Source organism: Lutra lutra, chromosome 2 (assembly GCF_902655055.1).
Source record: "Lutra lutra chromosome 2, mLutLut1.2, whole genome shotgun sequence".
NCBI lineage: Eukaryota > Metazoa > Chordata > Mammalia > Carnivora > Mustelidae > Lutra > Lutra lutra.
Genome location: NC_062279.1, coordinates 104,246,641 through 104,390,819, shown reverse-complemented (window position 1 = coordinate 104,390,819; position 144,179 = coordinate 104,246,641). Strand labels below are relative to the sequence as shown.

The window sequence follows — 144,179 nt, the reverse complement described above, 5'->3', positions numbered from 1 at the left end:
TTATATTTATATAATTCTTCTTGTAGGTAAAGTTACTTTCATATATCATCTCAGTCATTTAAAAAAATCATGTGAGGGTGTATACCTTTATACCATTTTTTTAACAGATGAAAAATTCAATCCGCATTCTAAATCAAGGAAGAAACTAAGAAAGCTTTTCTTTTGTCTTTCTGAACCTACAAAAATAAAATTACAGAAATGCAAGTAATAAACTTAAAAACTAATAAGATTAGGTAAATTCCCCCAAAAAACAAAACTATAAAGCTTCACTTAAAGATACCAAAAACAACAACAACAACAACAACAACAACAAAAAAAACACAAATAAGGGTGTCTGGGTGGCTCAATGTGTAAAGTGCCTACTTTCAGCTCAGGTCATGATCCCAGGTTCCTGGGATAGAACCTCTTGTCATCCTCCCTGCTTCTCCCTCTCCCTCTGCCCCTTCCACCAGACTCATGCTCTCTCTCACTATCTTTCTCTCTCAAATTAAAAAAAATAAAAAAAACACCTTTTTAAAAGTTGCAAATAAGGGGTGGCTGGGTGGCTCAGTGGGTTAAGCATCTGCCTTCAGCTCAGGTCATGATCTCAGGGTGCTGGGATCGAGCCCCGTTCAGCGGGGAGCCTGCTTCTCTCTCTCTCTCTGCCTGCCTCTGCCTACTTGTGATCTCTCTCTCTCTCTGTCAAATAAATAAATAAAATATTTAAAGAAAAGTCGCAAATAAATTATAAGTACTTTTTGTGTTTCCTTATGGACAGATTTGATACTAAATAATATTTCCTCCAAGAATAGTCTAGGAATTCAAAGTAATTCAAAATAAAACCTTAAAGGATTCCTCACAGAACTTGAAAATTAATTATAAAGTTAGTTTAGAAAAAAAATCAAGAACTGCTAATTTAAAAAATTAAAAGTAATAGAGCATTGAAAGGACTCCCAATATAAACATATCTATGTGGTTTTGCCATAGAAAGACAAACAAGATCAATGAATCAGAATGGTGAGCACAGATGCTGATTTCTGTTAATGTGAGAATTTAATATAAGGTAAATGGGGCATTTATTTTTATGTGGGTGAAAATTGAGACTATTTCACAAATGTCTATGGGACAAATGGCTGTCCGCTCGTGAAAACAATATTAGATTTCCAGCTCAAAGAATTTATCACATTGTAGATAAACTACAAATGCATATTGAACAAACACACACGCACACACACATGGCTATAAAAGCATTCAAAGAAAATACCTTAAGGCAGAAAATTTCTTCCTAGAGCAAAAGAAGGATTGTCAAATTTGACTTCCTAAATATTAAACTTTCTTTGTAATGAAGACAGCACAAAGTTAATGGACAAAGGAATACAGGGAAATGCTTGCAACATAAATTAATATTTATAATATATGAAAAGCTGCTATAAATATAAATTAAAAGATAAATGTCTAAATAGATAAATGCATAAAGGTTATGAGCTATGTAATTAACAGTAGAAGAAATATAGACAGCCAAAAAAAATAAGAAGTTCAACTTTACTATTTATCAGGAAGATACAAATTAAAAACAACAAAAAGGTCCACCTGGGTGGCTCAGTGGGTTAAAGCCTCTGCGTTCAGCTCAGGTCATGATCTCAGGGTCCTGGGATCGAGCCCCGCATCAGGCTCTCTCCTCAGCGGTGAGTCTGCTTCCTCTTCTCTCTCTCTCTGTCTGCCTCTCTGCCTACTTGTGATCTCTGTCTGTCAAATAAATAAATAAAATCTTAAAAAAACAACAACAACAAAGATAATTTTAGTCACCCAGAAAAAAATCCAATCATACCCAATGTTTGACAGGAACAATATATCCTCCAATGTGGGGAGCCCAACATGGGACTCAATCTCATGACCCTGAGACCATGACCTGAGCTGAAACCCAGAATCGGAGGCTTAACTGACTGAGCCACCCAGGCCCCCTACAGGTGCTTTCTTAGTATTATTTTTAATACTAAGTTGTTTATTTAGTATTATTTGTAATTGTGGAGAATTTAAGTACGTAGCAAAAAAAAAAAAAAAGAAAGAAAGATTTCTGTACATTGACTTTGTATCTTGCCACGTTACTGAATTGCTGTATGAGTTCTAGTAGTTTGGGGGTGGAGCCTTTTGGGTTTTCCATATAAAGAATCATGTCATCTGTGAAGAGAGAGAGTTTGACTTCTTCATTGCCAATTTGGATACCGTTTATTTCTCTTTGTTGTCTGATTGCTGTTGCTAGGACTTCTAATACTATGTTGAACAAGAGTGGTGAGAGTGGGCATCCTTGTCATGTTCCTGATCTCAACGGGAAGGCTGCAAGCTTTTTCCCACTGAGGATGATATTCGCTGTGGGTTTTTCATAGATAGATTTGATGAAGTTCAGGAATGTTCCCTCTATCCCTATACGTTGAAGCGTTTTAATCAGGAACAGATGCTGGATTTTGTCAAATGCTTTTTCTGCATCAATTGAGAGGACCATGTGGTTCTTCTCTCTTTTCTTATTAATTTGTTGTATCACATTGATTGATTTGCGAATGTTGAACCATCCTTGTAGCCCAGGAATGAATCCCACCTGGTCATGGTGGATAATCTTTTTAATGTGCTGTTGGATCCTGTTTGCTAGGATCTTGTTGAGAATCTTGGCATCCATATCTTGGCATCAGTGATATTGGTCTGAAATTCTCCTCTTTGGTAGGATCTTTGCCTGACTTAGGGATCAGGGTAATGCTAGCTTCATAGAAAGAGTCTGGAAGTTTTCCTTCTGCTTCAATTTTTTGAAACAGCTTCAGGAGAATAGGTGTTATTTCTTCTTTGAAAGTTTGGTAGAATTCCCCCAGGGAATCCATCGGGTCCTGGGCTCTTGTTTTTTGGGAGGTTTTTGATCACTGCTTCAATCTCGTTACTAGATATCGGTCTATTTAGATTGTCGATTTCTTCCTGGTTCAATTTTGAGAGTTTATAGTTTTCCAGGAATGTATCCATTTCATCTAGGTTGCTTAGCTTATTGGCATATAACTGTTGATGATAACTTCTGATGATTGTTTCTACTTCCTTGGTGTTAGTTGTGATCTCTCCCTTTTCATTCATAATTTTATGAATTTGGGCTTTCTCTCTTTTCTTTTGGATTAGTATGGCCAATGGTTTATCGATCTTATTGATTCTTTCAAAAAACCAGCTTCTAGTTTCATTGATACGTTCTACTGTATCTCTGGTTTCTACCTCATTGATCTCAGCTCTAATCTTGATTATTTCCCTTCTTATGTGTGGAGTTGGTTTGATTTGTTGTTGATTCTCCAGTTCTTTAAGGTGTAGAGACAGCTGGTGTGTTCTGGATTTTTCAATTTTTTTAAGGGAGGCTTATGATGGCTATGTATTTCCCCCTTAGGACTGCCTTTGCTGTATCCCATAGGTTTTGGACCGAAGTGTCTTCATTCTCATTGGTTTCCATGAATTGTTTAAGTTCTACTTTGATCTCTTGGTTGATCCAAGCATTCTTAAGCAAGGTGGTCTTTAGCTTCCAGGTGTTTGAGTTCCTCCAGAACTTTTCCTTGTGATTGAGCTCCATTTTCAAAACATTGTGATCTGAGAATATGCAGGGAATAATCTCAGTCTTTTGGTATCAGTTCAGTCCTGCTTTGTGACCCAGTATGTGGTCTATTCTTGAGAAGGTTCCATGTGCACTAGAGAAGAATGAGTATTCTGTTGTTTTAGGGTGGAATGTTCTGATAATTCTATTAGGTCCATCTGGTCCAATGTGTCATTCAATGCTCTTGTTTCTTTATTGATTTTCTGCTTCGATGATCTGTCTATTTCTGAGAGAAGCATGTTAGGATCTCCTACTATTAATGTATTCATATCAATATGACTCTTTATCTTGATTAACAATGAAATACAGAAAGGGAAATTAGAGAATCAATTCCATTTACTATAGCACCAAGAACCATAAGATACCTGGGAATAAACCTAACCAAAGAGGTAAATGATCTGTACTTGAGGAACTACAGAACACTCATGAAAGAAATTGAAGAAGACACAAAAAGATGGAAGACCATTCCATGCTCTTGGATCGGAAGAATAAACATTGTTAAAATGTCTATACTGCCTAGAGCAATCTATACTTTTAATGCCATTCCAATCAAAATTCCACCGGTATTCTTCAAAGAGCTGGAGCAATAATCCAAAAATTTGTATGGAACCAGAAGAGACCCCAAATCTCTAAGGAAATGTTGAAAAACAAAAATAAAACTGGAGGCATCACGTTACCTGATTTCAAGCTTTACCACAAAGCTGTGATCACCAAGACAGCATGGTACTGCCATAAAAACAGACACATAGACCAGTGGAACAGAGTAGAGAGCCCAGACATGGGCCCTCAATTCTGGTCAAATAATCTTCGACAAAGCAGGAAAAAATATACAGTGGAAAAAATACCGTCTCTTCAATAAATGGTGCTGGGAAACTGGGCAGCTATATGTAGAAGAATGAAACTCGACCATTCTCTTACACCATACACAAAGATAAACTCAAAATGGATAAAAGACCTCAACGTGAGACAGGAATCCATCAGAATCCTAGAGGAGAACATAGGCAGTAATCTCTTTGATATCAGCCACAGCAACTTCTTTCAAGATATGTCTCCAAAGGCAAAGGAAACAAAAGCCAAAATAAACTTTTGGGACTTAATCAAAATCAAAATCTTCTGCACAGCAAAGGAAACAGTCAAGAAAACAAAGAGGCAACCCACGGAATGGGAGAAGATATTTGCAAATGACAGGACAGACAAAAGGTTGATATCCAGGATCTATAAAGAACTCCTCAAACTCAACACACACAAAACAGATAATCATATCAAAAAATGGGCAGAAGATATGAACAGACACTTCTCCAATGAAGACATACAAATGGCTATCAGACACATGTAAAAATGTTCATCATCACTAGCCATCAGGGAGATTCAAATTAAAACCACAATGAGATATCACCTTATACCAGTTAGAATGGCCAAAATTAACAAGACAGGAAACAACATGTGTTGGAGGGGATGTGGAGAAAGGGGAACCCTCTTACACTGTTGGTGGGAATGCAAGTTGGTGCAGCCTCTTTGGAGAACAGTGTGGAGATTCCTCAAGAAATTAAAAATAGAGCTTCCCTATGACCCTGCAATTGCACTACTGGGTATTTACCCCAAAGATACAGATGTAGTGAAAAGAAGAGACATCTGTACCCCAATGTTTATAGCAGCAATGGCCACGGTTGCCAAACTGTGGAAAGAACCAAGATGCCCTTCAACGGACAAATGGATAAGGAAGATGTGGTCCATATACACTATGGAGTATTATGCCTCCATCAGAAAGGATGAATACCCAACTTTTGTAGCAACATGGACGGGACTGGAAGAGATTATGCTGAGTGAAATAAGTCAAGCAGAGAGAGTCAATTATCATATGGTTTCACTTATTTGTGGAACATAACAAATAGCATAGAGGACATGGGGAGTTAGGAGAATGAAGTGGGGGGAAATTGGAAGGGGAGGTGAACAATAAGAGACTATGGACTCTGAAAAACAATCTGAAGGGTTTGAAGAGGTGGGGGGGTGGGAGGTTGGGGGAACCACGTGGTGGGTATTAGAGAGGGCATGGATTGCATGGAGCTCTGGGTGTGGTACAAAAACAATGAATACTGTTATACTGAAAATAAATTTTAAAAATGATTAAAATAAATAAATAAATAAGATCTTATTTATTTATTTGAAAGAGAGAGTGAGACTGAGAGAGAGGTCAAGCAGGCAGAGGGAGGGGCAGAGGGAGACGGACAAGCAGACTCCCACTGAGCAGGGAGCCCAATGGGGGGCTCGTTAGGGGGCTCAATCCCATGACCCCAGGATCAGGACCTGAGCTGAAGGAAGGTGCTTAACTGACTGAGCCACTCAGGTGCCCCAAACCACAGAGACATTTAAACAAACTACATTAAGTGCTTATTGTTAACTGCTAACTGTCGTCACACTCTGCTTATTGATAGGTTAATTTATTATTAAACATTTTCCACATTCTACTTTTTTTGTTCAGCTTATTTATTAGAAATCATTGTCAAGATTTTTACCTGGTAGTAACAATAGAAATAATAAACTGACAGTTCTATTTCATAACTATAGCTTTTTTTAAATTTTTAATCTTATAATTTTTCTTAGTTTATTTTTTATTATATTCAATTACCCAACATATAATACATCATTAGTTTTTAATATAGTGTTCTATGATTCATTAGTGCATATAACACAATGCTCATCACCATACGTGCCCTCCTTAATACCCATCACCCAGGAAAGTATTTATTCTTAAATGAATTATTTTAAACACCCAAACACCAGTTTAATCCATTTTAAGTTAATAGCATTATATATTTTTTAAAGATTTATTCATTTTATTTTAGAAAGAAAGAGAGTGAGAGCAAGGGAGCAAGTGGGTGAGGGGCAAAGGGAGAGGGAGAGAAAAAATCCTCAAGCAGACTCCTCACTGAATGTAGAGTCTACTGTGTGGCTGCATCCCACCCTACGTCATGAACCAAAATCGAGAGTTGGATACCGAGCCAACTTAGTCATCCAGACACCTCAGAAGCATTATAAATTTGATTTACCCAATCACATTAACAGTGACTCCAAATTTATTAAGTAGTTTATTAATTTATTAAGGGAACACTGGAAGTGTCATTATGCTATTTATATAAATTTGTAGTTTCCCACCATGTCCCTGATATATTTGCATAGCACTGATAAAAACATTTAATACCTTATGTAACCTGTCTCATGAGGTCTTAGAGATAGAATAGTGACTTATATTTGATGAGTTGTATAATTCAGAATAAAGTGAAGCAGGTATTTTCAGCAGGGCTGGTAGACATAAATTCATGGAAATTCTCTGGAAAGCAATTTAAAAATATATATCGAGGGGCACCTGGGTGGCTCAGTGGGTTAAGCCTCTGCCTTCGGCTCAGGTCATGATCTCAGCAGGGAGCCTGCTTCTCCCTCTCTCTCTCTCTTTCTGCCTGCCTCTCTGCCTACTTGTGATCTCTCTCTGTCAAGTAAATAAATAAAAAATCTTAAAAAAAAAAAAAAATATATATATATATATATATATATATGGGCACGTGGGTGGCTCAGTGGGTTGGGCCTCTGCCTTTGGCTCAGGTCATGGTCTCCGGATCTTGGGATCGAGCCCCACATCGGGCTCTCTGCTCAGTGGAGAACCTGCTTCCCTTCCTCTCTCTCTCTGCCTGCCTCTCTGCCTACTTGTGATCTCTGTCTGTCAAATAACTAAATAAAATCTTTAAAAGAAAAGAATTTAAATATATATATATATATATATATATATATATATATATATATATCGAGATCCACAAAAGTGTTTCAGAACTGACTCAGAATTCTGTGAAAAATAATTTAAACTAAGGTGAAAACAGAGAAAAAGATTAAGATTTAGGTACAAATGGGATGCCTGGGTGGCTCAGTTGTTAAGTGTCTGCCTTTGGCTCGGGTCAGGTCTCAGGATCCTGGGATCAAGTCCTGCATCAAGCTCCTGCTCAATGGGGAGCTTGCCTCTCCCTCTGCCCTCTCCCCTGCTTGTGTGCATTCTCTCACTCTCTCTCTCAAATAAATAAATAAAATCTTTAAAAAAAACATTTAGGTATAAATATGTTCATCTTCATATGATTATAATAGCTGAAAATAAGTATGAAATGGCTGCAAAACAAGTATTCAATTTTAGCAAAATAAATTATGGATAATACAACAAGGCAAGGGGATGAAACTTGTTAGGGACATAGAAAATATGAGTATACCTGTAAAGACATGGAACAAAACATTATTGTAGTTTGCAACATTAACAAATTCTTGATGCAGAACAACCAAAGAAAATCTGCAGGAAAGAATTTCAGAACAAAGACTCTAGTAATTTTTTGTAACAAAACTTGACATCACAGTACATTATAAAATATAATAGTATATATTTATAATGTATTGGAATTTGTTTTGCTTCCAGTAAAACTGTTGTTGGTTTTGTTTCCTATTGCCCATTAAAGGCAGTAGGCTAAAAATTCTCCCCATATGTGAACAACTTAACAGGAATAGTGACTTCATCATGATGAACAAAGAAAACAGGAAGCTAGAAGTACAAAGTTTTCATGTTCTGGTGCACAAAAGTTGCCAGTGTTTATCTAATGTATATTTATTATTAAATATATTGATGTTTCTGTTGAGATGATTAATGTTCTGAATTTTAAAAAGTTTTATTGAAATTCTGTTACTTATTTAACTTGAAATTTTAAAAAATCTATTAAATATTGAACAAAATTTTCTATATCCTAAACTGTTTGAGAGCAGGGTTAGCACGGGAGATCTCAAGATTTTTTTTTTAAAATAGAATAATGTTAATAGTAGAAAGTAAATGCAAAAGGAAACTAGATCAGAAGTAGCACAATGAGCTTTCACAACTATTTTGCCCTGCTGACGCTATTTTTTAAAAATATTTCTGAAATCTAACGACTTTTCAGCATCTCTACCTACCTGTACTACTCATAGTCCAAGCCACCAAAAATTTTTGCCTAGACTATAGTCTTGGCACTGGCTCTTTCTTTTCACTGTGATTCCTATAATCCTGAAAAAATGCAAGTCACATTAAGTTCAGATCGATCACTTCCCTGTTGAAAAACACCCAATACCTTAAAATTGCCTTAGAATAAAACAAAAGACCTACAGAGTCTTTGTTATCTGGCATCTGACTATAGCTCCAACAACAACTGCCACTCTTACCATACACGTCACTCCACTTCAACCAGACTGGACAACTTCAGATGCTTTAGAAACTCTCACCTATGTCCCTGACTCAGGGGCCTTTGCCAGTTCCTTCAGCCTAGAATGCTCTTCCTCCATGTATCTCCACAATTTATTGACTCACTTCCTTTGATTTTTCCCAAATACCATCTTCTCAGAAAGATAAGCCTCTATCATTTTACCCTGCATTCCTTTTCTTTACTGAGTATGTTATAACAAGATTTTCATATTATTTGATTAATTTTTTTCCTCCTACTAAGGCAGAGACTGTTTCTTTTAAACCTCCATATCCAAGGTTTCTAGAATAGTGCCTTACACCTAATAAGAATTGTGTTAGTTAAATCAAAAAATAAATTCCATCCTTACTGGAATATGATTCTAAAGGTATCATACTGGCTATATTGTTCAGGGCAGAGCCCAGAGAAGCTTTTACTTGGTAAAATGGAGAAGCCCTGTCTCAGAACCCACATAAGTCACTCCAGAAAGGATGCTCTTTGGCACCACGTTGAATGAACACATTCTTCTTTATAGAGCTTAACCATCTTTGAGTCTTTATAGAATATACATATCTCAGCTTCATCCAATAAGTGTTGATTTAGTAGGTCTGGTTTGAGGCTCTGCAGATGAATTTGGTATGCAACCAAGGTCATATTTTTATTAGAATAATACAAATATGGTATAGACAGATCATGTTTAGTAAGTTGTTCTTCCAAAATAATTTTACTATTACACTAATGTACCTAATTCATTGAAATAATTGTTGCATATATCAAAGCCACATCCTTTCAGAGAGAAAATTACTATTTATATATTTACATAAACATTAATGTGTCACTATATTGACATATATGTAATAATATGTTTCTATATTGTATATACATATATGCAATGATAGCACATATGTGTAGCATCCCATGTTACATATCTAATAGTACATAAGTAATATCATATGTCATATATAAAGTTATATATATGATATTATATATATTAACTCACTTTAAATTCATAATAATATTGATTATATACGTGTTGAATTTCTTTTTAAACCATGTTTTCAACTGGGAAAGAAAATAGGACACCGAAATCCTTGCCAAAGAGGAACTTTGTTTTTTCCAATTTAGAAGAAAAATAACATCTCATTTTGGACATATCAGGATTAGCTCATATTGAAAGTGTTTTTAAAAGCCAGCAGCTGGAGATAAACACAAAATGAACATATAGTTTTAAAGGGAGTTCCAGATAAAGCTGTATCCACTGGAGAGAAAAGTTAATAAGATGGACACCTTAATTTTAAGATCAAGTGACAGACTAATCTTACCAGAAGGAAAGATACATCTATTCCTTTACCAAGGCCAGATGTTCAGTGGTGCAAACCAGACTGAATCCTGCTTCTCCAACATGCTACTTACATGACCTTGGGCAAATTACCCACTCCTCTGTATCTGAGGTTTTTCAAGATCATTGTAAACATCAAATGACTTAATACATGGAAAGTGTTTGGAGAAATGCTTGACACATGCTATGCACTTTGTGAATACTTGCCCTTTTAATTTTTACAAGTTGCATTACTGGGAAGTTATATCCCCAGAATAAATAAAATGACTGACTGACTGAATAAAAGTAAACAAAAAAATATACATCATTCCTCCGGGAATATTAATTCCTGTATAACTTATTTTCTTTGTGATTCAATAGTGTTAAGAGCTGTTAAAAATATTAACAATGTTGGGAATTAAAATGACTATTAAAATCCAGAAAAACATAACAAATAGTGTGATCACAAACCCCTTTGTCTTTTTCTGACTTTAATATGACATATTTTTCACATTAAGCATAATGTTGGTACTTAGGATGAGATATTTACATAAAGTTCATATATTAAAAGAAATATTTTACTAAGAATGTATCAAAAATCTGGGACGCCTGGGTGGCTCAGTTGGTTGGACGACTGCCTTCGGCTCAGGTCATGATCCCGGAGTCCCGGGATCGAGTCCCGCATCGGGCTCCCAGCTCCATGGGGAGTCTGCTTCTCCCTCTGACCTTCTCCTCACTCATGCTCTCTCTCACTGTCTCTCTCTCAAATAAATAAATAAAATCTTAAAAAAAAAAAAAAGAATGTATCAAAAATCTACTTTTAATCAAATGTCCCTTTGGTATATATAGACATGATTGTATGATTTTTCTCTTTAGGTATATTTATATTATGAATTACAGAACTACATTTCCATTTCTGAAAAAAATCCCACTTGTTCAAATTATGTTACACTGAACTATGTTTCCAAAATATATTTTAGGATTTTTGTATCAATATTCATATTGTGACTGATCTGATATTTTCTTATGTGAACAATTTTTGTCAGTCTTTTTTATGAATATAATACTTCCTGTGTGAAAATAGTGTGGAAGATTTTTTCAATACTCTATTTCGTTCACGTTATAGTTATCAATTTTTAAGTTTCATAGAACTCCCCTGTGAAGATTTCTGGGCATGCTTATTTTGGGAGGGGGAGAGAAGGATGGATATTTATTTGAAAACTTTATTTTTCTTTTTAAAGACTTCATTTATTTCATTTATTTGAGAGAGAGAGCACGCACATGGGGTGAGGCGGGGTGCAGACCAGTAAGCAGGAGTGAGGGGAGCAGAGAGGGAGGAGCCCACCATGGGGCTCATCTGATGACCCTGAGGTCATGACCTGAGCCAAAGTCAAGAGTCGCATGCTTAACCAACTTAGCCAACCAGGTGCCCTGACAATTTTCTGCACATTTAAAATTTTCTAAAGTCATTGGAAATTGATCCATTTACTTGTTTTCTGGGATGAGGTTCAGTAGTATAAAATCCTCTGATGTTTCCTCTATTGAATTCAGTTTTAAATTTATTTTGAGAGAAGTAATTCCATTCTAAACATAGTCCCTTTTTGCCATGACTTTTTGCCATTCTCATGCTGCTTGGTACCCACAAGCTTCCTACACTTTATTATTCATGGAACTCAGAAGCCTGAATCTCCAGAGAACTGCAGTGTGGCCTCATTCCTGACTTTTTATTTTTTCTCATAAGAGCAACCATTGCAATCTGTGGAATAATATTTTCTATCTTATCACAAAGAAATGTGACCACGCAACGCCAGCGTTCTCAGCCTTCATCAGACTCTTGAAGGAGTTCATGACCCAAGAACATTAAGCTCTAAGGGCTTTAATCCAGTTCTTTAAGGCTGCCCATGTAAGTCACTGCACAAGTCTGTTAAGCCAGGCCCTTTCTTCAGGCCCATTCTTTCCCAGCCGTTCTGCCCTCAGCCACTGTGGTTTTATCCTTACACTGTTTCTTAAAAGTCTTTGATGATACTCTATTGCTCCGAACTCCTTAGTTTAACACCCAGGGCATATGGTGAACTGATTTCATTCCTACATTTCTCTAGCTTCGGCCCTCCACTTGCCGTCTTCTCTACAAGAGAAACCAACTCATTTCATGGGTCTGTGACTTCATATATGATATTTTCTCTCCCTGAATACCTTCACTACTAACTCATCTCCAAGTTAATATAACTCATCTTCCCAATGTCAGATTCTTTAGGAAGGATTTCCTCTTCCAAGCCTGCATAAAATTTCCTTTGTTAATGTCACCTAAATCTTCTGTATATCACAACATTGCACCTCTCACACAACAAAATGTAATGTCGATTAGCTGTTCATTTGTCCATTATACTCTGAGGTTCTTGAGGAATGAAACTGTATAATATATATCACAATTACTTTCAGGCACATAAAATGACCTTGACAACTTATGTTAAATAAATGAATAAATTTATTATGAACAATATACTTTTTAATTATTTATTTATTTACTTGAGAAGGAGAGAGAACAAGCAGGGGGAGCAGCAGAGGGAGAGGGAGAAGCAGACTCTCTGCTGTGCAAGGAGTCCAATGCTGGGCTGGATCCCAGACCCCTGGGATGATAACCTGAGTGGAAGACAGACTGATGAGCTACCCAGGTGGCCCATGAACAATATATTTAATAAGAATTCCAAAGGTGATGGCCAACAGACACATGAAAAAGTGCTCCATATCACTCGGCATCAGGGAAATACAAATCAAAACCACAATGAGATATCACCTCACACCAGTCAGAATGGCTAAAATTAACAAGTCAGGAAATGACAGATGCTGGCGAGGATGCAGAGAAAGGGGAACCCTCCTACACTGTTGGTGGGAATGCAAGCTGGTGCAACCACTCTGGAAAACAGCATGGAGGTTCCTCAAAATGTTGAAAATAGAACTACCCTATGACCCAGCAATTGCACTGCTGGGTATTTACCCTAAAGATACAAACGTAGGGATCCGAAGGGGCACGTGCACCCAAATATTTATAGCAGCAATGTCTACAATAGCCAAACTATGGAAAGAACCTAGATGTCCATCAACAGACGAATGGATAAAGAAGATGTGGTATATATACACAATGGAATACTATGCAGCCATCAAAAGAAATGAAATCTTGCCATTTGCGACGACGTGGATGGAACTAGAGGGTATCATGCTTAGCGAAATAAGTCAATCGGAGAAAGACAACTATCATATGATCTCCCTGATATGAGGGAGAGGAGATGCAACATGGGGGGTTAAGGGGGTAGGAGAAGAATAAATGTAACAAGATGGGATTGGGAGGGAGACAAACCATAAGTGACTCTTAATCTCACAAAACAAACTGAGGGTTGATGCGGAGAGGGGGGTTGGGAGAGGGGGGGTGGGGTTATGGATATTGGGAAGGGTATGTGCTATGGTGAGTGCTGTGAAGTGTGTAAACCTGGTGATTCGCAGACCTGTACCCCTGGGGATAAAAATATATGTTTATAAAAAAAATAAAATAAAATAAAAAAATGGAAAGAATTCCAAAGGTGATCTTCAACTCTGTTTACGGAGGTGATCTATGAAGATTTCGAGAGGCTAGAAAATACATTGCGACAATTTTTCAATTGTATCTAATGGCCTTGCCTACTATGAATACATTCCCAGTCAGAAACAATCTGGACCAATGCTTTAACAATGATAATAGCTCATACTTGGCTATAATGTACTTGGCTAGCTAGCACTTGGTTATAATGCAATAAATACAATATTGCAGAAGCCAGACAACCCGAGAGTAAGTCCTTATTTCTTTCTATTGACAACATATGCTTCTGTTTGATTCTTTTTTTAAAAGATTTAATTTATTCATTTGAGACAGAGAGATACAGAGGGCATCAGCACAGGGAGATGAAGAGGGAGAGGGAGAAGCAGACTCCCTGCTGGGTTGGGAGTCCAACATGGGGCTCGACGTGGGGCTTGATTCCAGAACCCAGAGATCATGACCCAAGCCAAAGGCAGAAGCTCAACCATCTGAGCCACCTAGGTGCCCTGCTTCTATTTGATTCTTATCTTCCAAGTAGTTTATTCCAAAATCACCTATATGTGGTGGCATTAAATTTATTAAAATAAATGTCACTTCACTATTGCAGGAGGCATTGGCACAACTCTATATAATTCAGATTGAGAATTCTGTATAATTATTTTCTCTGTTGTGTTCCATTTTACTTACGTCAATATTATACAAGGCCTCTGAATTGATAATCTGCTCATAGAAAACCATTATTATCCTGTAATATATAGTAAACATAGTTCTATTATTTAATGTTTAATGTAAACAAATACAGCTTGTTTTCTTAGTTTTTAACTAATATTTACTCATGTAACTAGGCCCTGAGAACATAGAATTATGTTCTGCTCACTTGAAGCTCACTGCTCACTTGAAAACTGCTCATATAAATAAAAGTATTGAAATAATGGCACAGAGGTAGTCATATTAACCTAGTGGAAACACTTTACAACTTTGAGGGGAAAAGCAATTGAATAATCAATCATAAGTCAGCCACCATATCCCCTGTGACAGACTTCGAAGACAGCATAATCAGACCACAGATATAGAGACATACAGTGCTGGTAAATATCTTAACACTCCCTCTTTTTGCAAGGATACTTGAGGAAGAAAAAACATCAAATCTCTAGTTGACAAAGCCACAGATGCCAATAATAGACTGTCTTACTTTACTGGTTTTAAAGAATTTGAGAGCTTCCATTTAAATGTTCCATAACATTTTACATGGACTATACTTTTTATCTTTGTGGTATCACTGTTTCTTCAGTAGGGTTTGTAAAATTCAAATTAACTGATAATTTTTGTGTGTGTATGTTAACTAAATGATTTAGAGGGAATACCCTAGCCAACCTTTCTCCTTCTAATTCCCTTCTACTCCTCCCTACCACTCTGCTTACCTCTACTATAAATATCAGCTTCCCAAAATTGTTTAAAAAAATGTATCTAGCAGTATCACTCCACCTCTAAAGTTTCTCCCAATCATTCCTCAATGTTTTTAGGATAAAGGATCTTAATTCATAGCATGAGACACAAAGTGCTTCATGGATCCAACCCTATTCTACATAATCAATCTCAGAACAAACTACTTTCCAATACTCAATCTATCCAACAACACTCTTGCATCTCTGTGTGTTTGTACTCATCATGATCATTCTTCTGGGAATAACTTTTCTTCATTCCCCATCCAGGTAAATTCTACTTATTTTCAAACTTTACCTCCAGTTGTATCTCTCCTAGGGGAACCTCACCAAGAGTTAGTAGTTTCCCTTCTTCTTTGCCCCTCTGAATGCATCTAAAATAGGTATTTAACTCTCCATAATCTAGGTACAGACCTTTAGGTGTGTGGGGGGGCAGGGAGTATAATAAGCACCAGTTAATATATTCTGAATTAATTACTCAATACATTTCTTATTAGTAAAAATAAAAATATCTCCTTTGTCTGAGTCTTCCTTCAGTTTAATAGCATAAAGTTTTGAAGTGCCTGGTTGTTAAAACTGACTCTCGATTTTAGCTCAGGTCATGATCTCAGCGTCGGGAGATCAAGCTCAGTGTCAGGCTCTGTGATTGGTGTGGAGTCTGCTAGCAATTCTCTCTCTCTCTCTGCCCCCTCCCCCTGCTCATGCTCTCACACTGTCTCTCAAATAAATAAATAAATAAATTTTATTTTAAAAATTATTTATAAAATTTATTTTAAAAATTTTTATAATTTTTTATAAAATTTTAATTAAAATTAAAATTTTTTAATTTATAAAAAATTTTTTAAAATAGTTTAAAAAAATAGTATAGTACAACAGTAAAGAAAGTACTGTGTATTATTATATAATGATTTTCATGAAAGCATATTGTATGGTAGGAAAAACATGGGAATTAAAATCAAACAAAATCATATCAATGTCATGATTTTTCAAGTTGGTTTCACTGTTATTTACTGGTATGTTAATAATTATTCCATGAATAAAAGGATTCTTTGGCCAAAGATCATTTTGAGAACTTCTAGAACTTAACATACAGATGTTGTAGTAACAAAACTCTTTGCTTACTTGGTCATTGCATGAGTTCAGCTGCATTTGAGACTCAATACAGCGGTTTTAACCAATACTTTTTGTAAACAAGCAGTCCCATATACAGTGGCTTCAGTAGGTCCATAAAGAATCGGTGTTCTAAATTTGTTCTAAGTTCTGCTCTACCACTCTTATAATCATTTCATATTACCAAGATGGCCAGTCAGCCCTCAACTTCTCCTCTGAATGCCAGGCAGGAAAAAGGAAATGCCAAAACTTTTTCAGAAAACACCAAAAGATTCCCACTGAAGTTTGATTGCCCAGAACTGACAACTTATCCTAGCTTAATGGAGGCTGAAGTTTAAATATGGCTGATGATATTGTTGCAATAAAATTGAGCTTCTCTTAGTAAAGAATGTAGGCATTGGATAAGTAGCTGTCAGTGACTCCATTATCATAAAGTCATTTTACCCACAAATGTCAAGGAACATTAATATATCATGAAATAATTTTTAGAACAATGGTAGCTATGGTAGCTTTAAAAACAAATTAGTAACTGAATCCATGTACCTATCTTCTTCCACACAACCCTCCCTCCCAAACTATCAAATATAAAATATTATGAAGTATAATTTATGAATTTCATCATATTAAATCAATGTAAAATTCTTGGAATGAAATATAAATTAAGACTTTCCTTGTAAGAAAAAAAGCCTTTATAATAGGAACAAAATGATTATGAAAGCAGTTGAAAATGATTTATGAACCTTAGGAAGTATTTTTTAGAAATAATTTCTGCCTTTGTGCACTATAATGCTATGTTAAGTATATATGATAATGTAAATTCACATTTTATGTGTGTTTCTTACACTGTGTTTTAGTATTTAAATGACCTAAAGTGCCACTTCCTGATGCCCCAGAGAAGAATGAGGCACAAACAAGTCAGCTGCAAGAGAAAGGGAACAGGGATCAGGAGTAGAGAAGACTGTTGGCCCGAACAACTCCTCAGTCTCATATTTATTGGATATTAGACAGTAATCAACAAAGGAGCCAAAGAAGGCTATACATTAGCTTGCCTTATAGATAAACAAGAAGGAATATGAGTTATACATTGATCATGTCTTATAGATAAGCAAGAAGAAGGGCAGGATATGTCTGGTCAAGCAGTATAGAATTTATAGTTGAGCAAGCACATTCAACGGATCATCTATTAACCACGGTTGGTCTCTGGAGAAAGGGAGATAACAGAAAAAAGAAGGAGGTGCCATTCCACCCTGAGCAGGCTAGGCGTTCCCAGCTGCTGGGCTTCAAGGTCGTATATCATCCTCTCCCCGAGAGGCCTGTTGCTAGTACACGTTTTTCCTAAGGTTATATTTAAGCATGCTTGGTGACTAGTATAATTTCTTGTAAGTTATATTTTAAGTAATACATTGTTCTGAGGGACAGTTACACTAAAGTTTAAAGTATCTTGCTTTTTGTTTAGAATATTTAGGAAAAATTGGCTGAGAATCCTTGCCAAGAGTTGTGATATCACAGGGTTTGTTTTACCTGCTCTGGGGAAGTCATAGACCATTCCTTCACTCAACTTTACATGTACACTGGGATCACCCTCTCAGTGACTATTTCTACCAGTTGTCTTGCATGTTTCAAAAGAGTAGACACTGCCATGCCTTGTTTACCAGTGTATCTCCACCATACCACACAGAAGACATTTAATGAATACCAGCTGAATGAACACCACGCTTTAATGAACAAACGCGTTGTGAGATTCACACTGGCTTGGTACAGTTGAACACAACTGATTTCTTCATCATAACCTTTTGAAAATGTTGACTCTTCTGGGAACAATAAAAACTTCTGTTTGTTTTGATAATTGAAAAGTCTGAGATTTGGAGAACTGCCATTGTCAGAACATGGTAAGTATTTAAATTGTATTCAACGTCTATAAAAGGAGAGTTATTATGCCAATAACTTCATATGAACCGGAAATAATGATAAAGTTCCTAATTTAGCATTACCTAATAAAGGATTAACTAGACCCCCCATTAAATTGTTAAGTTCTTTAAATTATGATTTATTATAATTATTTCACTAAATTATTATTTTGTTAATTCAGTATTATCAGAAGGCCAATATTGTGTTACACCAGAAAGCCAAAGACACATTACCTAATATACAATTCAGAATCTTTTCATTGCCCTGAGGTCTTTGTGCTTTCATCAGCTCTCTAATGAGTAATAGTAGACCTTTCTGTTATGTTATTAGTCCATATTTAAAACTAAAGAATAATTATTTTCTCCCTTTTATAATACTATGTATAAAACAGTATTTGAATCATTTTTATTATAACAAATTATTTTAAAAGCTAAATAAAGGTGTGCATTATGAGTACAAGTGGGGTGAGCAAACAGAGAAGAGAAAGAATAATGCAAGTAGAGAGAAAATGTTAATTTATACACTGAGGGAATAAAGTAGAGTTGCATTGGAGTGGAAAGAGTCTGAGGAAGACTGATGGGAATGAGTTGCTTGTTTTAATTTTCCAAACAGAGCTGGAGTAAATTTCCCACTTTAACAGTAAGACAATATTAACAGGCATACCAAGGAATGCAATCATTTCTCTATCACCCCATACCTTGAACTGAAACTCCAAATATTAACTCTAGAGAAAATAAGAACAGAGAAGCCAACTTAAAATTGGTTATTAGGGCAAATATTTCTGTTGAATCTTCACAACTATTGATAACTAATATTTTCATTTATTGCATCTCTATTAAGTATTTAATAACATTTTACTTACAGATTTTTAAATCTCTTACATATCTGGAGCCATTAAATTGAAATTAATGCAAGACAATTTATCACTATATTAAAAATATGGAATTGTGCAGTTGGGTTTTATTATGAAATTGTATATCAACATTATTTTGCCTTTGAGTGTTTTCATGTGTAATTTCAAATTTTTGTCTCTTTAGGTGTACCTTAAGTCCTTAAATGGATATTATTTACAACCAAAGCATTTCGCTAATAATAGTTCTCCTTTTAATTCTATATGCAATCTTTTCTCAAATTTTCCTAGAAAATATATTATGCATTAACATATAAGTCTATTAGGAATACAAATAGTCAAAAATATAGAGAAAACTTATAGGCATTTCCATGTAGTAGAGAAAAAATACTAATGTCTCTCAAAGTCCATGACACAACATTACTTAATGCTCAGTGACAATTTTAAATTAGTAACTACATGACATAAAGCAGCCTCTGTAATTACAGTCAATATATTGTGACATGTAGCAATATTTACAGTTGTAAAAAGAACCAGCATATATAATCTCAAGATATCTTTTTTTGGCATCTCAGCTTAATCTATCAGATATTTTATTAAGGTTAACTGCAATATTGCAGTGGATGACTATGTATTTAATATAATTATCTCTTGCCTCCAAGTAATTCACTGCCCTCTATGGTCTGTGTCTAAATTCCCTCAATTCTATGGTTGGAATATATAAATATATATTATCTTCATATTGACATTAGGTTGACATCAAATCTTTCTCTAAATAAATCAGAGGTACTAACACCTGTGAAGTGACACAGCAGCTCCCACACTGTGAGATGTAATCAACTAAAGGATCAAAAAATTGAGCTTACACTAAGCAAATTGGTTTTCTGTTGAGTCCAGTCTAGGTAAACTCCTTTATGTGGTGAAACTCTGCTTATGCTTTGTACTGAAAATTTTAAATGTGAGCTTTCAATAATGAAAGTATTTCATAAAAGAAAATATTTTCTTACTCTCAGATTTAATCTTCTAATAGAATAAGACTCTAGTCACTATGAATGTGCTTTAAGATGTAAATAATCTTTGAATAATAACAACAAAAAAGCAAATTTCCCAAACAATCTAATTCCAGTTTCAGAAAAATGCAGATTGAAGAAGCAATTCCTGCCTGTCAGATGGCCTGGGTTTATTCTGGTGCTTCAGCTCACTAGTGATGTGATGTAGAAAAAGATGATTGTTCCTTAGTTTCCTCATGTCCAAAATAAAAATATGTCATCTAAGATATTATCTAATGTTTGTCCCACAAGTCTGATAGAGCTACTAAAAGAACACATGAAAAGAGTTTAAAAAGATGTTGGCACATAGAAAGTTCTCAATAAATTCTAGATGTGTTTTTGTTGTTATTGTTATTATTATTATATTATTATTATTATTATTACCAATATTTTTCAAGGAATAGACTTCAGTTGTTGATGATCAACCAATTAACCAGTGCTTTGTGAGTTCTCCAATTCAAAGTTAATGGATCATCTCTGTCTACTCTTGGAAACTAAATTAGCAAGTAGCATATAACTAATGGACCAATGAAGACCAGATATGCTCTGGCACTCATACCTCTTCTATCAAGAGAGGGAAGGCCTCACGGGAGTTGAAAGCATACGATAATAAGATAAAAGAAAACAAAGTGCAGGATAATAAGCATAGGATAATAAGATAAAAGAAAACAAAGTGCAGGGACGCCTGAGTGGCTGGCTCAGTGGCTTAAGCCTCTGCCTTGGGCTCAGGTCATCATCCCAGAGTCCTGGGATTGAGCCCTGCATCAGGCTCTCTGCTCTGCAGGGAGCCTGCTTCCCCTCTGCCACTCTGCCTACTTGTGATCTCTGTCTGACAAATAAAATAAATAAATAAATAAATAAAATAATAAAAATAAAATAAAATCTTGAAAGAAAGAAAGAAAGAAAACAAAGTGCAATCTAGTATAGTTGTATTTGAGCACCAAATCTTAATCTTATGAATCATGTGAAGATGGGCCAGAATACTGGCTTATATAGAGTTTGAGGAACTTCTTTCCCTTCTAGGTCTTGATGTAATCTTTGAAATTTACCAGGATCTGGTTGGCAACTTTGAAGAAGAGAGTAGAAGATAAGTAAGAAGGCCAGATGTTTTCCTGTGTGGGAGCAGTGTGGGCCCTTCACCACAAAATGGAGCAAGACAACTCTATGCCTTTGTGCATGACCTCCAATTCCAGCAGCTCTGCCAACTCACAATCATGGTACAATCACAGCCTTCAAAGCTGGACAATCTGTAACAATTCTTTGCTGAAAGAAGGGCTTGTGACACAGATGGAGGAAATTTCCTCCCTTATCTGTTCCAGAGAACTACACAGGAAGAAATAAATTGCAATACAGAGCTACTTACTTCCAAAGGTAACCATATAATGTAAGATTCTTCAAATTATTACCTCTATATAACAAAAAACCTCAAGATTTAGTTGCTTAAAATAATTATTTTTATTCTTATGGATTCTATGAATGGGGAATTTGAACAGGACAGGGCAAATACAGTTTGGTTTTTGCTGAAAAGATTAGATAACTGACCCTGATCATTCTCCCATAGTCTAGGACTAGAATCAACTATAAGTTTATTTACACATATGTTAATAATTGATAATGGCTGTTGCTGGGTCCTCAGCTGAGACTTCCACATAACATTTTCACAAGGGCTGTACTGCCTCACAATATGACTGCATCAGAGTAATCAAACTTCTAAATAGCATTTCAGCACTCCAAAAGCAATTATCACAGTGATCAGTTCATCACCTTTACTAAATAGCATCTATAGTCATAATGCAATTGGCTTACAAGCCTACCCAGAATTCAAGGGAAGAGGACAAGTTTCAAGGTTACATTGTTAAAGAACATAAAGGATGGGAAATATTAGTGTAGCTATCTTTGTAAAATAAAACCTGCCACAAAGATATAGCATTACAATGAAAAATTAATACAAATCATATTAAAAGCAAACGAATTAATTGTCAATTTTTGGAGAATATACTATGAGCATGAATGAATTTCAGGAACCGCAGGTATCAGTGAAAGCAACTCTAGCAACAAATAACCTTATGGAAGAGACTGGCCCTGAATTGGGCCTCAAAAGATATGTAATATATTTTAACAATCCCTCTATGCTTCAGAAAGGAAAAAAAAAAATCTTGATGTCCAGCTGGTCTCCATTTTCCATTTAGAACCAATTATGGTTTGCCAATTTCTTGTTAGAGTTAGTTTTTAAAAGAAGAAGGAAACTTTGATATCATTGAAAATAACAAATATAAGAGTAAGATCTTCTAAAATAGGCTAGAAAATATTAAAATAATAACTTTTCCTAACATAACTAGCACACAATTTTGCTTAATACATCAAAAGGAACAAAATGATAAGTAGTCACAAAATCTCAGGTTAAAGAAAGAATGTGGAAATTATAGGCTACTCATTGAAAAACAACTGATAAATGAATTTTTCCATTTTTATGTTAAACATCTTTTGAACACTTTTTATTACCTTTAAGTAACTTAGGACCTAAAAAATGAAAAATCCTACCAGCCTACCTGATTCAAAACAAATGACTCACTTTACAAAAAAAATATTTTCTGGATATCAGTTGCTAGATAAAGCATTCTTTCTCTGAAAAATTAGAAAAGATAAATTTAGTTTCAAAAAAAGTTTATAATAAAGAAAACCATTATCTGAACAGCAATTCTGAATATGTTGCCTAGTGTCCAAGCATATTATGAATTGGTAGTGAGTAGATTGATTAGTAGTAATAAGTTTCAAATATAAAAATAAAACAACTGAAGTTATTTCAAATCTTAAAAATGCTTTACATCATAAACTGCTATTTCTTATATTGAATGGTTATGTCTGTTTGCTGAACACATCTAAGGATGATGAAGCACAATGAACCACAGATAAGATAGCTTAGCCAATAGGCCATTTTTGAAATACTGGTTCTTCAGCAGCTGGGTTTCTTCGACGAATATTTGATGTAATTCTTTTTCTGGACCATTATGATCTTTGTTTATATGGTCAGTTCTGCTTTGCTCTTAACCCTCTTGCACTTTGTGCAATTACATCTTACACTCTTCCACCTGGCACGTTCCTGTCATAATGCTATCCAAATAATAGAACTCCATTTGCTCCCTCTGGACTACCTACATCTGCAAACTATATTTCTCACTAAGCAACAATGTCTCATTCCCTTCCTTGACTGGCAAATACAACAAAGTGATAAAACACACTTTGCCTTTTCCATTTTTGTTTCAACTTTCTAGGAGACCCATCTTGATTTTTAATGATCCTTATGAAATGTAGTCTGCTCTAATTTTACTTAACCATTTTAATACACAATTTTCCATTGAATACATTTTGCCTTTTCTATTTTTGTTTCAACTTTATAGAAGACCCATCTTGATTTTTAATGATCCTTATGAAATGTAATCTGCTTTAATTTCACTTAATCATTTTAATACACAATTTTTCATTGAATGGACTATGAAATACATACACACATGCATATATATATTTATGTATAAAACAACACATAGCAAAAATCATTATTTTGATGGCACACAAAAGCATAGCATAAATATATGAAGTATATGTTCTAAAACTTCATCAGAAAACTTCTATTTTCAGCCCTGACATGTAAAGAACTTAGAAGTTTTCACTCTCATCCTGGCAATGAAAATAAGTTGGATAAACTGAAAATTGGTGATTTCATTAAGCTCCATCAGAGAATTGAGGTCACATGGCAAATGCCATTCCAAAATCTGGAAAAAGAGGTGTTTCCAGAAAGTATAGCAACCCAAATTTGCTTACCTGGAGCAGAAGTTTATGGAGCCACTATGTTGAAGAAACGTGGTAATTTTGAGACTGAGACTAGAGTAGCATGAAAATAGGACTGTAGTCTTAGAAGAACTCATGTTTTCATAGGCTGCCCCTCTAAAAATCCTAAGAAGTATTCACTGTAACAATACAGGAAAGTTTCCCCTGTGGCTCTGGCAGTGTGAGGGGAAGAGTAGCTATTGTGAGACACTTCCAAAGCCTACTTTCCAGAGGAAAACAATTTTGTCTGAGCAAAATTTTGAAAATTTTGAAAGGAATTCCTGTCGACTACAGTCCCTCTTCTTTCTTGTCTCACCTATGGGGAAGAAATTATAATCAACAGGGGACAGGGCTTTAAGGATATAAATTAGGAATGCCACAGACAAGGAATGTCTGTGTCGAAATGTCAAAAAAAGAAAGCTATAAAATGGAGAAGGGTCAGGAATTCTTGTGAAGGACACAGTTCAAGTCAAAGTCCTACTAAAAGATTAATGTTTAATCAAAAAATTATAGAAGGTTTACCCTTAAAACCTTACCACCACAGCAAAAGGGCTCTCCTATAATAATAATGATTACAACTGAAAGAACTCAGACTCTCTTTAGAGAATAATAGGGAAGTCACTAAGACAGGACAGAAGACAAAAACAAGGTCATTAGGAGAATTTGAAGCCTCTAGCACCTATAACTACAACAAATGTTAAACACAGTCCAGCTCCAAAATAGATTAATATATATCTTTGCCCTGAAGGCCGGTTTACTTTATTTCCTATTACCCAAGATAATGTGTACAGCTCTCAACAAAATATTATAGAGTATGCAAAAAGGCAAGTATACACAGTGGGAAAAGACAATACAATTATCTAAACTAGACTCAGATATGGCACACATGTTGAAGTTAGCAGAAAGGAAATACAAAATAATTATGATCAATATATTAAGGGCATGTGATAGAGTTCCCATGACAACCCTCAGGCTCACTGATTTACTAGAAAGACACCCAAGATGTGGAAAAAGCCATTATATTCATGATTAGGTTTATTAGAGAGAAAGGATACAGATTAAAATCAGCAAATGAATTGATACATGGGGCAAAGTCCAGAAGAAAACAGACATGCTTCATGGTATCCTTACCCAGGGAGTCACACAGGAATACACTTAATTTTCCCAGAAACGATATGCAAGAACACATGATAAGCGTTGTCAATCAGGGATTCTCATGTGAGCCATGATGTCGTGGCTTTTACTGGAGATCAGTCACACAAGAATGCAGTACCTACATGACTTATCTCAGCTATTCAGATCCTAGATCCCCTCCTCCCCAAATAAACTACTACATATATATATTAGAACAGCTATATTATAAAAAGCTAACAATACTAACTGCTGGAAAGAATGCAGAATGACAAAAACTTTCATTCATGGTACAGACATTTTGACAGACAGCTGGACAGTTTCTTCCAAAGCTAAGCATTGTCTTACCATGATCCAGCAATGGCACGCCTAGGTAGCTGCACAACTGATTTGGAAACTTGCGCCAATATAAAAACCAGCACATTAATGTTTATAGCAGCTTCATTCATAATCACCAAATACTGAAGTAACCAAGATAGGAAAGTGGATAAACAGACTGTGAGACAGCCACATGATGGAATAACATTCAGTGATTAAAAAGGAATAAGTTATCAAGCCCCCTCAAAAATAGATGAATTTAAATGCATATTGCTAAATGAATGAAGTCAGCATGAAAGTGCCATATAATTCAATTTTTAAGACATTCTAAAAAAGGTAAACCATGAAGTTGGTAAACAGATCAGGAATTGCCAGGGTTTTGTGGAAAGGGAAATTTTTTGAGTGGTTAAGCTATGATATGATACTGTAATGCTAGATACATGATATTCGACAGTTGTCTAAACCTGTGATAATTTATAACCATTGCATGAATTTTAATGCCTGAAAATTTATTAAAAATCATTTGGGGGTGCCTGGGTGGCTCAGTCATTTAAGTGTCAGACTTCCAATCTCAATTCAGGTCTTGATATCAGGGTTATGAGTTCAACCCCTGCATTGGGTTCCACATTGGGTGTGGAGCCTACTTGAAAAAAAAATCATTTACAAGGTTGGGAGGATTGTAGAGTAGAATGCAGACTGTGACAAAGGAATTAAACTATATTAAACATATATATATTTTTAAAAAATTTTTTATAAACATATAATATATTTTTATCCCCAGGGGTACAGGTCTGTGAATCACCAGGTTTACACACTTCACAGCACTCACCATAGCACATACCCTCCCCAATGTCCATAACCCTACCCCCCAGCCCCCCTCCCCCATCAACCCTCATTTTGTTTTGTGAGATTAAGAGTCACTTATGGTTTGTCTCCCTCCCAATCCCATCTTGTTTCATTTACTCTTCTCCTACCCCCTTAACCCCCCATGTTGCATCTCCTCTCCCTCATATCAGGGAGATCATATGATAGTTGTCTTTCTCCGATTGACTTATTTCGCTGAGCATGATACCCTCTAGTTCCATCCACATTGCCGCAAATGGCAAGATTTCATTTCTTTTGATGGCTGCATAGTATTCCACTGTGTATATATACCACATCTTCTTTATCCAGTCATCTGCAGATGGACATATAGGTTCCTTCCATAGTTTGGCTATTGTAGACATTGCTGCTATAAACATTCGGGTGCACATGCCCCTTTGGATCACTACGTTTGTATCTTTAGGGTAAATACCCAGTAGTGCAATTGCTGGGTCATAGGGTAGTTCTATTTTCAACATTTTGAGGAACCTCCATGCTGTTTTCCAGAGTGGTTGCACCAGCTTGCATTCCCTCCAACAGTGTAGGAGGGTTCCCCTTTCTCCGCATCCTTGCCAGCATCTGTCATTTCCTGACTTGTTAATTTTAGTCATTCTGACTGGTGTGAAGTGATATCTCGTTGTGGTTTTGATTTGTATTTCCCTGATGCTGAGTGATATGGAACACTTTTTCATGTGTCTGTTGGCCATCTGGAAATATCATTCTCAATGGAGAAAAACTGAAAGCTTTTCTGCTAAGGTCAGGAACACGGCAGGGATGTCCATTATCACCACTGCTATTCAACATAGTACTAGAAGTCCTAGCCTCAGCAATCAGAAAACAAAAGGAAATTAAAGGCATCCAAATCAGCAAAGAAGAAGTCAAACTATCACTCTTCGCAGATGATATGATACTCTATGTGGAAAACCCAAAGACTCCACTCCAAAATTGCTAGAACTTGTACAGGAATTCAGTAAAGTGTCAGGATATAAAATCAATGCACAGAAATCAGTTGCATTTCTCTACATCAACAACAAGACAGAAGAAAGAGAAATTAAGGAGTCCATCCCATTTACAAAAACTATAAGATACCTAGGAATAAACCTAACCAAAGAGACTAAGAATCTATACACAGAAAACTATAAAGTACTCATGAAAGAAATTGAGGAAGACACAAAGAAATGGAAAAATGTTCCATGCTCCTGGATTGGAAGAATAAATATTGTGAAAATGTCTATGCTACCTAAAGCAATCTACACATTTAATGCAATTCCTATCAAAGTACCATCCATTTTTTTCAAAGAAATGGAACAAATAATCCTAAAATTTATATGGAACCAGAAAAGACCTCGAATAGCCAAAGGAATATTGAAAAAGAAAGCCAAAGTTGGTGGCATCACAATTCCGGACTTCAAGCTCTATTACAAAGCTGTCAGCATCAAGACAGCATGGTACTGGCACAAAAACAGACACATAGATCAATGGAATAGACTAGAGAGCCCAGAAATAGACCCTCAACTCTATGGTCAACTCATCTTCGACAAAGCAGGAAAGAATGTCCAGTGGAAAAAAGACAGCCTCTTCAGTATTAAACATATTTTAAATAACCTAATTTATGATGGCAAGGAAGAAAGTTCTGAGCTAAACTACTTTGAAAATGACTGGGTTTATATGTTTAAACTCAAAAGAAACTGAACACAAGAACTGTACTCTAATTGGCAAAATTGTTTTCTCATGATGGTATAAATTAACAATTTTGAAATTATTATATAGGTATAATGGAATTAAAGAATTAAATAAATTGATGGGTGATGATGAGATCCAGGTTTATCACAGTTGGAATGGAACATTATAGTCAAGAAAAAAAAAAGGAGGGGGTAGAAATATCCATGCCATACTAGATTAGAGTTAGACACATCAAATACTAATACATGTCTAGCTTAACAGAGAGAAAGATGGGTACATACAGAAATATTTGTAGGTGTGTATACACAGGCTAGTATATACACATATAAATCCTTGTTCTGTCCTCTAAGAGGGCCTAGTAACAAGGACAGCCCAACATCAATGAACACACTCAGAGCTCATATCTCAATTTCTTTTTTTTTTTTTATCATTTTTTTAATTTATTTTCAGCATAACAGTATTCATTGTTTTTGTACCACACCCAGTGCTCCATGCAGTCCGTGCCCTCTCTAATACCCACCACCTTGTTCCCCCAACCTCCCACCCCCCCACCTCTTCAAACCCTTCAGATTGTTTTTCAGAGTCCATAGTCTCTCATTGTTCACCTCCCCTTCCAATTTCCCCCAAATGCTTTCTCCTAACTCCCCATGTCCTCCATGCTATTTGTTATGCTCCACAAATAAGTGAAACCATATGATACTTGACTCTCTCTGCTTGACTTATTTCACTCAGCATAATCTCTTCCAGTCCCATCCATGTTGCTACAAAAGTTGGGTATTCATCCTTTCTGATGGAGGCATAATACTCCATAGTGTATATGGACCACATCTTCCTTATCCATTCGTCCATTGAAGGGCATCTTGGTTCTTTCCACAGTTCGGCAACCGTGGCCATTGCTGGTATTATACACATCTGGATCTCATATCTCAATTTCTTTTTTTTTTTTAATTTTTTATTTTTTTCAGCATAACAGTATTCATTATTTTTGCACCACACCCAGTGCTCCATGCAATCCGTGCCCTCTACAATACCCACCACCTGGTGCCCCCAACCTCCCACCCCCCACCCTTTCAAAATTCTCAGATTGTTTTTCAGAGTCCATAGTCTCTCATGGTTCACCTCCCTTCCAATTTCCCTCAACTCCCTTCTCCTCTCCATCTCCCCTTGTCCTCCATGCTATTTGTTATGCTCCACAAATAAGTGAAACCATATGATAATTGACTCTCTCTGCTTGACATATCTCAATTTCTAATACCATTCTCCAATCAAAGGAAACAGGACTTCTTGGATAAATGTCTGATTCTTGAGCTGGGGCAGGAAATATATCAGATGAAGTTAGAACATCTTAAAGTGCCAAAAAGTAAGGAGATGCTAAAATAATAATAATTATACAACAATGGAATTTGTCAAAGAGACATGCAGCCCAATGACCACATTAGCTGTGAACATAACCCTTTGTTCTATAAAATGGCTAAATATTGTCTTTCTCTTTTATAAGTATAGCTGTGTCTGAAGCTCATTTTTTGAAAGAAATAGTTCAGTAGAAGAGAATATTATTGGCCTATTTCATTAGGCAATTTGGAAATAACCATTCTGTGTTGGGTTTTTTTGTTTTGGGGGGGTTTTTTTGTTTTTTTTTTTGTTTGTTTTTTTGTTTTTGGTTGAGTATAGCTATTGTCATGCTTTTTCTCATCTCTCCAAAAACTACTGAGTTTTTTAATTTAATGACTGAGTCGTCATTAAATAATGCCTACCTCAAGTCATACTCCCAAGGAATCAATTTTATGATGAAGTAAATTAAAAACTGTCTAAATATAAGAAAAACTGTTTCTTAAAAGAAATATCATTTTTTCAACCATGTGTTTTTAAAAGAATACCTCTATGTGAATGGAAAAATTAAACAATAATATATTTTTCTTTTTGTGTGCATATGAGAATCAGTTGGTCATGGTTGACTGAATTAAATACTATATTGTGATTACAAAATGATGATTTCTCTACCCATGTCATTCCTTATATATATGTTTGTTGACATTTTTCTCTAAAGAAAAGTCTTCTGTCCCAGGTCACTTCTTTCAGTATTAAAATAAATTTATGATTTCATTATATTCAATGCAGTGTGTGCATTATATTTTTTATGCTGACTTGGGCCAATTTGACCATTAGAGTCCCCTTTGGACAAGTTGTCTGTCTTTTTTCTATGATCTTATTAATTTTTTAACACCCCTTTGCTTTCACCATAATAAGACTGAACAGTTCTATCTTGTACTTTCCCTACCCTAGTTCTGAAAGCTGCTAATTCTGTAATAACTCGTGGTTTCATTTAGTGGACAACAGTATTTAGAAACCAAGAGTTAACCTCTAGTTGCGCATATTGACAGTGGGATGTCATTTTTCTAGGCTCCTTCAGTGAACAAAGGGGAAGTAAAGAGTTCACACTAAGACAAGATACCACCAGTTCAAATCCAACATTCTGAGTCCTCCTATCTATCATTCCGTATTTGTGCCTTTCATCTCCCATTATGATAACCCTAGTTCCAAACATAACTAATACATATGGATTTTCCCTGTCTTACACTGCCTTTAAAATGCAGTTTCATGGGGCGCCTGGGTGGCTCAGTGGGTTAAGCCACTGCCTTCGGCTCAGGTCATGATCTCAGGGTCCTGGGATCTAGCCCTGCATCAGGCTCTCTGCTCAGCAGGGAGCCTGCTTCCCTTCCTCTCTCTCTGCCTGCCTCTCTGCCTGCTTGTGATCTCTCTCTGTCAAATAAATAAATAAATAAATAAATCTTTAAAAAAAAATACAGTTTCATAATTACACAACTAATACCACTTACTTAGAGCAAATCTACTATGTAAAGTTCAAAATTCCTTTCAGTTCTTTCTGTCCTTACAGTTTATCTCATTAATGCTTTACGGTTGAGTCCAATACTTTGAACCTTTATTAATACTGACAAAATTATGAGGATGAAACAAAGGGAAAAATTGATGGAGTGTATTTATTATGGCAGCAAAATCTGGAACATTTAGAACGGGTCTCCTTTTGCTCATCTCTGAATCTCACCTCAAGCATTTCTATTAATGTGTGAACCCAAGAGCTTTTTATGATGATAGTAAGTTAGTAAGTGTAATACTACCTGACACATTTATGAATATCGCAAAGCATATTATAAGCAACCCAAATACATGACTTTCTATATCTCTGATTCTTATTGTGACTTCTGTCAACATACAATACATTTGGTATTTGAATATTATATTTCCTAACAGTGCTAGACACAGAGTAGATGTTTCAAAAATATATGTTGTAAAAATGAATTAATTGTACATTTGTTGACATAGTATTTAATTTTACTTTCCATAAGGATAAATCCTGTGCACTACACATAATCATTTTCAATAATATTTGTTGAATTTAACCTAATAACTAGAGACACAAAAGTGCTATATATCACTCTGGTGAAACAAAACTTTGATCCCATATAAATGGAATAGGGTCTTATTTAGCCAATATCTGGGAATAAATTGTTTACATTATTTCCATTCTTGGACTGAAAAGTTTTACTGTGATACCAGTAAAGCCAGGTAAATTTTATGCAGTTTGATATCTGATAGAGGATTTATGGAGAGGATTAAAAATAGTGTAGTATTTGTTGAGAATTACTGAGACAAATTACTGAGACAAAGTGTTTGAGCTATATACAATCTCTTATATGTGCATATAAAATTATCAATGGGTTCTTATGTATAACCTTTTTCTAGTCTCAGAAAGAAACAAATAATAACCCACTACCAGTATGTCCTTTTTATTCTTACATGTAATCAGTGTAAAAAACTTAACTTTTTTCATAAGAAGTGCTTGAAGTCCAATGTGTAATTTTACCCAATGCACTTCTTAATTTGGACTGGCCATATTTCAAGGGCTCACTTGTCACAAGTAACTAGTGACTACCATGTTGGACAGTGAAGACTTAGTGTCTTAACATTTGCTTATGTCCTTGCTCAAAATAAAGCCTTTTGAATACTTTTTTTGTCTGTTTGCTTTTCTGCCTATTGATATCTACTGAAGTTTCACTTTAGACTAGGAAGCTATCCACTTCAAGATGGTCAACTGCTATGCAGTTTGTAAATCATTTTGTTCTGCTGAAGTTCTCAGTCTTGTATCAGTGTTACTCCTGTAGATGTTGTATTCTTGGCAATTATTTTTTATCCACATGCTTTGAAATGAAATAATTTAAATAATTTTTAGTCATTAAAAAAATGGCCCAGTTCTGTAATAATCCTATGAAGCACTTCTAAATAACACTATTAAACATCCCTCTGGAAGAAAGTGAATTGGCATTATCTTATAATCACTTCCCAAGAAGAATAAATTTGATCCAATTTGAGCTCATCCAACTCCCCAAAATGTAAATTAATTGTTTAGCTTTCTAGAATATTACAAACAATTAATGTGTACTTCTAACCAGCAGGTTTTTTTTTACTTACTCAACCCAATCTGAATAGTCTCTTACTGGAATTGGTCATCATGACCTCTCTCATTTGAGATTACCAGGCCCTCTTAAATGGTGTTTTTAAACTTTAGAATGGTAGGGCGCCTGGGTGGCTCAGCGGGTTAAGCTGCTGCCTTCAGCTCAGGTCATGATCTCAGGGTCCTGGGAATGAGTCCTGCATCGGGCTCTCTGCTCAGCAGGGAGCCTGCTTCCCTCTCTCTCTCTCTCTGCCTGCCTCTCCGTCTACTTGTGATCTCTCTCTGTCAAATAAATAAATAAAATCTTTAAAAAAAAAAAACTTTAGAATGGTAGAATTTTTTAAAATAAAATATTTAAAGATAAAAATCTAATCTTTGAAGAGAGAAAACAGGACTTCAATTCACTTTCTCTTGTTGATTCCCTCTGAGCCTTCAGAGAAACTCTCCATGGCATCCCTATGGTGATGTTCAAAATATGGTGAGAAAATAGTTAAGATAAGATAAATAGATAAGAGAAAATAGGTAAGAATAAAATCACATTCAAATTCTGAATTAGGTTTTTCTCTTATTTCTTTAATCTTAGAAATTAATGTACATAAAGAGAAAATCTCCATTTTACTCCAAATCCCCCAAGAGCAATTGTTAACTATATACAATATCCAAAACCAGATCTTATCCAGTTAAATATAATCTGATGAGCTATACTTATGTTTCATCATATTATGTTTCCACAAAGAAATTATACTGAAAACACTGAGTCCTTTTAGAAATAGAGGACATTCACACAGCATTATCACACGTTTCTTTCTTCTTGCTGTCTTGCTTTTTGTGATACAGTTTGTGCTATATAACTTTACTGTGGTGTGGTGGAAACCAATGAGAAAATACCTCTCCACTATAAGCAAGCTATGTTCATACCCTTTGGTGGATACTAACTATAATAGGAGCCATCACATAACATTAAATAAAATACTGTACAAAGTGGGAAGATGAAGTTGGCTATAACTAATGCTAACAATAAAGTGCATTCTGAGATCATAGACTCTAGCCTTAAGAGCATTTATTGTTATTTATATTCTTCACTACTTGATAAATGACTCCTTTCAGAGGAGCTATACTAGTATGTTAGTGGAAATATGATATTGTTCAAAATACTATTTAGTTTCAATTCCATGGATCAAAAAAAATCTTTAAAGGAATGTCAAATTTTTTTTAAAAAATAATGCAAATTATTGAAAGAGTTCTATGTATTCAGTTTATTTTTCTAGGAAAATATTAAGGACTATTTCTTTTTATTCACATTATTATGTGAATTTAAACATACAAAAATACATTTAAAATATAATTTTTCATGAATTTTTTCTATGTAATTTGAAGCAAAAGAATACAAAAACCATATGTGTAAATAGTTGTCTATATATACAGGTCTCTTTGAAATTGTTAACCTCTCATAAAAAAGAAAAACAAAAGTTAAAAGCATATACATTAAATGAAGAAAAAAAAATTTGTTTCAGGTAGCAGAGGCTTAATAAACAAGTTTTTAAATGATGAAACATAGAATGATCTGCATAAGTACTCTTTTGAAATGCTGGCCTCCACAATCAATATTTATTTAGTTCTTAACATTGCATGCTATGTATCTCTACTGAAAAGGTAAAAAAAAAAATTTTTTTTTAAATATAAAGCTTATTCTCTGTCCTCAGGAAGATTATAAGCATATTCTTGAATTTATATCTACTTTCATATGATGGCACTATTGAGATAGATGTAAAGGGTTTCTGAGAACAAAACTAACTAAAAAGTGGGCCTGCCTCCCCACCCCCCCCACCACCCGCTTCCTCTTTACTCTCTATTTCTCTCTTGAACAAAATGGCTTCTGAGGGGGTGCCTGGGTGGCTCAGCAGGTTAAGCCTCTGCCTTCAGCTCAGGTCATGATCCCAGAGTCCTGGGATCGAACCCCACATGGGGCTTTCTGCGCAGCAGAGAGCCTGCTTCCTCCTCTCTCTCTGCCTGCCTTTCTGCCTACTTGTGATCTCTGTCTGTCAAATAAATAAATAAAATCTTTTAAAAAAATGGCTTCTGAGGCAGTCAGAAATGAATGATTCAGGAGTTCTGGGGTCTGTTGGAGTCTCTATTGGGAACAGGTGCACGATTCACTTGCGGACAAAGGGGTGTGTTTGGAGACCTCTTTGGGAGAGATGCTATATTGCAAAGCCACAATTCACTGTCTGGACATGAATTTATTCCTAGAGATCTGCAGGTGTCCTTAGGAATAGAATAATATCTGGCAGTTCAACCATGCCTAGTTTTTCTGACTCTAAGAAGGTAATTATAGTTGGAAGGAGTTACTCTATTGTTCCTGTTTCTTACAGTGAAAAGGTAAAAGAAATATGCTTTTATCTAGTACCCCAGCCAACTACCAAGAAAGAGGAAGATGAGACAGAAGAATATTCAGCAAAGCAGAGCTGATGGCAGAGGCAAAATCTTGAACTTAAAAATGAGAATGAAGATGACGACAACAATGGTGACAATGATGCTGATGACAACAGGAACTGAGAAAACTTTCCTGTGGCTTGAAAAAGTCTTTTTGAATCCAAAACCAAACCAAACAAAACAAAACAACAAAACAACAGCAACAAAAAAACAAAAAACCATGATTTACCAGCTAAACAAGGCAGTGGATGAATTGAATGAGGAGATGGAAACAGCTGTAATTTAAGTTAATGGATTGGAAAATCAAGTTAAGAACACCTAAATCACAGAGCAAAAATGTAAAAAAACAAAAAATAGACATAACTAAAAAAAAGATGAGGAGATTGTAGAGTGTATTAATGGCACCTAAAGTACAAATAAAAGTAGTTTTAAAAAGTCACAGCTGCAAAAGGATGTAAATTAAGCCAAGAATATAAGAAAACATCCTCAAGATGAAGAGAAACAGAGGTTTGAAAATTGAAATGACTCAGGCTGAATTCATGAGAAAAAACTCACAAATAGTCATGCCATTTCTGAATTTTAAAAACTCTGAACTCTAAGAATAAAAAAATCATAGAAGTTTATATGATATTTTTTAGAGATGTAGTGAAAAGAATTGGCATATGCACCCCAATGTTCATAGCAGCAATGTCCGCAATAGCCAAACTGTGGAAGGAGCCAAGATGTCCTTCAACAGATGAATAGATAAAGAAGATGTGATCCATATATACAATGGAATATTACTCAACCATCAGAAAGGATAAATACCTATCAGTTGCCTCGACATGGATGGAACTGGAGAGTATTATGCTAACTGAAATAAGTCAAAGAAGAGAAAGACAATTATCATATGGTTTCACTCATATGTGGAACATAAGGAATAGCACAGAGGACCATAGGAAAAAGGGGGGGGAAATCAGAGAGGGAGACAGACCATGGGAGACTCAACTCCAGGAATCAAACTGAGGATTACAGAAGGGAGGTGTGGTGGAGGGGGTAATGGGTGGTAGGTATTAAAGAGGTCACTATGGTGATGAGCACTGTGTGTTATACACAACTAATGAATCATTAAACACCACATCAAAAATTAATGATGTACTATGTGTTGGTTAACTGAACATAATAAAAACAAAGAAATAAAAGGCTTATCTATAAACATTAACTCCCCCCCAAATCAATATACATTTTGGAATTCTTCATTTATAATACTGGTAGCTGAAAAATAATAGAATAGTATCTACAGACTATTGTGAAAATGGAATACAATCCATGAGACTTGATAAAGGAAGAGTAAGAAACAATAGTGATGAAAAATGAAATTTGCAATATATATCAATCTAGATATAAATATTAAAAGATAAATAAGATGCATTAAAAGTGATAACTCATTTTCTGAAAACAGAGAGCTATATACATCAGGGGATATTAAATAAAAATTAAAGATTTTGCTAAACTAAAATTACTAAAATTAAAGATTTTACTAAACTGTTTCATCAAAAGTAGGAGCAATACTGAAGAGGGGAAAGTATAGGAAGGGTGCAAAGAGAGAGAATGAGTCACACTTACTGCCCCAGTTTGACAGCCAGGTAGCTCCTCCATAGTTTCCTCAATGATGGGCAAATGATTGCAGATAACATAAGCAAATAATATTACTACATATATGAGACATATAGTAATAATATTACTACATATACTACATATACTGTATATACCACACATAATTTATCTTATATATTTATGTAACCATAAAATATTTTTACATATTTTAAATGTACCTACATATAGTTTTGTATATGTGAGTTTACTATAAATAGGAAATAGCCTCATGGAAGAGAAAAAAATCATTTTATTCCATCACAGATATACTTAAAAAAGCAACATACACTAATATTAATGGATATGTCTACTTAGACATAGTCTGATATGAAAGCCAAATTAATTTAAGCCACATTATCCCTGTTGCCATTCCATAAATGTTATCTTTGGAAATTGCAAGACAGACAAAAATTTCTCATATGTAAGATGTGACCTGTTGAATTGTGAAATAATCTCATATTTAAGGGCTTCCGTCAAAGTGGCTATTATTAATCAAACTTTTTTTGTTATTATGGTATTCAAGGCACAATAGGTATCACAGTTTTTAAATGTTTGCCATCTTTGGTACCAAACTCAGAATGATGATTGCTGACTTTAACAAAATTTTAATTCTCCACAGTAATAACAAAAATTCTCCTGCAACATATAGTTAGAAGAGATCTAAAATTTCCCTTTTATGAACTGATGAAGGATAAATAAAATGAGGGAAGGGAGAAGGAGATCTGATAAAAGGGGGAAAAGAGGAAAAGCAAAGGTAAAGAATGAAAGAAAAGTGAAGTTCAGGAAAGAACCTGAAGCAGTCAACATTCAGAGTCCATTAACAAGGAGAAGGTATACATAAAAACATAATGTCTCAAATGCTTAAGTGTACAAATGTTGTTTACCAAAATACCTCACACATATGCATATATTACTCTTGCTGTGATGACAGAATTCTTTAGAAAAGAGATTACTTTTAAAAGTTAATATCCTTCAAAAAAACCCTAAACATCCTTCGTTTCCATATATTAGATGGTATTATAATAATGTCATTGTCAAATATTATAGATATCATAGAATACTTGTGTCTATTCATTTTTGGCTACCCCTATTAAATTTAGTAATTATGAGATCATAAACTTTCTTTTTATTATGTTATTTTGGTCACCACACAGTACATCATTAGTTTTTGATGTAGTGTTCCATGATTCATTGTCTGTGTATAACCATGCAATCTGGGCCCTCCTTAATACTCATTATATTTCAATATCCCAAATAGTTTCTAGCTAATAGTAGTCTTCAAAAAATGTTTTTAAATAAAAAAATGAACATATGACATAACAATTCTCTTGCAAAACTCATTTTCTGACCTATTTTATAAGAGTTACAAAAAAAATAATTATAATAAGCCATTCCTTTATGAGACCAAATTGATTTTAATGTTTTTAGAATCAAGTGTTTATTCACTTTTTCCCCATATCATAAGGGTCTGTGTGTGAAACAGTAATGACAATGGAGCTATCTTTTAGAAGGTATCAATATTACATCTTTTTGTTTTCCTTTAGCACCACGTAATGAAATAATATTTAAAATACTCCATTTGGGGGGAATAAGCAGACTACTACTTGGAAATTTATATTTATTTTTTAAAATGTGTATTTTTCTACTTTAAAACAGAGACATTGTTGTAGTATTTGTAAAAAATGAGTGTATATTGGGGAGGAGTCAAGATGGCGGAGAAGTAGCAGGCTGAGACTACTTCAGGTAGCGGGAGATCAGCTAAATAGCTTATCTAAAGATTGCAAACACCTACAAATCCAACAGGAGATTGAAGAGAAGAAGAACAGCAATTCTAGAAACAGAAAATCAACCACTATCTGAAAGGTAGGACTGGCGGAGAAGTGAATCCAAAGCGACTGGAAGATAGACCACAGGGGGAGGGGCCGGCTCCCGGCGAGCAGCGGAGCAACGGAGCACAAAATCAGGACTTTTAAAAGTCTGTTCCACTGAGGGACATCACTCCAGAGGCTTAACTGGGGTAAAGCCCAGGAGGGGTCAGCGCGGCCTCAGGGCCCACAGGGTCACAGAAGGATCGGGGGTGTCTGAGTGTCGCAGAGCTTACCGGTATTAGAACAGGGAAGCCAGCTACAGAGACAGAGCCGAGGAGTAAGCTCTAAGCTCGGGGTTACCTTGAACCAGTCGCAGGCTCGGTCAGCTCAGAGTGTGGCCGGAGGCAGGGTGACGGGAGTCATTGGGCGCTGTTCTCTGAGGGCGCACTGAGGAGTGGGTCCCCGGGCTCTCGGCTCCTCTGGGCCGGAGACCGGGAGGCCGCCATCTTCATTCCGGTCTTCCAGAACTCTACAGAAAGCGCTCAGGGAACAAAAGCTCCCGAAAGCAAACCCAGCAAACCCGAGCGGATTACTCAGCCCAGCCCCGGATAAGGGCGGTGCAACTCCGCCTGGGGTAAAGACGCTTGAGAATCACTACAACAGGCCCCTCCCCCAGAAGATCAACGAGAAACCCAGCCAGGACCAAGTTCAACTACCAAGTAGTGCTGTTTCAATACCAAGGAGAGCAGCGGAATTCCAGAGGAGGAGAAAGCAAAGCACGGAACTCAATGGCTTTCTCCCCATGATTCTTTAGCCTTGCAGTTAATTTAATTTTTTTTCAATTTTTTTTTCTCTTCTTCTGCTAAATTTTTTTAACTTTTACCGTTTTCTTTTTTTACGTTTTTTAAATAGTTTATCTAATATATATATATATATATATATTTTCCTTTTTTTAATCTGCTTTCTTTTTTTAATAGTTTCTTTTTTTTTTTCTTTCTGAACCCCTTTTTATCCCCTTTCTCCCCACTCATGATTTGGGATCTCTTCTGATTTGGCTAAAGCATATTTTCCTGGAGTTGTTGCCACCCTTCTAGTATTTTACTTGCTCCTTCAAATACTCTTATCTGGACAAAATGACAAGGCGGAAAAATTCACAACAAAAAAAAGAACAAGAAGCAGTACCAAAGGCTAGGGACCTAATCAATACAGACATTGGTAATATGTCAGATATAGAGTACAGAATGACGATTCTCAAGGTGCTAGCCGGGCTTGAAAAAGGCATGGAAGATATTAAAGCAACCCTCTCGGGAGATATAAAAGCCCTTTCTGAAGAAATAAAAGAATTAAAATCTAACCAAGTTGAAATCAAAAAAGCTATTAATTAGGTGCAATCAAAAATGGAGGCTCTCACTGCTAGGATAAATGAGGTAGAAGAAAGAATTAGCGATATAGAAGACCAAATGACAGAGAATAAAGAAGCTGAGCAAAAGAGGGACAAACAGCTACTGGACCACGAGGGGAGAATTTGAGAGAGAAGTGACACCATAAGACGAAACAACATTAGAATAATTGGGATTCCAGAAGAAGAGGAAACAGAGAGGGGAGCAGAAGGTATATTGGAGAGAATTATTGGAGAGAATTTCCCGAATATGGCAAAGGGAACAAGCATCAAAATCCAGGAGGTTCAGAGAACCCCCCTCAAAATCAATAAGAATAGGTCCACACCCCGTCACCTAATAGTAAAATTTACAAGTCTTAGTGACAAAGAAAAGATCCTGAAAGCAGCCCGGGAAAAGAAGTCTATAACATACAATGGTAAAAATATTAGATTGGCAGCAGACTTATTCACAGAGACCTGGCAGGCCAGAAAGAGCTGGCATGATATATTCAGAGTACTAAATGAGAAAAACATGCAGCCAAGAATACTATATCCAGCTAGGCTATCATTGAAAATAGACGGAGAGATTAAAAGCTTCCAGGACAAACAAAAACTGAAAGAATTTGCAAACACCAAACCAGCTCTACAGGAAATATTGAAAGGCGTCCTCTAAGCAAAGAGAGACCCTAAAAGTAGTAGATCAGAAAGAAACAGAGACAATATACAATAACAGTCACCTTACAGGCAATACAATGGCACTAAATTCATATTTCTCAATACTTACCCTGAATGTTAATGGGCTAAATGCCCCAATCAAAAGACACAGGGTATCAGAATGGATAAAAAAACAAAACCCATCTAAATGTTGCCTACAAGAAACTCATCTTAAACCCGAAGACACCTCTAGGTTTAAAGTGAGGGGGTGGAAAAGAATTTACCATGCTAATGGACATCAGAAGAAAGCAGGAGTGGCAATCCTTATAGCAGATCAATTAGATTTTAAGCCAAAGATTATAATAAGAGATGAGGAAGGACACTATATCATACTCAAAGGAACTGTCCAACAAGAAGATCTAACAATTTTAAATATCTATGCCCCTAACGTGGGAGCAGCCAACTATATAAACCAATTAATATCAAAATCAAAGAAACACATCGACAAGAATACAATAATAGTAGAGGATTTTAACACTCCCCTCACTGAAATGGACAGATCATCCAAGCAAAAGATCAACAAGGAAATCAAGGCCTTAAATGACACACTGGACCAGATGGACATCACAGTTCTATTCAGAACATTTCATCCCAAAGCAACAGAATACACATTCTTCTCTAGTGCACATGGAACATTCTCCAGAATAGATCACATTCTAGGTCCTAAGTCAAGTCTCAACTGGTATCAAAAGATTGGGATCATTCCATGCATATTTTCAGACCACAATGCTCTAAAGCTAGAACTCAATAACAAGAGGAAATTTGGAAAGAACCCAAATACATGGAGACTAAACAGCATCCTTCTAAAGAATGAATGGGTCAATCAGGAAATTAAAGAAGAATTGAAAAAATTTATGGAAACAAATGATAATGAAAACACAACAGTTCAGAATCTGTGGGACACAACAAAGGCAGTCCTGAGAGGAAAATATATAGCGGTACAAGCCTTTCTCAAGAAACAAGAAAGGTCTCAGGTACACAACCTAACCCTACACCTAAAGGAGCTGGAGAAAGAACAAGAAAGAAACCCTAGACCCAGCAGGACAAGAGAAATCATAAAGATCAGAGCAGAAATCAATGAAATAGAAACCAAAAAAACAATAGAACAAATCAACGAAACTAGGAGCTGGTTCTTTGAAAGAATTAATAAGATTGATAAACCCCTGGCCAGACTTATCAAAAAGAAAAGAGAAAGGACCCAAATAAATAAAATCATGAATGAAACAGGAGAGATCACAACAAACACCAAAGAAATACAGACAATTATAAGAACATACTATGAGCAACTCTACGCCAACAAATTTGACAATCTGGAAGAAATGGATGCATTCCTAGAGACATATAAACTACCACAACTGAACCAGGAAGAAATGGAAAGCCTGAACAGACCCATAACCAGTAAGGAGTTTGAAACAGTCATCAAAAATCTCCAAACAAACAAAAGCCCAGGGTCAGATGGCTTCCCGGGGGAATTCTACCAAACATTTAAAGAAGAACTAATTCCTATTCTCCTGAAACTGTTGCAAAAAATTAGAAACGGACGGAAAACCTCCAAACTCATTTTATGAGGCCAGCATCACCTTGATCCCAAAACCAGACAAGGATCCCAACAAAAAAGAGAACTACAGACCAATATCCTTGATGAACACAGATGCAAAAATTCTTGCCAAAATACTAGCCAATAGGATTCAACAGTACATTAAAAGGATTATTCACCACGACCAAGTGGGATTTATTCCAGGGCTGCAAGGTTGGTTCAACATCCGCAAATCAATCAATGTGATACAACACATTAATAAAAGAAAGAACAAGAACCATATAATACTCTTCATAGATGCTGAAAGAGCATTGACAAAGTACAGCATCCCTTCCTGATCAAAACTCTTCAAAGTGTAGGGATAGACGGCACATACCTCAATATTATCAAAGCCATCTATGAAAAACCCACCGCAAATATCATTCTCAATGGAGAAAAACTGAAAGCTTTTCCGCTAAGGTCAGGAACACGGCAGGGATGTCCGTTATCACCACTGCTATTCAACATAGTAGTAGAAGTCCTAGCCTCAGCAATCAGACAACAAAAGGAAATTAAAGGCATCCAAATCGGCAAAGAAGAAGTCAAACTATCACTCTTTGCAGATGATATGATACTATATGTGGAAAACCCAAAAGACTCCACTCCAAAACTGCTAGAACTTGTACAGGAATTCAGTAAAGTGTCAGGATATAAAATCAATGCACAGAAATCAGTTGCATTTCTCTACACCAACAACAAGACAGAAGAAAGAGAAATTAAGGAGTCCATCCCATTTACAATTGCACCCAAAACTATAAGATACCTAGGAATAAACCTAACCAAAGAGACTAAGAATCTATACACAGAAAACTATAAAGTACTCATGAAAGACATTGAGGAAGACACAAAGAAATGGAAAAATGTTCCATGCTCCTGGATTGGAAGAATAAATATTGTGAAAATGTCTATGCTACCTAAAGCAATCTACACAGTTAATGCAATTCCTATCAAAGTACCATCCATTTTTTTTTCAAAGAAATGGTACAAATAATCCTAAAATTTATATGGAACCAGAAAAGACCTCGAATAGCCAAAGGAATATTGAAAAAGAAAGCCAAAGTTGGTGGCATCACAATTCCGGACTTCAAGCTCTATTACAAAGCTGTCATCATCAAGACAGCATGGTACTGGCACAAAAACAGACACATAGATCAATGGAATAGACTAGAGAGCCCAGAAATAGACCCTCGACTCTATGGTCAACTCATCTTCGACAAAGCAGGAAAGAATGTCCAGTGGAAAAAAGACAGCCTCTTCAATAAATGGTGTTGGGAAAATTGGACAGCCACATGCAGAAAAATGAAATTGGATCATTTCCTTACACCACACATGAAAATAGACTCAAAATGGATGAAGGATCTCAATGTGAGAAAGGAATCCATCAAAATCCTTGAGGAGAACACAGGCAGCAACCTCTTCCACCTCAGCCGCAGCAACATCTTCCTAGGAACATCGCCAAAGGCAAGGGAAGCAAGGGCAAAAATGAACTATTGGGATTTTATCAAGGTCAAAAGCTTTTGCACAGCAAAAGAACAGTGAACAAAACCAAAAGACAACTGACAGAATGGGAGAAGATATTTGCAAATGACATATCAGATAAAGGGCTAGTGTCCAAAATCTATAAGAACTTAGCAAACTCAACACCCAAAGAACAAATAATCCAATCAAGAAATGGGCAGAGGACATGAACAGACATTTCTGCAAAGAAGACATCCAGATGGCCAACAGACACATGAAAAAGTGCTCCATATCACTCGGCATCAGGGAAATACAAATCAAAACCACAATGAGATATCACCTCACACCAGTCAGAATGGCTAAAATTAACAAGTCAGGAAATGACAGATGCTGGCGAGGGTGCGGAGAAAGGGGAAGCCTCCTACACTGTTGGTGGGAATGCAAGCTGGTGCAACCACTCTGGAAAACAGCATGGAGGTTCCTCAAAATGTTGAAAATAGAGCTACCCTATGACCCAGCAATTGCACTGCTGGGTATTTACCCTAAAGATACAAACATAGTGATCCGAAGGGGCACGTGCACCCAAATATTTATAGCAGCAATGTCTACAATAGCCAAACTATGGAAAGAACCTAGATGTCCATCAACAGATGAATGGATAAGGAAGATGTGGTATATATACACAATGGAATACTATGCAGCCATCAAAAGAAATGAAATCTTGCCATTTGCGACGACATGGATGGAACTAGAGGGTATCATGCTTAGCGAAATAAGTCAATTGGAGAAAGACAACTATCATATGATCTCCCTGATATGAGGGAGAGGAGATGCAACAAGGGAGGTTGAGGGGGTGGGAGAAGAATAAATGAAACAAGATGGGATTGGGAGGGAGAGAAACCATAAGTGACTCTTAATCTCACAAAACAAACTGAGGGTTGATGGGGGGAGGGGGGAGAGGGGGGGTGGGGTTATGGATATTGGGGAGGGTGTGTGCTATGGTGAGTGCTGTGAAATGTGTAGACTTGGCGATTCGCAGACCTGTACCCCTGGGGATAAAAATATATGTTTATAAAAAAATAAAATTAAAAAAAAAGAGTGTATATTGATCCATAACCTTGACAAAATGAGACTATTCATTTTTGTATTATTCAGAATAAATATTATAGGTATTAAATATTTACATTTATTGGAAATCCCAAACATATGTCATTTAGCCAGTAGATTCTTCAGGATTCTGCAAGGTTCTTCAAGTCTCTAGTATGGACTTTTAAAAAATATCACAACCATGCCACCATCATGCATAATAAAATGAATAATTATTTAATTAGATAATATTAATAACATTCAGGCCTTATCCACATCAATTGTCTCAAACATGACTTAATTTATCCAAACCAAGATTCAAACAAGACTACACATTGCAGATGGTTGTTATGCTTCTGAAGTTTCTCTTATTGTCTATTAGTTATTTCATTCCCCTCCTCTCAACCACCTCTTTTATTCATCTGAATTGTTGGAGAACTGAAGTGACCAAAAGACACATGAAAAGATGTTCTGCATCACTCAAAATCAGGGAAATACAAGTAAAAACTACAATCACTTCACACATGTCAGAATGGCTAAAATCAACAACACAAGAAAGAGCAAGTGTTGGCAAGGATGTGGAGAAAGGAGAAACCTCTTACACTGTTGATAGGAAAGCAAATTAGAGCAGCCACTCTGGCAAACAGTATGGTGATTCCTCAAGAAGTTAAAAATAGAACTACCCTAGGATCCAGCAATTGCACTACCTAGGTATTTACCCAAGGGATGCAAATATACTAATTCTTGGGGGTGCATGTGCCCTAATGTTTATAGCAGCATAATGAACAACAGCCAAACTATGGAAAGAGCCCACATATACATTGATGGATGAATGGATAAAGATAAGGTGGTACACACACACACACACACACACAATGGAATATATTATTCAGCCATCAAAAGAATGAAATCTTGGGCGCCTGGGTGGCTCAGTGGGTTAAGCCGCTGCCTTCGGCTCAGGTCATGATCTCAGGGTCCTGGGATCGAGTCCCGCATCGGGCTCTCTGCTCAGCAGGGAGCCTGCTTCCCTCTCTCTCTCTCTCTGCCTGCCTCTCTGTCTACTTGTGATCTCTCTCTGTCAAGTAAATAAAATCTAAAAAAAAAAAAAAGATACCATTAAAAAAAAAAAGAATGAAATCTTGCCATTTGCAATGACATGGATGGAGCTGGAGTGTATTATGCTAAGCAAAATAAGTCAGTCAGAGAAAGATAAATATGATTTCACTCATGTGGAATTTAAGAAACAAAACAGATGAACGGGGCACCTGGGTGGCTCAGTGGGTCAAAGCCTCTGCTTTTGGCTCAGGTCATGATCCCAGGGTCCTGGGAACGAGCCCCGCATCGGGCTCTCTGCTCAGCAGGGAGCCTGCTTCCCCCTCTCTCTCTGCCTGCCTCTCTGCCTACTTGTGATCTCTGTCTGTCAAATAAATAAAATCTTAAAAAAAAAACAGATGAACATATGGGCGGGGGAAAAGAGAGAGGGAAACAAATCATAAGAGATTCTTTAAGATAGAACAAACTGAGGGTTGATGGAGGGAGGTGGTAGGTAGGGGTTGGGTTAAATCATTGTCATAATAAGCAAGGGGGTATTGCATATAAGTGTTGAACCTCTAAATTGCCTACCTTATATTATTACACTGTATGTTAACTAACTGGAATTTAAATAAAAACTTAAAAAAATAAAAAATAAAAACATTTATACTTAAAAAAAGACCCACATTCTAGAACTTTAATACTAAAAAATATTTTCCTTGTCTAGATTGTTATTTTGTCTAACATCAAAATTGACACTTTTATAGTATTTTTCATTAATTTTGCAGGTACCTTGTTTACATGGCTTTTGCTTTATTAGACAAACTGAATATCTTTTATTATGTTAATGGCTGAGTTAGAGTCATTTATAGTCATCAATATGACCAAATATTTGTTCTCATTCCTGTCTCACTGTTTTATTTTATTTAAAACCTACATCCCATGATGTATTTCTTTTTATTTCATCATATCTCTTGTTATGTAGATAAATTTATATTTTTTGTTTTAATGATTGACTTTTTACTGCTAATAATAATTATATATAATATTCTAGGTGTTCCCCTTTTGACATACTATTTCATGATTCCTACTACCCTACAATAACTAATTAGGCTAATAAAATCTTCCTCCCCTTCTCTCCCTTTGCCCCAGTATCTAATTAAAATCATATTACTTTAATTTTTATTACCTATAAAACAGCCAATAAACTTATTTTACTTCCATATATTCTCTCTCTGCTCTGCCAATTTTTGATAGTTCTATTACATCAATGATGTCAAAGCATACACATTTTTAATTTTCTCATTATCATCCTAAACATTAAGCTTGGTTGCACAGTTCAATATACTTCATACTTATCACCATACCTAATAATAAAAATTTTCTTATGATTGTTCAGATGCCTAAAGTAATCATCTAGAAGATTATTATAAATAGTTGATGGGAACAATTATTAGTCAATTACTCTCATATTCATAATTGTCTGTGACTTTTATATTTGGGCTGGATATAAAATCCTTGATTCCTTGAATATCTTCAATAAGTTCCTTCACTGTATTCTGTTATGAAATGCTAAGTTCTAGAAGTCTTGTATGTTTTTGCTTTTTTTCTCATTATAAGTAAATTAATTTTTTTCTGGTTTCCACATGCCTTTTTTAAAGATATTTGACATTCAGTAATCTTAATAGGTTATATCTTGGTGTCAATCATTCTCAGTTGAAAGTCACATATAATATTGAAGTCTTCCAGTACATACGTGTAAGTATCATTTTATTCCATAGTTTCCTTAATGATAATTATTAGTATTTGTTTTAGTCCGTTTCATTGCTTCTCATTTTGGCGATGCTAATCATACTATGTTGGATCATCTTTTCGTGTCTAATTTTCTCTTTAAGATTTTTTTAAAATTTTTTAGCTATTAATTTCATTTTCCTTTAGTGATATTGGTATGATTCATATTTAAAAATCACATCTTCTCCTGGAATTCATAAATGTAATCCAAGTTCACACTATAGAATCAGGGACAGAAGGGAAAAAAACACTGAAGTGGGACAGAAATTAATGCTATGTGCTTGTACTACCCCTCATTGTCTCTTCTCTGTTTTCCACACAATGTCTCAACAATCTATCCAATTATGAACCCTCTTTACATTCACATATATTAATTTTAAACACACACTTATTCAATTTTGCAAGTCTTCTTTATTACCTCTCAATGTAGTAAGAAGCTCTTTCAATTGCCCATTCAAGTTTTTAATTTTCTAATTTTTTGTGAATGGTAAGATGCTATGTTTCTCAGTGCATTGTTCCACTGCACCTGCAATAAAATGAGTTCCTTTGTCAAATGCTATATAAGCAGAAAGTTCAAACTGGAATGTCTCTTGCTCTAGGCATTAAACAGTGTTAGGAGTATTTTCTTCAATTATTAGATATGTATATCTAAATTCATAAGAAGTGTCTACACTGTTCAAGGCCCTTTGATATCCACCCAGCTTCACACATAATGAGTCAATGTAATCTATAAACTCTGGGCCTGCCTAGATCTGTTCAAAATGCAGCCATGGCTTCTTTTAGTCTCTAATGTTCCTGTTAACAAAAAAGCAAATTCTGTAAGCTTCTAACTCAGTAGAACACATAGTTTTTCTCTGCCAATCAGTGTATTTCTTGTTAACTCCCCCATGCCAACCCATTTCATGTGTCCAAGAGACCACTTTCCAGGAAACATCAAGAGTATCTACTGGTTGGTTCCAACCCCCTTCTGAATTTGGATGGATTGTCTTGGTGGGCATCAATTTGGCCCACTTTGATTACCCCCTCCTCAATCCACAACATTTTCCATAATAAAGCACCCATTGAGATTCCTTTTATATTCCAACTATCTGTGTGTCATTTTCTAGATATATTGCTGGTTCATTAGCTATTGCCCAATAAATGTTAAAAATCTATGTCACATTATCAGCCAGTTACCATACAAATGCTTTCCAGATTGTTAACCTTCCACTCTTGAGACATCTGTAAGCCGTGTTGCATTTTATCACCTTCAGATAACTGATCATTGGGAGGGGCCCATTTAACCAGAATGTTAAGTAATTCCTCAGGAAGACCCAAAGAATAGCAGCTGTGTGTTCATTTATGCAGTTGGTACCCTCAGTGGTTTTTCCTGTTGCATTCTCTTGAATATTTCCAAAAGACAAGAATATTTCCACTTAAACTTGCTGAGGAAGTTCTCTATACAATTCCCTTCGTGCTGGGATGATGATCTGATAAAACACAGACCAAAATAGATATTTCAGGCCTAAAAATAACTGCATGCTATTCAACAATAGAAGTTTAAATTAAAACCCAAGAGGTACTTAGCAATTGTTAACTGAGTGTGGCAGTACACTGAGGACCAGTGTCCACCAGTACTAATATAGTTTCTGCCTACCCCAAGACATTTTTTCCTATACAAAAGCAAATGACTTCTCAACTCCCGGTAACTGAATTGCTCTACCTCTAAGGTATTTGGATTAAGTGATCTCTACAGTCCATCTAAGGTAAGAGACTTTTGAATACTTCAATTTTTCTCTCCCTTGATTTTATTTCTTCATCCATGCAAGGAAATTATTCCTTCAGGTCAAGTAACCACTTTCCTCTAAGTAAGGGGGAGAACAGCTGGGTCTATAAACTTTTGTCTGAAGAGTCAGTTCTATAAATAACCTGAATTTTTCATAACTTTGCTCTCTAAGATTTCAGAAACAGTCTTAATTACAGCTCAGTAGGTAATACTTTTTATCATCAACAAATTGTAGCAACCAAGAAAGTACAGTAGTAATCACTGCAAAGACTAAAATCAGAAATTTCCCATTTTAACAGTGATTTATTCAGGCATTTTTCCCACCAAAATTATTACACCTGATTTCTGCTAATGCAATAAACTAGGGGAAAAGTCAATAAATCTATTAGTCTAGTATTTCTAGGGAAATATTTTTTTAAAGATTTTATTTATTTATTTGACAGGGAAAGAGAGATCACAAGTAGGCAGAGAGGCAGGCAGAGAGAAAGGAGGAAGCAGGCTCCCCGCCAAGCAGAGAGCACCATGCAGGCCTCGATCCCAGGACCCTGAGATCATGACCTGAGCCAAAGGCAGAGGCCTAACCCACTGAGCCACCCAGGCGCCCCTAGAGAAATAATTTTAAATCTTTTGATAAAGGATCAATACCAGCTGAACAGAATGCGAGACATCAGGATTGGAGTAAGGGAGGAAATTATAAACATAAATTTGTGGAAATTATAATCTCCTAAATTTAAAAAAAAATTCATTCAGTAACCTTACTTTTCACACAACCACGAGGACTCAGGAAGGTGACACAAACAAGAGAAGAAATGTAGTTTTCTGTCATGCCAGCATGTTTATGTCCTACTATTCTAAGCCCAGGGGGAAATCCTCCACGAACCAAATGCTATGCATCTTCTCTGTGGCTAGAGAATGTGGTGGCAGTGGAAGAAGAGACAGGAAAGGGAAGTATAGCATTAAGATGTTTTATAACAGATCTTCACCAATTAAAAATCGGTGTGCATAGGCAGGGCATGCACACACACACATAATTATTACTTTATAATTTATACCTTTGTTTTACTATACTAATATATTATGCAGATTTTGAAATATATACCAATAGCATAAAACAGTTAAAGGGTATGGTGACTAACATAACATAATAAAAAACTATTTAAAAAAGAATAAAGATAATAAAACTTCTAATATAACCCCCCACATCTTAATGAATCTTCTCTAGCACTCCATGCAGTATACGCACCTCACTTGGAGACCAATGGTATAAGTAAGAGATGCTAGGGTTAAAACAATTTATATTCATTTAGAAGAAATAATGCCTCCCTTTTTATTGTTTTATAAATGTTATTTCTAGAGAGTTTTAAATGTTATTTTTCTCAATCTTTTCAATTTTCATACTGCTTTATTTTATATAAACTTAATACATTTTCAAAATCCTGTAAGAATTTTGAAACTAAAGATTAAACTACCTTGGAAATTTTGCTTTGCCATAGAAAACAATAAAAATAATAAGATTATGAGGGTTGTTTCCAAAATATAGGCATACCCCCCTCAGATATACTGTGGGTTCAGTTTCATATCACCACAAGAAATTGAGTATCACACTAAGGGGAGTCAAATACATTTCCTTTGTCAGCTTCCTAGTGTATATAAAAGTTATAGAAGTTATATTCACACTATATTATAGCATTTTAAGTAAGTGTGCAATAGTATTATGTCTTGAAAATATTTTATTCTTAAAAAAATGCTAGCCATCATTACAACGAATTGTAATCATTTGGTTGGTGGGGGTCTTGCTTCAATGTTGATAGCTGCTGACTGATCAGGGTAGTGGTTGCTGAAGGCTGGAAAGGCTGTGGTAATTTCCTAAAATAAGAAAACAATGAAGTCTGCTGCACCAACTTCCTCTTACTTTCCCAAAAAATTTCTCTGTAGCATGCAATGCTGTTTGATAGCATTTTACCTACAGTAGAATTTCTTTCAAAATTGGAGTCAATATTCTCAAACTCTACCACTGCTTTGTCAACTAAGTTTATATAATATTCTAAATTCTTTGTTGTCATTTCAACAATTTTCACATATCACAGAAGTAGACTCCATCTCAAGAAACTACTTTTTTTGCTCATTCATAAGAAGCAACTCCTCTGCTAAAGTGTCATAAAATCACAGTAATTCAGTAACATCTTCAGGTTCTACTTATAAATCTGTCTCTCTTGATATTTTCATCACATAATCAGTTACTTCCTCCACTGAAGTCTTGAATCCTTTAAAATCACCCATGAGAAATGAGATTAAATTCTTCCAAATTCCAGTTCATGTTAATATTTTGACTTCTTCCCATGAATCACAAACTTTGTTAACAGTGTGTAGAATGGTGATTCCTTCCTAGAAGGTTTTCAATTTACTTCACCAAAATCCATCTGAAAAATCAATATCTACAGCAGCTTAATCCATGGATGAAGAAGTTGTTTCAGTACTTAAGTCTTACGGAAGAAATAACATAGCAGCATTATCAACAATATAACAATAGCAGCATTATCAACAACAGCCAAACTATGGAGAGAGCCCAAATATCCATCAACTGATAAATGGATAAAGATGTGGTATATACATACAATGGAATATTATTCAGCCATCAAAAGAATGAAATCTTGCCATTTGCAATAATGTGGGTGGAGCTAGAGGATATTATGTTAAGCAAAATAAATGAGTCAGTGAAAGACAAATACCATAAGATTTCACTCATGTAGAATTTAAGAAACAAAACATATGAACATATGGGAAGGAGAAAAAAGAGAGAGTGAGGGAAACAAACCATAAGAGACTCTGTAAGACAAAGGACAAACTGAGAGTTGATGGAGGGAGGTGGGTGGGTGATGGGTATGAAGGAGGGTATTTGTTATGATGAGCACTGGGTGTTAAATATAAGTGATAAATCATTAATTCTACCCCTTTCACTATATGTTAACTAACTAGAATCTAAATAAAATTTTGGGGAAAAAAAGAGAAATGGCAATGATCTGAACTTGTCAATGCAAATACAAAATCTTTAGATGTTTCTCCAAATCTTTTCTGCAAGTGGATTGATTCTGATTTATTCTGTAGTCTCTTTTGCAAAAACACCTGGAGAGGTCTGTCTACCTGTCAGATAGAGCATTTTGACTCATGAGTGAATTCTCCTTCTACAACAAGGATAACATTAATAAATAGAAGAAAACCCCTAACAAATAGATGTGAAGAGAGACTTGAACTTGAAATTTAAATAAAATTGTAAGAACATAAAAAAAAATAACCTATCAAATAAAGTGTCCTCATAGATGCTTTGTTTCCATGAGAAATTAATAAGAACAAACTTCATTCAAAATATCTATCCAGTATGGTAATATAAATTAAATATAACCTGAAATATAAATATAAATATAATATAAATATATAAATATAAATGAAATATAAATATAAATGTAAAATATGTTCCCCTTTACTTTCCCTTTATTTTGTTGACATTTAAGGAATGCTGGTTTTTTTTTTTTTTCATTTCACCCTGTGTATTTTACACTCTGTGTGATAATTTGACATAAAAAACCATATTAGTCTCTTTCAATTACTTCTCAATTAAGTTGAGACCAAAGAGTGGTTGATAAAGACTGTGGGATTTGCTTTTGAAACATCTGGATTTGAATGCTGCCCTGTCAGTTAAGTTTCAAATTACTTCTCTGTTACTTTCCTCACTCATAAAATAGAGATGTTAACAATTATACCACTACATTTCTGTATACATGTCTATAGTTGACCTTTGAACAATGTAGGGCTTAAAGGCACTGACTCCCTACACAATAAAAAATCCAAACTTTTGACTCCTCCAAAACTTAACTATTAATAGCCTATGGTCTACCAGGAGCCTTACCAATAACAAAAGCAGCCAATTAACACATATTTTGTATGTTACACATACACTGCATTTAATAAAGTCAGCAAGAGAAAAGAAAATGTTAAGAAACTAATAAGGAAAACACATTTACAGTACTGCACCGTATTTATAAAAAAAAATCGGCATGTAAGTAGACCCAAGTACTTCGAACCTTTGTTGTTCAAGAGTCAACTGTACTATAATGTCTTATAGATGTACCTGAAAGACTTTTATTCAGGAAAAATAAGTAGTTAACATTTTAAAAAGTCAAGGTATATGGGAAAAAAGGATCAGGAACATTTTTCAAAATATATACAATTTAGTTACAAGAGCACTATCAAAATGTACGATCAATTCTGGGGGAAAGACTTTGGACTACTGAAGCAAGCCAGTCAATATGACTGGAGACAGCCTCAGCAGATATTAAAAACGCACCAACATGGGGCACCTGGGTGGCCAGTCTGCTAAGTGTCTGACTCTTAATTTCAACTCAGGTCCTCATCATAGGGTTGTGAGACCTCGCTCCATATTGGGCTCTGTGGTAGGTGTGGAGCCTGCTTAGGATTCTCTCTCTCCCTCTCCCTCTGCATCTGAACCCTTTCTAAAAAAAAAAACAAAAAACAAAAAAACAACAAAAAACACCATCTTCCCGGGAATAGAGTTATCATTCTCTCATTTGACAATCCTATGCAAACTAGCACCTGTAGGTACGTCAAGTATGGAGTGTTATATTTTTAATTGTTGGGATACTGAGGAACTCCAAGTGTATCCAGGAAAGATGATAAAGCTTCCTAAGAAGAAAAAGGAAAATACCCGTGTTTCAACCAAGTAGGAAGCATATCAATATTGTAAAATTTAGGACAACCATTTCTGCACAAACCTATTCTCTCCCAACTGTGTAGACAGCCATGGAAGTAGTGGGGTTGCTAATAACTTGTTTGTACAGGTTGTGTGAGGGAAGTACCTATGCAATACTATTAATATCACTTCAAATTAATTACAGAAGGAGAATTTTCATATCCATGACCAAATATACTTTATGTGAATGGAGATTACATACTGAAATCCTATGGCTTCATCTTTCTTTATCATTAATAAGTTAAATGTACATAATATGTTATTGCAATAATGCAATATATATCATTTGTGCATAAATATACATATATTGATGCTTTCTTTTCAGCTCTTGACTAACAGTTATTAGTCAGTTTATAATGGTACAAAGATTTTTTAATACCTCCAGGGTATTAGTTATATTTGATTTTTTAATGTAAACCAGATTTAGATTAAACCACATAAAATGCTGATTTGATTATAGATTATGTTCTTAGGAATCTTAGACCACTAAGAACATTTTGGGATAAATGTATATCCATAAAATTTTGTGCACTCTTATGAGCAAATTTTACCTGTTTTCTCTTTAATTTCCATTCCTATAGAGTTTATGCAGTGATCGAATTTGAAATGAAAAATTATCCTAAGCAAAATGCAGCATACATAAATAAAGATATCAACTTCTCCTGTACATACTAATTTCTGATTCCTCCTTTAAATGGTAGTAAACAAATGTGTAGCACAGAAATTATATACCAATCATGGAATCCTATAATTGTACTGATTAACCTTGATTTAATTAACAGATAGGAGTTCTCCAAGGAGCTCTTATTTTGAAAGCTAAAAAAGGCTGAATTATCCAACTACCTCCCACTCACACACATATTTAGCAGTTTTTAATTTAGAGTAATAGGTACTTTAATGAGTTTTGAAAGATTAATTCTTCTCTTAATTATGTCACCTGTATCTTTTGAATTAACATGGGAAGTGCCAGTGTTTGCAGATAACCAACAGATGTCTGACCTACCACCCCTATGTATTTGAGTAGAACTCTTTCTCCTCTTAGACAAAAAAAAAAAAAAATCTTGATGTTATTAGAATTCTTTTAATGATTTTGTATGAATATGTTTTTGTTCCTTTGAAAATTGTCTCCAAATTACCTGAGGGTATAAAATCACATAACAAAACTATCATCACTCTATAATTCTATGGAATTATATTATGCATGCTCTTCATTTTTCTAAAACTCCAATAAATATGTTTAGTAAATAAAGAAGGAAAAAGGTAGAATGATAAAAAGGAAGGGGAGAAATAATTTACATTTTCAGGTAATGCACTTCCCATTTTCTTGATTTAGCATAATCCTAGTGAGAAGAGGAGATGAGAGAAATGAATCTTCATTTCAGGCATTCTCACTTCTCATTGCATGAAAGTTCTGCACAAATAAGTATGATTCTAGTGTTTATGTTATTTTATTAAAAGATCTTATTTATTTGACAGAGAGAAAGAGACAGCCAGAGAGGGAACACAAGCCGGGGGAGTGGGAGAAGGAGAAGGAGACTCTCTACTGAGCAGGGAGCCTCGCTCCACTGGGTGCCAGGACGATGGCATCATGACCTGAGCCGAAAGCAGACACTTAACAACTGAGTGACCCAGGCACCCAGATTCTAGTGTTTAAAATTAGCATTTTATACCATCCAGACTCTGAACACAATCTAATGCTTTATCTTGGGCTAAACTGAACCCGCTATAGGTTCCAGTTTGAAGACTAGCTATTTTTCCTTAGGAAATACGGTTTGTGCCCATATCATACTTTATAGGTGATATTGAGGATTTTCAAGGGCAAATTTGATAATGTGATTTTCTCTTGTATACAGACTGTAGTAGCTACTCCTCTTATAATCTGTGACTGTGTTGTGCACACATATGTTTAGAAACAATGGTATGGAGGATACTGATCACCTCAAAGTCATCACTGTGGCTCATATACAACTCTGGTCCATGGCTCCAGTCTTAACTGATAGCTACTCCAGTCTGCATTTGTTGGCTGGGTTTTAGTTGCAAAGAGATTATTTCTTTATTCGTGTGCTTGCTTGTTGGTTGGTTTGTTGGAGTATTGTTTGTATTCTACAAAGCTCTCACCAGTGTTATAATATCTGAGTCCCTGCATGTTTGAAAATGTCTTTCTGTTTTCTTTATATCTGAAAAAGAGCTACTCAATGGGATAATTTTCTTAAAAGATGTTTTTCTTTCCCAAAGAATTTTTAAGAATTCCTTAACACTCTTCCAGCAGGTAATGTGTAAAATTTCGAGACCAAATTGATTTGTTAAACTTAAAGGTGATTTATTTAACTATCTTTGTCTGTTGCATGTAATATTATGTCCTTATCTATGAGTCAAGGGATCTTGTACCTTCATTGAATATGCCTTGACTTGATTCTTTCGTATAAACCTTGATTGTGACATGATGAATCCTTCTGAATTCTTAGTTCTTTGCTCTTTTTAGGAACTGTTTCCTGTTTTAGATAAAATTTACATAACACAAAATCCACCATTTTAATCATTTTAAAGTATACAATTCAATAACTTTTAGTACATTCACAGTGTTGTGCAACCATGCCCTCCATCTAATTTTAGAACATTTAAAACATGCTCTTTAAATGATAGGATAAAAGCCCATTTTTTAAGATACTAGGATACAGGTTTTGGACATGCCAAAATTATTTTATGTTTACACCTTTTACTTTTTTATTTTCATAAACATAACTCCAAAATACATCCTTATACATAAATTTTTGTCTGATTTTCTGATTACTTCCTTAGATCAAATTACTAGGAGTGAAATTACTGGACTTGAAGAGTGAGATTATTATCAAGATTATTGCTATAATTACTTTATATCATATATTTTTCCACTTCTGTAATAATTCATACACTACCTTGAGGGCTATTGTTTTAAAAACACTTAGTATTTTGAAGGGGGTAGGGGTTCATGGTATCTTTACTCATATTTTCTTTATTCATTGCTTCCAACCCAACACTTGATTCACAAAATCTATATACAACAGATGAGCTATCAGTCTCCAATTTAAAACCTTCCTTAATTATTATCTTCAATATTCTGTCCCCCCATGCCCCACCCCAGGTATATTTAGTTCTAAACTCCCAGTACCTGTGAGTAGGACCTTATTTGGAAATAGTCTTTGCTCACATAATCAAGTTAAGATGATATACAGGTTTGGGACTGACCCTAATGCAAGACTATCTCATTATAAGAAGAAGTTAATTTGGACACAGAGAAGGTAATATAAAGACACACAGGAAGAACGTCTGGTGATGATGGGGACAGAATTAGGATGATGCATCTAGAAGCCCAGGAACACCAAAGATTGCCAGCAACCAAAAGAAACTAGGAGGGGGACATGGGATAGATTCTACCTCAGAGTCTCCAGAAAGAACCAACCTTGCCCACATACTGATTTTAGGTTTCTAGCCCCCCAAACTGTGAAAAAATAAATTTCTGATGTTTTAAGCCAGTTTGTTGTAATTTGTTATGATAACCCTAGGAAACTGATTTAAATGTCAAATGCTAATGCTACAGAGAGGTCAAGGAAATTAAGGACAGAAAGTGACAGTTCAATTTAACATGCAGGCAATTGATAGGACAGTGCATTGACAGAAGAGTACTAAATATTTAATACTTCGGAATATTATTGTAGTGAGGAAGTGAAAATAATGATCTTAGATATTTTGTTAAAGAAGAACGTGTGAGAATAGGAGAGAGAGAAAAGTGGTAACAAAAACGGAATGTGGTCAGCAAAGAGCTATTTTATTTTATTATTTTTTTAAGATTTTATTTATTTATTTGACAGATAGAGATCACAAGTAGGCAGAGAAGCAGGCAGAGAGAGAGGAGGAAGCAGGCTCCCCGCCCAGCAGAGAGCCCGATGCGATGTGGGGCTCAATTCCAGGACCCTGGGATCCAAACCAAAGGGAAGGTAGAGGCTTTAACCCACTGAGCCACCCAGGCGCAAAGAGCTATTTTAATGTAGATTCTTAGATGCGTTTCAATCTTAAAGGAAAAAAAGAGAGAGATGCTGAAGAGACTGAGAGAAGGGGAGTTGTTTAAAGAGGTAGCACAAATAAAAAATGTGTTTTAGAAGATAAACCACTTCCATCAAGATGATAACAAATGATTAAAAATGGGCAAAATGCACAGAAATGTGAAATTCATGGCTGATGTTCTTTTTTTTTAAGATTGTATTTATTTATCTATCTATTTATTTATTTAGAGAGCAGGAGGATGGGCAGAAGGAGAAGGAGAGAGAGCATCTCTAGCAGACTCCATGCTGAGCACCCAGTACAGGCAGGGCTCTATCTCACAACCCTGAGATCATGACCTGAACCAAAATCAAGTGTTGGTCACTTAACCAACCAAGCCACCCAGGCACTCCAACTTGGCTGTTTGTTCTGAATTTTTTTCAGATAAATTGGAGATAACTTGTTGAGCAGGAGAAAGATGATGAAGAAGGAAGAAAGCTGAAGGAAATTTGGAATTTGGGGAAATGAAAACTGATAGATCCACATGAAAAGGGTGTCTGGCAAAAAGCAAGTATTTCCAAGGAGCACCCGTCTACACAAGTAAGTGGAGTTGTATCGATTGTTGATTATTGATTGATTGCCAGCAATACGTAGTAGCATGATTTTGTGGAAATGACCCAATATAACTGCAAAGCACCATGATGAGATAACAAAGGATAAAAGTGCAAAGCAAGAGTCTAAGTGTGGACCGTCATATCTGAAATTCATAAGAAAAAAAAATCAATCTCAACACAGTGGGAACACTGAACATACTGAAACCAAACTGTCAAAGAGAAGTTTGTTGTCAGAGAAATCTGGAATCTTGACAAAATTTCTGAAAATAACTCCTCCACTAGCCAGCACCAATACCTGAAATTCTACCTTATTATTTTTAAGAGGACTGTTAAAATAAAAATACAAGTGTGAAATATGCCATATGGTTTCCTTGAGTTTTAAGAGAGAGAAAAAAAAAGGAGGAGAAAAGAGAAGGGGAAAGCATGTCATCAGTATCCATTCTATTATTATAAGCTGTTAGTAAATTACTGGGGCACATTACCAATATGTATTCTAAGCAAAATATGGAGAACCCAATTAAACTTGAGAGAAACGTGATCTATTCTACATAATAAAATAGATAAACATTTCTTGGTCATTAGGAATAAATAAAAAACATTCACATAAAGGATCATAATTTTTATTAACATTTATGTAGTCAAACCAAGATTTAATCACTATTACGTAAAACCTATTAACATCTCCTATGATACTATACTTGGCTTATTTCCAACAGCCTCATGCATTTGCAAAGGTTTTAAATGTGCTCAAACACATTCCCAAGAGTTTTTTCCTTACTGTATCATTCTCTTCATATTCTTTTGGTAATCTTTTTGAGTTAATTATTACTTTCATTTGAACATGATGAAATGTGTAAAGAGTCACTTCAAACATTGACACCACTAAGAGCATGGTCTTTCCCTTTACTTGAACTCAGAATTAAGAATTTTGGTTCTTAGGGTTTTTTTGTTTTTTGTTTTTTGTTTTTCTGGTCCAGTCCCAGAAGAAATTTTCACTGTAGAAGTTATTTGCAAGCAGTCTTATGCTTTCTAGCAGTAGTCTACAATCAGCCCCTAGCTTCTCTAGGACACTGCACAGGATCAATTTAAATTATGTATTAGGCTAAGAGGCATTCTCTCAAATGAGTTCAAATGCATTTTATCTTTAGATAACCTACATGATATGTAAATATATATATATATATATCATAAACACAATGCCTCTGCTCCAAATAAATCAAGGTCAAAATAAATGAAGAGCTCAAGATAACTTCAGGTCCATTTGTCTAAGTCCTTGTGTTGTATAGATGAAAAGCAGCAGCCAGTTATGACAACAGGTGATGCATTCAAAGCAATAGCCAAATTCGTAAACATTTTTCCATTTCTAAACCATTTTTAGAGAATCATACATGGGGTCACACCATTTGCACAGGAGTCCAGAAGAACAACCATGCCATCTGGATTTATGTCTTCCCCAGTAAAGAACTGGTAATTTTTGAAAGTAGCTAGAATGTGCTTGATTTGTTCCTCCGCTCCTGTCATAAAAGATTTTACTCTTTCTGGCCTCTGTTCTTTAAGTTTGCCTTTGATTGATTTCATGTAATCTTTGATGTACTTCTTGTAGGTGCCTTTTGTGAAGCTGGTTTCCTGCAAGTGATGGTTCATGACAATAGCAACATTAGTGATTACTGTGCTTCCAGTACCTTTGCCCTCAGGGACTTCAGTGGAAGTATTTCCATCATCAGTAAATCATCAGTGTTATCCTCTATCCTACTGATCATCTTCCCCTCTACCTCCAGGTGCAACCCATCTCTGATTTCCCAAATCTTGTAGATGTCGGAGAACATCTCATCAAGGCTGAAGAAGTCCTGGTAGCTGATCATGAGGGCAGCAGGAGAAAGACCACTAAGGAGCTAATTTAGCCAGAGCCTAGAGTTCTGAGCTAGTGGTACAGCCTGAGCAGCACTGGCAGGGAGGAAGAAGTGAACAGAAAAACCACACTCCCAAATTTTAAATGTAAGAGTATAGGATCCTTCTCTAAGAATCACCTTCTGGTATGTTACCATTTCTTCTGTCCGTCCTCCTTCCCTCGGAAGTCCAAGACTAAGACTTTGGAGTTCTTAGAGTAATAGAGAGAGGAATTAGGAAACCAGCAGAGTGGACTTGGATAAGGGCAAGATTTAGATTCTGGGGCTACAAATGAGCAGATTACTTATCAAATTCTCTTAGGAAGAAGAAGTTTAAGGAACTTCTTAAGGAAGTTTCTTTCTTAGCCATTATCTTCTAAACCTTCCCATGTTTCAAAGCATAATCTTCTGACAAGTCTATTTTTTGGCACTTCATTTCATCCTTACAAAGAAATTTTTGTTAATTGAAGCAGAGTTGACACATAATATTACATTAATTTCAGGTGTGCAACTTAGTGATTCCACAACTCTATATATTATGCTATGGTCACCACAAGTGTGGCTACCATCTGTCACCATACTTCCTATTACAATACCAGTGACTACATTCCCTATGGTATACCTTTCATACCTGTGTGACTTACTCATTACATAACTGGAAGCCTTTATCTCCCATTCCTCTCACCCATTTTGCCCATCCTCCCTTTTCACCACTCGCAAGCAACAACTCGCTCCTTATATTTACGGTTCTGTTTCTGCCCTTTTGTTGGTTTGTTTTGTTTTTTAGAGTCCACATATAAGTGAAATCATATGGTATTTGTCTTTCTCTGACTCATTTCACTTACTATAATATGCTCTAGGTCCATCTATGTAGTCACAAATGGCAAGATCTCATTTTTATGGCTGAATAATATTCCATTGTGTATATGTGTGTGTGCATGTGTGTGTATGTGTATGTATATAATATATTACATTATATATTATATTATATATATTACACCTTCTTTATCCAATCTTCTATCAATGGATACTTTGGTTCCTTCCATATCTTGGTAGTTGTAAACAAAGCTGCAATAAATGGAAGGGTGCATATATCTTTTCCTTACAAAGAAATTATTTAAGAGATGTTTACAGAATCCAGAATCCAGTGAACACAATATTCTCCTGTTCAGTTGCACATTCTCATTTTTCTCTGTACTTTCATATTCCACCATCCATAATACTTGCTCTAATGTCAAAAATAAAAAATAAAATAAAGAATAAAATTTAAAAAAAAATAATGTCAAAATACTGCTAGACTGCAGGCTCAGTGAGGACAGGGTTCAGATCTGGTTTATGTCTGTAGTTTCACTGCTCCATCCCTAATACTTGGTACAGCTCCTAGAAGGAAATATATTTCTGTACTGATGGGAGGAACAACTGAAACAATGAATGAACGATAAATCCTCTACTAGGATACACAGAGATTCTCTCTGTGGAAGGCAGATCTAAAAGGAAAGCCATGACCTGGATCCTTCTGTTTCTCTGAAAGGAAAGAAGTCACTCGTTACACCCTTTTCACGGGTGGCCTGGGTGGCTCAGTATGTTGAGCATCTGCCTTTGGCTCCAGTCGATAGAGTCCTGCATTGGGTTCCCTGATCAGTGGGGAATCTGCCTCTCCCTCTGCCCACACCCCCACCCCACTCTCTCCCTCTCTTAAAAATAAATTTTAAATTAAAAAAAAAATTTAAATAAACCCCTTTCATTGTAAGTACTTCTAATTCTATCATATATAATATACATATGATAATGATAGAAATATATATATATATATATATAAAATTTCCACTCGGGGAAAAATCTGTATCTCGGGTTTCTGATTTACCCTCAGTGTATTATGACATTCCAACGTGAGCAGAATCCTTCAGGAGAAACCATAGTCTCTGTCCGGAGGAAGGCGAAGGAGACTGATTTCTGGTGACAGAGATTATAAGAGGACAAATGGGTAGACTTCGGAAGTGGGAGAGGAGAAGGGGTCTGAGAAGTGAGAACAGACACACAAGCAGAAAGTGAAGCGAAATTCCAAAGGCCAGTGACACCTACCAAAGTGCGCGTCTAGCTGTACCCACAGCCTGCAGCAGGTAACACCCACACAGGCTCTTGACAAATCTCCTGGGATCGTGCCTCCGCTTTAGGGGTGAGTGGCTTAAATTGGTTTAAAAAGGAAATGTCTGAGAGCAGGGACCTCAGCAAAATATCCTGAAGTTAAAAGGAAAAAACAATCTTGCCCAGATTTTATTGCAACTATGAAAGTGTGACTTTTCTTGAGCGTCTCAACCTGCCACGCTCGGGCTGGGTAGATACAAGTAGCGAATGAATGAAATGCGAAGAGAGGAAAGGAGGGCAATCGTAGCCCACGAAGGGGTTGGTCAGCTCCGCGGCCCCCACAACGTCACCAGAGCAGGGGATTGAACGAGACTATAAAGCCCGCTGCCGCGCCTGAACCCCAGTGCTCCAGCCAGTGCCCGGGAGCTAGCGCAGGGGCAACCCCGGACTTCCCCGCTGGTGAGGGCTCTTAACACCTCCCTTCCCTCGCATCTCATCCATCCTGCCTGCTCTAGTCGCAAAGTCCTCGGAGAGAAAGTGACTCCCCTGCTACCTACACATCACCTACTGGCTCAAAGCATCTCATAACCAGCAAGGACAGCGGTAGCTTCTCTACCTCGCTTCCAGGCGGGGCTGAGGTCCGCCCTGTAAGCAAAGGGACCAGGCGGGGCTGAGGTCCGCCCATTAGCAAAGGCAGAGAAGAACTTCGAGGGAGTCGGCTCCGGCTGGCTGGCGGCGGTGAGTGGGGAGGTCTGGGGCTGCAGACTTGCGGCGATGGGCTCTCTCTCCGCAACCGCGAACTGGACCAGCGGTGCGGGCATGGCCAGCGCGAACGCCGGGAACCGGAGTGCAGCGCTCGCCGCAGGAGTGGCGGCAGGGGCGACTGAGACTGAGTGGCTGCACCTGCTAGTCCAAGCCGGCAACCTCTCCGCCTCCTCCTCCGAGCCGAGACTGCCCGCAGCCTCCCCGGAGCCTACACAGCCCCAAGCCAACCTCACCAACCAGTTCGTGCAGCCGTCCTGGCGCATCGCCCTCTGGTCCCTGGCATACGGCGTGGTGGTGGCCGTGGCGGTCTTCGGGAATCTCATCGTCATCTGGATCATCCTGGCCCACAAGCGCATGAGGACTGTCACCAACTACTTCCTCGTGAACCTGGCTTTCTCTGACGCCTCCATGGCTGCCTTCAACACCTTAGTCAACTTCATCTATGCGCTTCACAGCGAGTGGTACTTCGGTGCCAACTACTGTCGCTTCCAGAACTTCTTTCCTATCACGGCAGTGTTCGCCAGCATCTACTCTATGACGGCCATTGCGGTGGACAGGTGAGGAGAGAATAGGGAGGAAGGGGGGGGAAGGGGGAGAGAAGATCTGAGCAATGGGATAAGTTCACCAAGTGACATGGTGACAAGATGGATTTGATAAAAGGAAAGGGCCTAGGAAAGAGTTCTTGGAGAAAGGAGGTCACTAACCCATGGGTCCTCCTCCAACTGGCTGAACCAGTTTCTGCTTCTATGGCCTCACCCACTCTCCACAACCCTTGGTCGCATTAAGGGCATCTAGAGGGATTGAGAAGACCAATGAGGGAGATGGGGAAAATGCGTCATTCCCAGTAGGACAAACTCAGCTAGAAACAATACTAGCAGGTTTTCCCAAATGGCCTCAAACAATTGCTGCAAAATTTATGTTCTCTGTAAAACTATGTTTTGGTCTTCCTTCTGTTAGTCACTGTTCTGTCTGAGAAATGGACGATGAGTCACCCCCCCCCCCACCTTTCCCCCTCTCTCTGGTCTGCTGGTCTTCATCCCCACCCACCCTATTCCCTATCCTTGTTGCAAGGCCAATACTGGCTTGTCCTCTCAGTCATGGAAAATCCATTAGAGGTAAAAATGCCCCTCCAAAAGCCCGCTTTATGCTGAAGGTTTCCACAGTATTTTGGGTTAGATTTCACTTAATAATCTAAGTAGGCTATGAGCTGGGTACACCTTGATCCTGGAAGATTACATACAGCCGAATATTTCGGATGATGGAGGGAAGACCCTAAATAACAAAGGGTTTAAAAATGAGAACTGCCACTTTATAGCTATTTAAGATAATTTTTTAAGAATGTTCCCGCATCTATAGTGGGGATTCTGAAATTCTTAAGCAATTAAAAGAAGCCTGATAGACCTCCAATATTTGTTCCCATATTTAAGTTTTTAAAATTTCTGTTTGCACCTACTTTCTCCTATTAAACATTGTGAAATATGCATACTTGTATTAAGACAATGGTAACCCCCCACTTATAATTGAAAGCTGGTTACACTTTAATCAATATTATTCTAAAAACCAACAACACTGGTTCGTTCATCTCTGTTCTGTGACTGGTAGCAGCTGCATGGGGGACAGAGGAGGGAGAATGTGATTTTAACTTCAAGTCTCAATGTTCTTTTTTTTAAATATTTTATTTATTTACTTGACAGATCACAAGTAGGCAGAGAGGCAGGCAGAAAGAGAGAGGGGAGGAATCAGGCTCCCTGCTGAGCAGAGAGCCCGCTTCGGGGCTTGATCCCAAGACCCTGAGAACATGACCTGAACCGAAGGCAGAGGCTTTAACCCACTGAGCCACCCAGGCGACCCTCAAGTCTCAATGTTCTTAACCATGAAAAGAAAAGAGCACTTTTTTCGGTATTAGCAACCTGTTTCAAAATAAAATGAGACTTAATATTCTTACTACATTAAGACACCATTAAGAAATAAAATGAGAAAAAAAAGTTCTTTCCATAAATCCATCCTCTGTATTTACTATTTTGAAATAGCACAGAGATATTGAAACATAAATCTGTAAGAACTACTGTCACATGCTAGACTCAGAGGATTAAATTGAAGGAGCAGTGGTTAGTAGCCACTAACTAGGATAAATAAGCACAAAATCACATTTTTAAAAAGCCTCTGAAACTGTTAATTTTCCCTTTATCTATGATCTTCCAAGTGTAACTAACCCTTTCATTTTTGTAGGGACAGCAGTAAGTACAAAGAAGGAACAAAATCAACTCCAATTGAGGAATAGAGGAAACTGCCTCTAATCTTGCTCTAAGATAGAAACAAATGTTCCTTTAGTTTGAGCATCTTCTTTTTTGTTGTTGTTTGTTTCCTTTTCTTTTTTTTTATTACTTGTAAACATGTGATTTTTTTAATGGGATCAGCAGAAGAATTAGCATATCATGTTATAAAATTCTCACAGTCTTCTTGAAATAGTAATAATTCCTTATGAAGTTTAATGAAAATTTGTGTGTGTGAAATTGGTTTTTCAATTCTGATGAGCGAAAAGGGTTATTTTTCCAGTTACTTTCTGCCAACAGTTAGACAAAATCTGAAGTGGTCTTAGAGTTATTTTAATTGATACAGTAAGACTTGACTCAATATTTAACCCAGATAATGAATAGGATGATGTTAGCCTAAGAGTATTTGCTCTCTCTTTGCTTTTACAAAATAGTAACTAAAACTATGTTTGGGGAAATAGTACCTCTAGGAAATTTACAGTGAATCTTTGGCTTTTTCTATAATTTGTAGTTGTTATCCAAAGATTTGAAAATGTCCCATTTTGGGACGCCCGGGTGGCTTAGTCAGTTAAGCTGCTGCCTTTGGCTCAGGGCATGATTCTAGGGTCCTGGGCTCAAGTCCCACACCGGTCTTCTTGCCTGGCAGGGAGGCAGGGAGACTGCTTCTCTCTCCACCTCTGCCTGCCTCTCTGCCTGCTTATGCACTCAGTCTCTCTCTTTCTCTTTCACTCTCTGACAAATAAATTAATTAATTAATTAATTAATTAAATCTTTAAAAAAATTTTTTAAAATGTCCCATTATATCTACTAAAATTACTGCTGTAGTGAGCTGTGAACATTGTTAAAATTATGGGGCAAAGTCTTATAAAATTAATTAGGTGCACATAATGAAAGCAATATATATATACACTAATTAAATGGGTGAAACATACGAGCATAATAGCATAAGATATAATCCCAAGTGGCTCTTCTATAACTAGCAGAACTCCGGTTGATACCAAGGTTACATTCATGGTAATGGGGAAAACTATGTTGAAAATGAGTTTGCAGCATATTTAACAAACCTAGTGTAAAGACAAAACCTTAAAACATAACACATTTAGCACACTAATTAGAAGATACAATACTAATATAAAAAGAACAAAAAACATAAACTTGCGGGGCGCCTGGGTGGCTCAGTGGGTTAAAGCCTCTGCCATCGGCTCCGGTCATGATCCCAGGGTCCTGGGATCGAGCCCCGCATGGGGCTCTCTGCTTCCTCCCCTCTCTCTCTCTCTGCCTGCCTCTCTGCCTACCTGTGATCTCTATCTGTCAAATAAATAAATAAAATCTTTAAGAAAGAAAAAAAAACATAAACTTGCTGTTTAGAAAAAAATGTCTAACAAGTATAAAATTACATTCCATATCTTCATTTCTTCACCTGCTGTTTGTTCCTCAAGCTACTCAAATCTGAATTTGTCTCCCAACACCCTCTCTGAAGACAAGTTGTGAAACCCAGTGGGCATTTCACTTCCTTGATTTTTCAGTAGCATTTCTACCAGGTGCTTCACTGCTTCTTGCCTTCTAACTTTCCATGTACCCATGGTCTGTCTTCCATGCTTGTATTTCTCATTCTCTGCCTTTTTGTAGTGGTTAAATACATAGGTTCCTGAATGCTAAATCCCTGGCCTGAGTTTGTCCTAACTTTGTTCTCTCTCCCCAAGTAAGTTCATGGCCTTATTTTTCACTCTTGAATAAAGAACTCCCATTTTTTTTCTATCATCTAATTGGTTTTCTTCTGGATTGTAAAGATACATAATAATCTGTGCAGTAGGCAAATATAAATGAATAAAAAATTAAGACTGGAGAAAATACGAACAAAATTACAGTGAAGTTATGGCATAGATATTCCCAAAGTTAGAGTTCTAATCATTAATGAAAGTTGAACTTCAGATATATCTGTGACTCTTGATATACCTTCAAAAAAATACAATTAGTAATAGAGCATACACTATCCATAAAAGCAATACATACACATTCTTTAAGAGGTAAGGAATTGCTGGTATTGAGTTTTAAGAATTTTTTCATATGGGTAATAATGGGGTTACTGTCCTCAGACACTACTGTCACAAATGCAAAAGCTGGTCTCCTACAGGTGTTTGTTAAGTGTTCTTCTGGGTGAGCTAAAGGCAGGTGCCAAAGCAGCATTCAGTGAATGATGTCATCAGGGTACCAATTCTCTAGTTGAACAGCTTCCAGATGTTCAGGTTTGATGCATTGAAGAAATTACAAGAAGGGATAAAGTACATTTCCCCCGGGAGTATTTTTCTCGCCTAAACTTTGGATATAGCTTGAGAAGCAGATAACTCAAAGTTGTGAAGTTAGGGCTAAAGCTCTCCAAATCATCTTCCTTCCAGCTCCCAATCTCTGATCCTTATTTATCCTCTATTCCAGTCTTTTATTCCAATGTATTATTTCACTCATTCATTTTGAGAGGCACATATGCACAGTGCAAAAAATAAAAAGTATAAATGTTAGGAAGTTAAATTTATGTATGCTTATCCTACTCCCCAAATATAGCCAACCTATGATCTTCATATTCACATTTCAACTCTCATCTGTGATATATTTATATAATCTCACATATATGTATGATATATATACACACATACTCTGGCGCATAGTACTTTATATACATGCATAAACACAGATGTCCTTCCTTTAATTACTATAGTGTCACATTATTGTCATTTTTAATTTAATAAACTGTTCTTAAACTTTTATTGAAAAATTTATAAACATTGAACATTATTTACTCTAACTCAAGTGACCTAATCTCTGTTCCAGGCACTCCTATCTTCCTTTGAGTCCCTGAATATATGGTGCTTTATTTTTGCCACAAAGTCTTTGAACACAATTTACCATTTCAAATTTCCTTCTGCCAACTCCTCATTAGTTACATGTACTTACATGTACTTTTAAATAATAGCTAAAATGTCACATTCACAGGGAAACCTTCCGTGTGCCTCCCAATTTAATTAGATGTCCCTTTATAGACTCTCTCAGCACATGTCAGTCATGGCAGCTTTCATATATTAAATTTCATATTTATTTTTAAGAATATTTGATTAATAATTTTCTCTAATAGACTTGTAAACACCATGAAGACAGGTTCAATTTTGACTTTAGTGCTTTTTGTATCCTTACGTTTATGACAGTGGTTTGCACACAGTAACCACAGAATCTAGACTGCTGAATAAATGAATCATAAGAGTAATTAAACAAATGAAAATCAAAGTTTATTCAATCTCATTATAAAGGAGATTCAACTCCATCTATTAAAATTGGCAGAGATTGGGAAGTATGTAATGAACAGGGCATTTTTTACATATAGTTTTAGATTGAGCCATATGCAATTGTCATTTTTTACAGTTTTTTTATTGTATTTATTTATTTGCGAGGGCCAGGAGCACAGAGGGAGAAGCAGACTCCCCACTGAGCAGGGGTGGGATGGGGAGATTAGAAGTGATGAAGAGGACTACTGATGAACTATTATCAGATCTCCCTAGGGACTCTGAAATCATTTGAGACTGGCAAGAAGTGGTTTACAAGTAAAGGTTACTAAGAAAATTTGGATATTTATGTTAATGTTACCATATTTATACATGCGTGCCTGGAAACTTGAGAGGACTGATGTTATGCAAACATGTGACTTTTAAATCTCATTTTGGTCTCATAGGTGCCTCATCATTTATTTGATCATTTTGGGGAAGGTGGATTTTTAATGTTCCCAGTTCTTTGAATTTTGTTTTGAAAAATATCCTTGGAGGCACCTAATGCAGCTCAGTCAGATAAAGGACTAACTCTTGATTTTGGTTCAGATCATAATATTAGGGTCCTGAGATTGAGCCCTGTGATGGGTTCCTACTTGGGATTTTCTTTCTCCCTCTCTCTCTCTGCCCCTCCCCTGCTCTCTCCTCTGCAGGCCCTCTCTCTCTCTCTCTCTCTCTAAAAAAAAAAGAAGGAGAGAAAAGAAAAAATATCCTTGAATATATTGGCAAATTGAACTTCTGAAAGATTTTGACAAAATATATCCAACTGTTAGGCTAAACCATATAAAATATTGACATCTTAAACTATAAAAAACGGAGAGATGCCTGGATGACTCAGTCGGTTAAGTATCTGCCTTCAGCTCAGGTCATGATCTTGGCATCCTGGGATTGAGCCCCACATCTGGTACCCTAAGGAAAAAAGAAAAGAAAAAGTAGTGTCATCACATTGGTAGAGAGCATGACAGTTTCTCTGAAGAAGGAAGCCATGTCCTTCTCCAGATTGTTGTTTGGGGCATGTTACATCCAAATCTGCGGAACTCCTAAGTTACAAACTTTACCCTCTGCTGAAATTTTTGTGATGTCTATTTGTGTTGAAAGAGAATTTAGGGGGCACCTGGGTGGCTCAGTGGGTTGGTTAAAGCCTCTGCCTTTGGCCCAGGTCATGATCCCAGGATCCTGAGAACGAGCCCCGCATCGGGCTCTCTGTTCAGCAGGGAGCCTCTTCCCCACCGCCCCCGTCCCCCGCCTGCCTCTCTGTCTACTTGTGATCTGTCAAACAAATAAATAAATAAAATTAAAAAAAAAGAAATGTTTAAAAAAAAAGAAAGAGAATTTAGAAGAATAATCTTGTTCCTAATCTTTGTTCCTTTAGCAATTTCTTAATGACCAATATTCCTTCATCTTCTACTTGCAAATATCTCTCCTTGGGGCTCAGCCATAAATGTTATGTCCAGGATGGGGAATTGTCCATACCTCCTCTTCCCCATGCCTCATCACTGTGAGCATAAATCATTTTCATTGAGGCTTGATCACTGGTACATTAAATAAATGCTGCAAAATAGACAATTGGGGTTTGCAGCCCTACCATTTCATTAGACACAGTCAGAGTGTGAATCCCATTTTAAACTCAGCAGGATCTCTAACACATGAGGGATTTTTAGACTATCGATTTAACAATCTGATATAATTCCATATGTGCAACAAGGTTGATTTGCTCTGAATGGTGAGACTTTGGGGAATTTTATTTTGTTTTGTGCTTTTTAAATTATCTACAACAACATGCACTTCTTTTATATGAATGAATTATTAATTAATTAAAGTTCTATAGATAGTGGCGAAGGCCACACAACAATGTGAATGTACATAATGCCTGAACTGTACACTTAAAAATAGTTAAAACGGTAAATTTTATGTATGTTTTACCACAGTACAAATTTTTAAAATATTAATTAAGTAAATATTTTTTTTAAGATTTTATTTATTTATTTGTCAGAGAGAGAGAGGGAGAGAGAGCAAGCACAGGCAGACAGAATGGCAGGCAGAGGCAGAGGGAGAAGCAGGCTCCCTGATGAGCAAGGAGCCCGATGTGGGACTCGATCCCAGGACGCTGGGATCATGACCTGAGCCGAAGGCAGCTACTTAACCAACTGAGCCACCCAGGCGTCCCAAGTAAATATTTTTTAAAGAATCAATAGTGACTTAGATATATGCCAAAGAGCTGGGACTCCAGAACAGAACAACTTGAATAAACTTTGTATAGACATTCTTGTGGTAGATGTCTTATGGTAACATTTTTAAACACATTTTCTAGGCTGAATTCAAATTTATGAAGAAATCTCTGGCAAGAGAGTACTGTTAACCTTATAATACATTATTTTATAGGCTCTGAAATCTTTTTCCCAGGAGTTACATAATAATATCTCAGATGTGTGGGATAATATAAAAGCCTGGCTAAAGGTACAAGGATAAACTTAGTTTGGTATGTGATCTAGGTTTTTAAATATTTGCTTAAATCCCCCATTTTGAGCTTTCATTATCATTTATGAGATTTTTTTTCTTCCTATCTGCCCAAGTATCAAGCTTATTTAAAATTGTCTTTTATGCACACCTATAATTAAGGGAAATATGTATATGATTTTGGGGGGGAGAGAAGATAGTATCATTTTATTTTATTTTATTTTATTACATTAAAATTTTTAATTAAAAAATGTTTAAATTCGAGCACAGTTTACAAGCAGTGTTATATTAGTTTCAGGTGTATAGTGTAGTGACTCAGCACTTCCATACAACACCCAGAGCTCATCATGACAAGTGCACTCCTTAATCCCCATTGCCTATTTCACCCATCTCCTGACACATCCTCCAAGATAGTATTATTTTAAACCCACATTTAAGATCATAGACTAAATAGTAAAAGAATAGGAAGGAATGGGAAAGTGGATTGAGAGAAGTCAAAAATCATTAAACAAGTATGTGATTATATCACTAAAAAAGAGTGGTCCTAGTTTTATCCTGGAGCTGGTTTATACTGATGAGGGAATCAACTACACACATTTCTTCCCAACTCTGCATTTAGTGATGTTATTTTGGTAGCCTGAAATCATGGTAAGAGTTTACACCACGAAAATCTGCAAACACTAGAAATCAGAAGTTTTGTTTTCTGTTAGTTTTTTTTTTTTCCTGGAGTGCTTATAGTTAAATATTTACCAACACACAATTCATTATACTTGTAGTCACTTAACAGGTATTTCATGAGTACCTTCTAAGTACTAAACATTGTATAGGTATGGTACAATTGGGATAAACAATGTAGATATAGCTCATACACTAAATGAAACCAATTAATATATCTAGCTGAACCCCTCAGCTGTATTCCAGAATCTTAAATCCAACAGCTTATTCTACATTACCATTGAGATGTCTAACAAGCATCTCAGACTTTACTGAGATTGAGGTGTCTCCAGACTTCACTGAGTTCCTGACTTTCCTCCAAACTTGCTCCTCCTGCTGTCTTCTGAAGTCAAAATCTGAGCCTCAGGTCAAAACTCTTAGACATTTTCTTAACTCATCTCTTCTTTCATATTCTATATCCAATCCATCATCAAATCTAACACCTCTATTTTCAGAATATGTGTAAAATCTAATCACTTCTTAAGATGTCTACTGTTGTCTCCCTAGTCTTGGTCAATTCATTTCTCTCCTGTTTTCCTACTCCTACTCTTGCTCCTTTTTGGTTCGTTCTAAAAGAAACAGAGTGATCCTGTTAATAATGAATCTGATCATTTTCCCCTGAGCAAAGTATCCAATAGTTCTCCAGTTCTCTCAGGGTAGAAATCAAGGTTTTTATAATGGTCTACAAGAATTTGTAGTAACTGGTCCTTTGTTACTCTCTGTTCTTATCTACTGCTACTCACCACTCCACCACTCTGCTCCATCATCATTAGTCTCCTCTGTTTCAGCAATATACTAGTCATATTTCCACTTCAGGATCTTACATGCTATTTTAAAGATGCTTTCTCCAAATAGCTGCATTGTTCATTCCATGTACTACTTCTTAAAATTGCTTTATTCTTTATCAAATGTATCACCTTCTGAAATACTATGTAATTCATTCATCTTTATTGCTTATTGTTTTTTGTCCATCCTACTGGGTTATAAGTTCCATGAGGACCAGACTAGACCTGTATTTCAATTAAATGAATGAACTATAAAGTTCATGATAACTATAAAAACACATAATAGGGGAAAGCACATGTAGAGTTTAGAACAGAAAAAGAAATTATAGAAGCATCTTTAAAGTTCATTGTACAGAGAAATAGAAAATATCTCCTAATAAATTGACTATGAGTAGTTAATATTTAAATAAAAATAAAACATCTTAAATACCTACATATTCTAGTGCATGATTATAGTATCGAGCTGAATTACATATAAAGAAAAAGACTTGGAGATTTTCAAAGCATAAGGAACAATTTTGAAGAAGAAAAAATACTCATAAGATTGAGTGTTTGTGTTGAATAAGTACTATTAATTACAATTCAGAATTCCCAGATGAATAAATCTCTTAAGTTTAAAAGATGGTACAGTACCATGTGTACTGATTTTTATGCCTTCAAATTGAATGGATATATGTAGGTAGTTTTTTCCAATTAGCTAACTACATGGTATAAAATATATTCAAAATTCTTAAACTATGTATCATGTTTTCAATAGCTTAAAATATTTCACTTCTTAAATCAAAATATTTTCAGTATCTCTTCAACAAAGACTTACATAATCTTAATTTCATGTTAAAGGATATAATATTTCAGAATCAAATAAAATGAAGATAATCCAATATTTTTAAATAATAGATTAAAGTATCTTTCCTATACAATATATTACTGGCAATCCTCATTCACCAGTCACAGAACCATTGCTGATAAATATATTTAATGAACAGCAATGAAATCTGCTTAGAAACATATAAAATGATACCAATTTTATAGCTTAGCCCCTCACAAACAGAACATGTATGCTAAAGATTAAATAAATAGATGAATGAATATTTGTATGAACAGATAGCCAATTTTATACATGCACTTCTCACTTTGCACAAATTTCAGTTACCGGATTTAGTTATATATCAGTCCTCTCAAGAACATAGCTAAAATTTTAGTTACCAAATCATATTAACTGTAATGTGGTGGTGAGATAAAAGGAAAGGACATGTGTTCTCGAGTCCTGTGATTAGGTCCAGTCATTTTGTGAGCATATGCCTCTGGCCTGTGAACTTCTTAAGTGTTTTTCTTTTTTTTTCTTCCCCCTTAGATGACACAGGATAGCTAAAGTGGGCTAAGTGGAATACTTCCAAACTACTTTGAAGGTTATCTGGGGCAGATTTGGCTATAAACTTCTCCCGGGGCAGTTAGACTCTGATAATTGTCTTTCCCTGATTGACTTATTTTGCTTAGCATAATACCCTTTAGTTCCATCCACGTCATTGCAAATGGCAAGATTTCAGGGGGTTTTGATGGCTACACAGTATTCCACTGTATATATGTACCACATCTTCTTTATCCATTCAACTCTTGATGGACATCTAGGCTCTTTCCATAGTTTGATTATTGTGGACATTGCTGCTATAAACATTCAAGTGCACGTGCCCCTTCGGATCACTACGTTTGTATTTTGGGGGTAAATACCCAGTATTGAAATTGTTGGGTTGCAAGGTAGCTCTATTTTCAAATTTTTGAGGAACCTCCATGCTGTTTTCCCGAGTGGTTGCACCAGCTTGCATTCCCACCAGCAGTGTAAGAAGGTTCCCCTTTCTCCGCATCCTCACCAACATCTGTCGTTTCCTGACTTGTTAATTTTAGCCATTTTGACTGGTATGAGGTGGTATCTCATTGAGGTTTTTGTTTGCATTTCCCTGATGCTGAGTGATGCTGAGCACTTTTTCATGTGTCTGTTGGCCGTTTGGATTTTGACAGAAAATTTTTAAGGTCTTAGAAAATTTGTCATTTTTCTCATTGATTATTAAGATCATTTTGCACTGTTTCAACTTGCATGGTAATTTTGATGTTCTCATACTACTTTGCAAAGTGAGAACTGCATGCATGTCAAGTATCACAACCTAATTGCCTAAGTTTGGTAATAAATAAACACTTTTGTCTCAGGCATTTGCACACTATTTAGATAGCACATATAGACCATTCTGTTCACCAAACATAATTATTATATTATTCAAGAATAAATCTTGCCACTTGCAGTGACCTGGATGGAGTTAGAGTATAATGCTAAGCAAAATAAATCAGTCGGAGAAAGACAAATACCATGTGATTTCACTCATATGTGGAATTTAAGAAACAAAACAAATAAGCAAAGGGGGAAAATAGGGAAGCAGGGGGCAAACCAAGAAACAGACTCTTAACTATAGAGAACAAACTGACAGTTACCAGAGAAGTGGTTGGGGGGGATGGGTGAAACAGGTGATGGGGTTAAGGAGGGCACTTGTGATGAACACAGGATCATGTATGGAAGTGTTGAATCACTATATTATATACCTGAAACTAATATTACATTGTATGTTAACTAACTGGAATGTAAATAAAAACTAAAAAAGTACCTTTGTCAGAGATACAAATTATATAGTTGTGCAACTAGAACTGAAAAGAAAATTGTAGAAATGAAATACCTAGTAGGAAAGACAACCCAGAGAAATAAGAATGGCTGAATACCAGAAACTATTAATATATGATGTCAAAAATAAGCAAATGATCATCTAAATGGATTTTGAAATGCATCCAAGATAACTCAATACACATTTCTAACAGAATTCTTGGTGAATTACAATATATGGTACTTTCTTAACATGATAAATATTTATCTCCAAACGCAATTGTGAGAACTATAAGAAATAAACTTTACACACACACACACGCACACACACACGCACACACAAACACACACACGCGCGCGCGCGCCTGCGCGTACATAAAACAAAAAAACTAAATAGTGTAAACGTATCCACTGTCTTAAGGCTCTGTTCTAGTAAAACCACAGTGGAAGTTGAATAGAATCTAAAATAGTCTACTACAATTTTTCTGACAATAAGTTGGTGGGTCTAACCAAGAAATGTTTGTTAATAATAAAAATAATACTAAAAGAAAATGCTAATAAGAATGAGAAAGTACTATAAATTATAATAAATAAAAAATTTGGAAACCATTTAGTAAGAACCAAGTCAGGTTGATAATATATGTAATGAAATTCCTACACATATGAGATTACACACACACAAAAAAAAAATCACAAGCAAATAAAAGCATAATTAGTCAAAATAAGAAATTTGGAATTTATCTAATTATTTCAGAAAAACACATGTTGGAGTCTCGCTTTACACAGTGTGCTAATATAAATGTCAGATAGACCAAATAGTTAAAATATAACATTTAAACAATGAAGAAAAAAAAAACAGAAAAATTTATCATTAAATAATCTTGAGAAAATAATTTCTAAGCATTAGGGTAGCAAAGAATACAGTGTAAGATATTAGTTGATTTGACTGTAAGAAATTATATAACCAAAACATTATATAGTTTAACCACAAAATCAAAAGTGTTAAGGTATAATTAAATAGTAAGTACATTGTTTTAATTATTTTCAATATAAATGATAGACACGGGGTTAATAATTTTAACTTATAATGAACTCCTATAAATCAATAAGAAAATATTAATGCAAATATACAAAATATGATAACTTTTAAAAGAATTATTATATAAATAAATGAAAAATATTTCTTATTAAAGAAATATTAGATATTAAAATATTATCTTAACAATAATCAAAGATGTACACATTCATTTAAAAATATTTTATGGTAATACAGTGCTACTGAAAGTTGGAAAAGCAGGCATTCTAATTTTTTGCTGGTGGAAATAGAAATCAGAACAACATTTTGAGAAATCAATTTGGTAACGTGTATACTAAAATTGCTCACTCCATTAAACAGAGCAATTCTAACTCCAGGTATCTACCCATAAAAAATAAAGTTGCAAAGAATGACTTCGTTGTTTGCAATTTTTTCACACTATAATAGGTCAGAAATAGACATTCTTATGCATGTTTTAGAATATTCTTTAATGATTAAGAATAGTATTTTGAGAATATTTGTATTCAAAGAGCATGCAATATGATATTAATTACAGAGAATATAGATAATTATAAACAGGTACAAGATACAATGATATAATAATACATGTATAAGTATGCATATGCATAAATAAAATAGTAAAAAGGAAATGAAAAGTGAACCAGGATACATGTTGTTGTCTCTTAGTGGCAGGATTATGGGGAATTTATATTTTCTTTTTTTTAAGATTGTATTTATTTGAGAGAGAGAGAGCACGTGGAGGGACAAAGGGAGAGGGAGAAGCCGGGTCCCCACACAGGGAAGGATACCAGGACCCTGGGATCATGACCTGAGCTGAAGACAGACATTTAACCAACTATCCACCCAAGTGACCCTGTATTTTCTTAATATACCATAGGATCCTTAGTTTAATAACCTGGGTGGGGGGAATGTAACTTTCTATAAAGCAGGTTAAGAATATTTTTCCATAATTTATTTTATAGAAAGATCTGAATGTTCATATGCTTTCTCATTACTAGTTACTTTGCTTATTTACTGGATCATGGTTTTGCTTTTGTTGTAACCTGTTCCTTAGAACTCATCTGAGGTTCTTTGCACATATCTGTTCCTGCAAATCTTGGGAGTTATGTAATAGGGGATATTTAATGACCCTTTGTACAGTATTTTCCATTCATCTGCTATTTGGATATGGTTTCACTATTTGATTTGTTAATTTTTAGGGGAAATCATTCTGATAGGTTCTTTTTAAAAAAAATCCTACAAACACCACATATATAAAGTTTCAAAACAAATGGAGAGAAGTGTTGACATTGTCTGATGTGACGAACTCTCCTCTCTAATTACATCAAGTTCATTAATCATGTTCAAATTTTCTTCATCTTTACTAGGTTTTTTATTGTTGTTTTGCTTTCTGTTCTATCAGTTACTGAGAGAAGTATGTGATAGTCCAACTGTGACTGGCAATGTATTTTTCATTTTAGTTCTGCCCATTTTTCTTTGCACATTTTAAAGCAATATAATACAAATCAGGATTTGTTATGCCTTCCTGTTGAACTTGTCCTTTTTATCATTATGAAATGTCCATCTTTATATTTAATATCACTTCATGCTTTCAAGTCTAATGTTTGTGACACATAGTCAACCTTTTGTTGCGGGGGGATAGTTAGTATTTACATGATAACCCCTTACACACAAATATTTTAATACAAAGAATATCTAATATGATTAGAAATCACAAATTTGATTTCAATGATGTCTGAAAATCTAAATTCCAATTATATAACCTTATTTTAAAATTAACATAAGGTAGAATTGATTTTAATTGATGTACCAATGCAGGATATTTAATGCATGAATAGATTCATTTAACAGCCACCACAATCAGAACACAAAATAATTTTTTCCCTTATGCTACACCTTTGTATTCATACCTTCTCCTTGCCCTAAGAACTGGTTATCCATGATTTAGGTTTCACCACTGTAATTTGGTCCTTTTGGAAAAGTGTCATATTAATATAATCATACAACATATAAACATTGAGTACAGATACTTTCACTAACTATAACATCTCTGAGATTTATCTAAGTTGCTAAGTGTTTCAAAAGTTTGCTCCTTTTTATTTCTGAAAATACTGCTTTGCATGGCTATACCAAAGTTTGTTTGTTCATCCACCACTGGTAAAAACATTTGTGTTGTTTCTGGTTTTGAACAATTATGAATAGACTTGCTATAAACACCCATGCAAAGATTTGCATGTGAACAGCAGCTTTTATTTCTCTAGGGTAATTAACTAGGAGTGAGACTGCTGGGCCATATAACAAATTAAAACTTTATAAGAGGGCACCTGGGTGGCTCAGTTGGTTAAGCAACTGTCTTCTGCTTAGGTCATGATGATCCTGGAGTCCTGGAATCGAGTCCCTCATCAGGCTCCCTGCTCAGATAAATAAGACCTTTAAAAAAAAAAAAAAAACTTACAAGAAATTGTGATATCATCTCATACCTGTCAGAATGGCTATAATAAAAAAGACAATAACAAGTGTTGGCGAGGATGTGGAGAAAAAAAAAACCCTTCTGTACTTTTGCCAGGAATGTAAATTGGTGCAGCCACTATAGAAAACAGTATGGAGGTTTCTTCAAAAAATTAAAAATAGAACTACTATACAATCCAGCCAGTGCATTTCTGGGTATTTATCCAAAGGAAATAAAAACACCAATTTAAAAAAATATATGTACCCCTATGTTCATTGCAGCATTATTTATAATAGCCAAGATAGGGAAATAACCTAAGTAACTATCAATAGATGAATGGATAAAGAAGATGGGCTATATGTATGCAATGGAATATTATTCAGCTATGAAAAAAGAAATGAAATGATCTCACTGATACAAGGAATTTGAGAAACAAGACAGAGGATCATAGAGGAAGGGAGGGAAAAATGAAACAAGACAAAACCAGAGACAGAGACAAACCATAAGAGACCCCTAATTTCAGGAAACAAACTGAGGGTTGCTGGAGGAGAGGGGAATGGGAGGGATGAGGTGGCTGGGTGATGGACACTGGGGTGGGTATATGCTATAGTGAGTGTTGTGAATTGTGTAAGACTGACGAATCACAGACCTGTGCCCCTGAAATAAATAATACATTATATGTTAATAAAACCCACAGATAAGGAGAAAAAAATGAAATCCTACCATTTGCAACAATATGGATGGACCTAGAGGGTATTATGCTAAGTGATATAGTCACAGAGAAAGACAAATATGATTTCACTTATATGTGCAATCTAAAAGACAAAAGAACAAAACAAAAACAGACTCATAAATACAAAGAACAAAGTGGTATTTGCCAAAGGGGAAGTGGGTGGGCAGATGAGCAAAATAGGTGAAGGGGATTAGGAAGTACAACCTTCCACTTATAAAATACGTAAATTATGGGGATGTGAAGCACAGTATAGGGAATATAGTCAATAACATTGTAATAACTTTGTATGGTGATTGATGGATAACTACACTTACCATGGTGAGCATTTTGTAATGTATATAAATGTCAAATCACAGTGATATACACCTGGGAATAATCTAATAATATATGTCAACTATACTTTAATAAAAAGAAAAGAGAAAAAAATTGTGAAACTATTTTCCACAGTGGCTGTACCATTTTCTATTCATACCCACAGTATATGAGAGTTCAGCTTATTCCAGATCCTCATCAGCAGTTGATATTGTCAGTAGTTTTGTTTTTATTTTAGCAATTCTAATGTGTGTGTAGTTGTATCTCAATGTGGTTTTAATTCACATTTCATTAATGGATAATTATGTTGGACATCTTCATGTGTTTATATGTCATTAATATTTCTTCATCAGGGAAGTGTTTGTTCAAGCCATTTGCCCATTTTTAATTTTTTTTATTATGTTAGTCACCACACAGTACTTCATTAGTTTCTGATGTAGTGCTCCATGATTCATCGTTTCCCCACAACAATATGTTGTTGCAATATGTGCCCACCTTAACACCCATCACCAGGCTAACCCATGCCCCCACACCCCTCCCCTCTGAAGACCTCAGTTTGTTTCCCAGGGTCCATAGTCTCTAATGATTCATCTCCCCTTCTGATTCCCCCACTTCGTCTTCCTCTTCCTTTTCCTAATATCCTCCATGCTATTCCTTATGTTCCACATATAAGTGAAACCATATGATAATTGTCTTTCTCTGCTTGACTTATTTCATTTAGCATAATCCCCTCCAGTTCCATCCATGTCAGTGCAAATCGTGGATATTCATCCTTTCTGATGGCTGAGTAATATTCAATTGTATATAAGGACCACATCTTTATTCATTTTTCTGTTGAAGGGCATCTTTTCTCCTTCCACAGTTTGGCTATTGTGGACATTGCTGCTATGAACATTGCGGTGCATGTTCCCCTTCTTTTCACTGCATCTGCATCTTTACCCATTTTTTTTTAAGATTTTATTTATTTATTTGACAGAGAGAGATCACAAGTAGCCAGATAGGCAAGCAGAGAGAGAGAGAGAGAGGAGAAAGCAGGCTCCCTGCCAAGCAGAGAGCCCGATTCGGCACTCGATCCCAGGACCCTGAGATCATGACCTGAGCTGAAGGCAGAGACTTATTAACCGACTGAGCCACCCAGGCGCCCCATCTTTACCCATTTTTAAGTTGGATTGTTTCCTTACTGTTGAGATATTATTTTTAATAGCCTTACTGAGTTATAATTTACCTGTCATAAAATATAGTCATTTTAAGTACATATTTCAATAATTATTTATGTTTTTAGTTATGTAAACACTAATACAGTCTAATTTTAGAATATTTCCATTACCCCAAAAAGAAACTACACTCTAATTGCAGTCACTCCCTGTTTCATACCAAGAGCTACACAACCACTATGCTATTTTCTCCTGCTATAGACTTGGCTTTTCTGGGACTTGGTATAAACGAAGTCATACAATATGTAGTTTTTTGTGTGGACTTCAAATTATTTTCTCTGTTTTAAAATTGGGTAATAGGTCTTCTTACTAAATTGTAAGAGTTTTTTGTGTATTTTAGACACAAGTCCTCAATTGGATGTATTATTTGCAAATATTTTTTCCCTGTCTTTGGCTTGTCTTTTCACTTTCTTCATGATGAATCTGAAGAACAAAAATGTTTAATTTTGATGAAGTACAATATATATTTTTTTCTTTTTCATTGTTTGTATTTTTATAGTCAATTCTAAGAAATCATTAGTTACCTCAAGGTGTGAAGATTCAGTTCTATGGTTTTTTTTTCCTGATAGTTTTATGGGCTTAGATCTTATATTTATATATTATCCATTTGGAGATGACTTTTGTGTGGGATGTGAGATGTGAGGTAACAATTCATTTTCTGTATGCAGTTATCCAATTGTTCCAGCACTGTTTTTTGAAAAGACTACAGTTTCCCCTCACTGAACTGCTTCAGCACATTTTTCAAAAATCAACCAATAAATTTAAGTATTTATTTCTGGACCCTTAATATTTCTAGTTCATTGATCTATATGTCTATTTTTCTGCCAGAGTATACTATCTCTTGATTACGTAGCCTCATAGTAAGTTTTGAAATATGGAAGTGTAAGTCCTTCAATTTTGCCTTATTTTTCAAAATTGTTTTGACTGTTCTCAAAGATTTGTACTTCTAAATTGCTTTTAGGATCAGCTTTTTAAATTTTGAAATTATAATAGGGATTTTTGTAAGGATTGTGTTGAACACAATCAACTTGGGAAGTAATGTTAGCTTAACAGTATTGAGACTTCCCATCCATGGACTGCCTCTACATTTATCAAGGTAGTCTTTAATTTCTTTCAGCAATGCTTTGTAGTTTTCAATGGATAAGTCTTTCATTAAATTTATTCTTAATATTTTATTCTTCTTGGTGCTGCTGAATGGAATTTTTCAATTTAATTTTTATTTAAATTCTAGTTTAGTTAACATACAATGAAATATTGGTTTCAGGAGTGGAGTTCAGTTATTCAACACTTACATACAGCACCTAGTGCTCATCACAAGTGCCCTCCTTAATCCCCACCACGCCTCTAGTCCATCCCCTACACTCCTCCCTCCAGTCAACCCTCAGTTTATTCTCTATCTTTAAGAGTTTCTTATGGTTTGTTTCCCTCTCTCTTTTATTTCCCCTCCCATATGTTCATCTGTTTTGTTTTTTTAAATTTCACATTGCTGAATGGAATTTTTAAAGTTCATTTTCAGATTGTTCATAGCTTGTGTGTAGAAATGCAATTGAATGAACTTATATCGTATGACCTTGCTGCACTTATTAATTCTAATGGGTTTTGGGGGTTTTTTGTTTGTTTTTTTATATTTTAAAGATTTTATTTATTTATTTATCAGAGAGATAGAGAGAGTACAGGCAGGCAGAGAGGCAGGCAGAGAGAGGGGTGGGGGGAAGCAGGCTCCCTGCAGAGCAAGGAGACCAATGCGGGACTCGATCCCAGGGTGCTGGTACCATGACCTGAGCCAAAGGCAGCCACTTAACCGACTGAGCCACCCAGGCATCCCTAATGGGTTTGGTTTTTGTGCATTCCTTAGGATATTCAGTATGGAGGATCATGTCATCTGCTAATAAAGACATTACTTTTTTCTTTTTAATTTGCATGCTTTTTATTTCTTTTTATTTTCTTTATTTTATAATTTATTTTTGCTTGTTTGTTTTTTGCCTGATTGATTACCCTGGCTAGAACCTCCAGTACAATTTTTTTTTTTTTAGATTTTTTATTTATTTATTTGACAGAGAGAGATCACAAGCAGGCAGAGAAGCAGGCAGAGAGAGAGGAGGAAGCAGGCTCTCCGCCGAGCAGAGAGCCCGATGCGGGGCTCGATTCCAGGACCCTGAGATCATGACCTGAGCCGAAGGCAGCGGCTTAACCCACTGAGCCACCCAGGCGCCCCTCCAGTACAATTTTTAATTGAAGTGATGAAATTGGACATCTTTACTTTGTTTCAGGTTATAAGGAGAAAGAATTAAATTTTTAACAATTAAGTATAATGTAAACTATAGATTTTTCATCAGTGCACTTTATCAAGTTGAAGAAATTCCTTTATATTCCCAGCATGTGGAGAGTTTTTATTCTGAAAAGCTTTTAGATTTTGGTAAAGTATTTTCTGCCTCTGTTAATATGATCACATGGTCTTTGTTCTTTATCCTATTACTATGGCACATTACATATTACATATTAACTGATTTTCAGACCAACCTTGAATTTATGACATAATTTGTTGGCATATTGTTGTTCAGGAAAGCATGGAAGAATTATGGCCTACAAAGAAGAAAGGTTATTAAAATAAAATTATCTTCTATTTATAGGTGTGTTGTAAGAGGACAAAAATACAACTTACAAAGAAATGAGTAGATACGTTTCATTTTTTCACTGTATATCATATGTGAACTGAGTAATAACCATCTGAATAGTAGCCTCATGTTATTTTCTATCCATGTATTCTGATTATTATTTTCATAATGCTTATTATTATGTATTTTGTTTGTATTTTGTTTACCACTATATTCATAGCATCTAGGATAATGACTACATAAATTTGACACTCGATACGGGTTTCTTATATGACTGAGTGAATGGAAGAAATTTTTAAAATTGTTTTCCTATCATTTCCTACATCAAATAATTTGAGCACAAATTACCTTAAAAAGATATAATGAAAATATAATTAGAAAGAAAAATAAGATATGAAAGAGCTTTCATTTTCCATTTTTATAATCCAAGTTTAAAGGTTATCTACTGCCTGTTTTCTTCCATTCGCAAAGTTAAATAAGCCTTTACATCATCACAACTTAAATACCAAAGATATAGAAATCCTCATGCTTGACGGATGTCATCATCTCTATGAGTTGAAAGATAACCTAGTGGAGCTGCTACGTGCCATTATTTATTTCAGAAAGGAGTCTGATAGGGTGTAGATCTACATTAGACAAAATTGAAAGGAATTAATTCCTAGTATACAAAAAGAATTTTAAAAATCTCCAAACATAACACTGAATATTTCCATTTAATCCCTGAATCATTGAGCATTAGATGTCCTTATTGAAGTTGCATAGAAAATCTCACTACTCTCTTAGAAAATTGTTTCAGATGGAGAGATTTAGAAGACAAATACCCTATACTGTGCTACCCTTATGGGATAGGTGTGTGTTGAAGAGGTAGGGGCAATACCAAAAGATGTTTTTTCAATCCTTACATTAGAATTTTGGCATAAATTTGTTTTTCTTTCCATGTCAATCCCAAGTTCTAAGAACCATGTTAAATTGTTCTGTTTGTTTTTGTCTCAAACTTACCACTCCAGCTTCTTTGTTTTGCTTTTGTTTTTGTCCTAAGTGTTAATTTCATTTTATTCAACATAGTTTGGAATGTTTTAGATTGAGTTTCTATAGTGACTGACATTAGCTAAGTCCCTTTGTATACACAGTGTTATTCAAAGTTCTTTTAATCTCATAATCATACTCTATATTACATATATTATTCCTATTTAGCAAAGATAAGAAAGCTATCCCTTAAAAACTGTTTAATGCTGAAGGTTTTATTTGTAAATAGTTATTCATTCCATCCAAACATTCAACCACCATAGAAATATTCAAGTATTCAACTGTCCAAATATGCAATCATTTGCAGTCACTATTCAACTCTGATATCGACTACTATACTTTGTTAGGTGCTACAGAACACAGGGAAGAGTAAATCAGTAATTCCAATGAGCTGAAATCAAAATATAAGCATAATGATGTTGATGCACTGCACAGGTTAAAAACTAGCTCTGGACAGAGAGAAGGAAAGGACTCCATGCTGGTAATTCTGTAATTTGTGTGGAAACTGAAGGAAGCTGGAAGTTTAGCAGTTGCAAAACTAGAGTAAGGTATGAGCAAGAGAAATCAGCAAAAGAAACTACAAGGTGAGAAGGATGAAATTATTAAAGGCTATGTGAGCTGGACAATTTCCATTTCTCAGTTCAGATCTACTCTCTACTTATTCTACTCCTTTTTTTCTGCCGCTTTCCCACCAGGCTATTTCTGTGGACTAAATGCATCTATAGGGTCACTTGCTCGCTGGCCTCTTCCTGGATTTGCCTAATGGGAGACACTTGGAGGAGATAAGAGGAAGAGAGGAGAGCAAATTTGGGTGGTATCTACCATTCTTTCCATTCAGGATTGCTGCAAATTTGCTAAGCTTCCAACAGTACCCATAGCTCTTGCCAAGGGCTCCTCCCCCAAGAGTTCATCTCCTCACTTCAGATTAAAGCATCCTTTCATCCTTCAGACCTGGCAAGGGAGAACACCCACTCCTCCCACTCCTTGCTATTGCTAGTCCTAAGAATGTTCATTTCAAGTTGATTTCCTTTAACTCCTTTGTAAAATGGGGTTTGTATATGACTTACTTATTTAATTTTATAAATGGCCTCTTTATTAAACTCACATCAGTTTTCCCATGCCAGTGTGCCATCTGTTTCTCCTGGAGCTCTGACTGGTATAATGTAGTAAGTTTGAGCAAAAGAAAAGATATTTAGTGCCACTGTAGTAAAGGGTGTGCAGAATTGCAGTTAATCTTGTCAAAAGTGAAGAGACAGTGAAATAATTTACAAAGATAACTTCAAAGACATTGTGAAGAAAGCTAAGAAAGAGTAGCATCAGGGAAACCCATTATGGTGATGTTCTAATAGTTCAGGAATTGAGAGCTGGACGGGAGGGCAGAATAGATTTGGTGGTTTATGGTTGTGCAAAGGAAATGAAAAAAATAAAGGAGTTCAGAGTAACTCATATGTACATATGACTAATACAATGAGCACATTTCAAAAAAGTATTCATTTTCCAAAAGGGAAAAACCTATTATTGAAACACAAATATATTTTCATATATGCATAGTAATATTGATTTTTTTTTCCTGAAGCCATTCACACTGTCAGAGTAGAAAATGTTTCCACCCACTCTTATAATTCTCTTTAATGTTGCTGTTAGTTAAGGAAATTGTCTGCCAAAACTATTGACTTGTAGTGCCAAGTATAACATGTAGCTTTACTTAATCAGTGCACATAAAAGCCGTATAAAACAGGAAGCCAAATAATTATGAGGGGAAGCTAATAGAGGGGAAGTGAATTTTGGCTCAATACCATTTGATATCTGAGTCATACTTGCAGTACTCTGAAAACTACACAAAGTAGTAAGTAACTTCACTCAGTTGTCCCAATAATATGCTTTCTGTCATATTTCTGATGATAAGGGCCTCGAACTATAATTAGTTTTCAGACAACCTCTTTCTAATTAAATTTAGAATCTCAAAGTTGTGTGGGAGACTACTTTTATCTCTTTCAACGATTCACCTTACATTTATAATCCTTTAATTCACTCAATAAATGGTGACTCATTTTATTCCTGATTCCTGAGTGCCTCAACAACAGAGAGAAGAAAAAAAGAACTATTACCACTGAAGACAATCTATCGTCCCCTAGAGAGTTGTGATTCATCTTTCTCCAGAAACTGTAGTCTGAGCTCTACCTCCTATAGTGGTCTAAAACTGGTCTACAGTTTTGACCCTATAGAGTTTTATACGTTGACTAAAGCTAGCAAGTGTCCTGAGTCCTCTTTGAAATGTCTATTGTTCCCACCTGGGAGTTCCTTTAGCTCTTATCCCAACTCCTCCACTCTGGGGCAAACTTTTGAATTCCCTCTTCATCTAAAAACTCTTTTCCTTATAAAATGAAATTAAACTGGATTGAATATTTTTTCTTATTGCCTTGAAAAGAGGCTCTGTATGTATTTTAGGAAACATATTACCTTATAGTATAAATAGAATATCATGTGTAATTATACTATACAAAATTATGTATAGTATATGTATAGTATATGTATATGTATAGTATATTTTATATGTCTGTAAAATATTGAATACTGAAAATATTTATAGGTCAATTTAAACTTCAGATATATTTTAATGAAGGCATTTCTTCCAGAAAAATAATCTGCCAAGAGTTCAAAACTATTTTCAGGGGGAATTAGTTTCTTTCTTTTTTTTTTAAAGGTTTTATTTATTTGATAGAGAGAGATCACAAGTAGGCACAGAGAGAGAGAGAGAGTAAAGAGAGAGAGAGGAGGAAGCAGGCTCCCCACCAAGCAGAGAGCCCGATGCGGGACTCGATCCCAAAACTCTGAGATCATGACCTGAGCTGAAGACAGAGGCTTAACCCACTGAGCCACCCAGGCGCCTGGGAATTAGTTTCTTAACAAAGAAGCTAATTAACTTTCTAATATATGATTGATAACATAAAGGTGACTTTGTGAAAGCAGTACTTTCTTTTTTTTTTTTTTAGATTTTATTTATTTATTTGACAGAGAGAGATCACAAGTAGACGGAGAGGCAGGCAGAGAGAGAGAGAGAGAGGGAAGCAGGCTCCCTGCTGAGCAGAGAGCCCGATGCGGGGCTCGATTCCAGGACCCTGAGATCATGACCTGAGCTGAAGGCAACGGCTTAACCCACTGAGCCACCCAGGCACCCCGAAAGCAGTACTTTCAAAGTGATATATAGAAGTAGTGATATATGTTCCCATTATTTTTCTGAGACAATACAGAGATGACACAACGTGTTAGTAAATTGGACTTTTAAAAAGTGATTTAGAGCTTTACAGTATTTTGTGGATGAAATAACCTATTATGTTCTGACTTTTTAATTATTTATCATCAGAGATAGTATAAATAACCTAAGATATTCATTAGCAGCAAGTTTTATATTGTCTATTTAGAAAACCACTTCTAAATTCATGTCTGAAATTTTGAGGAGAAATTGTTTTATGTCACACTCACTAATGAGGTAACATTTCATTATAACTCATTTTGTAATGACTATAAATAGAATTTAAAGATTAAATGATTTATATATAAAGGTCTTAGAATAGCATCTGATACAGGTTTTAGCAATTATTGCTTTTATTGCTAAAAAAGAAAATCTAAATATATATTGGATATAAAATATCAGTGAAGTCATGGTTAATACCTACATCTCCAGTTTCATTTGACACCTCTGCTTTTCTCTCCTCTGTGCTATAGAGAAGCTGGCTTTTTTAGTTCCTCAAATACCTCATGCTTTCTCTAACCTCAGGACTCCCTATTCCACTTTCGCTTCCAGTCCCACCTTCATTCTAATTAACACCTATTTATCATTCCAAACTGATGTTGCTTCCTCAGGGAAGCCATGCCTGCTAATATCTCTACCATTATTTCTCCTATACCCCAGACTAGGTCAAATTCCCTCTTTTATGCTTTATAATTACTAGTACGTGTCTTCATAACATCATGGTGTACACAAGGGAGACAATTTTATTTTGCAGACTTCCCAAAGGATTATACTAGAGAGACTAGCTTACTGACAGTACAGGGAACTGGGCTAAACTTCTAAAGGCATTGTAAATGACAGGGTCACCCATGGTACACATAGTATTTTTTTTTAATTATAGAATATAAAGTGAGTATAACAAAGAGAAGAAAAATCAGGTTTAGAATCAGAGGATGAAGACTGCTGGTAGATCCTCCCCTCCCCTAAACTCCTAAATCCAATAAAATTTTGAAATCTGAAATGCTTTAAATAATTGGATTTGTTGTGGAAATCATCAGTACAATTTCTCAGCCAGGTCCACAGTGGGTGAGATGAATGTATTCATACAGATTCAAGAACAGAAACAGAGGGCATCAAATAGGTCAGATTGGATTTCACTTAGAAATCATGGGGGAGGGTGCTGAACTTGCTCAGGCCATTACAATAAAACTCCAAGAAAAATTTAACTAAATGTCCCAGAAGCAATATTTAAGTAGTAATTTCTTAACATATTTTGTGACTATCTGAATAATGTATTTCTTCTGTTTTAGACTCTGAACTCCACGAGAGGAGGAATTGTATATATTTCATTTAGCAGTATGGCCAAAGATTGTAATACAATCTTGGGGAAAAAAAGCATTCAAGAAATAGTTGAAACAAATAGCTGATATTTGATTAATAAATGAATAGATAGACCTAATGGCCAAATTTAAATTGAAAGTATGTATAGTGTGAGTCAAGTACTTTCACTATTCAGAAATTATTTTTTAAATATCATCTCCCTCAAATGCCTGTTTATAAATTTTACTTATAAGAATCAAAAAACTTGGGATGCCTGAGTGGCTCAGTCAGTTATGTGTCTGCCTTGGGCTCAGGTCACGATCCTGGGATAGAATCTCCCGTCAGGCTCCTTGCTCAGTGGGGAGCCTGTTTCTCCCTCTGCCTGCCACTCTCCCTGCTTGTGCTCTCTCTCTCTCTCTCTCTCTCTCTCTCTCTCTCTCTCTCTCGCTGACAAATAAATAAATAAATCTTTAAAAGAAAATGTAAAAACCTGAATAAACTGGTTTGTTTCTCACTTAATAATATTTTGAAGTTCCTATTATATGTATACATATATTTGAATGTATGTATATGTTTATTTTAATAAATACTTGTTCCCGCTTCAAAATTCACCAAGACTATATTTATAACAGATTAATTGGCTCACTCTTGCTTCTTTAAAACACAGAAAAAAACACAAAATAAAATTTGTCTACAAAATGCAATTTCAGAAAAGATTATATTTCTCTTTAGTGATTTTTCAAAGCAGAAAATGCCTTAGCACCAAAGGCCAGAAGTTGAACTTTTATGGGTCATGAACAGCTGTTGCAACTAATCTTAACTTTGCACAGACAATAGCTAAATAGCACTTTATATATGGGCTTTACAGACTAAAACATTGTCTACTGTGGCCAGAAGCAAATTGGAAAATAGTCAAATCCATGTCATTTCAGACAAATAGTCTTTGCATTGTTAATATAATCAAGTACCCATCTGAAGAGAACACTGTGTTCTTATTGAAATTTTAAAATTTGCAGAAGCAAAAAAAGATCCAAAAACAGAGCTTAATAAAAATGCTAACAAAAGGAAGAATTATACCAGATATCAAGAGCAATTGCAAAATGGAAAAGGCTTACTTATCGAAAAAGTTATGTCAAAATACCCTGTTTTAGACATGAAAGGACCAGAAAAGACCCTTCAATTATGCCAGAAAAAAAGGTAAGTGGTAAAGAATGGATGCTTCTGAGAATTTCAGACTCAAAAGATAATAAAAAGTAATTTTAAACTTGTTTAGGCGATATGCTAATTGGAAGAGTGAAGAATCCAACCTTAGCTATTACATACGAAATAATCATACCAAGGAGACTAACACATTTGAGAATCTATTTAATGAGGGAAGAATGGTAGTGAGAAGCTCAGACAAAAACCTAGGAATAGCTAGCATGATCACATTGAAGATACGTATTTCTTTAAAGGAGAAATAAAAGTCCTGACAATCATTTATGTGATATTATATCTCAGATTGGATCATTTCTTCTCAGGGTTCAGAGGATATCCATGTGGATGAGCCTAAGGATCCTAGGTTTTTAGGATTTTATGCCTACTTTTGAGTAAATTACTATTGCTGGAGAGAGTCACAGAATACGAAATATTGATGCCACAATGAATTCCTAATTACCAATTTCAAATTGGTCTTGTCAGCAGTGCCTGGTAATTCTACCTACTTCTTTGGCCAACTGGCTCTCCCTCTCTACAATGTTTCAACATTCCTTTATTTTCCTCAAATCATTAATGTAATTAAATCTCCCAGGTATTCCTATCCTATTCCAAGCAGCAATCTTCTCATCCAAACCAAAACAATAAACAATTTAGTTACTTCCCTGCTTCCATTCCTTTTTTGCCTTTAGTCCATTCTCCATACTAAAATCTGATTATTCTCTAATCACCTAATCACCTCAACAACTTGCCACAGGACAAAAGACCTACAACCTGCTGTACAACTCTGTCTCAAACCACTTCGCCCTTCGCTTTCTGTTTCTGTTACAGTAGTCTTTAATTTCTCAAGTGCCCAATGCTTCCCGCAACCTTACCCATTGCTTTGGTTTCCGGGGACTGTTGTAACAAAGTCATACAAATGGAGTGACTTAAAACAACAGAATTTTATTGTCTTAACAGTTCTGGAAGCTAGACGTCAGAAATCAAGCAGCTGGCAAGGGCCATGCTCCCTCAGAAACCTGTAAGAAAATCCTTCCTTGCCTCCTCCTAGCTTTTTGTGGTTTGCTGACAGTCTTTGGCACTCCTTGGCTTTTTTTTTTTTTTTAATTTAAATTCAGTTAGCCAAAATATAGTACATCATTGGTTTTTGATGTGGTGTTCAGTGATTCATTAGTTGCATGTAACACCTAGGGCTCATCACCACACATGCCTTCCTTAATGCCCATCACCCTGTTACCCCATCTCCTCAACCACCTCCCCTTCCGCCACCCTTCCGCAACCCTCAGTTTGTTTCCCACAGTCAAGAGTCTCTCATGCTTTCTCTCTCCTGATTTCTTTAGAAATGCATCATGCAATTCGATGCATCATTCAATTCTCCATCTTTGTATGACATTCTCCATATGTTTCTCTCTGCTGCCAAAGTCCTCCTTTAAATCAATCATATTGGATTAAGACCCACCCTAATGACCTTATTTTGACTCAGTTGCCTTTATAAAAACTCGGTTTCCAACTAAGGTCACATTCTGTGGTAGAGGGGTTTAGGACTTAAACATATATTTTTGAGAGACACACAGTCAACCAATGAAATTCCATTAACACAGGAGTTTTTCACAGGTTCTTTGTTCTTCCACATATCTTCTGGCAATCTTTATTCTTCTGCTACCCTGCCTAGTCACCTTTCCAAATTTCAACCCAGAATGACTTTTCTTAAGGAAGACTGAGTCACAATCTAAATATGTTTTTCCAAGTAAATGCATTCACATGGCTATATATTGCTTACCTTTGTAACACTTGTCATATTTGGAATGTTATGTTTATTTTACATTATTTGGTTAGTATCTATCTACTTCACTGGACTCTGAGCTCTGTGAAGGTCATTTCTCTTCAGTGTTGTATCACTATAAGTCTAGAATACTACAATAGGCATTCAGTAAGTGTTCAGTTGAATGAATAATGGATCAAAGCAGAAATGATAAAAATGTCAACTTGAATTTCCTAATTTTCTCTAAATTTTCCTATTTCACTAAAGTGTTAGTTAATGAGAATATAAATTGATTGTTTTCATATATTTCGTATAAAGCCATATTCTCCCTGCCAAGAAATAATTTCTGTAATAGAGAGTAATTCACCAAAACCATCAATAAAGGATTGTTTTCATATATTTCATATAAAGCCATATTCTCCCTGCCAAGAAATAATTTCTATAATAGAGAGTAATTCACCAAAACCATCAATAAAGAACTTGTACTGGTTTTTTAATTATTTGTGCTGTAGTAACTGTACAGGACTCTGACCCTCTCGTGTCACTCAAATTCTCTTTTTAGTCTCAAAAAATCAACAGTTCCAAACATCCAAATTGCATTCATACACTTCCAGGGCAAGCAAAAAAACAAAAGATTATGATGGAGTTGAGGAATACTCAGTTCAGTACGACAAAATTTATTGATAAGTGCTGTGCTTGGCTCTAGAAACACCCACTAAGCAACAAGTCAATAGAAGAAAAGAAATGTTGTGGTGAATCATAATCAGCAGCAGTGGAAACAGAAATGCCCAACTACAAATATTACCTTTCTATGCTTTAATATTGCACATGCACGCTTTTAGATTCCAAGGCAAAATGTGATTCTTTGGATGGCATCTATCTTGTATATTTTTCTTTCTCTTCCACAATTCCTTATATGAGTCATATTCAAAGCTACAGTCTGGAAACATACAGACTTTGAAGATTGGCAGAACTGGTTTAGCATTCTAGCTCTTACTATCTGGGTCATTCTGAACAATTAATGTCTTTAAGCTTCACTTTCCTGTAAAATAGAGATAATATTATTTGGTTGATTAGATTGTTCTGGATATTAAATCATATATATTATAAATTGCCTGCCCATGGTTAGCAATCAGTAACTTGCTATTATTCACCAAAATAATCACAAAAGGTACATTTTAAACTATTTTCAGTTTCAAACATATGCATCTTCTTTTCTTGTGTGGTTCACTTAATCTTCTGAAACTCTGGTACTGTTCTTATGATTTTTTTCATACCTAACATTCACTTATACCTATTGGCTGGCATACATAATACTAACTTTAGTTGAATTTACTTAAAGAAAAAATCCTTAGTTTATTTTTTGTAGTATATAGATAAGTTCCAATATACCTATTAAAGGTCCAATTCTGACTAATAGTTATAAAACAAAGAGCAATAAGAAAATTAATAAATTATCCTTATTTTAAAATATTTATTCTTAAGATTAAAATGTTTGGGTTTAATATTCATTCTTTGATTAAATTGTTGCCTTTGAAAATTTTGCATAAATCAAAAAATATTTGAGAAATACAGAATGGTCAACAGTAAAATAATTTAAATAATGTTTCATTGATAGTAATGCAGAAATATAATTAATTTTTTGTATAATTTGTAACTAATTTTCTGCTCTATTAGACAGAATTTGGCAATCAGACATATTATTTAAAACTTTGAATTGATTCTCCCAGACATAATTACTATTTTACCAAGTGGATATAGCTTGACTTTTGCTACCATATTCAGAGTTTACAATTTCCCACAAACTCGCACTTTAAAAGCCAAGTATATTTTCCTACAACCATCAAGTTATACATAGTTACATAGATACTATGAAGATTTTCATGATAAACCAAGAATTCGATTTTAGAGGTAATAGCAAGGCGGAGCCTGCCTCGGTCAAACTTGACTTATTCATTATTATCTGAATCCTGAACTTGTCTGTTGATATTTTTAAATGGAGTTGTTGATGATATCCTTTATAGGGGTTCCTCATCTTTGTCAGTCATAACCATATTAGTTCTCCAGAATTTTCTTGTAAACAGTTGAACATACAGAAGAAAAAGGGAGGTCTTGAGGTACAGAACTCATATTTTTAAGCACTTATTATGCACTTTTCCACTTCCATTCAGCAGATATTTACGAATTCTGATAATGTGTTAGGCATAGCACCAAATAATCGATACCTTTCACTTACATTATTTCTATTAATCTTGACTTCACCTCTGTGAGGCGGGTGTGCTTATTTCTATTTTTAAAATAATGAAGCTGGGTTTCAAAATAGTTAAATAAGTGACAGACTAGGATTTGAAACTTAATCTGCCTGATTCTTAAAACTATGCCATGATTATTATTCTATGTTACCTCTACATAAGCAAAATCCTCCTTAACTTGCTTACCAGAGAAATAACTCCTTTGAAACTCCATTTTAACTCTGTAGCAAGAGAGACAAAAAAAAAATGGTTTTCTTTGTTTTTATATAGGTATATGGCCATTATTGATCCCTTGAAACCCAGACTGTCTGCCACAGCAACCAAGATCGTCATTGGAAGTATTTGGATTCTAGCATTCCTACTTGCCTTCCCTCAGTGTCTTTACTCCAAAATTAAAGTCATGCCAGGCCGTACTCTTTGCTATGTGCAATGGCCAGAAGGTCCCAAACAACATTTCATGTAAGTTAATTCTCTATTGTGGTTTTCAATTCAACTTATTAAATACTTGAGGAACTACAGGTTGGGAGCAACAATTAAGCAAATAAGACATAAGCATTTCCCTTAAGAGTTCACTGATTAGTTGGGAAAAAGAAATATTAAAATATTATAATACATGGACTGCCTGACTGGCTCAGTCGGTAGAGCAACTCTTGATCTCAGGGATGTGAGTTCGAGCCCCATATTGGGTGTAGAGATTACTTAAAAATAAAATCTTTTAAAAAGGGGGGGAGGCTAAAATACTACCATACCATATAATATGATCAGTAAGTTTTATAAGTTTCAAAGGTTTCTATTAGGAAATATTTGATGACATTTATATGGGTTTGAATTAGGGAATTTCCTGGAGGAAGTGATAAGATCCCTGGAGATGAAACCATTACACAAACAAAAGCAGGGTTCTTATTGATTGAGAAAAGAATGAGAAGGGAAGAACTGAAGCCCAAAGGTGTGGCTTGCCCTTTTATAAAATCCTGGCCAGGGAAAGGCAGTTCTGGAAGCTACACAAAACTTTATACGAATTCTAGTTGTGCGGTTATATTATCTGTAGCCCTCCTATTCTTCCCCAACTGCATCCTTACGATTTTAATTGAAAGCTATGAAGTCCTAGAGTTTAGTTTGCTAATTTATAGTATCATGACACTGGTGTGACTAACACATCTGAATGTTATTTACCAAATTAGTAATGCTATCAGATGTGTCATGACATTGGAAAAATGAATGTAAATGTCATTACCTGATTTTTTAAATTACAGTCATATAACTTGTGGATCCAAAGTGGCTTAGAGTAGTTACATTTTTTTATTTGGATAAAAAACAATTTGTTTCAAATATGACTGGTGTTGCAGAGATATATAGAACAATTTTACATATGAGAAAATATCTCTCAGTTGATTCATCTCTTTCTCTCTGATGATAAATTTAGTTATATTAATTCAACAATTACCAAACAGAAAAATGGCATTCATCCTGAACCTCTAGGCAGGGAGAACCTGGGTAGTAGTTTAAATCAGCATTGCAATGCAGCTAGAGTTTTTGCATATGAATCAGAGATTGACAAGGATCAACTGGTAGTATTTGGATGACAGTAGTAGACAATAACATGATATCTTGACAGATTTGTGAAATGATAACTTGGAGAAAATGTGGAAATAATCTTTGGATTTTCAATTATGATTTAAAAGGTAATGAATGCAAAGTTCCATATGCAGTATCAACATGTGGGGTTTTTTTTTTCCATTTTTTGCAGTTACCATATTATTGTCATTATACTGGTGTACTGCTTTCCATTGCTCGTCATGGGTGTCACATACACCATTGTTGGAATTACTCTCTGGGGAGGAGAGATCCCAGGAGATACCTGTGACAAATATCATGAGCAGCTAAAGGCTAAAAGAAAGGTACTGTTCAATATTATTTTACATAGGATTTGTGTATGAGCCCAACAGAGAGGGGAAAACCTAGTCATAACATTTCAATATGATTGGATGCTTTACTCTCATTTTTTGCCTGTTTTCTTTCTATCTACCCATTTTTTCTTTTAGTTTATGTCTTCTATAAGCAATGTCTATGTACAATATCGGTCCGGATTAGATAATCACTTTCTTACAGCAGGACTTGTACGACCTTTTGCAGAGTGTTCTCAATTACTTCACCTGAAACTTTTGAAATCTCACTTGAAGTCCCAGTGACTATATTTCTGCAGTTGTAGCTACCTTTGTCCTTTATTGAACAGAATACCCCTGATGTACTTTAATCTTCCAGAAGCTTCTTTTATCCCAGGAATCTCTCCTAGTATGTGCTATAATTTCCCAATATCCATCTACCTATCCCTCTCCTCCTAAACATGCCTCCCCTCCTCCCCCAGCCCCATCTAATTTCTACCAAGCCATCATGTATGTCTGATTAAGAGATGAGAGCTGCAGTATAGCTCTTCTATGACTTATTGGGTGGCAAGAAAAAGCTTATTTTTGAACAATTCACATGAAACAAAAAGCCTCTAAAAATTATTATATTGACATTTTACTAGGATTTTTTTAAGATTTTTTTTTCTATCATGTGACTCAAGTGAGATTTTTAAAAAATGTGTGGATTTGAAAAGAATCCTAGAGTTATCTATTGCATCTTCCTTTCTCTGGTTGATGTGTTCCTCATACAAATCAGAGAGGTTTTCTCAAAAAGGAAAGAATCATACTGATTATGCCAATTATTATTTATTCCATTGGTGATTCATTTATTTATGTAGAACTCTACTTACTACATGGACACTTCCTTAAAAAACACTCAACAATTTAAAAACCACTTACCTAAAAACCCTCATTTAATAAAGATCAATCATGTTTTAAAATCTAATGTAGCAAATCGATTTCATTTTAGTTTTTTCCTCTGTTACCAATAAATAAAGGAAAACAAGATTTATGTCCAGTTCACATTTTATCGTGGTCTCTAGTATTTGAAAACAAAAAGTGCATGAACTTCTACACATTAATTTAGTCATTTCAGCCTATAATACGGATAATTATGGGTTTCTCTTTCAAAGAAACTTACCTTAAAAATGAAGTGAAACTATGCCTTTAGCACACACACACACACACACACAAAAGTCCCTAAACTAGAAGAACATAAATAACACACATCTTAAACGAACAGTTTCTCTTTCCATTTTGTAGTGTCAGCTCTCATTTTCCAACATCTTGCTCATATTGCAGTAGACTTGGGGGGTAATATTTTTTACAGCTGTGTTTTAGGTGTCATCACATTAAATAACTGATAGGTATTTCAGAGTAACATTTATCACTGTACTGACCACTTAGCTTCCCATCTTTTATTTCTTTCTTTTGGTTTAGGCATATTTTTTAAAATATTTTTTTCTTGTTCACTCCTAAACAAATTAAAATAAGGCCAGTAATTGTTGACGATAGTTCTCTTTTTCTCATATTCATGTAATAATGTCTATCAAGAAATGAAAAGCTCGTGTGAGTGTTCCTTTTTAATTTTGATTTGAGTCCCGGGGGAAGAAAAGCAAAAGGCAGTATTTTTGTCTTTGCCCTCCTATAACTGATGATAGTAAGGCATAAATATTTACTTTTTGTTTCATTACTCTACAATTTCAAAGCATAAATTCCAATTCAAACTGAGAGGAACCCTTCTAGAACATTTCAAAAAAGTAAGACATTTAAAAGTTCCAGTCCATATTCTATCATACTGTGTTCTGGGCTAAAATAATCCAAAATGACATCCATGCCATGGACTTCTCATAATAAATCACCTTACCCTTGGATTCCCTTCATAGGCGTGTATTAGAATGATCAAGCTTATTGCAGAAATAACACTCATTTCTAAAAATTTAAAAAATAGAGCTGGCTTTCTCTTAATTTATCTGTACCTAAAATTAAAATACTATGGTCTGGAATACAGTTATTTATCTAGTAATCATATTTTTTTTATATTTTAATATGACAAATTAGGTCAAAGATGTAAATCCCACCCTGGATAAGCACTTTAATAATATGCTATCTTCTAGGGAAATACATCTTTGGTGATACAGACTGGACTTCAGAGATTAAATAAGAGGGTATCAGTTACGTAGTACAAATTCATGATGACTGTGGGGAAGAATGACTCCATAACAACTCTGAGCCAGCCTCCTAGTTATAAAAGAGTAATAGTGCCCCAAACACACATTAACAAGAATAAATGAAAGCTTATAAAATTTAGGCAACTCACTGAGATCTCTGCCACCACTGAGAAACATTACTTCCATTTTTCTTTCTCCCACAAACTGCAGGAATTGTGCCCAATTTCAAACATTAGACATCAACTTCTCTGAAGAACAGCCAGTAAAATAAATTACTATGTCGAAGCCATAATGAATTTAACAACCTAAAAATTAAACTAACATGAAACTTTCAGGTAATTGAGGATTAACCTCCCCATTCAATCTTTACATATGACCTAAGTATATTTATAGTTTGAAAATAATACCAGTAGTTCTAGCTAGTACCAGGTAAAAAACCTAAATATTAGTCTTGAGAAGTAAGTTAATACCTCTAGAAATATTTTCTCATCATTAAAATTGGAGTGTTGAAACTGAAAATCAGTATTAAAATTCGATGGCTCTACCAGCTCACTCAACACTAGGAGGTAATAGATAGGATTATCTGACATTTGAGTCAGATATATAGAACTAGTCTTCCAAAAATATGTTAACAGTCACAATAAAGTCTTTCTTATGGAGTGTATTTTACAACTTCAGAGTATTTTGTGTACCTCATAGCACAGCCAGTTGTATTTAATTTATGGTAAGTGTGCTAGATTTTAAAATAATGTATTTTATATAACCACTGGCTTTCATAGAAGTTCATTTAAATATGCATGTTGAAGGGTGCGCCTGGGTGGCTCAGTGGGTTAAATATGCATGTTGAAATAGTAATATACCTTTAATGTAATAAAGTGGGTAAATTAAGAATCCAGGCACTTTAAATAAGAATATCTTCAAATAGTAGAAAAATATAAAGTTTTGGTTAGTATCACACAATCCCCAGAGTCTTAGCTCTCATTAGTTCATTTTTTGGGGATAGTAATTTGTTAATATTCTTGCCAAAGCTCTCCTTCAAGAAATGTGTACTACTATTTTGTGCACTGTTATATTCAAATTGAAAATATAATATTTTTACAAATTTTTAAGAGAATGCTTTTCTAATATTTTCCTGTTTGCTGAGCTTGTTATACTAATGTTTACATTCCAGTGTAAGAATACTTTAGTATCTGAAAGAAAAAACTGATCTTGTTCTACTTTGTTCTACTTACTGGTGGATATAGTCACAGATTTTGGCTACCCTATGTATGAAAGCAATCTACTTGAAGTCATAACAATTATACAACAAAATTTGAAACTTTATCTCTTTATGTTGGCATATAAAGAGTCAGATTGTAAATATCTAGTGGTCAACTCAAAAAGCTGATTTTAAAAGACATCTGCAATTTAAAAAATGAACCACAGATCTGATCAGAACCTAAAATTTCATGAATCCCTTGCTTACTGCTATTCTGGAGTAAAATCAAACACAGTATAAGGAAGAAATGAGTATGGGGTGCTGACATCTCATATTTAGGACGTTTTGGTAAAAGAAATCTAGTGTGTTCTTTGACATTTTTTCAGTCTTGTCAATGGTGTTCCATTTCCTTAAGTATCTAGAAGAAAACTGTAGATACTGTCTCAGAAGCCATGGTAATGCTTATTTGAGTTAGAATCTTATCTACAACTAAATCTACACAACTACAATTTGAAAGCTGCACTTTGGAAACAGAGAGAGTTGCTATCGGTCTCTCCCACTTAGTATTCTCATATATTGACTACTTTCTTGGCAATGTGGCTGAAAAAACAGTAGTGACGTTCTCCTATAAATGATATTAAATTCTTGGCAATAACAAAATATATCTCAAAATATATGTGTGAGTCTGCTGGCATCTTGGAACAACTATGTAGAAATAAATTTTAGACCAGTGATAAGCAAGATGGAAAGAAAATAAATTATATTTATTAATGGATATATGAGTTGGACATAAAGCATAGTTTAACACATTAAATAATTATAATTATTAAATTCATCTATAAGAAAAATAAATGGTGGCTAGAGAAGGAAAACAATGATAAGAACTATATCAGATCAACTTTAATTCATTCATCAAAGATGATATATTAGAAGTTCCTATTATAGAAAGACCACTGACAAAGTTTATTTGGTACCAGAAAAAAAAATGTTATCTTGTGATATTCTTATAAATCAGATAAAGAAATATGGCCTTGTTGCAAATCATATTAGTATTGATTTAATTAGGATGCTCCATGTGTGCTGATGAAGAGAATGGTGTCAATCTAAAAAGAGGCCTGGAGGGGCACATCAGAGAGCTCTATCCTAAGTACTAGCTCATTCAAAATTGATCAATAACTATGTGGCCATGATAAATAAGCCTACAGATAGAGACAGAATATTAGATGAGGGGCACCTGGGTGGCTCAGTGGGTTAAGCCTCTACCTTGGGCTCAGGTCATGGTCTCAGAGTCCTGGGATCAAGCCCCGCTCAAAAGAGAGCCTGCTTCCCTCTCTCTCTCTGCTTGCCTCTCTGCTTACTTGTGATCTCTCTCTCTGTCAATAAATAAAATCTTAAAAAAAAAAAAGAATATTAGATGACTGAATTAAGAACTAGGAAGGCCTAGAACAGAGGGCCATGTGCATGCATGCTGTATGGTCTTGATCCCATGGTTCACAAAAAAGAGTGGGGTCTTGGATGTCAATGATCTCTATTCTTTTTTTTTATTTATTTAAAGATATTTATTTATTTGATATTTATTTATTTATTTATTTGAGAGCAGGGGGAGGGGCAGAGGGAGAGAGAGAATCTCAAGCAGACACCATGCTGAATCCAGAGCCTTACCTATGATTCTGAGATCATGACCTGAGCTGATACCAAGAGTCAGGTGTTTAACCAACTGAGCCACCCAGCTGCGCATCAATGATATCTAGTTACTGCCCTATCAGTGTGATTTTAGACACATCACTTTAACTTTCAGAATCCTTATTTACTTAAGACTGTGGAGGTTTGAAAAAGGACTTTTTGTATTAAAACTCAGTGGTTCTAACACTCAGTATCATGCCTTTTACAAAGGAGACACTTAATTCCTGTTGATATTTCCCTCTTCTTGAGCTATTTTCTAGCTTTTTCTATATGGAGAACAGAAAACTGAATGCAGAATCATGTCCAAACATTTATATCTGATTCTCACTTTAGTCCTTTTAATAAATCAATGTTTTTATTTAAGATGGTTATAGATTTTATCAAGGCTTACAGTTCAGATAAATTACATTAAAGATAAAATCCATTTCCAAGTGGCGTAGAGTTTTTTTCTATGAATTAATTTAACAAAAAATATAAATGGGATATTTCCTGTGACTACATTTAACCAAAGTAACAACAGCCCAACCATGAGGGGAAAAAGTGTTACTTCCAATTTTTTAAATTTAGCCTAAAAGCCTCTTAGCTTGGAAAGTATCCATTAAAACAAGGTGAATCAATAGTATGATAGCACATTTCCTTCTCTGTGTTTTAATATTTACATCACACTTTATGCTATTAATCTCATTTTTTTCCTAGCAATTGTCTTCCTTTAGCTACCCAGCTGTAGCAAATAAAGTAACACAACATGTGCACATTTTTCTAAAAGAGAGCTTGCTATGCAATGTCAGCAGTGGCAGACGTTCAGATTAATTGAGAATCTGCTGAAATCCTGGCTTTGTGAATAAACTAGAAGTTTTGTGTCTGACTCTTTCCCCATAATCAATTATTTTATCTTTGTGTACTTCACTTTCCCGCAATAAAAAAAAGGTATTATCTATATGACTTAGACTTCAATACTAATACATTATGTAAATGTACAAGCTAGCATATAATTCAGTGTGATTTTCCTATCTTTGTGTCTCTACCTCATTTCTCTGCCTTCATGACACTTTTCCACTTATTTTCATGTATCTTTCCCCCAAATTTGGCATAATAATATTGTTATTCATATTATAATCATAAAACCATATATCCTTTAAAAATTTTTGTATTTTAAGAAGTACCTATCTTCTCATATTTTTCCCTTTAAAATGTATAGTATAGGCATACATTTTATATGTATGTGTATATATATACATATATGTATCTTCTACCCCCTTGGGGCTACAACTCACAATCGGGAGCGCCTCCTACACCCGACCTTTGCACTGAATGCAGATGCCACTTGGATGCAATCTTTTGATTAAATCTTCTCCCTGCTCTCTATGGGTGGCAATAGATAGCAATCATTTGAAAAGCCTAGAAAAGTTTCTGTGTATTTCCTTCTGCTTTGCCAAAGGTACTTGAGAAGAGGAAGTGTTTACTCTTTTTTGAAAAGATAGCACTTTCAGGAGAAATGTCTGCAGCCCTTCAGTGCTTGGCAATCACTTGAGAAGATTTCTCCGTGGATTATCCATTAATAGTGCTCATTCTGCAATCACAGCTGCAGAGAAAATTGGGATTAGGTTCAGAAATCTTGGAATTCTCACAGGAAAATCAAGCTTAGCATACGAAATCTGAAACAAGTGCTACAAAATGAATATGCAGGAATCGGTTGCATTTCTATACACTGATAACAAACTATCAGAAAGAGAAATAAACCAAACAATCCCATTTACAACCACATCAAAAAGAAGAAAATACCTAGGAATAAATTTAACCAAGGAAGTGAAAGACCTGTACACTGAAACTATAAGACACGGAAGAAAGAAATTGAAGACAACACAAATAAATGGAAAGATACTCCATTCTCATGTATTGGAAGAATTAATATGTTAAAATGCCCATACTACCCAAAGCAATCTACAGATTCGATCCAATTCCTATCAAAATTTCAATAGCGTCTTTTACAGAATAGAACAAATAATCCTAAAATGTGTATGGAACCACACACACACACACACACACACACACACACATGAAAAAAAAACCCAAATAGTCAAAGGAATCTTGAGAAAGAAAAACATACCTGAAGGTATTATACTTCTGATTTCAAACTATATTACAAACCTATATTAATTAAAACGGTATGGTATTAGCATAAAAACAGACACATCAATCAGTGGAATAGAAATGACAGCCTAGAAATAAACTCACATAAATATGATCAATTATTTTACAACAAAGGAGCTGAGAATATAAAATGAGAGAAGGAATGATAGTGTGTTCAATAAACGATGTTGAGAAAACTAGACAGCTATATAGGAAAGAATGAAACTGGACCACTGTCTTAAAATTCTGAATACTTCAGGACACACAAACACACAAATGCACACATGGGAATGGTATCAATTATTATAGGTTTTACAAAATCATCATCTAAATAGATGAGATTGAATGAAACTCTTCTACTGGTTTTATGTGTGTTTATTATTTAAAACTTAGATTTATCTGAAGTTTATACAAGTTGTGAAATAGGATAACTTTTATTTTCTAGATTCTCTTCTATTGTATAATATTGTAAATCTATCCCCTTCACTTATTTCATCCATCCCCCTACCCACCTTCATTGACTTCCTTCCACATATATATTACTTAATTCTCACAATATTTATGTTACTTTTTCTTGCTTTATAGAAAAATGAAACTGAGTCTCAAACTTATAAAACTAATAAGTGGCAGAACTTGGACCTGACTCATCAACAGAAGTTTTTAGGACTGTGTTCTTTTAGAAAACTACTTAGTTCAAAGAACCAGGTTTCAGAATGATACTTTGTCTGAGTACTATCTGTATTATACAAGGTACATTCTTACATACTGTCTGTACTGAGCTTCATAATTTCCCTGAGGTAGTAGGCCTGGTGGAAAGTGTTTTCTTTAACTTAACAAATCAGGAACCTGATGTTCCAGGAGGGTGAAAGTGGCCCAAACAGCTGAGAATTCTCTACTTGAGCCCATTCAGTACTGTGGAATGCAAGATGACCATTCCTTCTGTCATATTCAACTGCAAAGAATTGGCAGCTACCCTTAGCCAATCTTTTGTGCATTAAAAATTTTGCCTGGTCATTCCGTTACACATCCCGATTTACTCTAGTCTAGTGCTGCCCAACAGAAGTTTCTGCAACGATGGAAATGTCTGTATCTCAACCGCCCAATGTGATAGTCATTAGCCACATGTAACTGACAAATGAACACGATACCAAGAAATGAAAATTATTTTATTAATGTAGATTGAAATTTAAATGTCACATCTGGATAATGACTACCATATTTTTATCAGTGCTACTCTAAGAAGGCATAATAAGCCAACTAGTTATTTTGCAACCAGTGTTTACTCTCATTTACTGTGAAATTGTAGTAAGAATTGAAGAAAATTAGTAATTCTACCATTAAGTTCTTAAAAAACGAAGATTCTTTTACTTTAACATTTTGTTCATAGAATTCTAGCATTTGAAGTATTTTTTCTCTATTCTTGATTCTTATTTTGTGTTGTGTGTATTTTAACTATATTGTGTCACATATATACTTATTTTGGCTACTAAGTTTCTTGAGCCATAAGTAAAGATTTCTTTGTAAGAAAAGGCCCATTATGACTTCCTTAAATTTCTGACATTGTGCCTAACACAAACATATGTAACATATTTGTACAGCATTAATGGGGAAAAACAAAATAAAACAAAACATGAACTGTGGAGTCAGATAGTCTGGTTTGATTCCTGGATTATTGGCTACTGGTTCTCTCACTCTTAATCTCTCACCCTCCATATCTCATTTATAAAATACCAAAATACTACTTCTTTTCTTGAAACTTTTTGATAAGGGCTAATCAAGATAATGTATGTATTAAAGTGTCTGGTTCCTAATGCTCATAAATATGCAATTCCAGTCTACATTTACTTTCATCGATTCGTGAGACAAAAATAAACCTAATTATGATCTCTAATAAAAATAATGCTTATGATAGCTTCATAAAAGCAACAGCATTTATTGCTTTTGTCATATGTCAGACACTCAATTTAGGTGCTTTAAGTAGATGAGCCAATTGAATTCTGACAACCACATGAGGAAGATACTATTATTATTTCATTTTATAGATAAAGAAGCAGTCAATAGATGGGGTATAGAATTGCCTGGTCTACTGAATGATAAAGTCAAGATTTGAACCCTGCAAATCTGATTCTAGAGAATGTGTTCCTTTTTTTTTTTTTTAAGATTTATTTATTTATTTTAGAGAGAGAAAGAGAAGGTGTGTACACACACACACACACACACACACACACACGGGGGTGAGGGACAGAGGAAGACAGAGAATCTCAAGCAAATTCCCCTGCTGAGTACAGAGCCTTTTGCAGGCCTTGATCTCATGACCCAGAGATCATGACCTGAGCCAAAGTCAAGAGTCAGACACTTAACCAACGGAGCCACCCAGTTGCCCCTAGAGAACATGTTCTTAATTTCTCTATTATACTGATCATTTCCATTCTTTGCTCCAAGTATGGGGGTTGTAAATAAGATAAAAGAATTCTTCATTTATTTTTTGATTTGTTTAATTACCAGTAGTATAACTGAATTTAATATTGTATTATTTAGTGATCCATTCTGAATTAAAAGGCTTTTGAAGATTAAACTAACCAAAATACATAGTATTGTTTTTAAAGAGTAAGTACTTCCCAGTACTAGCAGTCAACTCAAAATTTATTCCCAGTGCCAGCAATCAACTTAAAAATTAATTCTTAGAAAACAATCCATCAGTCAACTAAGACTGCATGCATTTACCAAACTGAAGAGGCATCTATTTTAGATATGCAAAAATGTGCACTAAAAATGTGTTGCTGATTGTTGAAAATTTTAAATCAGCTCAATAAATGGTTTTATTTTGTTTTTTGTTCAGATCAATTTTTAACATTCTAAAGCTCTTTTTAATACATAAAAAATAAAAACAATAGGCTCCCCCAACAAACTGCCCTTAGTTAATATAACACCCTAAAGCATACTGATATTAACTAATGGTTTTGCAGCAACTAAAACAATTTCACAATAATTACACTGCCATTGCCAAATATCAGTAGGCAAATATAAGTACAACTCTTTCTTATATTTGGAGAAAATCTAGATTTCTTTTTTTAAATTAACATATAATGTATTATTAGCCCCAGGGGTACAGGTCTGTGAATCACCAGGTTTACACACTTCACAGCACTCACCATAGCACATACCCTCCCCAATGTCCATAACCCCACCACCCTCTCCCTACCGCCCCCCCCCAGCCCCAGCAACCCTCAGTTTGTTTTGTGAGATTAAGAGTCTCTTACAGTTTGTGTCCCTCCCGATCCCATCTTTTTTCATTTATTCTTTTCCTACTCCCAAGCCCCCCATGTTGCTTCTCAACTTCCTCATATCAGGGAGATCATATGATAGTTGTCTTTCTCCAGAAAATCTAGATTTCTGAAGCCAAATAAGCACAACATTTTATCTGTGCCAGAAAGCAAGAAGAAAAGAGAGGGAGAAAGAGAAGGATTAAAGCAAGGAAAGAAAACTAGGAAGGAGAGTGATATACGTGATATGTAACAAAAAAGATGAAAGGCTTTTTAACACAGACAAAGGAGACCTGGGATTGAAGACAGCTGAGTGCTAGACCTGGTATATTTCAGCATTCTCTTGTTTGATTCACCACTTTTCTCTGGACTCGTTGTCTTATTTATAAAATGAGAAGTTTGAGGGGCGCCTGGGTGGCTCAGTGGGTTAAGCCGCTGCCTTCGGCTCAGGTCATGATCTCGGAGTCCTGGATCGAGTCCCGCATCGGGCTCTCTGCTCAGCAGGGAGCCTGCTTCCTCCTGTCTCTCTGCCTGCCTCTCTGCCTCCTTGTGATCTCTCTCTGTCAAATAAATAAATAAAATCTCTAAAAAAATAAATAAATAAATAAATAAAATGAGAAGTTTGAGATATATCATCTCTAAGTTCTCTTCCAGCTATAAATATCCATGATTGTAATTCATGAATTATTTATTCAACATCTAGTATGTACTAGGCATTGTGCACAAGTGGTTTTATTTAACCTTACAGAATCCTATAAAAAAAGCCTACATTTCAGGTCAGAAATATTAGTGGCCCAAACTCACTGGAAATTTTCTAATGGGTTCTGTGCAGCTGATTTTGCTTACACACCAAAGATTTTCCTCATATCTCTGACCCCACTCAAACAACGAAAGTCACACATATTATATTATTATCCTCAAGTGATGTGTCATGCAGGGATACAGATGGAAAGACCCACACTTAAGTTCAGTTCAGTATGGAGTTCCCTGCACTCAAAAATAAAATTATTCTTCTTCAAATTTGTAACACTTCAGTCCCTATGTTTCTTTCTCTCTGATCACAGCCTCCTATCCCCAGCCCTATCTAGTTGGAGGGAAGAAAAATTATGTGCTTTGACATATGCTTAGGCAAGTATTTAATGGGAATAGTAATGGGACAGAACACAGGAAGGAAAATCACAGGAAACATTAATACTTAAGAGTATCAACTTATGCTTATAGTGCAAGGTGATGTTTTTTATATGCAGTAGTTCTGTTTCCATTACTTATATAAATATGTATTCATATAAAATATACAAAATGTCTCTCTATGCACTGCAGTAGTGAACTAGATGATGAGGCTAAGAAGTAATAATGGCATCTGAAACTAGCTAAAGATCTATGATAAAAAATTTTCTAATTCCATAACCTTTATAACACACAATCTCTACATTATTTTACTTTACCCTCATGGTACTGCTCCAGGATAGATAGGAAAGGTTTTTTTTTTGTTTTGTTTTGTTTTGTTTGTTTGTTTGTTTTTGTTTTTTTGTTTTGTTTTGTTTTGTCATACTTAAGAGAGGCATAAGCAAGAGAGTCAGCGTTAGAGAAGGTAAAGGTGAAATAGAAAAAGATCAATGTGAAAACCTTAAAATAATCATCAGAGTTCGGTGACTGATTAGATATGAAGACAGAGAGAGGAAATTAAAAGTTCTATTTAAAGACTCAATTGCTGAGAAAACTGAGATGCTAGTGACAAGAAATTTGCCTGTGAGCAAATCCAGCAATTTAGAGTGAAGATGGACTCACTTTTGGAAGAACCCAACAAACATGGTCCACATGCAGCTGGAGGTGTGTTCCAGCAGAGGGAACGCTTACTCGCACTAAGGACGGTGACAGCTTGTGTTACAACTGTGGGAAATGTCTCACACTTCTGTAATCTAAGAGTTTCAGTCCACCAGTTTCAGTCAATCCATTCTGTGCTGTGATTAGAAATGTTCATAAGCAGAACATTCTATCCCAGCCTCTGAAGGGCATAATAATTGTGAATAGAGGTGCACCACCTACTGAGTATCATGAGCCCAAATTCCTCTGCTCATGTCCCTTTCTTCCTCTTGTTCTCCACAGCACCAACCTCCCGAAGCCCATCAGAGGAGCGGAGAAAAATCGTTTTGCTAGAACTACCTGCTTTTATTTATATTTTTCATTATTTCTATTTTTTATTATTTCCAATTCTGTTAAATAAGGTCTTTCAACTGATGCAGAAAATTCCACTGCTAGCATTGCTCCTCTTTACTAGAGGTAACCGGTTAATAATAGATTAGTAAAACATTCTTTGAAACAGGTGAATGGCTAACTGACCATTTATGCAGTCATTCTTGTGCCCTCAAAAGTAAGAGAGTATCACCTCTCTTTTTCTATTCCTATTTAACTTTGCATCATAATCATACAGTATTAATAATAATGTGTAGTCTTCTGCTTGTGAAGTCACCTCATGTGACTTGGTAAAAGCCAAAATCATGAAAAGTAAGAACCAGCTCTGGAATTTAGACTTCCTGAGTTCCATAATGGAACTCTGCCTCTCGTCCCAATACACACAGGAAATATTTTTAGTCTAAATCTGTGGAATAAAGTGCATGTCTTCAGGACTATATTATTATTCTCAGCACTAGAAATGAAGTCTAATGATCTATTGCTGAATGAGTTAAACTGTTCTTGAAAATTTTCCGTATTTCATTAAATAAAAATATTTCTTAGCCCTGCCACAAGTAAAATAATATGTAGGACTTCCCCTGTTATACAAATTCCTGATTCAGTATCCCAGTAAATTAAAAACTCTAGTCAGTAAAACGAGTTTATATGCATGCATATCATGGTCATTATGCAATTCCAAATTCCTTTAACATCAAACTATGCTGGGAGAAAAAAAAAAAAGCCTCCTTTCTTTCATAAAAAACAAAAACACTTCAGTGTTTTGTAGGACTAACTTTATCAATATCAAATATAAATTGCCTGACCATGTACAATAATTAATAGAGAGGTTAGGTTAACAGAATGATAGATTGCAGAGGGTATACTTTTAGGCTTACGTAGTGCATATCCCCATGGAAGGTCTGCCGTCCTCGCAAACGTTTCCACAAACCTCCCACTCTGCCCATGCCCTCCGCTGGCAGCATCAGCTGTGAAGCTTTTCCTAAAAAAAAAACTCCTTTCCAAAAACCCAAAGAATACATGAAGAACAGGCATTTCTTTCTTAGTGTCCTTTTGGTTGACAGCTAGGACACAGGAGCCAACAGAATCAAGGGCTTTCTCCGCTGGAGGTAAAAGTAAGAGATACCAGATTCCATGAGCCATTTCAGCCCCAGGAGCAGCTATGTGAATTGCACATGTCTCAGGCTCACCATGCATCTATTTAGGTTAGGCAACAGAATACAAATATCAGTTGTATTTCATAACACCTGCCACAAATGATTTAGAAGTGGTGAGGGGATGAGGGGAGAAAGGTGGAAAGAAAATGTATGAGGTTGTAAGAGAAACCATAGCAAACAACCAAGACTAAGTGACTTAAAAAGAGAAATTTATTTTCCCCAAGTTCTGGAGGCTTAGAAGATCAAGGTGTCGGCAGCGTTGGTTTCTTTAAGGTCTCTGTCCCCGGCTTGTAGATGACCACCTTCCTCCCGTGTGTTCATGTGACTTCCGTCTGAATACAAGGGCAGCAGTCACATTAAATTAGGGTCCACCCATAGGACCTTCACTGTATCTTATTTAGTTCCTTTTTCTATAGTCTGTTAACTTGTTTATTCTTGATTTTTATTTTTTTTATTTTTCATTTTTTAAAATTTTTTCTCACCATAACACATACCTTCCCAAACTTTTTTTTTTAATTAATTTATTTGACAGATAGAGATCACAAGTAGGCAGAGAGGCAGGCAGAGATAGAGAGAGGAGGAAGCAGACTCCATGCTGAGCAGAGAGCCTGATGCGGGCCTTGATCCCAGGACCCTGTGATCATGACCTGAGCCGAAGGCAGAGGCTTTAACCCGCTGAGCCTCCCAGGCGCCCCTTCCCAAACTTTTTAAAGTCCCTGTTTCCAAATACAGTCCCATTTGGGAGTTCTAGGGATTAGAACCTGAACATATGAATTGGGGGGGGGGGCAATTCAACCCATAACAAAGATGTCATTCATAATTTTTAGAAAGGAAGCCTCTGATAAAGTGACCTCAGCGTCCTGGCTGCTTGCTGGCACCAAGGAGTATTTCTGCAGTTATAAAGATGCAAGCTCCTCAACAAGGGTGAGAGAGTACACTAAATGAGGGCTAGAGTATGCTCCTCTCCACTTCATTCCAACAGGCTTATCTTGGGCTAAAAAAAAAAAAATCGAAACGATTTTTCTGTTTGTTTGACTTAAATGTTTTATTCTTTTTTATCCCTAGTTGGCAGTTTGCTTATGAGAGCCCTTAGTACTTCCCCATTCTCCTCCAGTCCATTGTTTTCATTCCTGCCCTCAAAAAAACAGTTCCTTTTAAAATGATTTCACCTTCCCATCATTACTTAATCTTTCTGTTAAAGTGCCTGGCTTGATGCCCAAGCCCCCCAGCACAGCGTTCTGTGAGTGACTCTTACTCCGTGTGTGTTTAATGACAGCCCGTTCCCAGGACTTTCTGTTTTCATTTACCATTAGTTATGTGACCTGGTTTTTAACTAACTTCATATATATCATTTTTTTCATATGTCCTGAATGAAAATGTAAGTTTTCTCAAGGACTTTGTAGATTAGTTGAAAGGGAGAATTTGCCTCTTAGAACACAGAACCCCTTTAGCATGTCTTCTTAAGTCAGCAACCAGGTAATTGTGTCCGTCTGGCTCCCTCTTCATCTTCTCCCTCCCCACCTTTCCTCCTTGCAGCCCCTCCTTGTTTCATTTCTCTGCTCCACAACGACCATGCACCCACAATTTCAAGGACAAATTTAGTACTGTTCCTTTAATTCAAATAGTCCCAAACCTGCAAATTCTCGCCTACATCCATTACCCTTCTAAATAAACAACATATCCTCCCTATATGCGATTTTTCTCTCTTCCATGTCAGATGATTACAAATAGAAAAATAATTTTGTTGTTGCTGTTGAAGTTGTTGTCTTCTGTCACACTATGTTGCAGAGACCCTTTATGTACGTGATTCTAATTATTTACTCTAAGTCTTTTTCAGATGTCTTTGTACTCCCTTTTTTATTTGTATTTCACTTCTGAAAAGATTTTGGAGAGACTTGGCTACTTTGCTTAGGTGGTTAATCCTAAAGGGCTATAATTCTCTGTACTTCTATATGCTTTCCTCTGTGTATTTCCAAATTTATGTATTTTTCAAATCATTTGTATTCCTTCCAAACCTGTCTTTAATTTGTTTTTTATTCAGAAATGTTTAGAACTAGAGAAATAATACATTGTGAATATTTTTTACATTTTCATTCTCAGGTATTATCCTCAGATTATGTCTGCCTCGTTATTCCATCATTCTCTAACATGATCTGGCAGCATTATACAAATCTCTGAAATTGGAATTTCTAAAGCTTTTTGCCACAGCCATCTAAGTTCAGAGGAGAATAATGATTTTCACTGACAACTTAAAGTAACACATACAAGCTTCACATATTAAATCTGTAAAGGAAAAGAACATCTTAACAAACTGAAAACAAGGGATAGAATAATAGCTACATACCAAAAGGGAATACAAACTTTAGTATCAGTTAGAATAAACAACAGGTCCTTCAACATTATCCATGCTGATTAAGGCAGAAGATCAAGTATGAGATAGTAATTTCCTTTATATTAACAGCGCCTCACTGAAAATTGAAAATGCATGATTGATGGCCATAAGCTCATCTACCATGTTAATCCAGCTTGAACACCACAGACTGGTTTATTTTAAAACAAGCCTTCATGGAGAACTAGAAGACACTGCTTCATTCATTTGGCTGTCAAAACAAACCAGTTCTCCATCATCACAACCCCACTCTACCATCTAGCCAGAAGATTTCTTACGACATCTCAGAGAACATTTCATTACCAGACCAGGCATTTTACTAGGAAGGCCTCTGTACAGAGAGCTCTAACTCCACTGCTGGGAGACAATAAATCAACTTGCATTTACTTGGGGAATCACCTGTAATAAATTGAGTGGGAGACCTCAGACCTTACAATTCCATTTCTATTGTTCTCCTATCTTCCTATAAGACATCTTAGAATTTAGGCAGCTTTGAGAAAATGATTCAACTGTAAAGGTCTTTACCCTCACTTTCCTCAAGTCCCATAACCCAAAAGGGAAGCAGAGTTCAGGAACGTTTTTCTATAATGATTCCATTTTTTAGTGCACGTATGACATACAAATGGCTGTTCTATTATATTCTGCGATGATAAGCCCAAAAATATCTTGCCACAAGTGAAAGGAATTATTTTCCAATATATGAAGTTGTTAATATTATTTTTTAAGTGTTGGAGGAAAGTCATAGAATCCATATTTTTGGGTGATTGAACAACACAGATCAGATTTTCATCTCTGAATTGTGTTGCTTCACACATAATCATTCTTTTTTCTTCCAGCTACAGTACCAGGTTATGTTAATTGGCTGGGGGAAAAAAAGCTTATAGTTGTTTTGTTTTTTTTTTTCTTCTAGTTTTATTGATATTAATTTTAAGGGAAAAAGGGTGAATCTATTTATTTTTAATCCTTTTTCTAAGACAGTCATAGGTATGTATATTCCAATGTGAAGACAGGTAGATCCAGCAAATGACCTTACAGCATTCCCATTAATTTTTATCCTCCAATTCAATCTGATTTGAACTTCAATATGCATTTTAATTTAATTTTAGGAAGTATGGCTCCTTAAAGCTGGTGAATGCCCTTCCCCAATGGCCTTAACAATGGTCCCTCTTGGGTCTTCTTGCCCCCACGCAACTGAGTTCCATGACTCCACAGCAACGCATCTGTTCCGTAGTCCAGAACAATTCCCAGCAAGGCACATCGTCTGCACACCTCATCAAGTTTCTGCGGTCTTCCTCCAGTGATGGTGTTCTCATGTTCTTCATCTACGCCCTACCCGTGTCCTGGATCCTTGGCACCTCCTTCTCAAGACTTTTCTTCCATCACTTAAAAAACCCATCTTCCACTTCATGATGATTCCCCTCAAAAGGCAGGCATGCTCACATCGCTTTCACCTTGAGTTGTTCATACTTGCATTTTCCTCTTGTTTACCAATTGTTTACTCCTCTGTTAAATTTTTGGGGGTTCCAACATACCATTCTTCTGAAATTATCTTTGCAAAATTTACTTTTGCGTTCTTTGTTGCTAAAATCATTGGAGATACTCAGTCCCTGACCAGATTGGAGCAATAGACATCTTCTGATCACTCTCCATTTGAGAGGTCTCTCCTACGGTATTTGTCTTTATTCTCCCCTCAGGCAATTCCTCTTCAGTATCTCTTTCTGGCTCTTTTTCTTCTAACTACCACTAAAATGTTAGTCTTGACCCCAGAGGCCCATTCTTCATATTTTTATAGCTTTCATATAGTTTTATTTGGATAATTTCATCTACATCAACACCCTTGAAAATTACTTCCAAATCTAACATTTATATTATGCCCATTTCTAGACTTTTCTTCTGAGGTCCAGGCTCTAGGCTCCACATTAAAATTCTATTCATCATCTCTCACCCCAGCCTGAATATAATAAACGCTTCAAAACAAGTGGTCAAATGATATAATCATCTTTATTCCTGAAATTCTTCTTCCCCATTTCATAACTGAATAGTAGTTCGGATCAAAACAAACAAACACAAAAACAACAAAAACTGGGTTTAATCTGTAATATCTCCCCTTCATCAGCTGAAATCCAATCAGTAACAGGGTTCTTCAAATGAACTCTGAAAGCACTCAAATAGATTCCCTTCTTTCATAAGCTCCTGCTCTACTCTTACTTAGATCTATGTATTTTCTCACCTAAATAATATCCTTGTCTACTAAAGATCCTCCTGCCTCCATTAAATCTCACTCAAATAAAATCCATTCTACACTGTCTTCTAAGTGATCTCTCTTAAGATCTGAATCTATTAATACCTTCCTTAAAATCCTGTACTGGCTTCTCTGGCCTCTAAATTGCACTTACCCCTCCTAAGCTCACTTCCATCTATTTCTCCCAGTTTCTCCATCATGTATCCTGTATTATACACTACTTCCTAGTCAATCAAGCCATGTGTAGTATTAGAGTGAGATATAAGTTTTGCAAATTTTATTTTTTGTCACTAAGACACTCTTCTCCCCTACTCTTCCACCCCTTTTCTGCTCCTCTCACTTGGCTATTTCCTGCCTCTTTCCTACATCTATCCCCCGTTTGCCTTCAGACACCTGCAACAAAACATGGAAAACTCTAGCATGCAACTTACTACATTATATAGAAAACATCCACTTGCTCCACTTGCTTAACTATCTCTTCCAACAAACTACAAAGCTTAAGAGCAGGGTTCATGGCCCAATCACCTTTAGATATTCCACAATTTAGTGTCTAGCATAATTCAGGAACTCTATAAATGCTTTTAAAATGAATAAATGAATCTGTTTCCTTGGATTATTTTTTTCTAATGACCAAATGCCCTTGAAGGAAGACTGAAAAACAGTGAGAATTTGATTCTTCCAAATTCATAGACACTGATTTTTTTTTTCAGTACATTGCATTATTTTTCACTCCTCATTTTTCTTCTTTACCTGTAAACTTCATTGGTGTCTTGAGGTACATTTTTTTCTCCTAATTGCCTTTACTCCTGGATGACTGATGAGCACAATTTCTTTCAAAGTAGGGATGTATCACAGTTAAATTCTTCTATTCCTCTATTTAAATGAGTCATTACTTTAAAAATTATTTTCATATGTGAAAGGTTATACTTAATGTGGAGGACAGAATACTTCAAAATGAATCAAATTTTGCTGTTTTTTGCTTGCTTATTTGTCTTAAACCATAACTCAAATGAATCACAGTCTTCTAATGTTTATGACTGAAATATTAAAAGATCATGATTCATTTTGGCTCTCCAAATCTGGTTTTAATTTTTGATAAGACACTGTACACTGATTTTCATGTTTTGTGAGTTGCTAACAAGAATTGACTCTAGCCAAAAAAGGCAGTTAATGGGAACACAACACTTCAATGATTTTGCTAATTTAAAGGTTCTAAGAAAATTATTTCTCTCTTCTAGTAGTGAAAGAAAAAAATGTCTTGTTATAGGAGTATAATTTTAGAAAGTGATAGGAGATACTGACAAAATGAATCAAGTATTATCAAATAATTATTATCAATATTCACATAATCATAATTGAAATGAAATCTAGTGCTTTGTATTGATTTTAGATATTGACATAAGATTTTCATTTGTAATAGTTTTGATAAATCTCCTGAGAGCTTGCATCTTTTAATTCATTATAACCAACTTTTCCTGTAACTGTTTTAACATATTTATCATAGTTATTTAAAGACGTTATCTGCTAACTGCAGAATCTATTGATTCATCTTTTTCTTGATTATGAATTACTTTTTATATGTGCATCATAATAATTTTTGGTTATGTACTGGATATTGTGAGATATGGTATTAAGATTCTATATGCTATTATCTTCATCTGAAAACTGCTGTGCTTTCCCATAGCAGGCAGTAAAATTACTGGTGGGAACATTCAAATTTGTGGAAGCTGGTTTTATATTTTGTTAGGGTAAATCTATTTTAGCTTTGCCCTTCAGTTTAGGGTTATTCTCTTAATCGTGGGCAGAGTCTTTACTCCTAAGGCATACCTCTTCTGGGAAAACTCAAGGCATTTACTGAGACCCTCTAGTTTGGTGAGACTCAAACTCTAAAACTCTGTCTCTTCTGTTAGAAGTGGCTGCTAAAATCTCCCCACTCTTGCAGCTTTCAGCTATTGTTCACCTTCCGAGTTGCTCATACACTTAGTTTTGTGCATGTGCACTACAGGGCAGCCAAGGACTTAAGAGAAGTTTGTATATATAAATATAGTAGTCTCACCCAGGTTATATAGCTCCAGGTGCACCCTCCTTTTGATCAGTCTTGAATGCAATAAAACAGTTTTGCTGTTGTTACCATTGTTTATATTTTTTCTCAAGAGTTTATAATTGTTCTTGGGAAAAAATGTTTTATGAGCATGCACTCATATACATGTATACATATAGACATACATATACATATATATATGTGTATATACATATACAAACTACTGTGTATATACTATATATAATAAAATATACCCTGTATATATACTTGTATATATTATATACAAGTTATATAACATATTAATGCTTCTTATATTAGAAATATTTTTATAATACAATCTTGTCCTTTATCTATGGTTGTATATTTTGTGCTGTGTAGTGACCCACAAACTTGTACTAATGTTTCACTTCATATTATCTAATATCCCACCTTGGAGTTTCCTCTGTAGCAAGTCACTAATTTCTGACATTACTGATCTGAGTCCATAAACTTTAATTTTCTAGGTCACTTCCAATTTTCCTGACACATTATGGAGAAGACTTAAATTTGATGTTTTAAAATATATTTCTGGAATCATTAGAGCAGAGGATATCAGTCTTTTTCAGAAATTATTCATGCGTCTAAAAGAGTAAATAGATAGTTTATTTTCTTTTTTCTCAGATGAACTTCACAAGCCAATTGAGATCTTAAATACTAATAGAAAAAATCCAGAGATTGTTTTATTATTATATTATACATATTATATTTAACAATTTATTGACCATGACAGTCAAAGTGCTTTTTTTTTAAACTTTTTAATAACTTTTATGGTCTTTTTACTGTTCAATTAATATTTTATTAACTAAGTTTAACATTGTTAATTTTCCAATGGTAAAACTAAAACAAATATCAAAAACAGAATGTTTATTATTTTTTTCTTCTTGGCCATATAATAGTATTTTTACATAGGGAACCTTTTCAAGAAATACGTTATCCTGTTATTTTATAGAAATATGCTATGTAGGAGAAATGACAAAGTCACCGTAAGTATAAAATAGTCTTGTTGTTTTTTTAAGCTATAATAGAAAACATGAATTTGATGTTACTTCCTACTTTCTTTTTCCTCTCTCTCACTATCTCTGTCTGTATCATTCACAATCACAGACACACACATTCACACACAGATAACAGGAATATGATGGGAAAAAGAGCCATTCTTAAAGTTCCTATTGTCTGCACACCTTCTGTTACAAAATTTGACAAAATTTCTTGGCTCTCTAGTACTGTGTGCATTTTACCCATTGCTCCCCAGCCTGCCACCATAACCTTTGTTTGTCTTTACAAAAGGCATGTTTGCAATCGATTTACATGGTGCCAATGATTTAAAACTTGCTTATAAATTAGTCAGATTGGGGAATGAAGTGAAAATGAGTATCTCAGCATGCCCAGAGTATCTAATGAGCCTGGCATCCACACTTCCATTTAATCCTCACAGTTTCTGCATAGAAAAGTGTTATCTTTTCTTTACTAATAACACTATGATATGCAGAAAGATTAAGTAATTTTCCTAAGGTCACTAGCGGTTTATGAATGAGGCCTAGATTTAAATCAAAGTCTTAGAGTCTAGTGCTCTTGACACTATACTACATCACTGTGCAATGAAGACTTCAAGATTTGTTTCTGACTATTCCATAGACAGTGTATGCTTAAACATATGCCACTGGGCAGCCATGGGATGAACCATTAAAATTTTTTGCCTCAATACTATATAAAACCAAGTTAATAAAACCTTTAAAACATTAGGGAAAAAATTCCTCTCAGCAACTCCTTAAAAAAAGTGTCTCTCCAAATTTGGAAATCATTCTTCCTAAGCCAAACAATGAATCACAGTATATTAATATAAATATTAAAATTGATATCAAAGGAAAACCATTACTTTCTAGAAAACCCAATAGATCATTAAAAACTCAAAAGAAAAAAATATCTAGAAAATACAAGAACTTAATACACCCATAAATGAGCACTTGAAAATATATTATCTTACATTTGTCATTGCTAAGGACAAATTGTGTCTCCCCAAAATTCACATTTTGGAGCTCTAAATCCTAATGTGATTGTATTTGAAGATAGAGCCTATCGGGAGATAATTAGGGTTAAATGAGGTCATGTGAATGCGGCCCTGGCCCAATAAGAATAATGCCCTTAAAGAAGAGACACCAGAGAGCTCATACTCTCTCTTTCTGAGCACACAAAAGAGAGGTCCTATGGGCACACAGTAAGATGGTGACTGACTACAAACCAGGAAGTCAACCCTCACCAGAAACTGACCATGCTGGCATCCTGATCTTGGACTTCCAGCCTCCACAACTGTAAGAAAATAAACATCTGTTATTTAAACCATCTAATCTATGATATTTTGTTATAGCAGCCTGAACTAAGACAGTTATTATTTTATTATTAGCTACTAAAATATAATAGTAGTTTTGGCAGTTTTCCTCCCTAGGATGCTTAAAAACATTATTTGAAATAATCTTCATCACAATCCATCATCTCATTTCACATTCGAGAAAGCTGAGGTTTAGAGAGATTAAATAACGTACAGAAGATCACACACATAATTTGCTAATGATGCTGTGTGTGACTAGAATTCATATCTCTTGGCTCTTCATCTATTCTTCTATCAACACCCATGTTGTGAGACCAAATAATAACCCCTTTGCATATGCAAAGGCTCATTAGCATCAGCACTGTCTATGACTTAAAAATATGACAATGTTAAAGACCATTTGTGCACAATTATCCACGTAACATTAATTAGTTTTATAGTACAGAGAGACTCCAAAGAGAAACTTTATAATGTCCTGTATGAAGATAAAAGTGTATTTTATTCAGAATATCACAACCCTGAACTGTGTATAAGAATACCAATCATTTTATTTTAGATTACTCATATTATTCCATTCACATATAAATTTAATTTCATTTATTTCAAAAAGGGTAATCATGTGCTGTGTGTATTCTTCTAAACTCTAGAGATACTGGGATAAATTAAACTAAAATGTTAAAGGCCCTCAAGGAATTTGCATTCAAGCCGAGCAGAAAGACCTCCTAGGTAAATAAAATAATGACCAAATGTACTAGGAGTAGTACCTGGAACAAGAAAAAGGTTGATGTGTTTAAGGACAAGAAATAAGAGTGCTGAAGTGTAAAGAACCAAGGGAAGGATGTAATGGGTAAGACTAGAGAATGGGACAGAAGCAAAATGCAGTAGAAGTTTTAAAGAACAGTAAGAAGATTTTGTTTTATTCTGGATACAATGAGGAAATCATTTTCAGTAGAGTTACAGTATGTCTTTTTTTTTTTTTTTTTAGTCACTCTAGCTATGGAAGCAATGACCAGTTTGGTGGTTATTGCTCTAGTCCAGGAGAAAGATAGTGATAACTTTCACAGAAGTAATAGCAATAGAGATGAAAAAACTTGAGCATATTTAAGACATTTTGGTGACTTGGCCAACAGGATTTGCCTCGGTATTGAATAGGGCAGTAAAAATGAGGGGATGCAAAGACACAAGCATGGTTTCTGAGTGTCTGGCTTCTGGTACAAGATGGGTAGTGATGTCACTTACTGAGACAGGGACATTCACAGAAAAAAAACAGCTTTGGAGACAGGGAGAGAATGGAAGGAGCTTTTTTTATGCATAACATTTTGAGATGTCTCTGAGACTCCAGATGAATCATCCATCTGGAGGAAGATGATGGCCTAAAAGTTCTACCTTCTGGTCTACAACTTGCTAATTCTCCTGAGTGAAGCAGCAACTAAGATAGGACAGTGGGCCAGCTCAGAGGGATGTGTGAAGCCCAGGGCTGCTGAACCTGAGGAAAGAAAGGCCCAGAGTTTTATGCATCAACCTCATCATTCCTGAGACTGTGAGAATGCTAATGGTTCCACTGTGTCCACGTGGGGCAGACTGTCTTCTGCATCCTCCAAGAATACACGAGCAGATTTGCTGCTTGAAGAGAACACTTTCAGTTTATCTTTATAAGCAACGATGAACAGGACCTGGAGTTGGACAAAAGAAATAAAAGCAGGGACGCCTGACTGGTTCAGTCAGTAGAGCATGCAACTCTTGATCTCAGGGCTGTGAGTTCAAACCCCATGTTGGCTGTAGAAATTACTTAAAAATTTTTTAGAATCTTTAAAAAAAAGAAATAAAAGCAAACTTCAGGGAACCCAGCTGCTAGAAATAAGACAAAGAAGCAGAGCACCTAGAATGAGCTGTATGTACTTCATGAACTAAAGCACAGAAGATAAGGTCACTTAATTATGATTGAAAAATTATGAGACTAAATATGTGACTTTTAAATGTAAAACTCCAGCTGTTAAAAAAATGTCACCACTGCAAAGTAAAGAAATATATCAAAACACAAATATACAAAATACCTAAGGATCATGAGGGAATAAGTAACAGAAGTTTAGAGGAGGGGTCTAGGTTTGCAATATAAATTAAATCACTTGAATAACAAAGTACTCACTGTATAGAAGAATGTTTTATTTATCTTAATCTCCAGAATCAGCCCCTTCTACATCCTGACAACACTCCCTGTTAGAAAAGAGATGCATGCCTACTTGACATTTAACAGTATCATATAACAATAATAACAGCAGGGCACCTCCAATATGTACCAAGTACATCAATTAGAGTGAGGTAACACACAGAATACATGTAGCACAGTCTTTTTCATATAACAGGTCCTCAACAAATTTTAGTTTCCCTTCAGCTTCAGAGGCGACTATTTGTCCTTTATTTTTTTGAGGTATTTATTTATTTATTATCCTCGTTCTTAAACATTCTTATAAAACCAAATGCGCCTACATGTTAGTACCACGTTCTGAGTTAATTTCTTACAATAAAAAGGCATTTCTTTCTTGATGCCATTGCTGCTATTAAGAGAACAAAGTGCCAGCTTCTAGAATATATATCTTGACTTATATTTACTTTATGGTGCAAATAAATCTGTACTGACACAAGATCACACTCTACAAAAAGAAGTTTGTGTGTGGAAATAGTTTTTGTAACCACCATTGAAATAAAAGACAAGGTACAATACAGACATGTATCTAACCTACTCTGTTAGTAGCATATCAAAATTAAATCCAAGAACATAATGAAATCTATGCTATTGTAATGGTCCCTTTTATATATCAGCTTGACTGGGACACACGATGCCCAGATAGCTTGTTAAACATAATATCTGGGTGTGTCTCTGAGGGTGTTTCTGGAAGACATGAACATTTGAATTGGTAGACTGTGTATAGCAGATGTCCTCCCCAATGCAGGTGAACATCATCCAATTTGTTGAGAGCCTGAAAAGAACAAAAAAGTGGAGAACGGTTGAATTGTTCTCTGCCTGCCCACCTAAGTTGAGACATCAATTTCCTCCAGCAGCTTTCCTGGGTCTCCAGCTTGAACATGGTATATCATGGGATTACTCAGCCTTCCTAGTTGTGTGAACCAAGACAATAACCAATTCTTAAAAACTCCCCTTTCCCTCTCACCATTTTGCATATATATATTCTGCATATATATATGCAGAATTAATGAATTAATGAAATATGAAGCAAGGCCATGTGCCATCAGCTGAACTGATGAGGAATGGGTTATTTACCAGGAAAAAAATACATTCTTGCTTAGATTAAATATATTTTTTATATGAAAATGGAAGTGTTCAGGAATTGGCTGCTTCTAGCAAGGCCAAAAATATGGAAATACATAGCATATAATGGGATACTGTGCAGTATAATGGATATCATAGTTCTGTTAGTCAGTGTTATCCAGAGAAACAGAACCATAAGAAATATATATATTCATATATGTAAATCATTCATATATATCTGAATATATAAATAATTACATATATAATTCATTTATTCCTATATTCATTCTTATATTCATTCATTCTCAAGACATTAAATATCATCTACAGGTCACTGACTCTGAAATGTATATTATATAAATCAATACTACTTCTATGAGCTCTAGGTTTACATAATAAGCTACATACTTGATGTCATTATTGTAAGACAATTGCTATATAAGTATACAATAAACTAATTTTGCAAAAATAATTGACTTCCTTCCTAAGCCTGAGCCATCACCTGTTTCAAATATTCTTCTTAAACATTGTGCTAAACACAAAAGTTAAGAGCAATAATAATTATCTTAATTTAGATATATTTAAATGTATTTTTTGTTTTATTCACTTAAATAATACTTTTGAAACAGAATCAGACCTATAAATATACAGAACAAACTGATGGTTGGACAAAAGGGGTGAAGGGAAGTGGGAGATACAAGCTTCTGGTTATGGAATGAATAAGTCATAGGAATAAAAGGCATAGCATAAGGGGGTAGGCAAAGAAGGAAAAAAGAAAGAAAAAGAAATTCTGCCTTTCTAGTTCAAAGATGTATATTTTGAAATCCTATTATGTGCATGATAGGACCAAACACTGGTAAGATAAAGATAAACGATCCTTCTTGCAATTGAAGTGTTCATTAATATGAGTGAGAAAATTCACTACCTTCAGTCAACAGGTAATTTATTCAATGTCAAGCACTATGCTAGGATGTCCACAATAGCCAAACTATGGAAAGAACTTAGATTTCCATCAACAGATAAATGGATAAAGAAGATGTGGTATATATCTATAATGGAATACTATGCAGCCATCAAAAGAAATTAAATCTTGCCATTTGCGACGACGTGGATGGAACTAGAGAGTATTATGCTGAGCGAAATAAGTCAATCAAAGAAAGACAATTATCATATGATCTCCCTGATATGAGGAAGTTGAGAGACAAAGTGGGGGGTTTCGGGGGTAGGGAAGGAAAAAATGAAACAAGATGGGATTGGGAGGGAGACAAACCACAAAAGACTCTTAATCTCACAAAACAAACTGAGTGTTGCTGGGGGGAGGGGGGAGGGAGAGGGTGGTTGGGTTATGGACATTGGGGAAGGTATGTGCTATGGTAAGTGCTGTGAAGTGTGTAAACCTGGCGATTCACAAACCTGTACCCCTGGGGCTAATAATACATTATATGTTAATAAAAAATAATTTTTTTTTTAAAAAGAACTATGCTAGGTTCTGGAGACACAAAAACAAATAATGCATATGCCCATATTTGGAAGGAAACAGAAACATGCTTGACTATAATATGCATCTGTGTTATAAGATGTAAGCATGATTTGCTAAATCTCATTAGGATCTAACAATACCTGCATGAAGAAATGAGGGAAGCTACTGAGATAGGTGAACTTGAGGTAACCTCCCAAAAGATGCATAGAGCATTTTACAGGGAAGGCTATCAGATCAGGGCATTCCAGAGTAATAAGCACATGCTAACCACATAGGTTTATTTCAAAGTAACTACAAATCAGGACAATAACATTATTTATAATCCATGCCTTCTTAGATTGTCACATATCATATAGAAAAATATGAATATTCAGTGGCTCATATCATTTTCTACCAGATTTAGCATAGTAAAGCATATTTTTAAGTATTCTAGATTTATGCTATTTCAAAAAGCAATTAAAGTATGTACACCTTCAAGACAAAGAGCCAACTGCAAAAGTATGTTAAACACTGGCTGACATACTATTTCAGACCACAATACATTAATAACAGCGTATTTTTAAAAGGACAGGTTATGTCAACATAGCGCAAGATATAAAATCTCTTGGCTGAGCAAATGATGTCAGCCTCGCCTTTATCACCTGGCCAGGCACATTCCTGAGATACCAGATCTCCCCCTGCCCCAGCTCCTGGAACAGAAAAGGAAGAGCTAACCCTAAATCATGTTGCCAGCAGCCAGAAGCTGATTGCAGCCGTTTGCTTTCTTTTTTTTTTTTTTTTTTTTTTTATTTATTTGTCAGAGAGAGAGTGAGAGAGAGCGAGCACAGGCAGACAGAATGGCAGGCAGAGGCAGAGGGAGAAGCAGGCTCCCCGCCAAGCAAGGAGCCCGATGTGGGACTCGATCCCAGGACGCTGGGATCATGACCTGAGCCGAAGGCAGCTGCTTAACCAACTGAGCCACCCAGGCGTCCCGCCGTTTGCTTTCTGATACTCACTTCCCCACAAAGGTAATTGAGGCAGAAATTCTCTTCACTCGGTCCCCTTCTGTGAATGTCAAAGGATCTTAAATCCTAACAGGAACTATTTATTTGGGACTAAAGTAATCCTTTTCAGCAGACCTGCTTTATGGCTACTAGGTGAAAAGAATATAGAAGATTGTCAAGAATTGGTACTTCTTGTCCATTTGTCTTTAAACATGCTCAGCATAAATGAAGTCTGTGGAAGTAAGAGGTGCCACATGAGCCCATAAAATATCTGAAGTACTGAGTCCCTATTTCATAGCTTTAATGCAGATAAATCTGTCCATATTCCCATAGCAATAGGTAAACCAGATTCCAACTTCAAGCTCCTAGCCCGCTCCACCATTCCAACTTCTTCTCTTGATCTTTGATCTTCCAGCTTTAGGACAAGATCTCATCTTACCTGAAGCTCAAATGGGCAATTCCTTGGCAAAAAAAAAAAAAAAAAAAAAAAAAAAAAAAGTTGTCTGACTATCCTTCACTTAGCCATTGCCTGAGCATGTTAAATGAGGAAAGAAGCCAGGGCTATTTCTAAAGGTCTTGAGAAAGAGAATCAGCCCTTAGCTGATGAAGAATTAAGAGACCCAGGAACTCTAGCTCTGAACCTGCCTTTGGGATCTGGAGGAAGCATCCCACCTTCTGAGTCTTAAGTCTCTCATCCATAAAATGGAGAAGCTATATAGTCATAGGTTTGTCATGAAGGTTAGAGAAGGTCATACACTGGCAAGTGTATTTGTTAATGATTACAAAAAACACTAAGCCTGTTACTAAAATCAAAAGGGAACACAACTCCACTGAGTCATCCATCAAGGTCACCTTCAAATGGGTCTGCTGACCTTGCCTCACCCAAAGGAAAATGTTGCTGTCAGTATGATTTTCCTTTGCTGAGTCTCAAAATGAGTGTTAGAACCACCAGGCTGGTGCTTGGAGTGCAGCACCTGGGGTGAACTCTGGATTCTGGAGCACAGAGTTTGTGGCACCAGAAACTAGCACAGGGCGTTAAGGAGGGAAAAGATAAGAGAATAGAAGCTTTGAAATGTGGGGTGAGATAAGCCAGGATAAGTTTGAAAACATTGCTGTACCTTCTAGAGCTTAGAAAGGAGACATTTAGGGGCGCCTGGGTGGCTCAGTGGGTTAAGCCTCTGCCTTCGGCTCAGGTCATGATCATAGGGTCCTGGAATCGAGCCCCACATCGGGCTCTCTGCTCGGCAGGGAGCCTGCTTCCTCCTCTCTCTCTCTGCCTGCCTCTCTGCCTACTTGTGATCTCTCTGTCAAATAAATAAATAAAAATCTTTGAAAAAAATTAAAAAAAAAAAGAAAGAAAGGAGATATTTAAAATGCAAAGTCAGGAATGGGCTCTTCACTGCACTCCAGTTAAAATGTAACAACCCAGGCCCTTTCCCTAAAAGCACAAATACTGATCAAAGAATTTCAAACTTTGGTCCCATTACCAGACCACTATCTTGTAGTCAACATGTTGCGAATTATATTCTTGTATCACATTTTTGTTGTTAATTTGCTAAACATACACTTTAACGTAATCCACATTTTTAAACCATACTCTTACATTCCTTCCCGTTCTAATAAAACAGAAGCCTCAAAAACAGGACTTTGTCCCAATAGTCACAATACGTGACAATTCCTTTTCAAAAACTTTTGTTAAAATTGCTCTTGATTATTTGGATACTCAGGAAATGCTGATAAATAAATCTACTTCTATTGTTTCTGTAAACCACAGAAATTGTTTTCTGGCTAGTTCCTATTTTAGTTTTCTTCATTTAACCTAAGAAGCCATAACAGCTCTGCTCCTTCAGAGGTGAATACCTCAGTGTAATAAGAAAGAAGGCTTTTGCCTTAATCAGAGACCACTCTTCTGTCTAAGCTCAAGTGACAGATTCAATTGGATTTTTGGACAGTAGAACAACCAAGAAAAATCTATCATCTTATTCAGCAAGCAAGGTTTCTATATGCAGTGTCATTATTTCCGCTACCAAGGAATTACCATGGAAAACAGTGCTCCTGAGAAAGACCATATATAACCTAAGAGAGGCTCATCTGATGCAAATGGAGATCCTAGTCTATTTCTGATATTGGTAAGTGCAATTCTACAGGTGATCCAAACCTCTCTGGAAGTCTCCATTTTCTGGGGCCCTGTAGAGTATTCTGCCTCCAAGTTTGCTGGCGTGAAGCCATATCATCTAGCGTTCTCAGCATTTCAAACATTGTTGCTGGCTTTTCAGGTTGCCATAACAAAATACAATAGACTGGTGGTTTAAGCAACAGACATTTATTTTTTCACTGTTTTGGAGGTGAGTCATCTGAGTGGAAGGTGTTGTCTGAGATGGCTTCCTCTGAGGCTTCTCTGCTTGGTGTGCAGATGACTGCAAACCTCTGTCTTGCATGGTCTTCCCTCTGTGTGTCAGTGTTCTAATCACTTTTTCTTTCAACAACACCAGTCATGCTGACTGAGGCCGCCTCCTAATGAACTCATTTTAACTTAATTATCTCTTTCAACCCCATATCTCCAAATCCAGTCTCATGCTGAGGTACTGGGGATTAAGACATCAGCATGAATTTTGAAGACTGACATCACCAAGATGACAAAATAAGACATCTCTTGTTATCTCTTTAATAACAATGTGGCATCCATCCAGAGGCAAAAGTGCTTTTGTGGATGCTGAAGGATCTAGATAGATCTGGTGCGGGCCAAGAAAGAGAAGAGTCATTTTGAGAAGGCAGGCCTGCATCCAGGAGGCTAAACATGTCCCAGCTATAGACCCAGAAACAGTTCTATATCCTGGAGGATTTGGCTCTCGCCTCATTTGGATTTCGTTCTTTCACCAGCACCAAGGTGAAGGAATTTGGGAGGAGTCCCACCCACCATGAGTCAGGTAATGGATATAGAGACCTCCATGCAGCTGTGGACCCTACCATGGCCTGTGAACCAACTGTAGTTCCTCTTTGCTCCAGTCCAGGAGCCCTGGAAAATACTGATTTAGATAATCATCCATGGACCAGAGAGCCATGTGGAAGTCCCGGAGTCTAGCAGAGAAGTTCTAGCACAACATTAGAGAAAAAAATGTCTAAGGCAGATGCCATGGAAAAGGTAACAGGAACAGCTTGACCACACCCACCTCACCTCTCCCTGAAAGTGACACAGCTCAGTGTCAAGAAGGTCTTTCTCAGGGGTGATTTCTCCCAAGGGGAAAAATGGAAGTAATTGAGTGAGTGAGTGAGTGAGTGAGTGAGTACTCACTGCCCCAGCTCTGCAGGGTGCTGCCAAAAAGATCCATTTCTCTCCCTCCAGTCAGAGAACTAAGTCATGAGCTGCTGAACTAGGAAGCAGGTGAGTGGCTGGAAAAATAGCAAGCAGGGTAGATGGAACCCAGCAGAGGGACTTGGATTCTACTACCAGTCATGGACTCTGCAGGAGGCCAGTCCACAAGGAGCTTGGGATGCCTCCCTGCAGGTCTCCTACTGGCCCAGTTATAAGACGAATACAGTCTGAGGATCTGACGTGAAGCATGGGGACTATAGTTAACTAGACTGGATTATATACTGGAAAGTTGCTAGTAAAATTTCAGTGTACTGGGGCGCCTGGGTGGCTCAGTGGGTTAAGCCACTGCCTTCGGCTCAGGTCATGATCTTGGGGTCCTGGGATCGAGCCCCGCATCAGGCTCTCTGCTCAGCAGGGAGCCTGCTTCCCTCTCACTCTCTCTGCCTGCCTCTCTGCCTACTTGTGATCTCTCTCTGTCAAATAAATAAATAAAAATCTTTTAAAAAAAATTTTCAGTGTACTTACCACACATGCACACAAACCAAAAACAGTAATTATGTGAAAGCTTATTGTGGTAATCACCTCACAAACCATACATGTATCAAGTTATCACACTGTACACATTAGATAACACTTATATCCCAAAAAAGCTAGAGATAAATAAATAAATAAATAAATAAGCAAGCAAACCTTGTAAACTTAACCAAAGAATGGGGGAACACAATTTGTTCCATAAGAAGCCTCCATACATTTTTATCTCCAACCATGATCCCATAACATCAGTCTTTACACATCTTGCTTTAATATACTTCCTTTTCTTAATTTCATCTCATCTTCCCTTTTGTGGGCTGCACTGCTTTCTTTCGTTTTAGATCTTTAGGCTTATGATGATAAGCCTAAAATCTTATGATGCTCTCAAAGTTTAAGTTTTCAATGGAAAAAATGAAAATGGAAAAAATGAAAACATAATAACATGTAAAGAAGGAGAGTCCAAATACAACACTACACACACACACACACACACACACACACACACACATGTTTTCCACACTTGAACCTACACACACACACACAGGTTATTCTCATTTGTTTGGGGTTGACATAACTTCTCACAGACATGACTCTACACTAACTTAACTACATTCTCACATTGTTTGGGGATGGCACCAGTGTCACATTTCTTGGATGACACTAACAGCGCACCTGTATTCTTTTTTTTTTTAATTTTTATTAATATATAATGTATTATTTGCCCCAGGAGTACAGGTCTGTGAATCGTCAGGCTTACACAATTCACAGCACTCACCATAGCACATACCCTCCCCAATGTCCATAACCCAACCACCTTATCCATACCCCCCAACCCAGCAACCCTCAGTTTGTTTTGTGAGATTAAGAGTCTTATGCTTTGTCTACCTCCCGATCTTGTTTCATTTTTTCCTTCCCTACCCCCCACAAGCCCCCGCCATGCCTCTCAAATTTCTCATATCAGAGAGATCATATGATAATTGTCTTTACAGCGCCTGTATTCTTATCTAATTCTAAAATCACTAGCAAAATTCAACTCGGCTTCTAGACCATGGTGCCTTTTTTTCCCACAACTGTTATTACTGGGTTCTTATTTTCTTTCTCAAAACTGAAATTTTTATGCTTACTGAATATAACTGCAACAGCAAAAGCTGAACCTAAATAGCCCATGAAATGGTACTTTTCCTTTTGACGCTTTCATTGAAATTTTTCCCATACCTACTTTGGAGAATATATATTTTAATTTGCTAATGTGTGGTTAAAATAAGCAGGTTTGCAATTTTGACTTAAAGAAATATAACGGTCCGTTTAAGAATGTTTGTGCAGACAAAAGGTGTGGTGAAGTGGTAGGGTGTGACCCATGGGACGGTCCTCCAGAACATACGTTCTGAGGGGTTCTAATCCAAACAAGAAGCTTCCTGTCACATGGCATTAAAAATTTACAGTTCATACATTTAGGAAGAATAAATCCTCTACTGAAGAATATAATCCTAGACATATTTTATGGTTGGCACTATTCCATTTCATTTCCTAGACTTACATTTTTTCTCTTTTATGACCTAAACCCCAAATCATCCCTCCTACACTAATTTAATATGAAAGATAAGAATAGCTATAGGCATTCCAGTCTAATCTGTACAGGATACAAAAATCAAAGATTTGTTTTTCCCTTTGATACACAAAGAAAAGGTGCCCAAAGCTTATTTTCACTTACCAGGTCATGCATTTCAATCCTATCTATGTGCGTAAAGTGGATCCTTAACTACTAAAAACAGGCAGTAGAACTGTAGGAACTACATCACTTGTCGCATCTCCCTTCTTTCCCCTGCTCGTAAGTGTCTGTGCCAAGGACAGTGGGCAGCCACGACTGTTCTTGTTGCCATGGAAAATGGAAAATAAATCCCATTGCCTCAGAAGTGGGACATAGCTCAGATTTATGAAATACCCAACATCAATCGATCGTTTCTATCAAGTTGTAACACATGGTGAAAGATTTGAATTGTCTCTACCCGGTTTCTTACCTTGCCTAAAAATTTCAGGATTTTCAGGAAGGCTACCAAACTGAACACCTTTCCTGATTAGTATTTATATGCTAGTGCCATCGTCCAGCCATCAGACTCAGGCGAGCTGCTCATGGTATTTGCACATCTATCATTGGTCAAGGTTTGTGCTTCAAAGTGCTGTTTTGCTTTTGACACTTGACAAAGCAATGCAATTTCTTCCACCGAAAGTCCCGCTTTTGCATTTACATTACAGCTGGAGTCCCGAAAGTTTGATATCGTTAATAATTCCACAAGATTGTGTGAGGAGAGACTGAAGCTAACAGTTAAAACGTATTTTATAGAAATAAGTGAAGTGTATTATAACCATGTAGAAGATCTTTTCGTTTAGAGTCCTTTTGATTTTTCCTTATTTTCAAATCTTTTAGGGTCTTGTAGGGTCTCTAAGATTTTTCCTTATTTTCAAATAAGTTTCTAAATGTTTTATAACAAGGTCAATAAGGCCCTATATCCATGAATTAGAAGTTATCTGAAATTTCCATTCCAGAGGCATTTTCATTTAATTTAATTTTCCACATCCACTTTAATTTTTCCACAGTATGGACTTCTTCCACATTGATGGTTGGAAGACAATTAAAAGATTCTAACAGCCTTTGTAGGTCTTTAATTACTATTGTTGGAAAACAACTTCATGCACAGGGAGTTTGTGGTCAGCCTGCCAAAAAAAGCATTCCAAGAAGCTCTTATGCATATTTGCTGATACCATATTTAACAGAGTAGCCTGTACCATGTTCACACTGATATAGACTTTTTTTTGCCCTTAACATTAATTCAGAATAAAATTTAATGCGTTCATGCACCTAAAATATTGATTATATCATTTGTACACTCATACTCTTTTAAATGTGTTTGCCTAGAAAAATGAAAGAGCAATAAAATATTAAGCTCATTTTATACATTTTATACATACATGCCTATTTTAAACCAGCTATTTTAAACTTGGAGGACAAATGATACCAGTAATTAATGACCAAGTAAAATCAAAGACATCGCTTCACCCCCTATATGACTCTTAGTTTCTTTTTTTTTTCACTTTCATGTATTTATTTTAAAAAATTTCTGAGCACCAATTATGTATGAAATCCAATCTATGTGCCTGAATCCATCAGGAAAAAAAAAAGCAAGCAGAAAATTCTTGCTCTTTTATATTCCAACATGAGGAGACAGAAAGTAAAGAACAAACATAACAAACTGAAAATAAAGAATGGACAGACTGCGGTCTTACATGGGTTGGTCAGAAGGGAGTCACAGAGAAAGTAACAGCTGTGCAAAGGGGAGAAGAGCATGAGGGTGGTACCCCGTGGGAATAACTGGGGGAACCAGTGTTCTGGAGGGCAAATAATTGGGGGCAGGAGCTTACCTGTCATGTTTAAGAAGTAGTATGATGTTCATATAGTCGAAATTAGAAGGCAGTAGTAGAACTTATTTTGTTCAGTCTTCTGTCCCTGGGCTAGTTACCAGGCACTGAATCATTCTTGCTTATAATAAGCTAGTAAGTTCTCATAATTATTATTTCAATTTCATACACATGTGTTTATATTCACCACATTTCCATGTATTTTTTATTTACATTGTTTTCATTATATTGTAAGCTTCTTCAGGATAAGAGATGGGTCCTTTACTCATTATTTTCCTCTATTCTGTTTTCTAGACCCAAGAGACATTCAATAAATGTTATTAATGTAAGTAGGAAGAAAAAAGACTTATGAATCTTAGTTTTAAAACTCCATCCTTGTTTCATGAATCACAGTGGTCAAATCTTTTGGTCTTTGCCTCAGTTTCCTAAAGCACAATTGAAAACCAGCTAATCAGTTGTTAAATACATGAAGCATTGTATAAATGTGAATTATAATAAAATGTGGTTCTTATTTACCTTCCACAAATATATAAATAAGAAATCAGAGAGATAAATGCAGAAATCTGAATACAGCTTTTCAGGGAAAAAAATCAGTTTAAAGAGCATTGAGAAAAAAAATGCTTTTGGTGGTATGGCCACTGATAACATTCTATGAGCTATTGACCTAGATCTTCAGCTCTAATGAAGCTTAGTACTAGTTACCTGGACAGTACTGTGATCGGGCTCTTGGGAAAGCTTTGTCTTCCACACTGATCCACTTCATGCTTTGCCTTGTTCTAGAATCATGTCTCTCCTGACTCTTAACCTTGCCAACTTTTCATCTGAATCCCTAACTTGCAGTGAAACAATGGGTCCAGTCCATAAATATCATATTTTCTTAGTTCTAAGATGCTTCATAAATCACTGATGTCAGGACTCTCTCTGATTTCTGGGCTGATCTGACTAGGGATAATCTCCCAAATTCTTTTATTTAACATATATCATTCTAAATATTTTACTCTTTCCAAATTGCCAAAAGAAGTATGGACAAATTTAGCGGGCAGATTGCTAGTGAAAAATATTAAATAAGGTCATCATTTTATTATTATCTCCTTTTCCACACAAAGCCAAGATGCTTTGAGTCTACCTTTCTTATAGTCACAGACAATGGACAGATTTTATTTCATTTAGGGACACATAAAATATCCTCCCGTCCAATGTACTATTTTAAATTATACATTGTCATTCATTATTCATTAATTCCATATCTAATTATTTATCTTCAGCTATATGCTTCCGATTGTGCTAGATGCTGAGAATATTAAGATAATCAAGACATTCTCTCTGCCATTTAGGAAGTTAAGGCCCAGTGGTGGAGAAATAAATGTTGATAGGTTACTTTGGCCAGGGGTCTCTAGAATATTTTGTTTCGAAGGTGTGGAAACCAAGGAAACAATCCGTGCTTACCAAATTCATAAGACCTAATGTATAAAACAGTTGGTTGTCTATTTATAAATTTAAAGTTAATGATATTTCCTCAGACTAATGTGAATATTCATACTCACTGTCCTGAGAAACCTTCCCCAACACCAGATTATAAGAGAAACCAAGTTGACATTCAAAAGGTTCCCTCATGAGCATGGTATTAGAGTAAAGAAATCTGAATAGTCTTAACTATATAGTCAGGCTATAGTAAATATGGAGGAACCAGCCCAGCCCTTACAGCCTAAATTACCCATACCATGGCTTAACAGTCGGTTTCTCTAGATATATCTCTGCTATTTTACTGTTCAGGCTAGCACAGCCAAACCTTGCTCTTCTCTCCCCTAAGCTCTTTGGATTCTTCTAAACACTCCTTTTCTTCAGGCCAATTAATATATATTTGTTTCTGTTTGAGTTAGTGTCATCCATTCACTTGGGTTAAATAAGAAGGAATGGTGACATCAGCATAGCTTTCTTGAGACTTATCTAAGGCAGCTGTCCCTAGCTTACCTCCCACTTTTTTAATACTAATCCTCAGGCATGCTATGTATTTAGCTATATTGGCAGAAAAATATAATTTCAGTAAGCTACTGCAACAAATATATTTAATGACTTTTAAATTTTCCAAAATTGACCTCTTTCCTTCTTTCTTTTTAGGTTGTAAAAATGATGATAATTGTTGTGGTGACATTTGCCATCTGCTGGCTGCCTTATCATATTTACTTCATCCTCACTGCAGTCTATCAACAGCTAAATAGGTGGAAATACATCCAGCAGGTCTACCTGGCCAGCTTTTGGCTGGCAATGAGCTCGACCATGTACAACCCCATCATCTACTGCTGTCTGAATAAAAGGTAGAAACGAAATTATCAAACCCAAGTTTCTTGTCCCTCCTGGCTTAGCTGAAAGCATATGATGTTGTTCCAGCTTCTTGGTGCAAATTAAAAATGTCAAAAAGAAGGAAAATTTTAAAAATTCACTGAAGGGAGTACAAAGCTTGATTTTTTTCCTAGACTCCAACCTACTTTATGAAATATACCACCTTAAAAATTACACCCTCAAAACAGTGAACTTAGAAGTTCTAACTGGGAAATTTTTATATGGCCTAAATTCTCCCTCCAAACCCTTCCAAATTTTGTCTGCACAAAAAGAAAAAAAATTCCATCATGATTGAAGGAGGTGAGTTGAATATGTGCTCGAGTCCTCAGAGAAATGAAGACACTTCATAGAAATATACAGATAATTTTTTTAAGATGGGGAGAGAGGATGACATATGTGAGTCTCTATTAATAAGGATGTCTTGTAAACAGACTTCAAAATAGAAGGTGTTGCTGTGAGGGTTATAGAATCAGTAAGGCAAGGAGAATTCCAATCCTTCTGCCCTTTCTGCCTATATAATGAGGTCAGTGAGAAAGACAGAGGGCAGTATCCATGGAAATGGGTAGTGAGGAAATTGAAGTGGTCAGGGCAAAGCTACTTTTACAGTAAAGTTTTTAAAAGGTAGTATTTATAGCCAAATTTAAGACTGGAAAGGAAGGTAAAATGTTGTTTCCAGATAAAAACACCTTGGTTGTATGTAAAAACACACGGAGGGGCAGGGGTAAAGTTCCTGACTGATGATTCCCTAAAAAAACAATGTGTTCTGAGCACAACTAGAAACAGAACTTCATGTGAGTAACTGTGAGCCAAATCCTAAACTCTCTTTGCAGTTGGGCCTCCATTATACTGTCCCTTCACTTTGTTAAACACTTAATTCTTCCTCTTTTTTTTCATTAATTGCATAAGCCATGTATCAATTCAAGCCACCCCACAAGCAGTACATCTGGGGTTTTTTGTTGTTTTTTTTTTGTTTGTTTGTTTGTTTTTTGTTTTTTAAAAACAGAGCTTGCACTTTGAAGGCAGTACATCTGTTTTTAATCAACTTCACTTAATGGTTTACAAAACAAAGGATTGTGTGCTTTCATATATCATTAGATAAAAACCTTCAAGATTAGTAATTAATTCTAACATTAAATGGGACTTTAATGTAAAAATGTGTAATCATTTCTGAAAGAAGCTATTTTGAAATATGTCATTTTTTTAAAGATTTTATTTATTATTTATTTGACAGACAGAGATCACAAGTAGGCAGAGAGGCAGGCAGAGAGAGAGGAGGAAGCAGGCTCCCTGCTGAGCAGAGAGCCCAATGTGGGGCTCGATCCCAGGACCCTGGGATCATGACCTGAGCCGAAGGCAGAGGCTTTAACCCACTGAGCCACCCAGGTGCCCCTGAAATATGTCATTTTTAAGTGCCTTAACTGCCAAGCCTAATTCAATTAACACTTCTGCAAACATATAAAATGACTGAAGAAATGTACACTGTTTCTTTGGCATAAGGATTACCTGATGCCGTGCTTTCAGTCTTCGATGACTTGCTTCTCATTGATAAGACATTAAAATTCAAACAAGAAAACTTGAAGGACTAGTACCAATACTGTGGCATACATTTTAAGAGTTTGGCAAATTCAAAGCTTGATTTTGTTTAATTGCCAGAAGTAGGGCTTTCTGTGACAGTTGAAGGGAATTTCCACTTGTAAACGTGATATTTTTCTTTCTGTGGCCTGCTTCTCTTCAGATTTCGAGCTGGCTTCAAAAGAGCCTTCCGCTGGTGTCCTTTCATTGAGGTTTCTAGCTATGAGGAGCTGGAACTCAAGACCACCAGGTTTCTCCCCACTCGGCAAAGCAGCCTGTACACGGTGACCAGGATGGAGTCCATGACAGTGGAGTTTGAGCCCAGTGAGGCAGACAACACCAAATCCAGCCGGAAGAAAAGAGCCACTCCCAGAGATCCGAGCTTCAGTGGTTGCTCCCGCAGGAATTCCAAATCTGCCTCCACCACGTCAAGTTTCATAAATTCGCCCTATACCTCTGTGGATGAACATTCCTAAATTCATTTCATAAACAGGCAGATTATAAAATTTAGGCCTTATTCTCCTGTTTAGAAGTCCTGTCCTACCTACTCTCTGGAAACAGAGGGCAATTTTGGGCAGCCGGGCTTCAACTGAGGACGGTAGAATAGAAATGTAACAAAGACACTATTAAGATATTTGACCCCTCAAAAATTAAATGAGCCATCCATTTATTCTTTGAAAACTCTAAATTATTACATCAACAAACTAAAAATAGATTTGAAATATCCTTCTAAAGTTTTACTCATTTAAAAATTGCAATTATATATTTACGACACAAAGTAACATATGATTTTTCCAAGAGATTAAAAAGCTTTAAAAATAAAATGTTGTGAGTGAACAAAAACAAAATCTATATAAATGAAACATTTTCATCAATAGCTATAAAACAGGAAAAAAAAATGACTCATCTTCCCACTAGAATGAAGGAAAATCGCCTCGAAGAATAGGAATTAGTGAAATTTTGCTCAAATGAACTCACTTTGTAGAATGAAAAATTTTAAAGATTTAAAGATTTTTCTCCATGAAATGTAATTGGAAAGGAAATCTAATAAAATTATTAGACAGCTGTACATGTCATTCTCTTTATTATTTTCTCTGACAAAATGGCTTCAAAAGAAAAAAAAATAATCCTTTACTTTTTGACCTTTATATAAAGTACCAAGCTAAGAAATAGTCCAAGTTAGGACTACTTTGTCCTTAAAAGGACAAAGCAAACTCCTATGATCCTCTTTACTTTATTTTTTTTATAATCATTTTTTAATTTTTTTTCAGCATAACAGTATTCATTGTTTTTGTACCACACCCAGTGCTCCATGCAATCCGTGCCCTCTCTAATACCCACCACCTTGTTCCCCCAACCTCCCACCCCCCCACCTCTTCAAACCCTTCAGATTGTATTTCAGAGTCCACAGTCTCTCATTGTTCACCTCCCCTTCCAATTTCCCCCAACTCCCTTCTCCTAACTCCCCATGTCCTCCATGCTATTTGTTATGTTCCACAAATAAGTGAAACCATATGATAACTGACACTCTCTGCTTGACTTATTTCATTCAGCATAATCTCTTCCAGTCCCATCCATGTTGCTACAAAAGTTGGGTATTCATCCTTTCTGATGGAGGCATAATACTCCATAGTGTATATGGACCACATCTTCCTTATCCATTCGTCCGTTGAAGGGCATCTTGGTTCTTTCATAAATATTTTTCAAAAATTTTAGAAAACAGGCAGATTATAAAACATTAAAGATGCCTTCTAATGAAGAAGGAAAGAATCCCATTTGTCTCTGAAACTGGCTACCAACTTTTAGGCAAGAATTAAAGATAGACATTCATAATTATGATGGCAGACAGGAACACCCACCAGCTCCAAAGGAAGAAGTGCTTCTCCCCATAAGTCAAGGAAAAAGCTTAAGAAGGACATCGACTTTATCAATTTTACAGTGTCCTTCTCCTGTCCTCTCCCTCCATTGGAAATAAGAGTAAAGACTAGGGGAAAGTATCAGAAAATAGACTCAAATGCAAATCCTTGGAAAATAAGTCAGTGTACACCCATATGTACAAATAAACATGTGTAGAAAGGTGAATCAACTGTTGGCATAGAAAGTAGAACAAGAGTTTGGATATATGTGAACTAATACCATGCAAACAAGAGTATAATTTACACCTTTCCACAGAGAGCTTTCCTTTTGTCTGTTTAAATAATTCAGACATCCCCTAGAAAGAAATGAGCTAATGGTCCTAAAGAAGCATCTATTTACTATAAAAAAAATTGCTGTCATATTTCTGGGAGCTATAACCAAAAAAAGCACACTTTAAGTGTAGATTTCAGCGCTTAAATATTTCTTTGAATTAAAGATACTGTCAATTTTGCTCAAAAAAGCAGAAACCTGAGAACGTGTATGTACAATACAAGCTTTTCAGAAAGTTTAAAATATTCAGTTAGATTTTTGTTAAAGCTATCCAGCTAAACTAATTACTTGTAATGCTTTATTGGATTGTTATGCCTCCACTAATACAGAACCAACTATTATGAAGAACAAGGTAAAAGCAATTATTCAAAAGAAAATCATGGTCCATTGCTGCCACTACATTAAATTTTCCAATCCTCTTTCCTATTTTGGGCCCAAAGCCAGAAATATCTAATTAGTACAAAGTATTAAAAAAAAAATCTATACACCTCCACCATGTGTTTAAGCTGATTTCTTCTGATTGTACCAATAAACAGACTCACATATATACACTCACAAGTGTGCAAATACAATCATCCTAATGTATGTAACAGCTTCAAAGAATTAAATTAAAAACCGAATGCTAAAATAGTAAATGGTTGTTACACAGTAGCCACAGAAAGATCAACAAAAACTGTGAAGCTTGGGTGCACGCTCCTGATGAGAAATGTATCATTATTTAGGATTTAATTGTTGAATATAATTTTTTAAATGTTCATTCCAAAACATGTAAATGCTTATCCTACAATGTGAAAGTGTCAATAAAAAAGTCTCATATTTTAAAGCAAACATTATCTTCTTAAATTTACAAATGATTCTGAGACTGGCATTAATTAACATTCTAGTTACATAGGGCCATATTCAGCTGCAGCCCATGAACATGAAGTTTGGCTCTCGGGTTCACTGTAGTTAGCCACCACCATATGCAGTTTGAAAAACCTAATTCCTGGCCTTCATATGCTAGGAAAATTTAGTATAATTTGCTAAGACATCTAAAGAAAAATATTGTTTCAAACTGTTTTGTTTGGTTCCTGTTTGTTTGTTTGTTTGTTGGGGGTTTTCCAGGAGATTTGTTGTTGCTGTGCTTACCAACTTTCACCTTTCAAGTGTGACAGAAATACCTTAGGTCCAGATGGCACCAAGAAAACTGACATCATTCACTCGGTATTTATGACCTTAAAGGAAAGTTAGGAAGCAGAATTTTTAAGGTTTAAAAAATAATAATAAAATGAGAACAATGTGAAAGAGAGAGGATTTTAGCCCTTTTGTCTGAATTTTGACACTGAGAATTATGGAATAATACACATGGAAATCATATCCAATAGAGGTCACTTTAAATAAAGCCATGCTGGTATGTTCACATGTGTCAGAGCTTAGAATAATTTACCTCCAAAATTCACCCTACCCTCTGATGTGAAAGTTCACTCCAAATCTTTTTCATTATTTGAAGGTAAAAACTGACTAGAAATAATAAGCAGATGGTTAAAACATCCTAAGATATTTTGGATTTAGGTCAGCAACAGAAAAATACAAAATATTTTGAGAAAAGTCTGAGGGAATCAAAAAGACTTGCATCATTTTAAGTCTTTTTTTAAAGACCAAAGTAAATAAATAATGAAGGCTGTGTTTTCATTATTTTGCATCTGGAAAAAGTGTTTTTGAAATTATCTGCATAGGAAAATATTAAAGCAAGCATAACTATTGTAAGAACCTTATCTAACATCTTTTATTTTTTAGCAATTTTAGTACTCTCCTGCATTATTCCATCTCCCAACTTCATGAGGATGACATTTCTGACCCTGCAGCCAAATCTGTATTCTTCACCAGATCCTGCCAATCTCTTATCAACAGAGATCCGACCAACTTCAAAGTGACCTCCGTGCTTACAAAGCATGCAGAAGAATGCCAAGAAGCTTACCATCAAACCTCAGAAGCACAAAATAAATATGAAAAAAACCAATGTTAGCCAGCTCAGATTTGAACTTGAATTTTGTTAATGCAGAATTACATCAAAAAACTTCTGACTAGTGTCTGGTAAATTATTCCATGGAATGCAAAGTCAGGAGAGTTACAATTTCTCATACTTTTAACAGTAACAAATTGAGATCCCACTTGTTGCTGATAACATTCTAAAAGTTAAGGAAATGAAGCATGACACAGGCCATGTAGAATAATGTTGTAATAATTTCCCTTAGGGCTAAGCACGAATGAAGAATAACGTACAATAGCTCTGTACAAAGTCAGTGATTGTGTGTTATAAAATAGGCAAAAATTCTGTGTATATAATAAATAAATAAACATAAAGTTTGTAGCTAGTAAATTAAGTATTTTTAAGTTGTTCTGATTATACTGAATAGTTTAATACATTCATACCCTTTGTATGTGTGGTTAATATGTGACAGATTTGATTTTGCTTTTTTCTTTAAAAATATTAAAAATAATATTAAAAACAAAAGCAGTCCTAGTATTTCCCTACTGGCTAGCAAAATATATATTATGGAAGATCCTGTATTGTCTAAACACTCTCACCCTCAGAACTAGATTGTGCTTTGCTTTCTTCCTTAGCTTTCCTCATTGAAAATATCTAGTTTTTCTAAGTTAACTTGACGCAGGAAAAAAGCATCTATGGAAAGAAAAGTTATCAAAATGTACAAAATATTCTGTGTGGAGAGTACATGAATTGGAATATTGAAGGGAAAGAGTATGAAGTTGAGTACAGAGCATAGCATTTTAGAGAACATCAGATCTCTAATAAATGATAGATGAGTTTAAATCTAAGCCTCACCAACAGCTAGTTGGGGTACCGGGGCAAGTAAATCTGCTTTAAGCCTCATTTAACTCATCAATAAAAAATAGAAAATAGTGATTTCTTCAAAATGCTAATGTGAGAACTGAATGAGCTAATGCGTGAATAGGACAGGGCCAAACAATAAACACATGTTTAAAACATCATTAGTATCATGATGTGCATGGGGAAAATATTAAAGGAACCTTTTCATGCCTGTATCATTCTGCCCCCATCCAAAGCTGTTTGAGGTATTAGTAGCCATATAGCCTCCTATCCCTTAGCCATGGGCCATTTTCAGAGTCTGCACAAGACTTCATGGATTATGTATGAGTGTTCTGGGAATGTGCTACCTGGCCCTGGGCCTCCAGGCAGGGGAAAGCTGGATAGGTGAAGGGTTAGAAATGGCCAGTTAATAGAAGTAGCTTTGGGTGCGTGAAGTTAAATCACTTCTTAGGAAAGACGCAGCCATTTCAGGTTGAAGAATAAGAATGTTAAACTTCAAAAGAAAATAGATGAGGAAGAGAACACAGAAAAATTTCTTTTCAGGTTTCCTGGGCAGTTCCACAGACTGCTTTCTTTGCGTTCTCCTATCTGCTCTGAGAAGAGTGCCCAGAGACAATCCCATGTCAGGTGTCAGCAGTGACCTTCATTGCCTATCCATTTCCAACAGTGTAAAGACATCTTCCTTAATCTACTTCCTCAACCCCACTCAGATACAAGCCGAGTATCCTCCACCATATCTTACCAACTTATCATAAAGGGAAGAGAAAAACAGAAGCAGGATGTCTTCACTGTCCACCACACATCCAAAGCATCAGGACATCCTCTAAGCTCTTAAAATATACCCAAGGTTCAACTGATACCATGTCAACTGCTACAAACCTGGTCCAAGCTACCATTATCTCCTACCTGGATGATTGCCAAAGTCTCTACCCCATGCATCTCTAAAATTGATTCTCAATAAAGCAATCAGAATGATTCTTTCAAAATAACTTCACATCATTTCACTCCTTTGCTCACAGTCCTCTTGGGGCTTCCCACTTCTCCTAGAAAAAAAACATTTTCTTCAACCACACTAGAAGGAAACTAGAACTCAATAACCAAAAAAAAGGGGGGGGGATTCAAAAATATTTGGAAATTAAATGATATGCTCTTAAATAATCAAAAGATCAAAGAAGAAATCACAAGGGAAATTAGAAAATACTTGAGATGAATGAATACAAAAATACAGGGCACCTGGGTGGCTCAGTCATTGAAGTGTCTGCCTTCAGCTCAGGTCCCCATCCCAGGGTCCTGGAATGGAGCCCGGCATTGGGCTTCCTGCTCCTCGGGAAGCCTGTTCTCCCTCTCTAACTCCCTCTCTAACTCTGCTCCTCGGGAAGCCTGTTCTCCCTCTCTAACTCCCACTGCTTGTGTTCCCTTTCTCACTAACTCTCTCTGTCAAATAAATAAATAAAATCTTTAAAAAAGAAAGAAAAAGAAAAAGAAATATGCATTTGGCCCTAGGTCCCATTTCTACCACAAAGCTCTTAAAACTCTTGGAATTTCCTAAATTCTGAGAGCAATAATGAGTTACTATGTTAATAAGGTGACTTTTGGACCCTGCCTAAGGACTGGGATTAGATGCCATGAAGGCAAACCCTGTGATGAAAGGCTTGGAGCTTTCAGTCCTACCCTTTTACCTCTAGAGAGAGGCCATGGAATGAAGTGAATCGGTTGCCAATGGCAGTGATTTAATGCATCATGCCTATCTCTGTAAGGAAATCTCCATAAAACACAAAAGCACTGGGTTCAGGGAACTGCTGGATTGGTGAACACATGGGGGTACTAGGAGACTGGCACACCTGGAGAGGGCACAGATGCTCCACACACTTTCCCCACACCTTGCCCTGTGCATCTCTTCCATCTGGTTGTTCCTAAGTTATATCCTTTTGTCATAAGCAGGTGATCTAGTAAGTGAAATATTTCTCTGAGTTCTGTGAGCTGCTCAAGGAAATTAGGTGAGCCCCAATAGGAGGTGAGGGGAACCTCTGATCTATAACCAGTTGGTCAGAAGTATAGGTAACGACCTGAACTTGCAATTGGCATCCTGCATGGGAGAGGGTTATTGGAACTTCCGATCTATAACCAAAGGTAAGCAACAGGTAATAACCTTGGCTTGAGATTGGCATATGAATTGGAGGTGGGTGGGGAAGCAGTCTTATAGGGCCAAGCCTTTAACCTGAGGACTCTTGATAGACTGTCGGAATTGAGTTGAATTCTCAGACACTCTGTTCCTGTCTGCAAATTGCTTGGTGTTATGTGGGAAAGACCACCTTCCACTACCTCCCCCTCAACACACATACACCCACGTATCAATTGGGCCCAGGAACCCAAAAGACCTGAAGTGGAGCCTAAGAATGTCCTTCAGAAAACCCTAGCCCAGAGGTAGAATTTACCCTAGACTCAAGCATACAGCAATAGGAGTCCAATTATATAGTAAAAAGTACTCTGCTGATTCAGTGTTTCTGGTTACAAGCAATAGAAATGAACTCAGGTAATCTTAGTCAAAAAGAATTTTATAAAACATGTTAGGTATCTAACAAACTTTCTTTAAGAGCTGGAAGAACAGGCCTGGGTAAACGCAGTCACTGGCGACAGACAAAAGAACATCTGAGAGCCACGAAAGTAGCAATACTGCCACCAGAACCACTGGGCACAATCGTTCTTCGCAAAACCAGGCAGCCGGCACGGCTTAAGTACTGCCACTGCTTTAGCCTCTGGACGTTGCCTGTTGGTGCCCCTGCAGCACAGCCTTCCCTGGACTGGGTCCTCCTGCGTCTCTGCTGCTTTACTTCACCAGCTTCGAACCCGAGGCCCAAGGCAGCTGCATCCGATTGGTATAGCCTAGGCTGCTGGGTGCATGCCCTTAGCTCCAGACCCAGTTGAAAATGAGGATTAGCTTTCCTGCTTCCAAAATGGGAGACAGGCTCTGCCTCCTAGATGGAAATTCCCCAAACACTCATGCTAGGTATTCAGT

The 144,179-nt window shown here is 35.8% G+C and overlaps 1 protein-coding gene and 1 pseudogene across 1 annotated transcript; one reads left to right on the top strand and one right to left on the bottom strand.

The window, feature by feature from the left end:
* Positions 1–59,751: 59,751 nt before the first annotated feature.
* On the bottom strand, positions 59,752–60,288 carry LOC125094115 (translationally-controlled tumor protein-like; annotated as a pseudogene).
* Positions 60,289–63,114: 2,826 nt separating this feature from the next.
* TACR3 (tachykinin receptor 3) lies at positions 63,115–137,400 on the top strand. Its single transcript, XM_047718124.1, has 5 exons — positions 63,115–63,719; positions 94,783–94,971; positions 96,260–96,410; positions 134,353–134,549; positions 136,310–137,400. Exons 1-5 carry the CDS (start codon positions 63,172–63,174, stop codon positions 136,620–136,622), a joined length of 1,398 nt encoding a protein of 465 aa, XP_047574080.1. The 5' UTR covers positions 63,115–63,171; the 3' UTR covers positions 136,623–137,400.
* The last annotated feature ends 6,779 nt before the right edge of the window (positions 137,401–144,179 follow it).

Coding starts and splice junctions, on each gene's coding strand:
- TACR3 (XM_047718124.1), top strand. CDS start 63,172: ATGGGCTCTCTCTCCGCAACCGCGAACTGGACCAGCGGTGCGGGCATG. Junction 63,720..94,782: donor ACGGCCATTGCGGTGGACAG/GTGAGGAGAGAA, acceptor GTTTTTATATAG/GTATATGGCCATTATTGATC. Junction 96,411..134,352: donor AGCTAAAGGCTAAAAGAAAG/GTACTGTTCAAT, acceptor CTTTCTTTTTAG/GTTGTAAAAATGATGATAAT.